General features: G+C 44.4%; 1 protein-coding gene and 1 pseudogene across 1 annotated transcript; both read right to left on the minus strand.

The window, feature by feature from the left end:
• Positions 1 to 4,428: 4,428 nt before the first annotated feature.
• Positions 4,429 to 4,546, minus strand: LOC148542940 (5S ribosomal RNA; annotated as a pseudogene).
• Positions 4,547 to 49,332: 44,786 nt separating this feature from the next.
• Positions 49,333 to 91,487, minus strand: RRAGC (Ras related GTP binding C). The gene is made up of 7 exons (XM_088462302.1): positions 90,975 to 91,487; positions 78,891 to 79,094; positions 74,866 to 75,065; positions 62,896 to 63,010; positions 52,471 to 52,613; positions 51,605 to 51,753; positions 49,333 to 51,305 (listed from the first exon to the last, which is right to left on the minus strand). The coding sequence occupies exons 1-7, from the start codon at positions 91,158 to 91,160 to the stop codon at positions 51,154 to 51,156; spliced, it is 1,149 nt and encodes a 382-aa protein (XP_088318428.1). The 5' UTR covers positions 91,161 to 91,487; the 3' UTR covers positions 49,333 to 51,153.
• Between the last annotated feature and the right edge of the window lie 26,520 nt (positions 91,488 to 118,007).

A 118,007-nucleotide genomic window follows, 5' to 3' on the forward strand; every position in this document is an offset into this window, starting at 1 on the left:
GTCAATATGGTGCACAATAATTTGCAAAAAAAACAGCCACAAATAGCTTGAAGGTAGCCCCTTTTTGCTCCCCACTCTTCAACTATCTGCTCAGATGTGCAGCCCTTTCATGGGATCTTCCAAAGGGATGTCCACTGTTACCTTTATAGAAGTGCCAGTTGTCTGTGTCTGCTGATATGGAGCAGTGTCAGCATAGAACTGAACTGAACACCTCTTGGCTATTAAAGCAATTAGGATGTGGCATGTGTAGTGTATGTGGTGCATGATTAGATTTCCTGCGGATCATATTACATACCCTCGGGGGCAGGCAATGTGAAACACACACCCATCATACTAACAGCACTATGCTGTCAGTGTCATACTAATGGTTCAGTTTAGGCAGCAGTGAGTGGACTCATACAAAAGAGATACATGGAGAGCAGATCATTAAAAAGTTTTTTTTTTCCTGTTGATGCACTTACAATGTATTTAACATAACACTCCAGTTTATGGTCTCAATTATAACTAAGTAAAAACTAAATACTTTACAGATCAATAATTTTAAATAATATACTACTGACATTTAAAAGACTTATTTCATTTGGTAAATGAATTCAATAAATTTGAGCGACTCTAATGTACATTGTATATACTGCAACTTTGGACATTTGTATAATTTCTAATTAACCATTTGTTGTTAATTTTGTACAGTAGTACAGTGTTTTTTTTTATTTTATTTATTACTGTATCAGAAGTTTGAATATATTGTGATGTACTTTCACAAGTACTCTCTGTGTGTGACACCTCTTTTGAGTCCTAAATATCAGGATTATCACACAATATTAGAGACTGTTAGCAAGTATGCAGTGACATCACTGAGACACTTCACTACTAAATGCCGACCGCCAGCTTCCCGGCTGTCTAATCCCGGCAAGGTAATAATGACAGGCATCGAAATCCCGACGCCTGTCATTAGACCTACGTCGGGAGCCCGACGCCTGGCATAACAAACGAAGGTAAGCCAGGCGTGGACAACCACGGGGAGGAGGGTTAGGTTTTAGGGCTCCCGGGGGGACTTAGGAATAGGCATCCCCCGGGAGGGTTAGGTATAGGCTAGGGGAAGGGGGGGTTAGGGTTAGGCACCCCCGGGGTGGGAGGTTAGGGTTAGGCACCCCCGGGGGGAGGATAGGTTTAGGCACCCCCCCAGGAGACTTAGGTTCAGGCTGCGGGGAAGGGGAGGTTAGGTTTAGGCACTTGGAGGGGGGTTAGGGTTAGGCACTTGGGGGGGGAAGTTGTGGTTAGGCACCCCTAAAGAAGAGTTAGGGTAGGGAATTAGGTTAGCGATAATTACCTAATTTGCAGTCGGGATCTTCACCTCTGCCGGGCTTCCGCTGTCGGGATTTGAACCGTTGGCCATGCAGCTGGCCCTAATACCTACTACACCCTCATAAGTCACTGGTTTCTTGAAAATAACAGCAGACTTTCTTATGAATATTGGAGCCAACCATAAAATTGCAGATTTCACTGTATAAAAGTGACAGATGCACTGGTTAAAATGGATACTGGATAAAATACAATTTCAAGGGCTTTATATTCTTCTGTGTTAAGTTCAGAAATTTAGTAGACACATTATTGAAAATTGAGGTTATATATTGTGTCAACTTTATTTTTGTGCTTAACAAAGTCTGTCCAGCATTGTATTCCTTTGCTGCAAGTTTCAGTTAGGTGGGTTATGCTGGGTACTAGAGATGAGCGGGTTCAGTTTCCTGGAAATATAACCCACCTGAACATACCTTAACCAAGAAGATCCGAGCTGCTGCTCAGATCTCCGCGCCATTTTCAGATTTGGAAACGAGGCGCAACGTCATCTTCCCGGTGTCGGATCTCGTAATTTAGTGCCATTTGTCACAGGACTGCCAGCGGGGAAGAAGGGTAGGCCAATTAGCTTAGCTAGTGACAGTTAGAGAGACAGTTAGCATCAGGACAGGTTTAGTATCTTTGATGGGCAGTGGCATCCACATTAATGGCAGTCCCCTAGATAAAACTGGCCGAGCTTGTTTTTTCAATGGGCAGTCAATGTTTTTTTTTTCATAGTGCAGGAACATTATTTAATATCTTATATATAAAATGAATTGGTCTGTTTGTTTGTTTGTCTGGTTATGCATTTGAACACCCCTGCACCGACTGGGATGAAACCAATGTGAGGTGGTCCAGCTGGATCCTAGCCAGGTTTTAGGGGGTTAGGGTCCCGGTTGGACCTCCCATTGGTGTACATTGGGCAGAACTTTGAACCGTGAAGCCTGTTCTATGCCTTTCACTGGATGGATTTGGACGAAAACTTCAGAGTGGTAACATTTTATATCAAAAGACATACTAGGGGGTTGAGGTCCCGGTCGGACATCCTGTTGGTGTACGCTGGGCAAAACTTTGAACCGGGGAGCCTATTCTGGGCCTTCCACTGGATGGATGTGGATGAAAACTTCACAGAGGGGTGGCAATTGGTCTGGGATGCCTAATGGAGTGGTTGGGGTCTTGGTCATACCTCACAGTGGAGAGTGCCAGGCAGAACTTTGGCCCAGGGAGCCTTTTCTGGGCCTTTTAGTGGATGGATTTGGATGACATCACATAATAAAACTCAGGCATGCCGGGCACTTCAGCTAGTTACTAATAATTAATATTACTTGTGTGTGGCTTAAAAAAAATTTTTTTTTGTAATAAAAACTTTAGGCCGTGATACTGAGTCTGTGACATATAACAGTCAGTCACCGCTTATACTATCTGCGTAGGGTGTCACAGTCTGTGGGCATGCTTTTTATCTTTAAAAAATATATATTTTTGGGGATAAAAACTTGAGGTCGTGATACTGTGTCTGTGATATATAACAGTCAGTAGGTCAACCGTTTATACTATATGTGCAGTGTGTTGCAGTTGGTGGGCACGTCTTTTTGTTAAAAAAAAAACAAACAATTATATGTGTTTTTGGGAAAAAATGTAGGTGTCGATATCAATCGATAATACAGCAGGAGCAGCAATCAAGAACTAGCGCTGCAGCTACTGCCACCACCAGTCATCATGATGATACCGCTTCAACATCATCTACTAAAGCCAATGCTCAAGGGCATAGAGGCTTTCAGTCAGGACATCTATAATAAAAAAAATATTTTACTACATTGCTAAATAGAAAATCAACTTTAATAAAAGGACAGTTTTCAGCATAAATTGCCAACATGCCATACACCATAGGCAGTGGTGTTACGGTTCTTGCATGGTTATGTAAGACCTGTAGAGTCAAGGTAGGATCTTCCACCAATAACAGCCACCCTTAGTGATCTATACGTAGACCGGTACTTAGGTGGCCATCTGGATTTAAGCCTCCAACAGTAGAGGCTTACACAACAGACGAGAGACCGCAGGATTGCTGACTAGAAATAAGGCAGAGCTGAGGAGTGGCAGTCCTTCCACTACTGGAACTAGCTGGAGTGAGGCTGCAGGCAGATGATTATTTCTACAGATGTGAAGGACAAGGCTCACTAGCAGCGACAGATGATGAAGGTCTCAGGTAGGTCTTGGGACTATGGTGCAGCTAGGTTATTAGGCAACAAGCGGCTAGACAATGAATACAAGCTGCGGAGCAGGAGTGACCTGGACTGTGATACTGCAGGATTTACAGACAAGGACTAGACAGGCAAGACAACCGATGCAGCAGGGCCGCATGACAGGACATACAGGAAATGCACTATAATATGGCTGTGCCACTGGCTGCAGTAACAGACTAGGTTCAAGGTGTGGCCTTGCGGGCCAAGGTGCGACAGGAACAACAGTGCGGCCTTGAGGGCTAAAGTGTGACAGGAACAACACGGTGTGGCCTTGAGGGCCAAGGTGCAAGAGCAACAACACGGTGCAGCCGTGATGGCCGAGGTACGACAAGGCACTGACTGAGCAGTAGGTAAACTCAGACGTGGTTGGAGCAGAGGTTGGAGGCAATGAGGTAGAGAACACTGCTGGCTTGAATTGGCTGGATACAACAAAAGACGAATGATTCCGCACAGAACAATTTCTTCTTAATAAATAAACCAACCGTATATCATTACTGGGTAAATTGTATCATTAAGATTTGTTGGTGGTGCTCCCAAAGCTCAGGATTATATGTGCAAAGACAAGAAAAGAAAGAAAGTAGAGCTAGTCACTGGGGCACTCTTATGAATAATTTGATGTTTAAATAAAACATTACTTTTAATATTTATCGATAAAATAATAAGGCACCATACATTCTATCCACAAAATACAGATGATATAGTCATAATCATCTACTGTTGTGTAACGGCGAAATATTAATAAATCTCTATATCAATGGGTACAACGAGGTATTGATAGTTGAACAAATAAAATTAAACACATAATAGGTTTTGCTGCTCTGCCTGTCCATGGAAATCCCAAGCATCCTCTTTTAACCTACAGCACCTGGTATTCCCAGGAGGTCTCCCATCCAAGTACTAGCCAGGCCTATCACTGGTTAGCTGCCAAGATCAGACGAGATTGGGCAATCATGTGTTGTAAGGCTGTAGGTATAATAATAATGGGTTGCAACAGCACTAGGTCAGAGTAGTAACCATAAATGTAGGGCTATCTTAGTGGATAGTCCATTTATTGTTTAAAATATAGTGTTCAAAGAAAGTGTTGCATAGGCACACCTCATTGTTACACGTACATACTTCAAATAGTATTATCCATATAGGTGATATAGTGTGTAACACAAGATAAATGAATAAATAATTATCAAACAAAAGCTATTCAATTATATTCATAACTTGTAATAGTCAATACATTGGTGTAACATATACCACTTTCGATAGATAAAAACTCACAATGAGATGCTATATGGTTGGTTCTGTAGTGTAATGAAAATTACATAGTTGTATTGAATAATATATTCAATTATTGGATTTGAGTTTAAAGAACAAATCTCAAATGGTAGATCCTCATACACATATCACAATCGATGGTCAAATGATAATGATGTGACATACAAGATGAAATACATTGATGTTAAATTGAATAGTGACTCATTAAATCACCCACCAATCAAATGTGTGTTATCAGATAACAAAATGACCATAACAGATTATCATAATTTGTAGTAATACAATATCACATTAATATAGCATACATAAGTGGTACTGTGGGACAATGCTTTACTCATTTAAGATGTATAGATATGACATTATGGCGCACTACATCTACCAGAATGCACCTGGATTAAATGAATTATGCGATTGGCCCGTTGGTCTGATCACATGTCCCCTCCCTACCAAGGAGATGGGCGAATTTTCATCTTCTTAGTAATCTTCTATTAACGAATTACAGCTGGACACTATGGGAGGGATTTTTTAACCTTTTTATAGTGACGGTCTGATCTTAATCTATTATGCATGAGGTGAACAAGCCCTCATTTGGGCGAAATGCGCGTCCTGTGTTATACAATTTTGCTAGGAGAATCAGTCTGTGCACGGATCGGACTCCTGGCTATCTCAGCTTTGGGATTGGTATTGTATGAATACTCCAATGTGGTCTGGGACCCCAGTATTTATGTTCTTTATTTTCAGTTTTTATACATCTTAAATGAGGAAAGCATTGTCCCACAGTACCACTTATGTATGCTATATTAATGTGATATTGTATTACTACAAATTATGATCATCTGTTATGGTCATTTTGTTATCTGATAACACACATTTGGTTGGTGGATTGGTGGGTGATTTAATGAGTCACTATTCAATTTAACATCAATGTATTTCATCTTGTATGTCACATCATTATCATTTGACCATCGATTGTGATGTGTATGAGGATCTACCATTTGAGATTTGTTCTTTAAACTCAAATCCAATAATTGAATATATTATTCAATACAACTATGTAATTTTCATTACACTACAGAACCAACCATATAGCATCTCATTGTGAGTTTTTATCTATCGAAAGTGGTATATGTTACACCAATGTATTGACTATTACAAGGTTATGAATATAATTGAATAGCTTTTGTTTGATAATTATTTATTCATTTATCTTGTGTTACACGCTATATCACCTATATGGATAATACTATTTGAAGTATGTACGTGTAACAATGAGGTGTGCCTATGCAACACTTTCTTTGAACACTATATTTTAAACAATAAATGGACTATCCACTAAGATAGCCCTACATTTATGGTTACTACTCTGACCTAGTGCTGTTGCAACCCATTATTATTATTATACCTACAGCCTTACATCACATGATTGCCCAATCTCTTCTGATCTTGGCAGCTAACCAGTGATAGGCCTGGCCAGCACTTGGATGGGAGACCTCCTGGGAATACCAGGTGCTGTAGGTTAAAAGAGGATGTTTGGGATTTCCATGCACAGGCAGAGCAGCAAAACCTATTATGTGTTTAATTTTATTTGTTCAACTATCAATACCTCGTTGTACCCATTGATATAGAGATTTATTAATATTTCGCCGTTACACAACAGTAGATAATTATGACTATATCATCTGTATTTTGTGGATAGAATGTATGGTGCCTTATTATTTTATCGATAAATATTAAAAGTAATGTTTTATTTAAACATCCAATTATTCATAAGAGTGCCCCAGTGACTAACTCTACTTTCTTTCTTTTCTTGTCTTTGAATTGGCTGGATACAGACTGACGTGGCTTGACTAGGCTGCGGTATGGAAATGCCACAGTGGAGAGGTAGGCCGTGGATGCAGAAGTCCAAACAGCAAGGATGTGAGCAGATGGAACCACAACAGATGACTCACAGGCGACTTCTGATCAGGCAGACAGGCACGGAACACAGGAGAAATAATCTTAGCACACAGGAACTGCAGAACAAGGTAAGACGGGATAGAACTGTTCTGAGCAGAGGGACCAACCAGGGGTGTTTCTAGAGAGGAGGGGGCCCGTGTGCAGTCCCCGACATGGGCCCCTCCTCTCCGCCCGGCAGCTCACTGAGCTGTGCGCAGCCAGCGCCAGGGTTATAGACTCTGGCCACTAGAGTGTGCCCAGAGTCTATAGTGTATGCAGAAGGTCACCGGGAAAATGGCCGTGGTGGCCATTTTCCCTGTACTGCGCATGCGCAAATGATGGGAAAATGGCCACCGTGGCCATTTTCCAGTCAGTTTACAGTGCCGGATGCCCACGCCGACGTGGGACTCCGGAGAGGTAAGTAATATTATGGGTGCAGGGTGTGCGGTGTGGGGCCCCCCTGGACCCAGGGGTCCATGTTCCCTACACAGCCTGCACCAATTATAGATACACCCCTGGGACAAACACATACTCCGGAAGTCAGACAATATCACCAGCTGGAAGTGTAGGGCTGGCTGTAATATTTCAGAAGCAGGAACCAATCAGAGCAATCCCTGCAGAAACTCTCCCTAATGACAGGATAGTATGCAGCTGAGCTCTGCACACAAACTGACAGGCAGAAATGCAGCAATAAGCTGCACACAGACACAGACAGTTCCAGCTACCTGCAAGTGCCAGAACTGGAATCAAGGCAAGATGCAGTGTCCCAGCACCTAATACGGCCGGGACCTGCCACCAAGTTGACCTGCTTCCGCGGATCATACCAAGTGGCATAGAAAAGGCTTAGGCCTTTTCCTTTATTTCTGAATGGTGGCTCTGAAACTGCTGACAGTCAGGAATCTTCTTCTGCCTCACATGATGATGCAAAATGGTCTCACTCTAGAAGAGAAAAATTAAAACCAGAATAACAGTGGTGAATAAAACCACTAAACATAGTAGAAGAAACTGTGTGTTGTTCATAAACATCACATTCCCCGAGGAAAGTCTAAGGGGTAAATATACCCCGTGAGTGCTATATGTGAGTCTGACCTTTCTGATACGGTCCTAGTAGAGAAGCCTTCTTCCTGAAATGTCTGCACCCTCTGCATATGTGGGGAGGAACAGCACAAGTCAAGAAGAGGCTGACCTAGATATTAAGGATGCTATGGTGGAAGTGCAACAGGATGAGGGGGATATTTGTGTAGATGATGCAGATGCTAATGAGGATGATGAGTATGTTGATGATAAGGATGTTGTTTGTGTAAGTGAGGCACCAGTGGAAGCAGTTCTTGCATTTGATAAGAAGAAGGCCATTGTCATGCCTGGGCATAAGATTAAAAAATCCACCTCTTATGTGTAAAATTATTGTTGCCCAAATCCGGACAAAAATTGTCTCACCATCTGTAGAGTTTGTAAAGTCACAGGGCCTGATTCAGCATGGATCGATATTCTGCTTATACGCACGCAATGCATGTTGCTAATGTCAGCGGTGATATGTAAATGTTTGCATTCGCATTGCGATCGCAGCCTAACATAAGGATGCCCACTTCCCCTTACTCACATCCGTATACTTTGACAACATAGCTAAACATTCACCAACATTAGTAACATCAGACCCATACACACAGTGAATGCAGGTCAGATCTCACTCAGGAATTGCTTACTTCAGCAGACGCTATGAGGCCTCAGGCGGCTTCTGGTATCACAGTGGATAATTTATGCAGGCCCAATTTAGCCTCTGCGATCGCAGTCCTGATCATAGTGGCTAGTTTGCACACATGCACTGCGATGCATATGCAGTACGCAACAATCGGCCAATTGCGTGCATATAAGCAACTGCTTTCCTTGCTGAATCAGGCCCACAGATAGTAGAGGTAGGGACTCTTGGAACCTCCTTCCTTTTACATGATTTGCAGCACATTTATGAAAAGTTTTTAGCAAAATCATAAACTTCTTCTAAAAAAGAAACAAGCAGTCCAGTGTCAGCTAGCTCCCTTCCCTCATGCTAGATTGAAGCACCTGCAATCTCCACAACCAGTACCTTCATCATCAATATCCTCAATAATGATTGGAAGTAGTCCTGCATCCAATTTAATAAGGTCTATCCAGGATTCCTCAGAAGAATCCTTGAGCACTAGGCATGCTGCTGCTGGAGCTGGATCTTCATCCCAGAAGGGGACCAAGAAGACTACTAGTAGTAGTTTAAAAAAGTCAATTGACTGTTAATCAATCCTTTGATAGAGGAAGCAAGTGTGACAGCTGTCACCTAGTTGCACAGCGGTTCACTGATGCCATAACAGCTATGCTAGTATTAGATCTGTGTGCAATATCCATCATTCATGCAGTGGGTTTTAGACAGTCAATTGAGGTCCTGTGTCCCTGCTGCCAAATACCATCTAGATTCCACTTCACTTGAAAAGCAATTCCCCATCTGTACATGTACATTAAAAAAAAAAAAATTAAATTAGTGGTCTCTAAAATGTTGTTGTACCCACTGTCCATTTAACCTTATATATGTGGACAACCAGAACTGGGCAAACTAAAGATTAAATGATTGTGAAAACCCACTGGGTGAGTATTGCCTTCAGCAGCAGCAGCATCTAACAAATGCCAGATTATTCAGAGGCAGGCTAGTCTCTGTATCACCAATTTCATTAAGAGGCATACTGGTGTCAACCTCTTAGAAAAACTCAGGGATGTCATTTCTATCTGTGTTGTGCTATATGCTGAAACCCTTCACAGTTGTCACCTGTTAAGTGAGTTCAGACACTGCCTGCTTAAGTCAGGTGATGCCCCTAAGTAGACTTTTGGAAAAGCAGCTGAAGAAACTGAAGGAGGAGCTGAAACAAAGCGATTCCGCTAAGAATGTTGGACCTGTAGATCAAGTCCTCTATTCGCTTTGCCAGGATCCAAGGGTTGACAGCATCTTGAAATTAGATCAATACATTTTGGCGACCGTGCTTGATCCTAGGTTTAAGTCGTATGTTGTGTCTTTCTTTCCAATGGACACAGATTTTAAAAGATGCAAAGAGCTCTTGCCAAACAAAATGTCAGCTCAAGCGGCACATGACATGGCGACGTGTCCTCCTTCAGTTTCTCCAAAAACTACGTCTGCCAGGAAAAAAAAACTCATTTCCTAACAGACCCACTGGTGATGCAGATGAATCAACACAACATTTTGACATGTGGTCAGGTCTAAAAAAATTGCCTATAATTAGTGATGACACCTCTACCGCGGCTCCATCTGAAATGGTCACCATTCAAAGATTGGTTGAGGATTATTTTAATGATAGCATCAAAATAGGCATGTCACACAGTCCCTTTGACTACTGGCAGGAAAAAAAAAGGCAATTTGGAGCCCCTTGCACAAACTGGCTTTGCTTTACTTAAGTTGCCCATCCTTTAGTGTGTTCTCAGAAAGAGGTTTCAGCACAGCCGGGAACCTTGTCAGCCATCAGCATAGGAGGCTACTTCTTGAAAATGTGGAAAAGATGATGTTCATCAAAATGAACTACAAATACCACGAGGAAGACCTTTACCGGAAAGTATGTTAAAGTTCATAGGCATCTGTGCTGTTGGATGATGTACACACTAATGAGGGTGAAAATGATAATGGCAACAACATATTGCCTCTGTAGAGCTTGTTTTGTGAAGGCCCAAGCAAACCAATCACTTTAGCCACAAGTGGCAGTCCCTGGCGCTGAAGTGATTTGTTTGTTAAACTGTGCATGTCTTGTTTAATATACAACATAAGAGTGGGTGGGAGGGCCCAAGGACAATTCCATCTTTCACCTCATTTCTTTGCATTATGCGCTGTTTAGGGCATTGATGACTGTCTTTTTGAGTAGACAACAAACAATTGTATAGTTTATTAAACTGCCATCCTGTTTCATTGATGTCCTATATTGTTTTAAACAACTATGCGTTTGTGCCACTGCACTGTTGCTTAATTTAGCCAGCCAGCTCACTGCAATCTTTGGCCTATATTGGTGAAAACTAGTGAAAACAATATTGTGAGCTGTAAGGTGGTCAAAATAGACTGGAAATGTAATTGAGGTTAATAATACTGTAGGAACCAAATCAGGCCCAAAAATATGTGAATTTTAGCTGGTTTTACCAATTTATAAAACTAAAAAAAAAAACAGATCAAAAACAAAATACGGGGTTTGTCGCACATCTCTACTGGGTCCAAACCTGAGCGATGGATCAACTGGATGCCCGATGGGCCGACTGATCCAACGATTTGTAAGTGGTATGCACATACAATATTGCGCATTTGCACTTACCAAAATGCAGCCCGACGTATCTTGCCACTGGAACCGGTAGTGACGTCATATGTGCCAGCATATGGGTCACTCAAGGTACAGACAGCCAGGTGTTGCAGATATATTGGCATCTGCTGTGCTGTACAGCCGTCCAGATATGTCTGTGAACTACGTAGTTCACAGAGATATCGTCTGTACACACGGACACAGGGCCGGATTAACGGGAGGGCGACAGGGGTGGTCGTCCAGGGGCCCCCACACCTAAAGGGCCCCCACAATACCTGGATCCCGGAGTACAGCATTTCACTGCCTCCGGTCTTGACATTAACTGGCTGGCCGCTCCCGACGCTCCTCCTGTTCCTGCTTCTCCCTGCAGGGCTAGAATAACAGCGGCCGACTGCACACTGCTGGGGAGTGACTTGAATGCTGAGCGGGTCAGGTGGTTTACTCTTACCCCAGGACCAGTGTTCCGGGTCGCTGTACAGCCCCTCATACCAGCGCGGCAGTCACTGGGCCCTGCTGCTGAAGCCTTCAGTCACTCCTCCTTCCCGCCTCCTCGATTTCCACTGCTGCTGCTCCTGGCTCCCGGGTAATTGCCGCTATACAGAACTCCGCTTTCTGAGCTAGCCTGTGACTGCCCTCCTAATCTCCACTCCTGTAGCTTCCCTACACCACATCTAGATCCCTCTCTACCACCGGCAGACTGGTCACAAAAGCAACTTGTGAGTAAAATTTCCTATGGGTGCCTATATGTATATGTTTTTTTTCCTGTGGGTGCCTATATGTATATGTGTTTTTTTTCCTGTGGGTGCCTATATGTGTATGTGTTTTTCCTGTGGGTGCCTATATGTATGTGTTTTTTCCTGTGGATGCCTATATGTATGTGTTTTTTCCTGTGGATGCCTATATGTATATGTGTTATAGGCAACAACAGGAAATAACACATATACATCTAAGCACCCACAGGAAAAAACACACATACTTATAGGCACCCACAGGAAATATGTATATGTGTTTTTTCCTGTGGGTGCCTATATGTATATGTGTTTTTTCCTGTGGTTGCTTATATGTCCTGTGAGTGTCTGTTTTTTATTCTGTGAAGACCATGGGCCCCATTTAACAACAAGCATCCGCTAAAGGAGTTATGTTGTCCTTCCAGTATTTAATAAACAGCTGTAAGCTTATCTTATCACGGTTTATCAGTGTACCACTTACACCACTGTATGTAATATATATATATATATTTGATAGGGGCCCCCACAGACCTTAATCCGGCCCTGCACGGACACTTTGCAATATGTAATTTGTTGGCGAATTACATATTGCATTGCGTGTACCCAGCATTAAGCTGCCCACACACATAGCGATATTTTACCCGTGTAAAATATGGCCAATCGTGAGTCCCCACTCACGATCATGATGCGATGCGCGTCCCCACAGGTCGCATATCACATCTTCAGATCTGCATGACTGTAGGGCAGATCTGACAATCTCAAGTCAGGATGCACTGGAGTAGTTAGGAGGCACGATAGATTGTGTGTCACATTGGCAGCATTTTCAGACCAAATCGTGTGCAGGACTGCCAGGGAGCTCTCGGGGAAAGTTCAGGGGGAAATCGTACACATCGTGTGATTGAGATCACATCGCTATGTGTGTGGGCACCTTTAGACTTCTATAATTCAAATCTTCCAGTCTTTTAAGGAGTATATTTACTAAAGTGCGGATTTTTAGAAGCAGAGATGTTGCCCATATCAACTAATCAGATTCTCACTATTATCTTCTAGAAGGTGCAAGATAAATGAGAAGTAGAATCTGATTGGTTGCTATGGGCAACAACTCCACTTCTAAAACCAGCACTTAGTCTCCAAATTAATAAGAATGCTCTATACCAATTACCAGACTCTTAGGTAGAGTTTAGTCAGTGATAGTCACAGCATAACGCTCAAGGATGTAGAAATGGAAGTCATGGCAAATCAGGTTATGCCTGTGGTTCCCAAACTGGGTGCCATGGGGCAATTGCAGGGGTGCCATGGGTTGGTGGTGCAGGACTAAATCAAATGATCTATGATCCATGTGATAGGGAACACCAGTGCTAGTTGCTGACAATCATAAGATGTGTGGCCAAACATAAACGCAACCCTGTCCAACACCACTTAACTGACCCCAAGAGTGACAGGTCAGCACAATTTACTTCGTTTTTTTTTTTTTTTTATTGACTCATTAAGAAACTTTTCGCCAAGGGGTGTCATGAAAAAAAAATGCTGATACCCTAGGATGCCATGATTCAAGAATTTTTGGGAACCACTGGATTATGCCCTTAACCTAAGCACAATACATCCATTTACAGCAGGGATGGGGAACCTCAGGTCCGGGGACCATATAAGGCCTTAGGACGCTACAGATGGTCACACCGCTGCCCTTACAACTCCCCGGAGTATCCTGAGGATACTCCAGGCATTGCTGTAATCACTGGCGAATGTGACCCTGTCCTCATGTGACATCACACGGAGGGGACGTGGCCTGCACCGGGTCCGCAAATAATGTTATATATATATCAAAATGGCCCTCGGCAGAAAAAATGTTCCCCACCCCTGATTTACAGCAAAGCGATAACTCTTTACAGGTAGGTCATACCCAAAAATAGTGGCAGTTTGTTGGGTACGATCACAGTAAGCATAAATCGTAAATTTAGTTTTGCCATTTGCTCATTTTCAAACTTTCATTTTGGGATAGTTTATCTTTCAAAGGGGTATTATGAACATATTTAAAGGATATATCATAAGTGAACACAAGTCCCCTTAGGTTACTTATCTGGAGATCAAATACAGCACATTGCTAGGACTGTACAGGATCAAGCTGAGCAGTGCAAGATGTTAGAGGACCCGCCAGACAGTCTGAACACTGGATTTCATGTAAGTAACCTCTTGTGGATGGGGTTAATTACAACACAAATCTGAATTTTCAACTTTGGGTGTAACTATCCACAGAAACCTAACTGTGCATTAACATTAATCTACCTATTTATCAAAATAGTGATTATTAGGGGTGGAATGTATCATGTTTCGCAATTTAATTGCGATACATTCTGCCCCTATCACATATACGCTGGCATTTTTTAACGTCGGCATGCATGAATACTTACTTACCAGGACTGCACTTCCGATATAGAGCTGTCCCGATGAAGACGTGACTTCTGGGTTTATGACCTGGGAGTCCTAATGCACATGTATAGCTATCAGCCAGCGCATGCGTAAGCCACAGGGGCTGGAGAGGGATGAATAGATGGAGTTGCCTATCAGTGCTCTTGCTGCATATGGGAACATTGCAGCCTGATAGCACGCTATGGAGCTTACTGTGCCATGTCAATCTATATGTATTTTGGTAAACCTCTGAAAACTACAGTTTTCGGAGATTTTACAGTATGGTACATCCCGCCTTATAACTGATAACCACTATCTTTTCTCACCACTTACAAATTACATACTGCACAGGGGCGAAGTAAGACCTATGGGGGCCCCATAGCAAATTTTCCACAGGGCCCCACTGTACGAATTATTTAGCAGTTTATCCATATTGATTGTAAATGATCTAATATCTGCCTACTAAGCTGACATGCAGGATTAAATAAATGGTGATTAGCATATAGTACTATAAACGGAAATAAATATTTTCTAAATAGTCTCGAATATCCTAAATGCCCAAATGTTTATAATATCACTGGTATATAAGAAAGCTGTTTACTCGTACTAATAAATCAGTCAGTGAGGCGAGACGGAGGCGGCTGGACCAGTGACAGCAGATGCCCAGCAGCACACCAGTGAGAATAGAAAAGACTGGGCTCAGGAGATGGCAGGGTAACTCAGTGCAGGTAGAGGGTGGGGCCCCATAGCAGCCCATTCTCTGCACCTACGCCATTGCCTGTGAGTAGCAGCTGGTCTGCCAAAGATTGGAAGAGTGTGTACGATGACACACACTGTAGATTGTTTCAGGTCAGGTGCAGATCTGAGATCCGCTGCAAAATTGGACAGGTGTAGAGACATAGGGGCATATCCAATTACCCGCGGGACCTCTCCCGCGAGTAATTGGGGCTTGAAAGTCCCGCGGCGCGGGGTTAAGCTATTTAATAAAATAGCTTTCTCCCCGCGCCGTTACCTCTGTTGTCGCGCGCGGGAACACACTGTTTCCATGTGCAACGCGGAAACAGTGTGTAATACCCTCTCACGTGAGGCCGAACAGGGCGGCCTCACGCTGATTTTACCTCGGACCTACAAGAGGTGCGAGGTAAAATCAAACAGCGGGGACTCGCGCACGGGGTCTCAGGGACACCCGCGCGTTGAATCCCCGCTAAATGAATCTCGCCCAGCGCACCAATTAGCTGCTAATTGGATATGCCCCATATATTGGGTGTTGAATCTGTATCTAGGTCTCCAGTAGGAGTGTGTACTCATCTTAAGTCATGCAGCATCATATCAGATGAATGATTTGTTTTAACCATTGTTTCAAAATTAAAAACTGCAGATAAAATGGATGGAGGTGTCTGAAGGGGTAAGGGTGACAGGGGAAAATTTGTTATGTATAGTCCTTACCTGAAGGTGTTATTCAGATTCTTTTTCTTAAGATGTTGCTGTTCGGGATCTTCTTGGAAGATGTAATCCAAAGTAGTCATTATCCAAGGTTGCCTAAATAAAGCAGGAACTCCCCAGAGAGTATCCATGTAGGACAAAATGTCACCACAAAATGGCTGCCAGTAGCTGGGCATCCTTTATATAGGACTGTGATCTGTATTGTGACATCACAATGCAGGCAGGCAGCAGCTAGAGATGGCTGTAGCTTAGATCAGCTCTGGGCTCAGATGGCCTGCAGCAGCACTCTGGTGAGAATAGAAATGCCGGGGCTCAGGAGATTGCAGTGTAACTTGGAGCAGGGAGAAGGCCTACCCCAGAGGCGGCCTGGGCCCCATAACAGCCATAATCTCAGCACAAACTATAGCTACGCCCTTGATACTGCACTAATTTCTTCAAAAACTATTGTCATACAAATGAGCACTAGTCCCTGGTGACGCTGGCTCAGAACAATAATAGTAACTTTAGTGTTTCGTATAAAAAAAAACAACACATACAACATTATGTATAACATATATAATGTTTTTACATAATAAACAGTATTTTTATGAATTATTTTTTATAAATACTCCTACTTTTTACTGAGGACAATGTAACTTTAGCATATTGGGCAATATTATAATATTGTTGGTGGGTACACTGATTTATATCATGCAAACCACAATTAACTGGTGACAAGTACAAGCTTGGGGTCTAATAAATCTCTTTACTGAGATATCATGCAAAGTCATAAAATCTGAAGACATATATAATCTAAACCAGTAGTGATTAGCCGTTTATGTGTAACATTCCATATGCTAAAAACCAGTAAAGACCAGTACACATTGCAGAACCCATTCTGATGTGAAGCATACAATACAGTCACCTTGCTGGTGACCTGTATACCATTTAGAGTTAACTCTGTTTTTTGGTATGCTAAGCAAAACCTATTCTGATGATCACCATACAATGCACATAGGGGCATATTCAATTGGGTGCGAGGTTTAGCGAGGTAAAAAACCTCACGCCCCTTGCGCCCAATTTTGGAATACCGCAGGCATGCGCGCTCCCGATACCTGCGGTATCCAATTTTAAAAAAGTGTTCGCAGGTTTTTCAGCTCTGAAAACTCTGCACCCTGTAAAAAAAGACAAAAAAAATATTCTGCACTTACCTGCCCGGGGGTCTCCGCGGCTCCCGGTGGCCTCCCCTCTATCTTCTCACTGGAGAGTCCTGGGGGCTGCTGGGAGGCTCCAGGGGCTAGCAGGAGGGGCAAGGGCTGTTGGGAGATTTAGTTCTCCCAGCGCCCATTCAGGGGGGGCATACAGACACTGGTCGAATTTCCCCCCCAATAAAAATAATTTGGGAAAAATCATATTTGCTCAGGAGGTGCGTGAAAAAAAAACCTCCCGGGGCTCTAATTTGAACAAAACAAGTACCTAATTGATTTGCAAAAATCCTGCACCTGCGGGAAAAACCTCGCAGGTGCAGGATTTTTGCTTTTCACGCACCTAATTGAATATGCCCCATATTACATGCTGTTTGGTACAAAACACAGAGCCTATTCTGGTGAGAAGCATACAATACAGTTGCCATACTGGTGACTAGTATACAAGAGTCATCTTTAGTAGTTGGTATGCTAATCAGAACCTATTTTGATGATCACCATACTATTCACATAGTATCAGCTGGTGCACAATCCAGAGGCCATTCTGGAGACCCAAGCTAAGCATGGACAATGAAAATGGTGCATCTACTGTAGCTTCACTATGTGTTTATTTGCTGTCGTGTGTACCAAAATATGGAGAAAACAGTGTATAGAACAAATATTGTGTGAAGAAGTATCAGATAAATCCAACAAAGTAGCTGGCTGTATATCTCCTGCCGTCCTCTTTTTCGTCTGTTCTCCTTTATCACAGTCAAGGGGGCGATGAAGTAAATCAATACTGTCAGCACTGAACTGAAAAATTAAATTATAAGAACTGTATTTACATTAAAAGAAGTGCCACCAAAATTATTTTTCACCAAGACCCAATCAATGTTATAGACTGAAGATATGCCACTCCGTGTGAAGCTATAAAAAGATTAATATACTTAAAGAAAAAAAGAAAGAAATTAGTAGCTTAATGAAGTGGATAAAAACGCTGTCATAGTTTTTATTGGATGTAAATTGCATGGTAGTGTAATGCTATAATGAGTCATGACTGGAAGCTGGAAGGCTAATTTGCCCTTAACTGACATGAGATCCAACGAATTAACATCTCTGTAGTTTGCAGCCAGAAGAAAGAGCATTATTTCATTTTACAGTTAAGTTTTTAACAAAGCTTTTAACAGCAGGGTTATTGATCTCAATTTCTGCGAAATGATGAAGTCTTTAAAAAAAAAAGCACTTTTTTAGGTTATTTTCTCTGGTTGGCACTGGCTATGATGTGATCTGGGGAACTCGACATGTGAGCAAGGTCCAGAAAAGTGTAAAGTTCAGAAAAACTAAATAAAAGGATTTTTTCTTTATTTTCTGCAATCAAAGTACAAAGTGATAACTGAAGAGTGACAGGTAGGGCTAGAAAAGGACACAAATTTTATTTTGTATTAAAGACACACATTAGTTCTGCAGTGTGCAATCTATGTGAAGTGTTAATTAAGATAGCAAGTGGCTATAAGGTAAGTGCAGGATGCTGTTAGTGGCCATGTCACACATCGGGGTCTTAGCCCCACTTATCCTGTCTGCGCTGTCACATCAGGGTTGGCAGCACTTTTCCTGGCCATCTACGGTGCTCTTAAAGTGCAGCCTCTCTACTGTACACAAACTCCCCAGCTGCTTAGGAGCGGCCATTTTGGAATATTGTCAAGTGTACTCTTCAGTCCAATCGGATCCAGAGTTACAGGAGTCTTGTCTCTAGTTCTGGGTATCTGGTAGCTGGGACTATTGCTGAGTTTTAGGTTCCAATTACAGTTCTGCAGATCAGTGTGCAGGTTCCAGGTCTGTGCTTTTCTGGTTTCAGCCCTGAGTTTTGAGTTTGTGACTCCAGTATTAGCTTGTTCCAGCTGTGAGTTTCCATTGCTTCTCAGTAGTGGGTTCCAGTTCTAACACTCTGACATGATCTGTGCCAGGTTGTGTCTCTTTTTTGTTCCAGATCCGTAGTCCGGTCCAGTTCTAGTGAGCTACAATGTTGCCAGTCCTACTTCGGTCCTGGTGTTTCCTAGAGGAGCAGAAGTCTTATTAAAGCATCAACTAGATCCAAGGGTTCCAGGACAGATCAGCCAAAACGGACATCCGTGACAGGCCAGAAGAAATAGTATAGTTGGCTGTTATTAGGTGACCAGGGATAAATTCAGGATTGGCAGAGGTTGGGGGGTGTCCATATTTATGAATAGGAAAGGGGATGTGTTATATTGGCCTTACTCCCTCTCCATACACCCGCAAATAGGGATGGGACATCGAAAGAAAACATCAGCAATACCAATGTTTTTAACATTGGTAATAAAACATTGTTTAGACCTAAATTTTGGTTGGCAAACACAGATGCTTTCCGATGTCAAATAATGTTTCTAGATATTCAAAAGCTTGTGCCACTAGTGTAGGGTTGACTTTTAATCTTTATATTAATGAATGGAATAAAAAACATCAAAGAAAAGCCTGTAGAGTATTTTGGGGTACATTTAAATGTATCTATTGTATTTTGTATATGTATATATACAACCAATAAAATATGCAGGGAATTTGCAACTACCAAACCCTTTTTCATCAATACAACACATCAATATACCTCCATGTCATTAAAGCAATCTTTTAAGAAAAAAAAACATGAAATCTTATTTATTTTTTATCATATATTACTATTTAAACACCTTTAAATACATTTTTTTCAATAGTACAGGTGTACCAGAGGTTTTGCACTATATTCTTACACTTTTATAATAAAATAAGATATTTTATAACGTTATCGCCAACTCTGGAGCTGCAAACGAAAAGTCACGATTTCTCCCTTTGAAATCCACATTATTTTACTATGATGTTGTTAATTGCAAAAAGTTGCAGCCGCTGTTCTTTGTAGTGGGACCTAATTTGCAGCTAATTGTATCGGCCCTATAGATTTTAATCATTTTAGACAAATCAAAGTTGAGCAAGGGCTGGTTTTAAGCAAATTTGGACATTCAGCAGAAATTACAGTATGAAGTAGCCTCTACATGATGGTGGTAGCGGATGGCCCAGTCGCCAGCCACAATGCAAATGCTGCAATGTTAACAACATTATACAGCCCCACTGTACAAACCAGCTCTTGTATCCCATGCTATTTAAACTATGTATTTTTCTGAAGTAGAAATCAAATCATATTTATGTGAAGTAAAACATAAAATTCCATAGCTCATGCCAATTATATTATGGAGTACAATAAATAAAAACACAAAACATAGAGAAATATAGACTATAGTGGATAGACATTGCTTGATTCATCTACACATTAGAAACAACAAAGGGTATCCCCCAGCACTCAGGATGATATCAACAATAAGATTTGAAAAACTACATGGTGGTAGATAATTCAGAGATCTGAGGTGCATATATTTGCAAAAATATGTGTAAAGGCCCCCATACATCAGAGATGGATTGCAGCAATCGTGCAATTTGCAATCGATTGTGTTTAAAAATCTTCAATGTATGGGCTTCACAAATCGCAAAAAAATGGGATTGGAATTGTTTAATCAGATTGTCCAACATGTTGGATTTCACGGATCAATTGGGGCTGTAGATTGCTAGTGTATGGACATGATCAGCATATTTGCAGACCGTTTCTAGCAAAATGATGGGGCTTTCAAGATTGGAAGATCTGTTTTTGCTGCAATCGATCTGCAAATCACTGAAACAGATCTGTAATGTATGGGCTCAGATTGCTAGATTGGGAAATCCTAAAATCGAGCAATAAATCTTCAAATTGTTCAATTGTGGTTTTCAGATTGCTGATGTATGGGGGCCTTAAGCCTCCAGGCCACATCACGGCTTCTCTGATACTGGAGGTTCCTACTTGTAAGTCAAAATCTGGGGTGCGGAACCCCAAAAAGCCAGCAAAGGCAAGCCACCCCAGGGTAGCACTTAATAAAAGTGTTAGTAAGTGTTAATAATATTAAGAAATCAAAAGCTATGTGTTAGGGGGTGATACACAGGTGAAGGGTGTAATTAAAATGCTAAATAAAGTAGTATTAGTAGAAAATAAAAGTTAATAATGTGCTAAATAGAGTGTTCTAGTGTGCCACCCCAAAGCAGTCTAGCCATACCAATGCAGGGAGCACCGTGCCACAAACTCATCCCCTAAAAATAACAATCTAGGGCATATAATTGCCCAATATAAGGCTGCATGAGAATGGCACATATACAAACATATCTAAAAATGAGAGCCAGCTTACCTTGGAGTCACCCTAGGTCCTCCTAATGGCACTACAGGAATCAGCATGCCTTCCAAACACTGGTCCCATCTATGCCTCTCAGACTTGCAATGCATATTGGTAGCTGCTCAATCACCTTAGTAATACCACTCATGTGCATGAAAGGGAGGGGTTAGTCTATACAAGAAACAAAAAAGGTTTCCCCCAGCACCTGAGTGGTATTACTAAGGTGATTGAGCAGCTACCAATATCAACTATACATTAGTTAAGCTGGGTACAGACTGGAGCAATATTGGCCTGATATGTCGTTTTATATCAGCCGGAACGTTTAGTGTGTACAGCCAATCTGTGCGATATCTTCCGGTCAGCTGTGCTGCACGGCTGCCATGACCATATTGCATGCGGCGCCATGCAAGGTAATGATGGATGAAACGTCCTTCATCGTTCTGATGAGTACACGGATCCGGGTACACATCGCTTCAATGTGTGCCCAGTACTAGTTCAGAGTAATATTGATAAAGTAATAGCTCCAACTTGTCCCAGTCTAATGTGCAGAGTCTCACCTGGTGTCCATCGGGTATGCAAAGTGATATCTACAGCTTGATTGAGAGGTGCGTAGTGTGGATGCCACATGCAGGCAGCCGATGTTTTCCCTCTGCACATGCATCCGAGTAGTAGCTGGGGATTTCACAGCAACGGATTAGTGCCGCAGCCCGTGAGCATCTCAGTAGGAAGACCTTTGGTAGCTGCATTAGCATAAAGACGCAGTAGTGGCTGCGGCAAAAGACACAGTGGTGACTGCAACTGCGTCCAGCTCTCAATTAATGTAAATTCTAATTTACAGTTGCAGTTTATAATATGCAGAGCTATACCTGGTGTCAAATATTATATACATAGCCATATCTGATGCTAAGGATCATATTCAATTGGGGGCGAGAATAGCAAAAATCCCGCAGCCACAGAGTTTTCTTGCAGGTGCAGGATTTTTGCTATTCAAGTAGGAACGGGGTTTTTCGTTTTTTTGCGTGCCAGAGTTTTTTTTTGGCGCTCCTCCAGAGCACGACCAATTTTTCCTGAAAAACCACAATTTTAGGAAAAAAGGTTGGGAAATGCTCTGGGACCCCGGTGGCACCCCTCCTAATGACTAATTTAGCGATTGGAAGTCTCCAATTAGCTTAATTAGTCCTTAATTACTTACCTTCTGCAGTGCTGTATTCTGCATCCATCGTCGGGTCTGCAGCAGAGGTGAGTATGCAATGTGTGTCAGTGTTTGTAAGTATGTATGAGTGTGTGTGACCCCTGGTGTCCCCCCCCCCTAAAGTGTATGTTTGCCCTTCTGTAATGGGCGCTGGGAGAACCACATGTCCCAGCGGCCCCTGGAGCTTACCAGCAGCCCCTGGGACTCCCAGCAGCCCCCTCCCCAGTGAGAAGATGGAGGGGAGACCACCATAGACCCCAAGCAAGGAAAGTGTGATTTTTTTTTCTTACATTTTTTTTTATGCGGCACAGGGTTTTTAGAGCTGAAAACTCTGCGACCACTTTTTTTTTATTGGATACCGCGGGTATCGGGAGCGCGCATTCCTGCGGCAATCCAAAATTGGGTGTGCTCAATTTAATATGGTGCCCAGTCTGACATGCAAAGCCACTTCTGCAGCCTAGTATGAATGCTTACAGATAATAATAAGATGAGTATACAGGTTCATCACCTGCGTAAAGTTTGACATGAATATAAAACATAATCCCAACACTACATTGTTAAAAATCTATTTTATAGTAGTCTAATTTCTAAACACACACACACACATAGGTTTATTGACTTTTAACAAACAAAAAATACATATGAAGTAGTACGATATGTTCAATAACATCTTATAACTTTTAACATAGCAGTAACTAGAAGTGACCTTGTGCAATATTCTATTTAATGGACAGACTAAAGGTACATCGTGGACATTATTTGCTCTTGAACATCTGTGTTTCATATCTTGAATGTGTAATTCTACAGGAAAGCCAACAAACAACCATTTTACATAGTGTTATGCTGCCATCTCGTGGCCATGTTCATACATAGCAAAATCAAGTAGTTCAGAAACTTCATGATTTCAGGAAACATAGGGCTTGATTCAGAGCCGGACGCTCTGACCAGAGCGCTCGCTCTGAATCAGTGCCCTCCTACCTGAAAATGGAGCGGCCTCCTGGCTGCTCGCATAGCTGTGGGTGACCACCCACAGCATATGCGAGCGGCCAAAAAGATAGTCGCGATGGTCAAGACCATCGCGACCATTGGGCTTGCGACGAGACCCTGCGGTAGGGTCTCGGTGACCTCATCACTCGGTGACCTCATCACTAGCGATGTCAGTGGGGCCGGACCCAGACGGTAGGCGTTCCCATGAGAACGCCTCCATCTGGCAGCCACGCCCCCGGCACGCCCACCAAATGGGGCGTGCTGTCAATCACCATCGACAGCACGCCCCCTTTGGTGCGAGACCCGGAGCGACAGCTTGGCTGTCGCTGTCCGGGTCTCGCGCATGCGCACGACGGAGCTCCCTCTGTCGTGCGCATGCGCATTGGGGTAACATCGACCCACTTGCGAGCGTCCTGCGCTCGCGAGAGGGTCTGAATGACCCCCATACTACCATGTTTTTCCCACAGCTCTAGTAACCATTATACCCTATCCAAATGATCCTTCTCATAAACTTTTCCAATAATTTTACGAAACTATCTTCAAAATTCTGCATCTTCATCTACACTTCTTTCTACAGTTCAGCCTATTATCAAGGACCAGTCCTAGCATGAATTTTTGGGGGTCTATCAATATATGTCAATAATCGCATTTGCAAAGCGTTCTGGTCATGAAATTAGTGCCCATGGTCACTTTGCAGGATGCAATGATTGTGCTCTGCGATGTGCTCAGAGTGAAAAGGCTGTCTCTTCACTCCTGTGCCAGACTCCTGTGCATGCGCTGTCTATAGGCCACGCATGCGCTGCGGCCATTGCCGGGGGGTTTCTCCTGGTAAATTTTACGAAGTGTAGCCCATAGGCTACAGCAGCACAACGCCATTCCGGGGCCTGGTAAATCTGATAGCATTGCATCCTCTATAGACACCTATGTGGCATAGGCGTCTTGGATGCAAGGTGTGCGAGGCACATGTGCCCCTGGGTCCAGGGTGGCCCACACCGCACACTCTGCACCCATAGTTTATAAATACTTACCTCTCCACAGATTCCGATGTGCTGCTCCGGAAAATGGCGGTGGCCATTTTTCCCGGTGACCTACGCATGTGCAGAAAAGATGTCCATGGGAAAATAGGCATGGGCACCATTTTCCCGGAGACCCGCACATGCGCAGTAGATTCTGGCATGAAGCCAGAAACTACCGCGCGCAGTGCGCTGACAGAGAGGAGGGAGCCCAAACGGAGGCTGCACACGGGCCCCCTCCCCTCTTAAAACGCCCCTGCTATGGGAGTTATGGCTGCTGTTGGAAATGGAGGGAACGCAATAGATATCAGAGATATCTGCTATGGTCTCTCCATAATACATCTGTTGGATGGTAAATATTTGCGGGTATCCATGGAAAACAGGTTTTTTCGGGCAATATGCTGCAAATAATTAATGATAAATAGGCCCCTAGGTAAGAACCTTATCTCAGCCTCGTTACAACATGCTTGAGTGCAAGAGGCAAGTTTTTCTAATTGCATTCTGGGTCCAAACCTGTTCTTGCTTCCCTTGCTCCTGCCAGTCACCACTGTGGTCTCTGACTGGAGGAAATCACAATGTGACACCTATCACCTTTGTTTAATGATATTGAGTAGTGGAGATGCACAAAGGTACAATACCTGCTCACTCCCCTACTTTATTTGTATATAATTTATTTAAGTGACCATTACGTTATACCTTTGTCCAGGGTATGCAATCGGGAAGCCGGCGGACGTAAGCCCGACAGCCGGCTTCCCGACTGCTTTATCCCGGTGAGGGTTAAATGACAGTTGTCTAATTCTAGACGCCTGTCATTGGGCCCGCTGCGGACAGCCGCGGGAAGGGGGGGTTAGGTTTAGGGCTCCCGGGGGGGACTTAGGGTTAGGCATCCCCCGGGAGGGTTAGGCACCCCTGGGGGGTACTTAGGTTTAGGTGGCGGGGAAGGGGGGTTAGGTTTAGGCACTTAGAGGGGGGGTTAGGGTTAGGCACTGGGGGGAAGGTTAGGGTTAGGCACCCCTAAGGAGGGTTAGGATTAGTGGGGTTAGGTTAGTTGATACTTACCTGGTGACGATCGGAATTTTCAGCCGTGTCGGCCTGCTGCTGTCGGGATGTATTCCTTTGTCCAGCGCTCTCCTTACGTTTTTTCTTTGTATTCTCCTACTTGCACTGCCAGCCCTAATGCCACTAATTTAATAACTCTAGGAGATTGGTGTTGAAATGAACTTTCTCCTGTAGCCAGGGGGCCTGATTCAGCTTTGGGAATAGAGTAATATAGAGCAAGTAACTGTGCATCTTGGAAAAACCATGCTGCACTGCAGGTGAGATGTAAAATGTGCAGAGAGATTTAGATTTGGGATGGGTCTGTCCAAACTGACATCTTATACGGCTTTTTTATCTAAATTCTGGGTCTGACCTGCAGGTTGGAACGATAGATCTTGTGACACATCGTGCAGCTTTGCTGCACATTGTGTCCTGGAGTGCCGGGGAGAGTTCAAGGGAAATTGCTCAAGATATCGAATCGTGAGCATATCACATAGTGTGTAGGCATCTTCACAAGTGGCTGTGCTGGCAAAGTGACTGTGTATAGGGGGCACACTGCACACTGATGTATGCTGCGCTATATTCTGCTGATTAAAGTGTCGAGACTCACAAGTGGCTGTGTGTACAAAAAAAAAAAGTTTAAAAAAGTAAAAAAAACTTTCAAGAAAGTTAAAAGTTTAAAAAGAGAAAAAAACGTGACTCAATAGAGCAATAGCCCTCTGTGTGTATAAGCACCGTGACTCCTTGGGCAGTAGCCCTCTGTGTGTATAAGCACCATGACTCCTTGGGCAGTAGCCCTCTGTGTGTATAAGCACCATGACTCCTTGAGCAATAGCCCTCTGTGTGTATAAGCACTGTGACTCCTTGGTCCTTAGCCCTTTGTGTGTCCATAACACACAAGTACTGTGACTCAGTAGTGAGTGCCAGTGAGTGGCAATGTTTCATAGATGTGCTTTAAACTGTGGTGTCTGTCGCTTAGTAACCAGCCAGCTCACTGCAGCCTTTGGCCAATAATGGTGAAAACAATATTGTGAGCTGTGAGGTGGTCTAAATTGACTGTAAATTAATGTTATTAGGGTTAATAATACTCTAGGAACAAAAAAAAGCCCAAATGATGTGATTTAGCTATTTTTGTCAATTTTTGTAAAACAATCTACAGTAAATCCAAAACCAGTCACAGCAGGTTTGGCAAATCCAAATCCGGACGACGAATCAGAACCAAATCCAAATCCAGCAAAAATGGTCCAGCACACAACCCTATTATCTACTAGAAGGTGCTAGTTAAATGTTAAACAGGTGTGACACAGATGGAGTAGACATGGAGGAAGGAACATGTAGCAGCAAGTTAGGATGAGAGCTGGAAGGCTTTAATAAAGTAGTGGGTCTTGAGAGCCCATTTGAATGATTGCAGTGAGATGGAGAGTCTAATGGGGAGAGGGAGAGAGTTCCAAAGGTGGGTAGCAACACAGGCAAAATCTTGGAGGTGGGAGTGGGAGGAAGTAATCAGTTGGCATGAAAGGTAGCGTGCATTAGAGGGCAGGCAGGAGAGTGAAGGGAGATGAGATCAGACATGTAACTTGGAGAGGATTGGGTGAGGGCTTTGTAAGCGAGTGTGAGAACCTTGAATTGGGTTCTGAAAGGGAAGGGGAGCCAGCGGAGGGCTTGTAGGAGAGGGGATGTAGAGCGTTTGGAGAGGAAAGTGAGCCAAGCAGCAGCATTGAGGACAGACTGGAGAGGAGAGAGATGGGAATTGGGGAGGCCAGATAGGAGGTTACAGTAGGCCAATTTGGAGGTGACCAGTGAGCGTATGAGGGTTTTAGTAGCATCCTGGGTGAGAAAGGGACTGTGAGAGGTACTGGATATGTGGTTTGAAGGAGAGGGAGGAGTCCAGGATAACTCCAAAACAGTGCACTTTGGGGCTAGATGAGATAGTTGTGCCATCAATTGATAAAGAAATAGTGGGAATTGAGGTTATGAGGTTTCTTAGACATATTAAAAATCACTGGGACATCCAGGAAGAGATAGCAGAGAGACAGTTGAAGATACGAGTCAGTAGAGAGGGGAAGAGATCAGGGGAGGAAAGGTAGATCTGAGTATCATCAGCATAGAGATGATAATGGAGGTCAAAGGAGCTGATGAGTTCACCTAGAGAGGACGTATAGTCGGAGAATAGGAGAGGTCCAAGAACAGAACCTTGGGGGACACCTACTATAAGAGGCTGTGGGAGGAAAAAGAGTCATGAGAGGAAACAGAGAAGGATCGGTCAGAGAGGTAGGTGGACAGCCAGGAGAGGGCAGTGTCATGCAGACCAAGGGAGTGAAGGATTTGCAGCAGGTGAGGGTGGTCCAGTGTCGAAAGCAGCAGAGAGGTCAAGGAGAATGAGCAGAGAGTAGTGGCTCTTGGATTTGGCAGCAAGGAGGTCGTTGCTGACTATCGTGAGTGCAGTTTCAGAGGAGTGGAGAGAACGGAAGCCAGACTTAAAAGGGTCAAGGAGGGAGTGGGAGGAAATAAATGCGGTAAGGCAGTTGTAAACAATACGCTCAAGGAGTTTGGAGGCAAAAAGGAGGAGAGAGATGGGCCGGTAGTTAGAGAGAATGTTAGGATCAAGGGTAGGTTTTTTAAGAATGGGGGGGACAAGGGCATGCTTGAATGCAAAGGGACAGTGCCTGATGAGCAGGAGAGGTTAAGGAGGTGGGCAAAATGGGAGCAGACAGAAGGATAGAGGTATCGGAGGAGGTGGGAGGGGATAGGTTCAAGGGGGGAGGACCAGATGAGGGCCATGACTTCCTCTCCTGATGCAGGGGAGTAGGATGTCAGAGTCGGTAAAATGTATGGGGAGGGGTGATCCGGGAAAGGAAGAGGTGGAGAGCTGGTGGACTGGTTGGATATGATGTCCTGACATATGGAATCAATTTTAGATGTAAGGTAGGTAGCAAAGTCAAGGGCAGAGAGCAAGAAGGGGAGACAAGGAGGGGGTGGGCAGAGGAGGGAGTTGAAGGCGGTGAAGACGCTGGGGATTTGAGGACTGGGAGGAGATGAGGTTCTTGAAATATGACTTTTTAGAGAGGGAAAGGGCAGCACTGTTGAATGAGAGCATAAATTTGAAATTAAGAAAATCTGCCTTAGAGCGTGATCTTCTCCACTGTCGCTCGGTGGTTCGTGAACACTTTTGCAGGTATCTGGTGCATTTGGAATGCCAGGGTTGAGGTGTGGCTCTGCGAGGGTGAGTAGTGATCACCGAATCAACAGAGTCAAGAGCAGAATTAAGGGAGGCATTGTATAGGGAAGCAGCTTGTTCAGGGTAGTAGAGAGAGAGCATAGGGGAGAGAAGTGAGTCAAGCAGGGAAGAAAAGGAAACGGTGTCGATAGCCTCAATGTTACGTTTAGTGATGGTGGCTTTAGGAGGTAGAGGAGGGGAAGGAGAGAGGGATAGGTTAAAAGAGAGAAGGTGACGGTCAGAGAGGGGGAATGGGGAGTTGGAGTAATCAGAAATATCACAACGGTGAGTGAAGACCAGATCAAGCGAATGCCCACTCACATGGGAGGGTGAGGAGGTCCATTGGGAGAGGCCAAATGAATTTGTGAGGGTAGTAGATAGTAGAGCAGCGGTTTGTGCTCACCCCAACTTCCCCCCCGACAGCGGGACAGTCCCAGAAAAACGGGACTGCCCCGCTTGATGCAGGACAGTTGGGCGGTATGTAAATGTTAATTAGAACCTGATTGGTTGCTATGGGCAATATCTTCACTTCTAAACACCCACACTTTAGTAAATATACCCTAGTAGAGTCGCATAGTGAGTGACTTAAGCAGACAGAGACAATTTTACGGCGTACTAGGTGAGGGTGGAGAGTGTGAGTATTTCTGATCCAGCTTTAGGAGGATGAGCTGTGTAAAGTAAAACTTAATTTGCCTTCTATAACTGTTAAAATAAACTATATTCTTCACATGATCAGTATAAATCCAATTCTCTACTCGAAAGTGACTGAATTACAAACATTCTCCTCACAACAGGGACCTCCTTGAAACTCCTATTACATTGGAAGAGATGGATTTGGAGATCATATCCGATCTCAATGGAAAAGCATTGAGGCTAGATGGCTTGCTGATTGAGCTTCACAAAAAGCATAGAGCATTTTATGTCCCCAAGTTTCTCTTGAAACTTTAATTGCAGGATAAAGGGTTACTATTCCCCTCAATGTCAGAAGCACTTACAATTGTGCTTCCCAAGAAACTTGTTCTATACTGACTCTTATAGGTCCATAGCCTTGTTGTTAAATATCAAGAATTAGTTTACGGTTCTCTATTTTCGTCTGAACAAGGTTATATTTTGAATTATCCAGATTATTCATAAATCTACAAGTTACACATAAATCTACAATTTACACATGAAGAGAATGAGGCAGTAATGGATGCCACAATGGCCTTTGCTTCAGTTAAAGTAATATAATTCTGGAAAGTAATGCAGCAGTTTGATCTTCGGCTTAATTGACATGCTGCCCAAGCAGCCAGAGTACATGTGCAACAGGGTATGCAGTTGGGAAGCTGGCGGACCTAATTCCGACAGCCGGCTTCCTGACTGTCATATCCCGGCAAGGGTCTAAAGACAGGCATCGATATGCCAAAACCTGTCATTAGACATACACCGAGAGCCCGACCCTGGCATCCCGATCGAAGGGACCCCGGGCGCGGATAGCCGCGGGGGTGAGAGGGTTAGGTTTAGGGTTCCCAGGTGGGGACTTAGGGTTAGGCACTCCCCCGGGAGGTTAGGTTTAGGCTAGGGGAAGGTGGGGCTAGGGTTAGGTCCCCCCAGGGGTCACTTACGGTTAGGCACCCCCCCCTCCATGGGACTTAGGTTTAGGCAGCGGGGAAGGGTTTTAGGTTTGGGCACTGGGGGGGAGGTTAAGGTTAGAAAGAGAAAGAGCTGGAAGAATGCAATTTGAGCAGCTCAGTGAAGTTTTCAGCACCCATAAGAGGGGTAAGAGATACAAGTATATGTGTTGGAGTGATGGGGAAGAGGAGTTTCCCAGGAGCTTTACTGCAAGAGTAGTCCCTTATGCATAAAAGCCCCCCAGCCATTAAAGGAGGGGGGGCACTGTGGTAGCAGTGTGGCTATAGCTGCAATGGAAAAGTCTGTATAGTGCTGTCCCATGTGAAAGAGAAGGGGAGAAGAAGGGGACAGACTGGGTATGAGACACTCTGTATAATGTCTTAGAAGAGACAAAGAGTGCAACAGAATGTATGTGTGTGAAGCTGTGGAACTACAGCAGCCAGCAAAGGGCCAGGTGGACGTCGTGTATGTGTAAAGTGCAAAGCATCTACAACCATGGCCAAAAGTTTTGAGAATGACACAAGTGTTGGTTTTCACAAAGTTTACTGCTTCATTGGTTTTAGACCTTTTTGTCAGATGTTACTATGGTATACTGAAGTAAAATTATAAGCATTTCATATGTGTCAAAGGCTTTTATTGACAAATACATTAAGTATATGCAAAGAGTCAATATTTGCAGTGTTGACCCTTCTTTTTCAAGACCTCTGCAATTCACCCTGGCATACTGTCAATCAACTTCTGGGCCACATAATGACTGATGGCTGCCCATTCTTGCCTAATCAATGCTTGGAGTGTCAGAATTTGTGGGTTTTTGTTTGTCCATCCGCCTCTTGAGGATTGACCACAAGTTCTCAATGGGATTAAGGTCTGGGGAGTTTCCTGGCCATGGACCCAAAATTTCGATGTTTTGTTCCCCAAGCCACTTCATTATCACTTTTGCCTTATGGCAAGGTGCTCCATCATACTGGAAAATGTATTGTTCATCGCCAAACTGTTCTTGGATGGGTGGGAGAAGTTGCTCTTGGAGGATGTTTTGGTAGCATTCTTATTCATGGCTGTGTTCTTAGGCAAAATTGTGAGTGATCCCACTCCCTGGCTGAGAAGCAACCCCACACATGAATGGTCTCAGGATGGTTTACTGTTGGCATGAATTGCATGGCATTGTCTGTCAGAAACTGTACAGAGAAGTGTCTTTTCATCTTGTCAATCACAAGTACCACAGAGAACCAGAGTATGAGTCAAATCTTTCCCCCACCAATCATAAATGTCAGCTGCCACTATTAACCAGGTAAGATCAGGGACATAGAAACATAGAATTTAAGGGCGTGGCCTGACATCCATTGGGGACAGACACGCAGTCTCTGAGCTCTGTCCCTACCACACTGGATGGCTATTTTGAGCTCCCGGATCTCCTTAAGTGTCCCATTGGTGGCCCTACATTACCTAGTGGTGGTTAGAGGCATGCGCGGAGCCGGAAGAGATCTACTATCTCTTTGCTGGTTGCGGCCCTCTACCAATTGTGAAGCCGGGAATTTGGACTGCCTGCTGAAGACGGACGCGGCGTTAGCGCGGACGCCTGCAGCCAAAGATAGGAGTCAGCTACACGGCCCTGCTCGCTGCGGAGGACTGATTGTTCCCCCGCCGGACGCCCTTGCTCTCTGACTCATTTGGAATGGAAGGCAGGTACTGGGGTCTGCGGGGTCCGGCTTGTAAAGCGGGCACCATTTTGCCAAAGTGCTGCAGCATAGAAAGCTGAGTAAAGGGAGTTTGGGAAGCCATAACCCATCTACAACTCACCACAGCTCTATATATTTATCATATGAAGTTCTACCACCCTTAGCCTCCTACTAGGAAAGTCTGCTATATAAATCTCACCTATATTACTATTTTAGCTCTCTGTTAGGCTTTATATGTATGGTCTGCACTCCCCCTGGTGGTGGTGATTGTTATTACTCACTACAATCAGTTCCTATTGGTAACTCATATATCCTGAAGTTTCCATGGGTTACAAATAAAATGCATGGCACTGTTCGATGGGACTATGTAATGCCAGTTTGATGATTTAACATTAAGGAAACACCCTATCACTCAGAGGTGTTTTATGTCCTAACTGTTACAAGTAGTGGAGCCTAAACTCGTATAATTTCGCAGTCCTTATCTAAGCGGTGGATTAACCATTTGAACCTGACCAGAGCCTCTGAAACTAATAATGGGTCCAAAGAAAGCTACAGTATCCAAATCTGTCTCTAAGGTCGCCTTCTTTAAACCTACCCCTCTTCCTGTTAAAAGCAACGGGAAAATGATGTCATCTGCTCAAAAAGATATTGCTACCTTTTCATCTAACGTATGCCCCTCCCCTACACCCACGGACTCGGCTCCGAGTTCGCCGGGGGACAGTGATGCTCTTACGGTCGGCACCATGAAGCAATTATTAGCACAATTCAAGAAAGACGTAGCTGCTGAATGTCGCACGACCCTTCAGGAATGTCAACAGTCCATAGATGACTTGGGTCATAGAACGGATCATCTCGAAAACAAAATGGAAGAGGTAGTGGGTTCACATAATGACCTCATTCTTCTACATGAATCCTTACAAACTGAGATTACTACTCTCCGTGATAAAGTGAGTGATTTGGAAGATAGGTCCAGAAGGAATAATATTAAATTGAGAGGAGTTCCGGAAACAATCTCACATAGCAGTCTACATGAATATGCGCAGGATCTGTTTCGGAAGCTTCTGCCTAATGTCCGAGCTGATGATCTTTTAATTGACTGGATTCATAGGCTTCCCAAAACCAGGGATGCACCCGAGGGGACCTCCAGAGATGTTTTGATGAGGATCCATTTCTTTCATACTAAAGAGGCGATATTAAAAGATGGTAGACCTTCGGAGGAGTTGGCAGATGTCCTTAATGGTCTTCAACTTTTTGGGGACTTCTCACAGGCAACATTGGCCAAACTACCCTCTTTCTACCCAATCACTAATATACTCTACCGCTGGGGATTTCCGACCAAGCTAGTTGTAACACGAGATGGCTCCACTACTACAATCAACAACTTAGAGGAAGGAGGGAAAGTTCTTTCGATATGGAACATTACTGGACTCTCTTCTGACCTCTCTTCCGAACGACATCCACAGAGGGATTGGTCCACTGTGAACTCTAATGCATTAGTATTGTTCTTAATTCAATCTCTTAAATTTGCTATTTTATGCCTGTTCTGAACATATTTTCAGAGTCTAATTATCACTGAATAGCGGCAATTTACATGTTGATTTTTTTTTTTACAAGCTGTGTCTTATTTAATAGGATACTCATAATGTTTTGTATTATTTCTTGAGTTGGAATGTTCCTTTCAGCAAGGAGATTTTAAGTTTGTTATTTGAGGTTGAGATGCCTGCTAGGAGGGTCAAGGTAAATTTACTTCTTTACGTTAGGATTACAGCAGGCATTGTAGCACCGGGTTTAAGTTAGGTCATATATATATATATATATATATATATATATATATATATATATATATGTTGATTTAAGTTAAAAATAATTGTTTTTAGGGTGATGGGGGTCCGACCACTACCCCCCTAGTTCTTGTTTTAGGAGTCGCAGTTTATGGCGGCACCTGTGGGCCCCAAGTGGGGTCATTTCAGTTCCTTTTTTGTTCCTTTTTTCTGTCTTTGTACGTGTTTTCCCAGTTTCCCTCTTTTCTTGTTCCATGCCAGGTGTGCACTACACATTTTTCTATGTATGACTCTGATCCCAGTATAGTGCTTCTATTTTCTTTTAGGATTTAATGGTTAGAATAATGTCTATAAATTCAAAGGGCCTGAACTCACCTCAGAGGAGAAAGCTAGCTCTCAATTATTTTCAAATATAATGCCCAAATAGTTGCAGTACAGGAGACACATTTTCAGCTATCTGCCCAACCCCAATTTAGCAACCCCAGATTTCCTCACTGTTATACGTCTAGCGGTCCCAATAAACAGGCAGGAGTAGCCATTCTTGTTTCTCAACACTGCCCATTCATTTTGTCTTCTCATTATGCAGACCCAAATGGAAGGCATGTAATATTGGTGGGAACATTGGACAATGCTGAAGTTACAATCACTTCGTGTCATGTCCCTAACACTAAACAATTAGCCTTCTGTAAGAGATTTTTCACTAAGCTCCAGAAGTATGCTAAAGGAGCAATTTTACTCCTGGGGGATTTCAACTTAGTTATAGATCCAGTGATGGATAGATCAAGATCTATAACACTTCGTTCAAGTCATTCACATGTTTTTTTCAACAGTTGTTAACAGAGTTTGATCTGTTTAACATTTGGAGAGCAAAGCATCCTACAGTTAGGGACTATTCCTTTTACTCCCATGTCCAGAAATCATATTCTAGGATTGATTTGGCACTCTCAGATAAGTGTACGCTGTCCTCTGTGAGTAGAATTGATATCCTTCCCATGAGCTGGTCAGATCACTCCCCCCTCCTTCTTACTTGGAGTGTTGGGACTAGGAAAGTGGCCCCAGGCCCCTGGAGGTTGGGCCGTGGGGTTTTGTCTCTGCTGGAGACTCAGAGCTATACAAGAATCCCTCTCCCTTTTTCTTAGCACCAATAATCCAGAGGAAACGTCACTATTTAATTTCTGGTGCTCTTTGAAAGCGGTTATAAGGGGTTCAGCGATTCAGGCAACTCCTAGACAGAAAAGAGAATATAAAAGAAGCTATGAGCAGGCGGAAGCTGAAGTGGCGCAATTAGAAGAGGCTCATAAAGCTGAACCTTTCAATAAACAGTTGTTCAAACAATTATTAACTGCCAGAGATAAGGTGAATGTTTTTTCTCTCCAGGACAACGTAATATCACTAAATTAAACCAAAAATTTTTCATTTTTGGAAATCGGGCCAGTCAATTGTTGGCACATAAACTGAGAGGGAACAGGGCAAGGGAACGAGTGCACAAAGTATATAATTCCTTGGGTGCGAAAGTCTCAGAACCAGTTGAGATAGCTAAGGCCTTCGCCAGCTTTTACGCTAAATTATATAACCTTAAAATGACTTCAACACCACCCAACCTAGTGATTTCAATATTGAAGGTTTCCTGAAGAAATTTCCCTTCCTAAATTGGACTCTGAGGCCTGTCTGTCCCTTAGTGCCCCTTGGTCGCTGGAGGGGGCAATAGATTCAATGCAACTAGATAAAGCGCCCGGTCCAGATGGATATCCTGCAAATTTTTATAAAGCATTTAAAGCTGATTTAGCTCCAATCTTACTGTCAGTTTTCAATAAAGCTTCAGATATCAGCCAATTTTTCAAAAGAAATACTAGAAGCACATATAATTGCCATCCCAAAATCTGGTAAAGACCCCACACTAATAGCCAATTACCAACCAATTGCTTTGCTAAATTCAGATGTTAAATTGTTTGCCAAAATGGTTGCTAGACGATTAAACCACCTTCTTCCGGATCTTATTATACCTGACCAGGTTGGGTTTGTGATGGGCAGACAGGCTCCGGATAACACAAGTATTATGATCGCCTTCAGGAACCATTGTTAGCTCTGTCCCTTGTTGCTGAGAAAGCATTCGACAGACTTCATTGGGGATATTTAAAGAAGGTCCTATGTTATTTTGGATTTCAGGGACGAATCTTAGATTCTATCCTAGCGTTATATACTCAACCCTCGGCCAAAGTGATTGTAAATGATTGGAAATGGCTCTTTATCTTCTAGCTTTGATATTACGAATGGCACCCGACAAGGGTGCCTCCTAGCTCCCCTTATTTACGCTCTTGCAATTGAGCCTTTGGCTGAGGGTTCGATCAATGCCCCATATACATGGCCAGTACTTGGAGGTGGGTCATAAAATTAGTTTATTTGCTGATGATATTTTCTTATGTTTACTCCATCCGGAGGGGTCTCTTAGTGCACTACATTCCGTTTTAGAAGACTATGCCAAATAATCGTACTATAAACTGAATACTAACAAAACAGAAGCCCTACCTTTTACTATGACCAAATCTTTATTGGATAAGCTGAAAGAGCTCTATAGATACTCTCAAATCACTTAAATACTTAGGAGTACATCTGGCTAGAGAATGTGATATTGTTCATTGTAACTATGATCCCCTGCTGAGATCTTGACGGGAGATTGGATGATGCATGAAGTAGTTGGGATGGATAGCAGCAGCAAAGATGGTCCTTCTCCCCAAATTAATGTACTTGTTTCGTACTATACCTAGACCGGTACCCAAGTGCATATTTAATAAATTTTATAAGATTAATAATACATATGTTTGGAGAGGAAATAATCCAAGAATAGCGAGGAGAACCCTGTCTCTCCCAAAAGGAGATTGGGGGGTTGCTTATCCAGATTTGGAAAGCTATCATTCAGCCTGCCTCCTCAACCAAGCCAGAGATTGGTTTACTAATACAGTAATTCCACCAAAGGCTGGGTACTTATTGAAAGGTCTTACGTTTCTCCATATCCCAGGTCTTATTTATGTAAAGCAATCCAATCTACCTTGACGGTTTGGCGTAAACTGATGTCCTCTGAAGAGGAAATATCCCTACCTTCTACCCTGTTATCTCTAGCAGTGATAGCCAAGCTGATCCCCAATTTACACTTGGGGTCCTGGATGGAGGGTGGCCTATTAACCCTGGGTGATTTGTTTATAGGAAATTATTTTGCGTCATTTATATCTTTGCAGACGCATTTTGGTCTCTTGAAACAAGATTTTTACAAATATCTGCAGATACGCCACTGGTTGCAAAGTTATCTTCCATCTCCACTTAAAAAACCTCACCTCCCTGTCATATGGCTAACTCGATTTAGATCCTCGAATCATAAAGGAGGTATTACTTGGCTGTATCAATATTTGACTTGGATAAATAAAAAGGGGAAATTTTCAGCCCAGGTTAAATGGGAAAAGGATCTAGACAGAACTCTCTCTGAAGAGGAGTGGGATATAGGTTTTCACACTTGCTTTATGGTATCCAAGTGCATTAACCACTCAGAGATGTTCTATTAGTTGCTCCATAGAGCATATTTCACTCCAGAGCACTTGCATAAGATATGGCCATCTATCTCTCAATTATGCTGGAGAAATTGCGGCTGCATGGGAGATATATTTCATATATTTTGGTCATGGTCCCTCCTTCAACCACTATGGAACGCAGTGTTTACTATGATTAGTGAGGTTGTTAACGCTTCAATTCCTCCCGACCCACTCACAGCTCTATTTAACTTTTATTCTGGTAACTTTCCCCGAGGAGATAGGTTATGGGACATATATTGGTTGCTACTAAAGCATCTATAGCCCAGGGGTGGAAGTGTGCCTCCCTTACTAACTTAGCAGTAATAGAGAACAGGGTTCAAAAACATTTTACGTTTGAAACTTTGAACAACAATTATTCTTCATCGGTTAACTCCATTCACATGTTGTGGTTACGTTGGGGGGAATACAGAGAAAAAAGGGGACATTCTATCATCTATAATGACCATTTACATTTGTCGATCCTTGGAACCCCTCTATAGGTCACTAGTAAGTTGACACTCTTGTGAGGTGATTTTATTACTGCTCAAGTTTTTTTTTGTGTATCCCCTTAGTAATAGTATTTTGAATGTATATTTTAATATGTAACTGTGATCATATTGTCATATTACTATTGTTTGTATAAATTTGTACACTCTGGCTGGCACTCCTTTTTTCTGTTTGAATATATGGGTTTCTTATATGTTCTAAGAAAGTCAGGTGCATAAATATTGGGACATTGACAGAATTTTCATATTTTGGCCTCTATTCACCACCACAATGGCTTTGAAATGAAACAAACAAGATGTGCTTTAATTGCAGACTTTCAGATTTAACTTTAGGGTAATTACATCCAAATCAGGTGAACGGTGTAGGAATTACAACGGTTTCTATATGTGCCTCCCACTTTTTAAGGGGCCAAAAGTAATGGGACAAACTAAACAATCCTAAATCTAACGTTCACTTTTTAATACTTTGTTGCAAATCCTTTGCAGGCAATTACAGCCTGAAGTCTGGAACGCATAGACATCACCAGACACTGGGTTTCATCCCTGGTGATGCTTTACCAGGCCTCTACTGCAAATGTCTTCAGTTCCTGCTTGTTCTTGGGGCATTTTCCCTTCAGTTTTGTCTTCATCAAGCGAAATTCATGCTCAATCGGATTCAGGTCAGGGGATTGACTTGGCCATTGCGTAACATTCCACTTTTTAGCCTTAAAAAACTCTTTGGTTGCTTTTGCAGTATGCTTCGGGTCATTGTCCATCTGCACTGTGAAGCGCCGTCCAATGAGTTCTGAAGCATTTGACTGAATATGAGCATATAATATTGCCCGAAACACTTCAGAATTCATTCTGCTGCTTTTGTCAGCAGTCACATCATCAATAAATACAAGGGAACCCGTTCCATTGACAGCCATACATGCCCACGCCATGACACTACCACCACCATGCTTCACTGATGAGGTGGTATGTTTTGGATCATGAGCAGTTCCTTTCCTTCTCCATACTCTTCTCTTCCCATCACTCTGGTACAAGTTGATCTTTGTCTCATCTGTCCATAGGATGTTGTTCCAGAACTGTAATGGCAACATCTTGTCTTCCTGCTTTTGTGGCTCACCAATGGTTTACATCTTATGGTGAACCCTCTATATTCACTCTTGTGAAGTCTTCTCTTGATTGTTGACTTTGACACATATACACCAACCTCCTGGAGAGTGTTCTTGATTTGATTTGGCCAACTGTTGTGAAGGGGTTATTCTTCACCAGGGAAATAATTCTTCTGTCATACACCACAGTTGATTTCCGTGGTCTTCCGCATCTTTTGGTGTTGCTGAGCTCTCCGATGCGTTCTTTCTTTTTAAGAATGTTCCAAACAGTTAATTTGGCCACAGCTAATGTTTTTGCTATATCTCTGATAGGTTTGTTTTGATTTTTCAGCCTAATGATGGCTTGCTTCACTGATAGTGACAGCTCTTTGGATCTCATATTGAGAGTCGACAGCAACTGATTCCAAATGCAAATGTCACACCTAGATTCAACTCCAGACCTTTTACCTGCTTAATTGATTAAATAATGAGGGAATAGCCCACACCGGTCCATGAAATAGCTTTTGATTTGATAGTCCCATTACTTTTGGCCCCTTAAAAAATGGGAGGCACATATAGAAACCGTTGTAATTCCTACACCGCTCACCTGATTTGGATGTAATTACCCTCAAATTAAATCTGAAAGTCTGCAGTTAAAGCACATCTTGTTTGTTTAATTTCAAAGCCATTGTGGTGGTGAATAGAGGCCAAAATATGAAAATTCTGTCAATATCCCAATATTTATGCACCTGACTGTATATGGAAAAATTCAATAAAAATCTATTGTTTAAGAAACATAGAATTTGACGGCAGATAAGAACCACTTGGCCCATCTAGTCTGCCCCATTTTTAAACTTGTTGCTACCTCAACCCTTATTGATGCTTACTTCTTCTGAAGGATATCCTTATGTATATCCCATGCATGGTTAAATTACTCTACTGTCTTAGCCTCTACCACCTCTGATGGGAGGCTATTCCACTTGTCCACTACCCTTTCTGCGAAGCAATTTTTCCTCAAATTTACCCTGAACCTACCACCCTACAATTTCAGAACATGTCCTCTTGTTCTAATACTTCTCTTTCTTTGAAGAAGGTCTCCTTCCTTTACCTTGTTAAAACCCTTTATATTTATGAATGTTTCTATCATGGGTATGCAGTCGGGAAGCCGGCGGACCTAATCCCGACAGCCGGCTTCCCGACTGTCATATCCCGGCAAGGGTCTAAAGACAGGCGTCGATATGCCGACGCCTGTCATTAGACATACGCCGGGAGCCCGACGCCCAGCATCATGATCGAAGGGACGACGGGCGCTGATAGCTGCGGGGTGGTTAGGTTAAGGGTGCCCAGGGGTACTTAGGGTTAGGCAACCCCCCGGGAGGTTAGGTTTAGGCTAGGGGAAGGAGGCGTTAGGGTTAGAAGCTTTCCCTTCTCTGCTCCAAATTATACATATCAAGATCTTTTAGTCTTTCCTGGTACGTTTCGTGGTGTAGACCTTGCACCATTTTAGTTGCCCTTCTTTGTACAATCTCTAATGTATTAATATCCTTCTGGAGATGTGGCCTCCAGAACTGAACACAGTATTTGAGATGAGGGCGTACCAATGACCTATACAGTGGTTATTATCACTTTTCCTTCTGCTACTGATTCCTCTCCCTATGCAACCAAGCATCTGACTTGCCTTCCTCATTGCTGTGTTACAATGTGTGCTTGCCTTTAAGTCACCTGAAATAGTGACTCCTAGATCCCTTTCCTCTTCAGTAGTTTCCGGTATAGTGCCATTAACACTATATTTAGCCTTTGGATTTTTGAGACCCAAGTGCATGATCTTGCATTTTTTGGCATTAAACTGTAGTTGCCACATTCTTGACTATTCCTCTAGTCTACCTAGATCATCAATCATTTGTTTTACCCCTCCTGGTGTGTCTACACTGTTGCATACCCTTGTGTAATCTGCAAAAAGACAGTTTCCCTTCAATACCATTTGCAATGTCACAAATAAAGATATTAAAAAGCACTGGTCCAAGTACAGATCCCTGAGGTACTCCACTGGTAACATTTCCCTCTTGAGACTGCACTCCATTTACTACAACTCTCTGTCCTATCCTGCAGCCATGATCTTATCCTTTCAACTATCTTTATATCCAATCCCATGATTTCCAGTTTATTTAACAGACTGATGTGGAACAGTGTCAAAAGCCTTACGAATGTCTAGATAAACTATATCTATGACCTTAGTCACCCAATCAAAAAAGTCAATAAGATTTGTTTGACATGATCTCCCCCCAGTAAACCCATGCTGTTTGGGGTCCTGCAAATTGCTGGATTTGAGATAATCTACAACTCTTTCTTTTAAGAGTGTTTCCAACAATATCCCTACTACTGATGTAAGACTCACTGGTCGGTAGTTGCTTGCCTCTTCCTTGCTTCTACTTTTGTGCAGTGGGACAATGTTTGCTCTTTTCCAGTCCTCTGCAATTACTCCAGTAGCTAGTGACTGGTTGAATAATTCTGTTGATGGTATTACCAGCACCTCTTACCAGCTTTTTTAGTATCCTTGGATGTATCCCATCTGGCCCCATTGATTTATCCGCTTTCAGTTTTGAGAGTTCTGATAGGATCTTCTCCTCTGTAAATGTGCTTGTTCCTACCTCATTTTTCTGATTACACCTGCAACTTAACTGTGCCCCTTGCCCTCTCTTTCAGTAGCGAAGTATCAGGGGTTCCTTGGTGTTGTGGGCTGGGAGATCTTTGCAATGGCACAAGCAGGAAAAATTCAGCTAAATATCAGCAGAGAGGGCAAGATTAGGTCATCCTTAGCCCTGGACTTGGCTGCTTCATACACAGGGTGTCCTTCATGAACATGTTTAGCATAAAAGTTCTGTAAAGCTTGAGGAATGACAAACCGTTGACCTTGCAGGAAAACATCAGTGTGAGCTTATCACACATGGCAAAGAACGATTTCATTTCACAAGGTAACTCCCTGGAAGAGGAAGTCCATCCAGTCACCTCAACATGAAATAGGCATTGGCCAGAACCAAAATTAACCATGGATCAGATGGGACCACAGCACCAGACCTCCACTTAAAAATAGGTCCATCATCATGACAGCATGATGTTGATGAGCTGCACAGCTGACTATACAACACAGGTCCCAGCTCTTAGTTTCTCACAATAGGCCCTTGATCATTTTGAGCTCCAGACCATTGTGGTCCAGGCTTTGACACAGGTCATCATTAAGCGTCGCTTTGCAGAGCTCCTTCAAATGTCTGGATGACAAAACATCAAACTCCATGACCTCTAGGTCATTATCATTAGAACATCACATTGGGGGAAGATGAGCATGATAAAGTGAATTAGAAACATCAAGTTCCTTACCACTTTTGTACACCACATCAAGGTGGTTCCTCTGGAGCTTGAACATAAAATGCTGGATCTGAGTAAGGACTGAGTGGAGGGGTTTATGAAAGATTGTGAACAATGGTTGATGGTCTTTTTCCATCAGAATATGCCAGTCATAGAAATTCTTGCAAGAAAAGATCAATGGCAACAGTTCTTTCTCTATATGTGCAACACAGGACTCAGTTTCATTGAGAGACTTAGAAATAAAATAATAAGCCTATTTCATGCAGACTGCTCCCAGTCCATGCTGAGAGGTAGCAGTAGAGATGAGTACAGCACGGTGAACATCAAAGTACTGAAGCACCGAGCTACTGGTGGGCATGTACATGAGATGGGAAAAAGCAGCACCATAGCAGTCCCATCCAACACCATGCCGTTTCAACAAATAGGAGCTGACATACAGTAGTAGGCAGTTACCTTACTGTAGTGTGGCAGGATCTTGGAGAGGTAGATGTATTGTGCAAAGTGGTTCATTTTGACACAAGAATTGGAGCGTTTATAGAAAGTAGAACATTTGTGACTCTCATAGGAAAGGTGACCATCACAAATCACACAGTGCGCCAGTTGCTGAGCATGATGCTAGAGGTTGCATACATAAGACTCTCTTTTAGACACTTGGGCACTTTTGTTAGACTGCTCATACAGCATGTATCAGTGTATGGCAATCTCTATTTTCTCACAGTAGTCGTGTCATATCATTGTAAGTCACACAAACAATCCTGTCTCCAATTAGCATACTCGGCTAATAGTTTAAGCCTGACAGCATAAGATTTAATGCTTTCAGCAGGGCTTTGCAGTGGTATTGAAAGTATGTCTGCCATGATGGGGTGTTTTTTTACATGTAAACATATCTCATCAAATTTTTGACTTAATGTATCTGGGTCCTTATCCTCACCTCTCTGTACAGACAAATGTATAAGCCTCATTAGCTGTCTTCACTCTAGCAAGGTTTAAAAGAGTGCAAGACTGTACCTTTTCAATTTATCCAAGTCTGCCACAGCAGTACATGAGCCATTCCTTCTTGAACTTGAGCCATGCACCAGTGAAAGCATCAAAGACCAGATGTATATGATACTTGGGGCCATCCCTGCCAACTTCTGACACCAAAATTCTCAGAGTGTGATACATGACAGGACACCAGAGAGCTGCATAAAACGTGTCTTTACTTGAAGAACTGCATAACAATCATGGCTGACAGGGCACTTCCTGAACATGGTGCGACATCACTTCTACCAACCAGACATAGCATACATCTACAGATACCATTCCCCTTTATGCGGATACATGCTCCAATGAATAGCTTACTCCAGGTTGTTGCGTTATTTGCATGTTTTTCAGGTCCTAAAATCAACTGGACTAAATCCAATATATCTCAGATCAGAAGGGACTGAACATTGCATTACCCCCTGCAGTGATGTCCAAAATCTAAACATGTAGCTATACGAGTGACAAAAAATGTCATATCCATCTAAATGTCCATACTTTCATAGAGTTATTTAAAACCAAGAAAACACATGGGGAAAAATAACTCTTTGTGACAAAGTAGTAACAGTAATAATAGTAATAGCCTGAAGTAGTAATTTGGCCACAATCTACTTCAGGCTTTCTTTGATGAGAAGATCAAAAAGAATACTGAACCTGTTATCATGTAGGCTATGTGTGTTTGGTACTGTACACAGCACACAAGCTGGTAGGAGGCACAGGAACAGGAGTTGACCCAGATGTTATGTGATCCCAAAAAGGAGACACAATAGAATATATATGGGGTAACAGACATTTTTATTCCCCTACCATATAAAAGTTTTTGAAAATATGCATACTGAGTTCAGATGGCCTGATTCAGCAGCAGACGCAAATGGAATCGCTTCGGTAGCGCAGTTGCTAAAATATGCTGTCTGCCAAAGCACAGCTAAAAAAGATGCCCACTGCTGCCTTCTCATATCCGTCCAATGTCACACTACTGCATAAACATCTGTGCCAATAACGCACATCAAGCAGAATCTACGGCAGATCTGACCAGCCGCAAACACTGCAGCTCGTCTCACACACAGAGGTCTCATGCTGTGAATATAAATCGCTGACTAATTTATACACAACCATGAAACAGTGTTGAAACGTCCAGACTAGCATGCGTTTACTTACCACCACCCCCAACCGCTGAACACATGACACTCATTTTGTGAACAGATCCTCTGTGCGTACATAATCGCTATGCAATCGAGACGCATGCACAGTGCGATTTACATGCATGTGCAATGGCAAATAACACGAGTAAACATCGGCATTGCAGCCAATGCTGAATCAGGCCCAGAGTCTCCAGACTAATATTCTCAAGGTACCTGCAGACGTAGTTTGGGAACCGGACATGTTCTATTATGGATAGTCCTATGAAGAAGTTCTCTAGGTATCTTGGTGAAGGAAACATATATTATGTATATATGCATTATACTGTAAAGGGTCTTGTGGACCAGCCAACTCCGTAATATATTTTTTTTTTAAAAAAGCATAGTTTTGCACAGGACAGTTGAGCATGAGAGATTTACATATGTCAGCAGCAATTGCAAAAAAAGTAAAACCGCATATAGTCATAATTGACCAAATATGCACATGTGATGGAAGGTGGGAAGTCAGCCTCCCCGAATTGATGCACTTGGACACTAAATCCTAAGTTACATAATATCATGTGTCGTGTTTTATACGGGAAAGTATGTAGAGTTCAATGTCAATATCGCTCTGCAGCTATGATCCAAATTGCAATATGTACAGCCGTGGCCAAAAGTTGAGAATGCCACAAGTATTGGTTTTCAGAAAGTTTGCTGCTTCATTGTTTTAGACCTTTTTGTCAGATGTTACTATGGTATACTGATGTAAAATTACAAGCATTTCATAAGTGTCAAAGGCTTTTATTAACAATTACACTAAGTTTATGCAGAGAGTCAATATTTGCAATGTTGACCCTTCTTTTTCAAGACCTCTGCGATTCGCCCTGGCATGTTGTCAATCAACTTCTCGGCCACATACTGACTGATGGTCAACTATTCTTGCCTAGTCAATGCTTGGAGTTGGTCAGAATTTGTGGGTCATTGTTTGTCCATTCGCCTATAAGGTTTGACCACAAGTTCTCAATGGGATTAAAGGTCTGGGGAGTTTTCTGGCCATGGACTAAAAATTTTGATGTTTTGTTCCCCGAGCCACAGTTATTTCTTTTGCCTTATGGCAAGGTGCTCCATTATGCATGAAAAGGTATTGTTCGTCACCAAACTGTTCTTGGATGGTTGGGAGAAGTTGCTCTTGGAGAATGTTTTGGTGCCATTCTTTATTCATGGCTGTGTTCTTAGGCAAAATTCAGAATGATCCCACTCCCTTGGCTGAGAAGCAACCCCACACACACAAATGGTCTCAGGATGCTTTACTGTTGGCATGAACCAGACCGAAGACTTCTGGAGGATGGCCTGGTGTCCAGAAGTGAAGCAAAGAAGCCACTTTTCTCCAGGAAAATCATCAGGGACAGACTGATATTCTGCAAAAGGTACAGGGATTGAACTGCTGAGGACTGGGGTAAAGTTATTTTCTCCGATGAATCCCCTTTCCAGATTGTTTGGGGCATCTGGAAAAACACTTGTCCGGAGAAGGAAAGGTGAGCTCTACCATCAGTCCTGTCTCATGCCAACAGTAAAGCATCCTGAGACCATTCATGTGTGGGGTTGCTTCTCAGCCAAGGGAGTGGGATCACTCACAACTTTGCCTAAGAATACAGCCATGAATAAGAATGGTACCAAAACATCCTCCAAGAGCAATTTCTCCCAACCATCCAAGAACAGTTTGGTGACGAACAATGCGTTTTCCAGCATGATGGAGCACCTTGCCATAAGGCAAAAGTGATAACTATGTGACTCGGGGAATAAAACATCGAAATTTTGAGTCCATGACTAGGAAGCTCCCCAGACCTTAATCCCATTGAGAACTGGTCAATCCTCAAGAGGCAGGTGGACAAAGACCCACAAATTCTGACAAACTCCAAGCATTGATTAGGCAAGAATGAGGCGGCCAGTCAGTCAGTATGTGGCCCAAAAGTTAATTGACAGCATGCCAGGGCGAATAGCAGGGGTCTTGAAAAAGAAGGGTCAACACTGCAAATATTGACTCTTTGCATAAACTTAATGTAAGTGTCAATAAAAGCTTCTCACACTTATGAAATGCTTGTAATGTTACTTCAGTATACCATAGTAATATCTGACAAAAAAAGGTCTAAAACCACTGAAGCAGCAAACTTTGTGAAAACCGATACTTGTGTCATTCTCAAAACATTTGGCCATAGCTGTATACTCCTGTTGGCACCATGTTATATTTTTCTCATCTGTATATCTTGAAGTAATTATAGTCTGACGCATCTACAAAACAGTGCTATATTAGGAGACCTCTGCAAGATAAGATCAGGTAAAGCATAAGTATACTCATTCAGTACTTTGCGATTAGTTATTTTGTCTGTTTATGCTGTGTGGGACAGTTTGTGTATCATTGTTTGTATTATTGTATAAAACGAGAGGGGGCCAACACTATGCTGATTCAGGAAACATCTTTCAGGTACTCACACCCAAGGTTTTCATGCAAACATTCTTTACCTTGGCTTCATATTGTTATCTTAGGGCTTGATTCAGAGATGTACGCTAATTTTGTCACGCTGCGTCTTTGTATACAGCAGCTGTGCGAACTGATGCAAAGGCTGCAGGAGGTGTCTTTAGTAAAAAGACGCCCACTGTCTCCTTCTCTGATCCACTGCTGTATCCAAAGACACCTGAGTAACCTTAAGTTTACTCTGGATGTCCGGCAAAATCACACTGCCGAGGCCAGTGAAGCTGCATCCAAGACTGCAGCCACTGACTTGGACATGTCCAGAAAATGGGGCCGATGTCCCAGTTTTCTGGAATGCTCTCAGTCTCCATTTTCAAATGCCAGCAGCACGTCAATCATGCTGCAGCCTTTTGAGGCACTGCGCCTGACGTTGCAGGACAAGATTTGCACATGAGAATTGTAGCTTCTCTGCATTTGCAGATCGGGTTGGGTACGGAACGCCGGCCCTTCAGGATCCCAGCGTTCAGAATTCTGATGCCGGCATCCCAAAAGGGTTAGGATACAGACACCTGCCGGTAAGTATCCTGACCCCCGCACTGGTGTCGGGATTCCGATGCCCGGCATCCAGACAGCCAGGACATCCCCTGGAGATCAATAAACATTGGAGATTTATGTAATATCGGATTTTCATAAATCTCTGAATCAGGCCCTTAATATGTAGTAATGTGCCTTTTGTAGCTAGCTCCTCCTATGCTGATCCTGAGGGCCGTGTTTTGCTAGCTGTGGGTACCCTAAGCTCAGACAGTCACCGTGATCTTGCTTTATGCTCCTAATCAGGACCAGGGTTGTTTTATCTCAGAGTTGTCCTGTCATCTTGGGCAAGTGGCACTGAGCCAACTAATCAGTAATTTTAATATGACTATTGGCCAGTCCCTAGCCAAGTCTGGTTCCCTCCGCATTCCCCTAGGGACTCGTGTACTTCTGTAGAATATCAGACTGCTTGCTCTGTTTGACACAATTGAAGCACTCAACTATCAAACTGCATAACAAATACTCAGCCCCGCAGCCCCTCATTGCATCTCTCTCCCCCATCTCTTCTCTATGGCAGCTAGGCACTCGCCTTTATCTCTTTTCTACCTACTCTTTCTAAACCACTTATTTCGGTCATATTACTATCTGCTCTCAGTTTGCATGACTTTGATTTCTTGTGTGTTTAATACATCGGTACCTGCTCGTTTCTTTATAAGCGAGTCATTCATCCAACCAATAGTCTTTAAAAAAGAAAAAAACTAAAACACGAGGAAAAAAACAAAAAAAACTGTAAAAAGTAAAAGGACAGACATGGCGCCCTTCGCAGCTAATTGAATCGACCCCTAAGGACAATGGGACAGCTATTAAACTTTAATATTTTGCTAGGTGTGTGTATTTACCCTACAGAAAATATAATTTTTACACATTCGCTTACATAAACCACTTGTGTTTTTTTGACATTTAATAAAAGATTTGTACTTTTTAATTTGAATATTTGGAAGATGATATTCACTTATGCAAAACTATCAGAATCAAGCGGTAGTCTTTTTGGAAGTAAGGACATACTACCTGCTACATTGGAAAGGAGTATTAATAGGAAGGAGGATTGTCCAAACGTGGAGAATCTCTTCACCTATAGAGCAACGTGCGGTTTTAGCCATCATTTAACTTTAAAAGGAACACCATCATGAGAAAAACATTAAAAAAAAAAAAAAGTGTTAAAAGTCTGTCTCTCTCTCACACACAGTCTGTCTCTCTCTCACACATACACAGTCTGTCTCTCTCTCTCTCTCTCTCACACATACACAGTCTGTCTCTCTCTCTCTCTCACACATACACAGTCTGTCTCTCTCTCTCTCTCACACATACACAGTCTGTCTCTCTCTCACACACCCACAGTCTGTCTCTCTCTCACACACCCACAGTCTCTCTCTCTCTCACACACCCACAGTCTCTCTATCTCCCCCTGTCTCTCTCTCTCTCTCCCCGTCTCTCTCTCTCTCTCTCCCCGTCTCTCTCTCTCTCTCTCCCCGTCTCTCTCTCTCTCTCTCCCCGTCTCTCTCTCTCTCTCTCCCCGTCTCTCTCTCTCTCTCTCCCCGTCTCTCTCTCTCTCTCTCCCCGTCTCTCTCTCTCTCTCTCCCCGTCTCTCTCTCTCTCTCTCCCCGTCTCTCTCTCTCTCTCTCCCCGTCTCTCTCTCTCTCTCTCCCCGTCTCTCTCTCTCTCTCTCCCTGTCTCTCTCTCTCTCTCTCCCTGTCTCTCTCTCTCTCCATGTTCAGGTCTACTCTTTTTTGTTTATTAGCCGATTTCATAAATGCAGCTGCTTCCACCCCAGTCTTAGTTGTAAGATTATTAATTCATAGCTGCCTATTATATTAAGTATTAGATTGTGTTGTCTGTACATGAGATACTGTGTACTACACTTATAGCATAGAGCTGCCCACTTCTTACCCTTTATGTATAAAAAGGGGCCTGATTTGAGTCGAACGCAATGAGCTATTTTCCCCTCTGCACATACATCTAAGTTGCACTGTGCATGCATCCAGATGTCTTGACAATGTATTGTGCGTCCTTACCAGCAAGTACAGACTGAATATAGGGAGACATACAGCATCTTTACATTTTATTTTGTAACATAAATACAGAACACTATTTAAAAGAGGAAAAGAAAAAAGTGTCCCTTTAAATGAGTGTTACCACTAGAGGGTGCCAAGCACACATATGTAGAAAAACAAGACAATGGGTACACTACATGAAAATCACTGCCTGTAGCTGAGTGTGTGTCAATGAGAATGCAAAAATCTACTTGCTGCATGGAAATGGCAAAATCTGCCATGAGTAAATATCTTTATTGATAACCCTTGTTATACATAATTCAGGGAAAGGAAATATAAATAGAAAAGCTTTTCCCACCCACTTCCTGTTGGCTTTTGCTCTAGTCCATATAAAGAGTAAAGTCACTGTTCATTGGTGGAATACACTCTAGTCAACCACACAATAAAAGAGCTTTGTACACAGACAAGTTACAGTGGCACTTTGTTACATAATGATCCAGCAAGAAGGGGCCTTTGGTACAGCAAAAGGTGCAACATTATGGAATAGCCACCATACTAGAATACAGCAGTGGATTAAACAAAATCAGAACAGAAGATTAATCAGGGATTAGAAACTGCAGCAAATGCCATACCAAAAATAGATACAATTATGTGTAAGTGATTCAACCTAACGTGAGATAAGGAATAGTAGTGTGACTGCATGTGTGTTAGACAGGAGGACCATAGTGTGGTTAAATAGGCAGAGTTAAAAGCATCTGTCCTATTAGTCAAAAATAATGTGACTGATAAAATAAGGGTGATCCTTTATGCCACTAAATGTGAAAGAAAAGGTGCACAGTAATCCAAACTGAAGTAAACCTGTTACCATTTTATGCCATATTGGTGATATAAAATTTTAATATCAAAACGTCACCATATAGTTCAGAAATCAGTGCAGTTGATTAGCAGCTCTCTCAAAAGTATTCTTGCAGCATATTTTACAAAAGGTCATGTTTCAATATTTTTCACACCGTGAACAGCAAAACTGGATCTTTAATAAACTGTAAAACATTAAGATTCTATCCAACACCAATATGGCACCTTTTGCTTACTATGCAGTTTATTTCGCAACAAAAATTTAAACCAAATTTTAAAAAAAAATAAAAACACACCTTTCTCAATATATAGGCACCTGCCCAAAAAGGCATTTGGAATTAAGCAACTTGAGAGAGGAAAAGGTTAAATTTATGTGCGCGCTTGACTAAGAGCGTTACAGTGAAGCACTACCCAATGACGCTCTCAGCTATTATCTTCTACGGTCTCTAAGGAGCGGAAAGCCGCAACTCATTCATTTACCTGCAGTTCTTCAAAAGTCCAGTTTACAAATAGGAAGAAAATCGCTTGATAACTGCCAGTTCATTTCTCAGACAGAAAAGGCAAGCACTTCCTTCTGGAATGTTTCATGTCTTAATGAGGTTGCAATTTGCAGGCCGAAGAACACTCTGTGGGCGCGTGTTATCCGTTTCCCAAGGTTAATATAGAACATTTTAACGGACAAAGATTTGCCAGGCGGTCAGCAATTTAAGAAAGAAAATCTGGACTGGTGGCGATGAGATGTGGCTTTTCAATGCTTTGAAGATTTTACCAGAGAAATAAAATTCTGAACCAAATGGATTATTTTCAAATGCAAACCAATTGAACTATTGCGGGGATGCAAGAATGTGTCTATTGCTCACACATTTAAGGGTTTTTGCACAGCAGATCATGGAAATCCTCAAGGTCTGTTCCATCGTTAGTACCCTGCATTTCTTGCACTGGCCTTGCCTTAAGTGTCACACTCCATGTGGCGGGCACTGTCCTTGGGCTACTGGGTGAAGACAATCCGCAAGGTTTTACTCTAGACTGCATTTGCAGGTGTGCCATTTTGAGTCACTGCATTTAGATTTGGACTGTTGCCTTGATGGCTGAAGGTCCTGTGGGTGGCAGCCCCCACCTCAAACACCTCATGGATGGCTTTTCGAAAGCAGTGAAAATTGTAGTCTATTAATCCTGTACAAAAAAATTTACATTATTTATACCTTACAGGCAAAGAAGTCAACTGTTTAACACCAATTTTTATGAGCGCATTCTTCTACTTCATTCCTTCAAAATCATCATCACTCAATCATCATATGAAAAGTAGTATTAAAAAAAACACTCACACAGGTCTATTTACAGAAATACTTAACTTAAAATACACTTATTTTCCCCACATGGACATGCGTGTTGTTTAGGTGAGAGTATGAGACATGCGTATTAAAGGTGACAGCCATGCATTAACTTTTCAACAAATGATACTACATGCTTACCTTTGCGCTCAAAGCTTTCTTCCCTAAGTATACAGACTAGTGAGAGAAATTTTGTAACTTCCTTTAAATAAAGCACAGTTGTGTTGTTGAGCTTGATAATCGCCATGGACTCCTTGTCATATGCAGTCCCATTGCATTCCGCATGCAAGCTGGGCGAATAATGTAAAATAAAGACAAAGATGTTTAAAAAGGTCAGAGAAAAAAAAAAAAAGTCTAACTATGCATATAGCTCTCATGTTATAAAGGGACACAGATAACAGTGCAATTTCATAACATTTTAATTGCACATTTCCTATACAGCAGCAGATATGACAATTTATGCTGTAACTACAGATGTGTCCACATACATCTATCCTCTCTGCGCTACAAATAACGTGTGAGTGCAGTGTGACTCTGTAGCGCCGAGCATCTTTTCGTCCGACTTTTTACCTTCAAATGCATCTTATTTACACAATGAATAGAACGCACAAGCAGCTTCTGCTGCTGATTAAAGTGATATGCGGCATGCCTATGTTCTGTGTGCAACTGTGGGGGGTATCTGCATGCTAAATAGTATGTTACGGTGTCAGCGGCTGTGACACTAACATAGCGTTTAGCATGCAGATACACCCACAGTTGCACACAGAACATAAGCATGCCACATATTTTAATCAGCAGAAACTGCCTGTGTATTATATGTGCACCGCTGTATGAATAAGGCACAGTTCAAGGATAAAAGTCGCACAAAAAGATGCTCAGTGCTACCAAGTGACGCCACGGCACGACTAGAAGGGCTGTTTAATGTGCAAGGAGGCTAAATGTATGTGGACATCTATATGTGAAGACATAATACAGGAGTTAAAAAAAAAGAAAAAAAGTTTATTTACCTGTATATACAGGATACATCTATCACAACATCTATCATATCGCAGCACAGCTCATAGGATTGCATGTCTACAGGAGAACTGTCCGTGGCAATGTAGATCTTACTGACTACATCAAATAAAAAAGCCTTTTCAATGCCAGAATTCTGAAAACAGACCGTGAAAGTAAACAGATTAGTGTTCTGGAGAAAACCAGATCCATTGCTTTTATCAGCAAGATTAATGTATTGTAATAGCAATTACCCAATAACACTACATCAGATTGTGACAGATACTTCTTCTCAATATTCCATGGTAAATTGGCCAATCCTGCACTGAAGCATAGAGTCCAGCAATATGAAAAGAGTAAAATTTGGCCAAGTCAGACAGATGATATCCGCTTGTGCATTCCTTGGATCAATTGCTATCTCAATGCAGTATGTAGCTTGATCAGAAGATAGCCACCTAAAGCAGTCATTGGGGGCGATTGAATCACCACGGCAGGAATGTAACTCTCAGGTTAAGTGCCCGGAGCTATACAATTGACTGCATCTCGCCCAGCACTTAACCTGGGAGGTACACTTTACCGCAACTAATGACCTAGGCTTTGTCGGGATAAAGTAGGTCTCCCGGGCTAAGTGCTGGGCACAATGCAGTCACCGCATACAGTAAGCCCGCGACTAGCCCAGAGGCACTAGTTAATGCAAAGAAAAATAATAATAACTACATATAAAAGCTGCTGAGCTTCAAAAAGCCTCATTGTAATCACAATATCTAACAAGCTGGATGTATGAAGTCAGTTTCATATAGAAGTGTACTCAACACTGCATCAGTTTCACAGGAGATTCACATCACTACTCTATATACTTGTAGATGGAGGCTGCTGCACTTTACTTCATCTCTATCTTACCGCACCTCAGGATTTTTAATACAGTATAATACCCACTTTAATTTAGTTTATAGATATAGAGCCGTATTCAATTTGAGTGGACCAGCGACACTTTTCCGCCTCCCGGACATTCCGCCTACATCACGTGTTTTGCAGGAGGAAAAGTATCGAGCGCGTGCCCGCTTATCCCCGTATTCAATTTGAAAGTACGGAAAAACAGGACCCGGCGAAACTGAAACAAGCGGAAAGTCCTGTCAGATTTGGGGAAATCAGCCTGACACCCCCCAAAAGATGCTCTGACATGGGGGTTCCCTATGGTTACCCCCGATTTGGCTTGCTGAAGGGATTTGGTGTTTTTAAACGGCCTCAATAGCTGCTAAATTGCGTTTTTGTATAAGTGGTGAAGAATAGTATTCAGGAGGTTTTTTTTACAGAAAATAACTTATCCCAGCAAATGTGGGTACTTGTATATGGGGGCCAGGATATTTTAAAGTTGCTAAAGTTAAGTTTAAACATTTTTGAAAAATCCACCTGTCGCAAGCCCCTGCAATGAAAAAAACACATGGGGCATGCTTGGGGACCCCCCTAGAGTCTAGTTTGCTAGTTTTTAACTTTGTTCCCCAACATTTTTTTTTTTTGCCCCCAAATACAAAGTGATTTTTTGGGGTGTTCTTACGTGTTTTTTTTTTTTTCTTAAATTATTATTAAGTTTACCTTTGGCTGCTCGGGGCTTCCCGCAACGTTGCACCCCAAAACCCCAATTCTGCACTTTTTTCCGCCTGCTATTCATAGGCGAAACTTTCCGCCTATTACATTGCATGCACTTTCCGCCTAGGCGAAAAGACGTCATCGGCGAAATTTTTTCGCCTCAAATTGATTATGGGCCATAGTCTAAAGTACATGAGGATTCCGGACACTTTCAAAAGGGGAAACAGTAGATTTATCAATGCATTTTATTCTGGAGGTCACTGGGAGATCAAGATGAAAGATTTGTTTTAAGGAAGCAGTGATATGAGTGTTTATTAATCTGTTTGATGTCCAGTGACAGGTTTTACACTTCTGTTTCTTTGCACTTCTCTTCTTGCTAAATACTAGAATTCGGTTGCTACTTCTATATATAACTTGGATAGACTCGCGTTCTAGAAAAAGGGTTTCGATTCAATATAGACTCTTATAAGTCTGCTTTAAAAATATATATTACAAATAAGCAAAAAATACTAAAATATTTTAAATGTCACATTTCTGAGATCATGTCATTGGGGTAACACTCCATGCAATGAACACATTTGGCACATTAGTAAATGCCAGCATAAAATGTTCACTAAACCTGCGTAGACTAATCAGCATTAAAAAATAATAAAATGTCTCTTTAGACTAAACTGATGTGACTAGACAGAAGTGCTACACTGAGAAAGCTGTATTCACTTTCATATTCACCTCATTATATGACAGTTGGAAGATTCAGTGATAGATTTAATATGCCGTAGTTTGTCAAAGCCACTGATCATTGGCAGCTTAGACCAACGAGCCTGGCAATAGCAATTAATGTTAAACATGTCTGGTTTAGCATTCATTCCTATTGTGGTTTCAAAACTATTGTTCAAAGCTGCCGATGATCAGCAGCATAATAAATCTGCCACAGTGACTAACCATTGTTGGATTGGTATTTATGTCGCTCCTATGGATTGTGAAATTGTGACATCTATTTTATGATCATTTATTATGTCATTGGGTTACATACTACTTATATGCTATATATGAAAGAAGCAATGGAAGATCAGAAAAAATGAGACTGTAAAAGACAGGGCCGGACTGGTCATCTGGCATATGCCAGAATGGATGATGGCCTGATAGCCTGGCTCAGAAGGTGGCGAGCAGAAATCTGCAGAGTCAGCCTTTTGGGCTTGAGCTATAACCAGGACTTTAGACGGTGGCTAGCAGAAATTTGAGCAGTCATGATAGTCACGCTCTGTCGGGCGCCCAAAAAAACAAATAAATACCCACTGAAAAATGTAAGTTTAGGGATCAGCAACATATTGCATTTATCTTGCAGCTGCGTTTAATATACATTCAATATTCCAGCATGTTTCATTCTACAGTCACATCAATGGCCGACAACATGTTTTAATGCAATCACCTACATGGAACCTCGCCACAAGTAAAAAAGCAAGGGGCATATTTAGCTAAACACCGGTTTATGAAAGCCACTAACTCTCAGTGGTTTTGAGGTCTGGATTTAAAAGGGCAATAGAAATACATCTAAATCAAGCCTGATTGTGATTGTATTTCCACAGCCCTCACAGCCGCAGAGAATCGTCAGCTTTGAAAAACTATCTTTAGAAAATATAGTGGGAATGAACCTTGAAAGTAGGAATTTATAGGCTGCATTGCTTTCGCAACTTGACATTTTAATTTTACTTTTCCTCCCTCAAACTCTCAAATTAGTAAAAAATTAATCCGTCTGCTATCATTCTGTCCAAATAAAACAGTAAAAACAGAAGATGGAAGAGAGGAATAACTAAAATATAAATATTACTCAATTCTACTCCATCAAATTGAGAAAAATGGAGATAACTCCTTTTCTTCGAGTTCCATTGGGTCCACAGGGATATTATGGTTGGAAGACCAGGCACCAAACAGTTAAAACTTTGACTCCCAGAATGCCCCGGGTCCTCCTCCATAGGACTTCAGTTTAGTTAAAGCCTAAAGGCAGGAGAAGGAAAGAGAAGGAAGAACAATCGTACACCAGAAACACTCTTACAGAATATGAGAGAATCTGTTACTGAAAGAAAATCACCCAATGCAGCCAAATGCGTCAGGGTGGGTGCCCTGTGGACCCTATGGATCTCGAAGAAAATTAGTTATCTAGGCAAGTCTACCATAACTCTATTTCTTCTTCTTCGGGGTCCATGGGGATCAACAGGGTTACCATGGGGATGTCCTAAAGCAGTTCCCCTAGGGTGGGGGATGCTCTTGAGCAGAAAGAAGAACTCGTCGGCCAAAGGAAGCATCCTGGGAAGCAAAAAGTATTAAAAGGCATAAAACCTAAGAAAAGTGTGGACAGAAGACCACGTGGCAGCCTTGCACAATTGTTCAGCAGAGGCACCACGACTGAATGCCCACGATGGCCCTACAGACCAAGTAGAATATGCTGTCACCGTGCTTGGGACAGGAAGATCAGCCTGTGTGTACATGCGAGATAGTCATGCGTAACCATCTCGCCAGAGTCTGCTTATTAGCTGGCCATCCTCATTTGTGAAAACCATATAATACAAAAACAGAATCTGATTTTCTAATAGTTTGTACGCTCCACATAAATACGGAGAGCACGAACTACATCCAGGGAGGCTTCACCTACAGAAAGGTCTGGAGACTGAAAAGCTGGAAAAACAATTTCTTCATTAACATGAAAACGGAACACTATCTTAGGAAGGTAACCCTCCCTTGTACGAAGAACAGCTTTATCCTGGTGAAAAATAAAAAATGGGGAGTGACAAGAGAGCGCTACCAAATCCAAGACTCTGCAAGCAGAAGAAATAGCAAGAAGAAAGTGTTTGCTGTCAACCACTTCAAATCTACAGAGTCTAAAGGTTCAAATGGGGAAGCTTGTAACCCCCCTTAAGAACCAAAGATAAATCCCACGGTGCTACCGGTGGAACAAAAGGAGGCTGAACTCATAGGACTCCTTGGAGAAAAAATTCTAACATCGGTTAATGAAGCAATCTTCTTCTTGAACCAGACTGACAGTGCAGAAACCAGCACTCTCAAAGTGGCCAGGCAGAGACCATTGTCTAACCCCGCCTGCAGAAAGCCAGTATCTTGGAAATCCTAAACACCTTAGGATCATATTTCTTATGAGAACACCATTGACCAAAAGAATGCCAACCTCTGTAATAGATGTGAGCAGAAGCAGGCTTCCGTGCTCTAAGCATCGTTTGAATTACAGAACTAGAAAATCCCTTCGCTTTTAGAATGGAAGATTCAAGACCTACGCCATCAAAGCCAGACGTTGCAAGTCCGGATGTTGGCAGGGACCCTGCGTTAGCAGATCCAGCCACTGAGGAAGAGGGTACGGACTGTCTACCGACAGATTCTGTATGTCGGTGAACCATGATGTTTGGGCCAAGCCAGAGTCACCAGTATTACTGTTCCGCCTTCCTGCTTGAATTTCCTGAGAACTCTTGGGAGCAGGGAAAATGGAGGAAAGATACGCCAACTTGAAGTCCCATCTAACTGCCAGTGCGTCCACGAAGGCTGCTGATGGGTCTCTGGACCTGGCCCCGTACCTGTAGTCTTTGTGGTTAAGGTGTGACGCCATGAGATCACTCTCTGGTAGACCCCATTTGTTTACCAGGAGCTGAAACACTCCCAGATGGAGAGACCACTCTCCGGCGTGTATGTCACGGCGACTTAGAAGTCTGCTTCTGCTTGTGTACCCCCGAAATGAATATTGCCGAGATGGCCGGAAGATGTTCTGCCCTATGAGAACTTAAGTCACTTCCTTCATGGCCGCATAACTCCTTGTGCCATCCTGATGATCGAGGTAGGCCACTGTAGTCTCGTTTTCGGACTGGATCTGGACAGGTCCTGTACCCCGACAAGTGCTTTGTATGCTGCACGCAGTTCCAGAATGTTTATTTGCAGACGCCTTTCTTGATTTATCCATCTCCCCTGGAAGGTGTGATGGCCTGTCACTGCCCCCCATCCGCGAAGACTGGCATACGTGGTAATAAGTACCCAATTTGGAAGCTAGAACGGTCGCCCTTTGTGGAGATGCTCCTTTTTTAGCCACCACAGAAGGGAGTGACGAACTTCTGGAGTGAGAAAGATGATCTGGGACCGTATTAAATTATGCTGTCTGTTCCACCTGGAGAGAATCAACCTTTGCAGAGGCCTGGAATGGAACTGAGCATACCCCACCATGTAGTAGGTCATATCATTGATCCCAGAGAACCTGCATTGCTGATAGAATGCAGTGTTCTTCCCAGCAAATTCTTCCAGCCAGGTGGCATCAAGAAGTAGCCGGGTGGGGGCCTTCACAATACTACAATATTTTAAACCCTAACCTTATAATGATTTAAACTTGAAATGACATATTATAAATTCTCTCTCTTCTTATTAGAGGCCCAGTCGTCCGATTATGAAAAAGCTGCAAAGTCTGTAGGATCTGTTCCTTTTTTAATACAGCTCCCAGACACCGTCCCCACTTGCAGGCTCCCAAAGTGCCGGGTGGTAGGCTGTTTCTTGCCAGGTGGTACACACGAAAAAGACAGCCTGGGGAGAACACTGAAAATGGCTAATACTCTTCGCTTGCATAGCAGCATGTGTATCCGCTTCGATAAGGCCCCAATCTTGTCCTCTGGCAGAAACACTCTTTGTGCCTGAGAATTTAGAAATGCTTCCAGATGTATCATCTGTTGTGTTGGAGAAAGTGATGATTTCTCCCAATTGATGATCCAGCCGTGCCTTTGTAGGCAGGCTATGGTCAGTTGAAGATGGTTTTGCAAAACCACCAAAGTCCGTGCCAGTATCAGGTCATCCAGATATGGCAGAATTCTGACTCCCTGGCGCCTGAGATAAGCCATCGTGACTGACATTTTGGTAAATACCCGGGGAGCCGTAGAAAGGCCGAAAGGTAGTGCCTGAAATTGGTAATGTTGCTGAAGGACAGCAAATCGTAAAAACTGCTGGTGGGATGGGATAATTGTAACATGCAGATACGCATCCTGAATATCCAGGGAAACCATGTAACCTCCATAGCCAAAATAATTGACCGGAGAGTTTCCATGTGGAATTTGAGAACATGGATAAACCTGTTGAGGGTTTTTAGATTCAATACAGGGCGATATGCCCCATTCGGCTTCTGGACCAGAAATAGATTTGACTAATAACCCCTTCCTTATTAGGACACAGGAACTGGGACTATTACCCCTGCCATGGAGCATGGAATGAATGCTTCCTGAACAACCAAGGCCTTGTTCACATCTGATGAAGGCTTTGTGGCAAAAAACTTCTGGCAGGGATGTCTCTTGAAAGTGAGGGCATACCCCTTAGAGACCACTTCTTGGACCCATGCATCTATAGTTGTTTGATGCCAATAATCCGCAAACTGAAGAAGTCGGCCCACCACCCTGGGATCCCCCAGGAGGAGGCCCGCTCCATCAGGCCTAGAGCTTGTGTTCCGGCTTAGAAGCTGAACGTCTTGCATTAGTTTGTCGTTTTGACTTACGAAAACTAGTCGGCTTGATACTGTATCAGCTTTCCAAGATCTTAACCAAAAGGGCCCTGCATGCTACTATGGATGCTGCTGATGCCTTAGAAGCTAAAATTCCCTCACCTACCGCAGCTCCTCCCAGACAGGAAACCGCTTCCCGTATGCGGGACATATTCATCATCTGTTCTCTGGTAGCATTTGGTAGAGAATTTTCCAATGAATAAATCCATTCTTCAACAGCCTTGGCTACCCAGGCTCCAGCTATAGCCGCAAGGGTAACAGCTCCAGATGATGAGAATATTACCTTAAGACAGGCTTCAATCTTTTTATCTGTGGAATCCCTCAGAGAAGATGCTGATGGAATAGGCAATGTAGCATTTCTGATTAAATGCGTTACAGGAGTATCCACAGTAGGAGGTACCTCCCACTTAATACCTTCAGAAGGTGGGAACAGACAATGATTTTATCTTCCTATCTACATACAAACGCTTATCAGGGTTACCCCATGCCTCCTCAATAAGCTCAGTGAGCTGTTCAGACACATGGAACTCTGTTTTGACCACCTTTCGTGGTGATTAAACACCGGAGTCTTCTTACTATGAGCAGGTTCATCATCCCAAATATCTAGGACTGATTTAACCGTCCTTACCAAAGTAGTAACATCCACAGTAGATGGAAGATCCTCCTCCCCAGAAGTAGATTCTGGATAGGAATCCTGTGCATCATCTGATTCCTCTAATGATGCGTCTGAATCCATATGTTGGGCAGACTGAGCCAAAGACAACTTGCGTTTACGCGGTTTAGTCACTACTGGTCTGTTATCAACATTAGATGGTGCCACACTCTGACTAGAATGGCCATCAACATCCCTAATTGCGGAATGCATATGAGGTGAAAACATATGTGGACACCCCATCAAAGGAGGCATCGATGGAGTAGCCAAACGATCCACCACCTGCATCATAACCTGGGACAAAGAGGTAACCCAAGATGGCTCTTGTCCAACAACAGGTAAACCGGACTGGTGAGGTGGTACTTTATAACAGTCAACACACAAACCCTCCTTTATGTCCTTTGAGGACACACAAGCCTTACATGATTTACATGAAACCAGCACAAGTGGCTCCCCCTCCTGTTTCCCTTTATCTTTTGACATATTCAAAGTAAAGGCACAATCGTAAAGTTATGTGACAGCCTTCACAAAATCTCAATGAATGTGAAGTACTTCAGAATGAAATAAATGTGATAGTTATAATTGACATATAGAAATAAAAACAGTATCAGTCAACAGCTAGCAAACAGTCACATACATTGCATATGTAATAGAATTACAATTGGCTCTAAATCAGCTACAACGCCGCAAAGGAATGGTAGGACGTAGCGCACCGTATACCTTAACCAAGGGAGAGGTATATAGGAAGACTGACCGGGTGCACTGCGTGAATCGTGGGCATCTCATACATGTGGAGTGTAAACGGAGCAACCCAGACACGCAACACCCTCGTAGGGACTGCATATGGGTCAGGGAGGAGCTGCCGATGGGGCGCCTACCTCTCCTAAGCTGCATTAACCAGCCGGGTATGCTGTGCTGGCCTCGTGGTAGCAGATTGTGTCTGCTGCCAATCCCCGGCGTCAGACGATAGGGCCCTAGCTGGTGTAGTAAGGATGCGGACAATCCCTGGTCCTTACAGCAGCGGCTTCTGGGGAGTCTCTGACACCAGGAGCAAGGACTGCCGCGCGCGATTCCCCATTACCTGACATCTCCGAGCATCCGGTGCAGTCCAGGTCGCAGCCTCGCTGCTAGCTAAGCTCAGCCATGCCCCGCAGAAATCACCAGCACAATTACTGATGTTGCGGCCCAGGGGAGGTAGATGGAGTCGCAGTACATGCCACTTAATACAGACATCTGGTACCGCCAACTCAAAAAAATTTAAATAAAACATAAAATAAAAGCTTAGGAATGCTCTAAGCAGTCCTCCTGTTCTAAAGGTGCGTCTGAGTCCTGCCGCACCAAACTGAAGTCCTGTGGCTAGGGGAAGGGTATATATGGAGAACGACCCAGGGCATTCTGGGAGCCACAGATTTGGTGCCTGGTCTTCCAACCATAATATCCCCATGGTATCCCTGTGGATTTCTATGGACCTCGTGGAAGAATTGTTTCACAGTCGTCTCTGAAAAATTATTTACTTTCATGGGAAGTAATATTTCAAAAATATTTTGGACAACGTTCTTTACAATGGTAAAATAATCATAACATTAAAAACAATATCAATTATAAAAGTGCATACATTCAAACCAATATAATTAGAAATCACATATCAAATACTTAGAGGATTATTCTTTAGTTTAACTACAGATTTACTTGTAGCAAAAGTGTTTGTGCAAAGTTTTCTCCCTCAAAACTGTATGCAAGCTGCTCTGATTTCAGGTCATAAAGTTGCTCTTTCCTGTTAAAAATTCAAGAAGTATTGTTTAATTAATCTTCACTTTAAACACTGCAAAGTAAAGCAAACAGCCAAGGAAACTGGTAATCCCCTAGGTCTGAGAATAGCAGTGCTCACTGAGGTGAAGTGAAGCACACAATTTCCATTGAGTTTAAAAAGAACAAAACACAAATTGTTGCTAACAAATGAATGTTTCAAATTATTTTTCTCTAGTTTCTGTATTACAGTGTACTTAGAAAAGATTTTATGTTACATAAAAATTTGAAAATGGCTAAATTTATTCTCATTAAACAGATATTTTATCATTAAAAGGGGCCTGTAAAAGACAACAGGAGGGGGAGGTGTGATTAAAATTCGGCATTATTAATAGCCTCGCCAGTGCAAGTTTTCCTCGTTACATTTATTGGGTGCGAGGCAAAACTTGTGATGTAGATGAACACGATTTGCTGTTCTGGGACAGCAAATCACATCACTGAGAATTCAATACCTCCCAATGTGTAGAATTTATATTTATAAACTATATTAAAAGGTGTTTACTTTTTTTTTTTAAATAGATACAAATGTGCAATGTAATTGAACTTAAATCCAGAGTTCTTTTTAGCTTTTATAGTCAGTATCAGAGCCCGTTTTTATTGAAATAAAAAATAGGTAATGGTGTTATCACTAGTAATATAGGGTTGCCTACAGTCAACATAGACTGAGCCAAACATTACAGAAAACTAGCTGATACACAAGCCTCAGGACCAAAACCAATGAATAAAAGATAAAACTTGAATTTGTCAGTGATTACCAGACAACGCCCTATATGCAAATAAAATGGAAATGGTTATAACAAATACCATTCCATGTATTCAAAACAGAGAATTCATAATTATAGCAGTGTTCATATAAAATATACTTACAGATATAAAAATGTTTAGCAAATTTTCTAGGGTTGGCAGCTGTGGGATAAGTTTCTGCACAACTTTACTGAAGGCTTCAAATATAGAGTGGTCATAAATACTTGTCAAGTAGAAGCTGTAAGAAAAAGAAGATATACACAAATTTGCATCGCAGAAGTCAGTGATAGCGCTGAGCAAAACAAAAAATTGTGGGTCCCCAGGACCCCTCACTTTAAAAGATGGGGGTCCTACTTCACAGTTTCTGGGTCCCATCACATATTATGCAGGGTGAGGGCAGGCAGCAGTTGGGGTAGAGTAGCAGGTAAAGGTAGCAAGAAGTTGGGGTAAAACTGGGGGTAGAGGGGATAAAGGGTAGGCATTGCTGGGGGAGGGTAGGGAGGAGATAAGTGCAGACAACACTCTGCGACAGTGCTGCTGGGCAAGTAGGGGGCTGGGGCAGGCAGTGCTGGGAGAGGAGGAAGGGTAGATCGTAGCTGGCACAGCACTAGGGGAGCAAGGCGGGCGTTAGGGGCTTTCACTTTGGATTGCACAGAAGGGTCCCATCGCACACTGGTAGCACCCTGGCACTGCACAGAAAGCTCCCACCACATACTGGCAGCACCCTGGCACCACACAGAAGGCTCCCAGTACACAATAGCACCACCCTGGCATTGCACAAAAGGGTCCCAACCCACATGAGCACAACAGAGCAGGGTCCCACCACACACTGGGAAATGAGGGTCCCACAACACAATGGAGAACACCTAGTGCAACACAAGGGGCATCAGCTCACCCTGGTACCCCTATGTACCACACAGTACAGCAACACCACACACTGGTACCACTTTGGCACTGCACACCAAAGGAGTGACCCCCCACACGCTGAAAGCCCCAGGTAAGACACTGGGCACTGGTTAATAAAGGATGTGGCCCTGGAGAGCGGCTACTCACAGTACAGGTGTTTTTTTCTTGGGTGGTGGCCTTGCAGACGATCCTGATACTATCAGTCATTGCGGCGCTAGGCGGCGGTCTGGGAAGAGGGGGGGGAATCTGGCATCACCTAGCCGCAGGCCTGAACATGGAGGCCCGGAGCACTATCATGCAGTCAGCCCGTGTGGCGCAGGGAACTGCAGCTGCTGGAGAGTGGCTGGCAGCATCACGTGACCGGGAGGCGGAGGTCTCAGGCACCAATTGGACTCTGCCACATGGGGCCATTGGCTGGGAGATGCTGATTGATATCACTGGGCTAGCAGCTGCGGAGCAAAGACTCGGGTACTTTATAAAACTGGGTCCCTTAATGCCTGTAGCACGTAAATAGGCGCTATAGCGCGTATTTTGCGAACCCTGGTAGTTAAGATACAAGCAAACAAGCTTGTAATGAACTGCATGGAGACCTTGAACAGCACATACAATGCTATAGAGCAGTGGTCGGGGAACAGGCAGGAGTGGGGATTAAGGTAAGTGTTTTTTTTGTGCAAGCGGCTCTACAGGGGCATAACTAATTATATGGGGGCAGTGCTACAGGGGCATTATATGGGGGCAGTGCTACAGGGGCATTATATGGGGGCAGTGCTACAGGGGCATTATATGGGGGCAGTGCTACAGGGGCATTATATGGGGGCAGTGCTACAGGGGCATTATATGGGGGGGGACTGCTACAGGGGCATTATATGGGGGGGGACTGCTACAGGGGCATTATATGGGGGGACTGCTACAGGGGCATTATATGGGGGGACTGCTACAGGGGAATAACTATGGGGCACTACTATAGGATTTCCTTCCTTTCAAATCAAGGGGGCAACGTCGGCGTATCTAAATATATTTTGGGGTAAAAGGTAAAAAAGTTCCCTGACCCCTGCTATAGACGAACTGAGGGCAATCAATTGAGAATTGGGCAACCTTAAGTGTCAGCACAAATTTTTGGAGGGCATGGCAGAAGACACAAATCAATTGCTTTATAATACATACAAATAAACTGCAATTTAGAATCCCCAACATTGCGTATAAGGGGAATTAAGAAAGTGGCAGAGAAAACAGAGATTGCTCCAACTCCTAAGATATCTACAGGGCAAATCAATTCAGCGCAATGTTGAATAGCCCCAGGAAGGATTCCTGGAACTAGTCAATTGACCATGCTGTAAAGTCTGACTAGAACCACTTAAGTCGGAAAATGTTGGTTACTGCACCTTAAGCTGAGTGTTTAGTCGCGGTAACACTCATTCCCCGACTAAAGTGCCAGACACGAGGCTGTTAACTCCACGTTAAGCTGGAAAACAGCATCACGGCCGACACTTAAGTTGGATTTCTGCTCGCACCTCAGGAGATATCCTATAGTCGGACTTAACAGAGTGGTCAATTAAATAGCTCCGGGAACTCCTTCCCAAGCCTATTCAACATCGCATGGACTTGAATTGTCCTCTTGTAAAGAGTAGACTTACTCCAATTCCCAAAAGACAAGATAACATCCCTGTGAAGTTGTCATTACTAAAATGGAGCCTGCCCCCGATGAAGCAAATCAAAAACTTCCTATTTAACAATATCTTATGTAGCGCCAGCATATTCTGTTGCATAACAATTCAGAGATAACTCTAAACCAACAAGGATGAGAACAGTGGGTAATTACTACTAATGATCCATATAAAATACTTTCCTACTGAAGCAGATTCTCATATTTAAAGCAGAATACATGCACTGATAACCGTTAAAATGGCAGCATTGTAGGCAGATATTGTGCAAATATAGCAGAATACACTAAAATAGTTGATGACCTTCATAGCAGTGTCACTGGAGTGGTCTGCAACTTATGGGAATTCAGCCACAGTACAATTACCACAAAGGGGGCGGGGGATTCAATTGTTTGTGATCACCGTAGCACCCTTCTAAAGTGACCAGGAGCTATTCTGCTGTTTTCAATTATAGCAGATTCCTGCTCGCACCCTCCTCAGTTGCGAGCATAAATCTGCGATAAGTAGTGCTTTTGAGCACCTTAACTGGAGCATGCCCGGCTATTAGGCACCTCAACTGTCACTTTAGATGGAAGAAGCCGCTTTACGCAGCTAATCCTCTGCATTTTGGCACAGACATCTGCAATAAGTTATAGGTGCCCAAAACTAATGTAATAGCTCCCGTGTAACTTCAGATGGGAGCTGCAGCTCCAACAAAACAACTGAATTCCCCCCCAAAGAGTCTGATGACAAGCTGCACCAAGTCAAAGACATGAGTACACCCAAAAATCTGAACCAATCACAAGTGGATACAAATAAGAGTTCCAACTTTATTGTTCTTTACAGCAATAGTTCTTGACCATTTATTAACTACTGGTTTATGAAAAGCTTTATATACTGAAAAGGCTAATCTGATGCTCGATTTCTGCCAGATACCACACTAGAAGGGTAATATACCCCAGTACACTGGGGTCACCAAGGCTGAAGGCCCGACAATCTGATAAGAACCTCTGTGAGGTTTTAATAATCTGCTATGCTTCACTCAATATGTATACATTTCTCCCTGATTAGAAAAGGACGATTCATGGGTTTCTGGAAGTAGCTGTATTATTACTTTTGTATAACTAATAACGTTTAATAGACATCTCTTAAACAGAGGTTTGTAATTTCACTGAAGTTATAAAAAGATAATGAATAGCATCGGGATGCAGGACTATTGCAGGGGTTATGATTTGCTTTACCCTGTAGTCACCTCTCAAAGGCACATGGCAGATGATCCACTCTATTATCACTTGCAACAATGATACAGACTTTAAGAATCATTTCTTAAGCTGAAGTTTTGATGGTGCAACTTATAGTGCGTATAAAGACGCACCAATTGGTATTTCAGTACCTATGGACACAGATCATGACACCTCAGTTCTTGCACATTCGTCCGCACACCCGGGAAAGGGCTATGTAGCAGCATTTGCATAAAGACGCAGATGGGCTGCGTTTCTGTCCACCTCTGAAAAAGGCCCTTGACGCATAAGGCATTCAGATGAATCTAAATATATGTATCAAGTGCCCAATATACCTCTCTTCTAGGATGGCCTTAAGCAGTGAAGATTAATCTTCTAGAACGGACACTTTTTACATATGCCCAGCTACAAGTACAGTATATTATAATATACTGTCAGGTAGACATATTCTAAACTATATTCTACCATCAGTGTCAGAAATTCTAAAACATAATGGACTAGATACATACACTTATCCAAATCCTAAATCTATCACATCCACTTTATAGACAGAAAGATGGCAAAGCGGAAGGGTCAGGGGGAAGGATTTCTACTAAATACACAATACTTAAGATGAAAACATAATAAGAAATCATCAACTGCAGCCCCCAAGGACACACATTTGAAGATAGCAAAAGAAGCATACATAGCCCCACTGCAATGGAAACCTTTTAAAAGGGTTTGGTAAATGTAGCTACTGTTTTTGGTAATAACATAAAATATTAGGATTCTGGTGTAAGATATGTATGTATATATACGCGCACACATTTTTTTTTTCTCTTTTCAAATTCAAATACACAAACAGGAATCTTGAGGAATGAACATATTCTGGGCTTATCCTAGTTCTAATTACAATTCTTACCACTAAGAAAGATATAATGGGAGAATGGATGTAAAGACAACCCTTTATGCATCAGTGGGATCAAAAGCGAAATCTCAGCATAATTCCAAGCTATGACAGACAACCAGCATTAACTGATATAGAAAAAGCAGTTAAACTATTTTTTTTACAAATGGGGGGACCTGCTTATTCACATTAGACTACAAGACAAATAATCATCCATATATTTGAGGACAGACTGTAAATTTAAATATAAGAGTAGAGGGCACTTAAAGCTATGTTATATCAACCAGGCTGATGTAATCTATTGCCCGAGACGTGCAGCTTTTCAAAGAAAACAAGAGATATGGTAAGAACTTACCTTTGTTATCTCTGTTTCTACGAAGTCCATAGGGTCCACAGGGTTGACCTTGGGGTATAGCTTGGATCTGGATCCACGGGCACCATACAGTTAAAGCTTTAGCTCCCAGGATGCACTTGGATCCTCCTCTATACCCCGCCCCCGAGCCACAGGCACCTCAGTTGGTAAGTAGCCTAGGCCGAAGGAGGAGACTAAACAGAGAGAAGGAAGACTGGAACACACAAGAAACCATACTCACAGAAATGGGAGACGGAAACACCGGTGACCAGTACCACAGCCCATTGGAAGCCAGGTGCGTCAGGGCGGGCGCCCTGTGGACCCTATGGACTTCGTAGAAACACAGAGATAACAAAGGTAAGTTCTTACCATATCTCTTGTTTTCTACTTCAGGGTCCATAGGGGGTCCACAGGGTTGACCTTGGGGATGTCCCAAAGCAGTTCAACTAAGGGCGGGGACGCTCCTGAGCAGAAAGGAGAATCCTGCGCCCGAAGGATGCATCCTGAGAGGCAAAGGTGTCAAACGCATAAAACCTCAAAAATGTCTGAATTGAAGACCAAGTGGCTGCCTTGCACAGCTGAACAGCGGAGGCACCACGTCTAGCAGCCCAAGAAGGGCCTACAGACCGAGTGGAATGAGCCTTAACCGAGGCTGGAACAGGCAAACGTACCTGTATATAAGCCTCCCTAATAACAGAACAAAGCCAACGGGCTAAAGTTTGTTTGTTGGCAGGCCAACCCCTCTTATGGAAACCAAAGAGGATGAACAACGAATCGGACTTCCTAACAGAGGCCGTCCGTTCAACAAATTCTGAGAGCCCGGACCACGTCCAGCGAAGCCTCGCCAGCCGTAAGACCCGGAGCCTGAAAAGCTGGCACCACAAGTTCCTGATCTATGTGGAACTTAGCAACCACTTTAGGCAAAAACTCAGGAAGGGGGAGATACAGGAAAGTGCCCCCAACTCGGATACCCTCCTGGCCGAAGCAAGAGCCAGGAGAAACACACAGTCTTAAGTGTTAACCACTTTAGGTCAACCGACTCAAGAGGCTCAAAAGGAGGTCCCTGCAGGACCCGAAGAACCACCGCCAAGTCCCACGGAGCCACTGGAGGCACAAAGGGAGGCTGGATCCTCAGAACACCTTGGAACAAAGTGTGAACGTCAGGCAGTGTGGCAATCCTTCGTTGGAACCACACTGACAGGGCCGATACATAAACTTTTAGGGAAGCAAGCCGTAAGCCCAGGTCAAGACCTGACTGCAGAAATGCCAAAATCCTAGAAACTCTGAACACCCGAGGGTCATAGCTTCTAGACTCGCACCACTTGAAAGTAAGTGTGCCACACTCTGTGGTAAATCCGTGCAGAGGCAGGTTTACGTGCCCTAAGCATGGTACTGTTGACAGAGCTTGAAAAGCCCCGGGACCTTAAGACGGCTGTCTCAAGAGCCACGCCGTCAAAGACAGTCGACCCAGATCCGGGTAAAGGCAGGGACCCTGAGACAGCAGATCCCGACGTTGAGGCAGAAGGTACGGAGCGTCTACAGACAGGCCCCTGAGATCAGAATACCAAGGACGTCTGGGCCAAGCTGGAGCCACCAGCAGAAACGTGCCTCCGTCCTGTTAGATCTTTCTGAGTACCCAAGAGAGCAGGGAGACTGGAGGAAACATACGCTAGGTGAAACGACCATTTCACTGGCAACGCATCCACTAGGCTTGCGCCTGCGTCCCTTGTCCTTGAGCCATATATGGGCAACTTGTATTTGTGACGAGAGGCCATCAGGTCCAATTCCGGCAGTCCCCACCTGTCCACGAGAAGTTGAAACACCTCTGGGTGAAGCGACCATTCCCCGGGATGCACGTCGTGACGGCTGAGGAAGTCTGCCTCCCAATTGAGGACTCCCGGGACGAAGACTGCCAATATTGCTGGAAGGTGGCACTCCGCCCAAGTCAGGATTTGGAACACTTCCAACATCGCAGCTCGACTGCGAGTTCCTCCCTGGTGATTTATGTATGCCACGGTGGTGGCGTTGTCTGATTGCACCTGAACTGCTCTTCCGAGAAGAACGGTGCCTGACGCCAGAAGAGCACGGTACACTGCCCGTAGCTCTAGAATGTTTATGGGAAGGACGGCCTCCTCCGCCGACCAACGGCCCTGAAGAGACAACGAGCCGGTCACTGCCCCTCAACCCCGGAGACTGACATCTGTCATGAGCAGAACACAGTCCGGAATCCAAAAGGGGCGACCCTGGCTGAGATGAGCTGACTGCAGCCACCACGCCAAGGACCTGCGCACTTCCGGGGACAATACCAGTATCTGGGATCGTATCCAGCGGGACAACCCGTTCCATTCCACAACAATCTGCCCCTGCAGGGGTCTGGAATGGAACTGGGCGAACTCCACCATGTCGAATGCCGACACCATGGACCCCAGGACTCATTGCCGAATGTATTGACACCCTGCCACTGCTTAGGCAACCGTGTATCCTCAGGTGTAGGGAGGATACCTTTTCCAAAGTCAAGAAAATCCTTTGTTGACTGGAGTCCAGAAGTGCTCCCAGATGGACCATCCGTTGAGATGGGATCAGAGACTACTTCTTCCAATTTATTAACCACCCATGTGCTTGAAGACAAGCAATTGTCAGGTGGAGATGATGAAGAAGCACCTCCGGGGAGCTCGCCAGCAGCAGCAGATCGTCCAGGTACGGCAGCAACCGTATACCCTGACCCCGAAGGTGGGCAGCCATGACTGCCATCACCTTGGTGAAAACCCTTGGAGCCGTGGAAAGAACGAAAGGCAACGCCCGAAATTGGTAGTGATGGTTTAGGATAGCAAACCTCAGGTACCGCTGATGTGCCGGTGCCACGGGCACATGGAGATAAGCGTCCTGGATATCGAGGGAGACCATGAAGTCCCCCGGTTCCATCGCCAGGATGATGGACCGCAATGTTTCCATCCTGAACTTGGGAACTCTGAGGTACTTGTTCAGAGACCTTAAATTCAGAATAGGGCGATGAGACCCATTGGGTCTCTGCACCAGAAACAGAGATGCGAAGCTTTGGACTCGTCCAGCGAAGGACTCGTGCAAAAAAATTGGTGGGGCGGCCTGCACCGAAACGACAGGGCGTACCCTTGAGAGACTACTTCTCGAGCCCAAGCATCCGTGGTGGTACTGAACCAACACTGGGCGAATCTGAGAAGTCGGCCTCCCACTCTGGGGTCCCCCAGGGAGAGGCCTGTCCCGTCAGGCAGCAGGTTTATCCTCCTGTTTGGAAGAGAGGCGCCAAGCATTCCATATGCTTCTTGGGTTTGGATGAGGCTTTGGTCGCTGAATGTCTCGGGAAGGACTGGCCCTTGGCCTTACCCTGAACCCGAAAGGACCGAACGGCAGTGCTCCTCACCCTAGCCGGCGCAGAAGCCGAAGGGAGGAAAGCCGACTTGGACTTAGCCAAGGTATCCACTATTTTGTCCAAATCTGGACCAAATAGCAAATCTCCATTAAAGGGGAGAGCCTCCAGACCCTTTTTAGAGTCCGCATCAGCCCTCCAGGACCGCAGCCACAAGGATCTCCGAGCAGACACAGCCGCAGCCGAAACTCTAGGAGGTTAACATGCTTGGGTCCAATGACGCTTCCCCAATATAGGAATCGGCATCCCTCATTTGTGCCACTAATGCTCTCTAAACATCCGGAACACCGTCCGTAAGAGAATCCTCCAAGGCTTTGGCCCAGTTCTCAATGGCTTTAGCCACGCAGGAAATGGCCATGGACGGGCGTGCCACCGCTCCGGAGAGCGACTTCAAACAAATCTCCACTTTCCTATCCGTTGGATCCTTTAAAGAGGAAATAGACGGCAATGGTAGCGTAGCGGTTTTAACCAAGCGAGTGACATGTGAATCCACCGCCGGTGGAGTCTCCCATTTCCTGCAATGATCCTCAGGAAAGGGATAATGAGAAGCCAACCCTTTCTGCGGTTGGAATCTCTTTGCTGGGTAATTGCCAGGCCGCCGCCATATGATCCGCCAACTGATCGGACAGAGGGAACACATTAGAAGTAACCTCAGCTTTATTGAAGTCAGGAAACTTCGACTTAGGGACCGGTGCCTCCTCCTCTATATTGAGAATAGCCCGCACCACCCTAACTAATGCTGAAACATTAATGGAGGACCTAGGTTCAACCTCCTGTCCCACAGAATCCAAATCAGAATCCTCATGGACCTCTCCATCATCTGAAGAGGGATCCGATTCTGATACCTGCGCAGTGAGTAAACTCACAACAGGCCGCTTAGTCGCCTTCTGTGGCACATCACCCTGCAAAAATGACTGAAAAGCCAAGGATGAAGGCGCCAAACTCTGTACCGAGTTGGAGAGAACATCCACCCAAGGCGGAGGAGCCGACTGAGGGAAGCCCTGAAAAGGCACTACAGACTGTTGTGATACAGGGGGAAGCTGGACATACACAGGCAGCCCCGAATACTGTCTCACAGTCTGGGCCCCGGAGGGAGACCGCAATATCTGCGGAATATCCGGGGAATGGGAGATAGAGTGCTGGGACAATGCCCCAGAAGGGGTCACTGTAGGGATCGACATCTGCAATAGATGTCAGCACTTGTGAAAACATCGCCCAAGGGGGGTCCTGCTGCATAGGGGGTATAGAGGGGCCTGGTGCCAGCTGGCACTGCCTGCAAAGACCATCCTGAGATAAATCCTCCCATTAACACCAGCAGAACAGCGTCTGCAGGAAAGCATCACAGGAGCCCCGGAGTGCTCAGTCTCCTCATCAGACATGATACAGTAATTATACAATAAATACTTATCAGCAGAGGACATACGGTGTTAACACCCTCGCACTCACCAGCATGCAACACAAACAGGCCCAAAAATATGGTACTGTGTAGCACACAACAGTATGTGACTGACCTCACAAATACATGATTTATAAAAGTGAGGTTAATAGAAAAATGCCCCTCCCCCACACACCTTCGGGCTGTAGGAGAAGCAAAGGGATAGATATAAGCTGACAGCAAGTAGAAAATGAATACAGACAGCAGCACTAGCAAAGTCACATACAATGCAGAAAGATTGTACTTACTGCACCAATCGCTGCCCTCAACCACCCAGATTCAGTGTCTGGGGGGATTTATAGCGCCGTGTACACTGTCCTTTAGGTAGGGGAGAGGTACACAGGGGGACCTGACCATGCACCTGCCTGGGAGCCTGCGTTATAGCCGGAGAGCTCTGAAGAGGAGTGGCCAGCAGAGGAGCAGCTCAGCGACGCCAGTACACGTGAGAAAAGGCGCGCTGAGCTGAGGGGAGGAGCCGCTAAACCAGGGAAGGCTGCCTCCCCTGGCTAGTATTTAACCCCAGGGATGCCGGTTCCCCTCCGGAACTTATACCCTGGTGGTCCAGCGGAGCGCGGGGTATGCCTGCATGAGGGGGAGCCCGCCGCCGCTACTAGCGCCGCCGGTCTGTCCCCAGAGACCGGCGGCAATTGACTGCATTTACCCCCACGAACGGCGCTAAGAGCGCTGCTCGCGGCTTACCTGTTCCCCGTAGAGTCCGGCAGCAGTCAGAGGGAGGTCCCGGAGCCATGCTAGGACTAACTCCGGGGTCCCGCTGCGATCGCCAGATCAGTACTGGCGTCGCAGCGCCAGCGGGGTGTTGAAGCGGCAGCATGGACGTCCAGAAGGACAAGAGAAAAAAATAAAAAACTTTTCTTCTGTAAAAATAAAGCTTAGGGGCTGCTCCTGCAGCCCCACTGCACAGTGCAACCGACTTCGGCCGGCACCAAACTGAGGTGCCTGTGGCTCGGGGGCGGGGTATAGAGGAGGATCCAAGTGCATCCTGGGAGCTAAAGCTTTAACTGTATGGTGCCCGTGGATCCAGATCCAAGCTATACCCCAAGGTCAACCCTGTGGACCCCCTATGGACCCTGAAGTAGAAAGACCCCTTTCTGATGGATACCCAGGATGACGCACAGTTCTTCCAAGAATAGCCTTCAGAACATTGGCAACGAGTGATCCAACGCAAAGGTTGACGGCAGTTTTCGCAGTCCAGATTGTTTATTAGTAAATAGCGCTGTTTCATTTAAACCATGACAACGTTGTTATTCATACAAGCTATAAATGGCCGGAGTATCTTCTCGAAGAAATGTCAATCCATTTTCTTTTGAGGGGGTTTAGGACAACTGAACTCTGATTGGTTGCTATGGGAACCACTGAGGACGCAGGGGGACATAATCTTCACTTGTTCAATCAGGTGGTCATAATCTTCACTTGATCTGGTTAGGGCTAGGTTTGTGTCGGTATCCTAACCCTGTCGTGATGCCAGTGCCAGGATTCTGAGCGCCAGGATCCCGTACCCAACCCCTTATGATCAGTAGCGACATTAGCTGTATGCATATAGGTTTGTCTTTGTTATGACAGTATCGTGACCAATATCGTGACAGATTACCACCCATGAGATTTGCATGACTCCAGGAGAACAGCACAGCAAGTGAAAATTGCTGTACAAGTCGATCATTTTATAAACTGTTTCGGTCAACAATCCCCCAATACCTGATAAGCATAGTTTGTAGGTATAGAACAGAATGAATAGGAAAATCACTTTAACATGTAAGAATGTACACCTAAATGTATTTGGTCCTAACACAGAAAAAGGCCATTGTTACAACCAAGCAAAATGTATACAGGGCTTTTACTTTAAAGAACAGAATATCTTTTAAAACGGATTGACACATATCAAATTAGTCAGCACAGTCTACTGGTTCGTCCTAATCGCATAGCATTGCGATCAAGACGCATTTTCAGGAAAAACGACGCCTGCTAGCAGAGTCGCACTGGACCTGGCTTGCCAAGGCGGGCTGTTTGGCGCAACTGCAGCTATAATGTATTAGGACACATCTGTATAGCAGGTGCTGCAGAGTTGTTTTTGCTGCCTCAAATTCCTTGTTCTGCTACTTATGGCTAAAGCAAAATGACCATCATAATAGTTACCATAATACAATATTGTAACAGCTGTTGTTCCAAGTCAAAGGAGTAAACAAAAATGGCATAACACAAGTCAGCAGCTCACCTTAGATGAAGCTTTTCTAGTCCAACATCTGCAAGGTCATCATTAGCTCTCTGGTGGATGTCCCTTTGAGTTTCTATCTTATGGTCATCAGATAAACCATCTACTTTGTGAATAAAGACCTCAAAATTCATGTCAGGATTTGCTTTATAGGCTTTGGTGACTGTGATATGAAGTCTTGCTAGGGCTTCCATGTAATCATCCTGCAAGCAAATGTAAAAAAAAAAAAAAAAAAAAGTAATAAAGCCAATTTTTGAAAGACTTCCATTGGTAATGCACCTACTGAATGTATTAAAGTGTAATGCAAGTCATGGCATCTAGTTACATTTTCCTTGGCTGCCCAGAAAAGGGAACTTTCTATAACACCCGTTAACCCTGCACTATGATCTTTAGTGTTGCCACTAGGCAATTTTAGCAGGGCACCGTCCCCTGCCAGATTTTAAAAGGGCAAACTACGTCCTGCCCTTTCAGCTGTGCCCGCTAAAATAGCTGGCCTGAGCTTTCCCCACCCACGGACCGCAGTGTTCTTGCGGGTGGGTAAAGTTGTGGTGAGCGGCCAGGTGAATACACGCCATGCTGGGCATGGCTGCAAGTGTGATGAATTGGGGGTGTTCCACAAGGACACACCCCTCCCTGAACGACTACTTCCCCTTTGCGGGAGAGCGCGACATCAGCGTGCATAGGTTGCCCTGGACGAGAGTTTGCCCCTGCCCGCATTCTAGCGGGAACACTAATCTTGTAGCATCCCTTTGACCTACTCTTTTTCAAACTCACAAAACGTCAAAATACTAAACCATTTATATTTATTAAGGTTTAACAACTGTTAAATACTTTGCTTCACGGTCTGCACCATTCATATTAAAAGTATAATACACAGTATACTTTATAGCGACTTTATATTTTACAAAACTACATGACAGATGCACATAGGCATGATTGTTATGATATTAAAATTATTCTCTAAAAAATTGCAGTCCTGCAGCAATATATATTCCTTACTGGCTATGGTTGAAAGCACATTAGAAAGTACCCCATGGGGGTCCCTGCACCAGAAAAGCTGTAATGCATAACTCATGCTGGATACACACTTAAACCAGGGCTCGACAAATCCCAGGGGCCAGGTCGCCATGGCTACCAGATTTTGCTGCCTGGCTACTAGATTTTTCAGTGAAGGAGGAAGCAGATCCTCATCAGCTCTGGCAGAGATTTGTGCCTATAGTATTGCGTGTTCATATCATGTACAGGAGTGCATATGTCGTGTGTCGCCGGCGGTGACTGCTGTGCCTCTGTCCGTCCTGGCCTGCACTGACTACTCCTCTCCATCCTGGCCTGCTCTGATCCCTGCTGTCTGTCCCAGTCTACGCTGATCCTCCTGTACGTCCTGGCTGTCTATTGTCTCCTATCTCCGGCTGCATAGAGCTCTCCGGTAGTAGGGTCTATGCGTGGCCAGGGAGTGCGGAGCGGCTTCAGAGGGATAGTGGTGTGACCACGAGGGGAGGGGGGTTTTGTTATACTTTCTGGCACCATTGTTTTATGTGAAATGTGGTCCGTTATTACTGGAGGGTGGGGGGTGGAGCAGGGGAGCTGTGCAGAGCAGTGAGGGGGTCTCCATTTTACTGTATCCATTCAACTGTGATGTGTATAACAGTTGCATAACACACAGAGCTGTGCTCCTCACTCACGCCTATAATTGTTTTGGGGTGACGGTGGTCTGGCTCATACAGTTTCATCCTGGCTCCTAGATTTTAGAAAAATTTGTCAAGCCCTGACTTAAACGAGGGAGCGGTCAGGCGAATGATCCGCTGTCCCAGCGACCGATTTTTAAGCTATACACACCAATAAGCCTGCTCAATATATGTGGCCTACCATCACAATTGGGGTTGGGGGGGGCGGCACATAAATTTGCCCACCCAGTTGTGATGTCAGTATCGTCGGTCTCTGCAGCCAGCGTACGCGTGGTCGGCAGGTTGCCTGTGCACACTGGCAGAAGTACCAATATTTCTGCAAGATATATAGGTATCGGCTGTGCTGCAAGGCCAACATGATATCTGTGAACTACATAGTTCACAGACATACAGTCATGTGCATAAATATTGGGACATTGACAGAATTTTCATATTTTGGCCTCTATTCACCACCACAATGGCTTTGAAATGAAACAAACAAGATGTGCTTTAACTGAAGACTTTCAGATTTAATTTGAGGGTAATTACATCCAAATCAGGTGAACGGTGTAGGAATTACAACGGTTTCTATATGTGCCTCCCACTTTTTAAGGGGCCAAAAGTAATGGGACAAACTAAACAATCCTAAATCTAACTTTCACTTTTTAATACTTTGTTGAAAATCCTTTGCAGGCAATTACAGCCTGAAGTCTGGAACGCATAGACATCACCAGACGCTGGGCTTCATCCCTGGTGATGCTCTGCCAGGCCTCTACTGCAAATGTCTTCGGTTCCTGCTTGTTCTTGGGGAATTTTCCCTTCAGTTTTGTCTTCATCAAGTGAAATGCATGCTCAATCGGATTCAGATCAGGGGATTGACTTGGCCATTGCATAACATTCCACTTTTTAGCCTTAAAAACTCTTTGGTTGCTTTTGCAGTATGCTTCGGGTCATTGTCCATCTGCACTGTGAAGCGCCGTCCAATGAATTCTGAAGCATTTGACTGAATAGGAGCATATAATATTGCCCGAAACACTTCAGAATTCATTCTGCTGCTTTTGTCAGCAGTCACATCATCAATAAATACAAGGGAACCAGTTTCATTGGCAGCCATACATGCCCACGCCATGACACTACCACCACGCTTCACTGATGAGGTGGTATGTTTTGGATCATGAGCAGTTCCTTTCCTTCTCCATACTCTTCTCTTCCCATCACTCTGGTACAAGTTGATCTTTGTCTCATTTGTCCATAGGATGTTGTTCCGGAACTGTAATGGCTTTTTTAGATGTTGTTTGGCAAACTCTAATCTGGTCTTCCTGTTTTTGAGGCTCACTAATGGTTTACATCTTGTGGTGAACCCTCTATATTCACTCTTGTGAAGTCTTCTCTTGATTGTTGACTTTGACACATATACACCTACCTCCTGGAGAGTGTTCTTGATTTGGGAAACTGTTGTGAAGGGGTTTTTCTTCACCAGGGAAATAATTCTTCTGTCATCCACCACAGTTGTTTTCTGTGGTCTTCCGGGTCTTTTGGTATTGCTGAGCTCTCTGGAACATTCTTAAAAAGAAAGAACGCACCGAACAGTTGATTTGGCCACACCTAATGTTTTTGCTATCTCTCTGATGGGTTTGGTTTGATTTATCAGCCTAATGATGGCTTGCTTCACTGATAGTGACAGCTCTTTGGATCTCATATTGAGAGTCGAGGCACATATAGAAACCGTTGTAATTCCTACACCGTTCACCTGATTTGGATGTAATTACCCTCAAATTAAATCTGAAAGTCTGCAGTTAAAGCACATCTTGTTTGTTTCGTTTCAAAGCCATTGCGGTGGTGAATAGAGGCCAAAATATGAAAATTCTTTCAATGTCCCAATATTTATGCACCTGACTGTATCAGGTGTACACAGCCACCGATGCGCTTGCGATATATTGTTCGTCGATCAAACAAACAATATCGACAAATGTGTACCCAGCTTAAGGCATGGGAAACAAATGGATCTATAAAATTATTACATATTGAATAACCTGATAATCTGTAGAGGGTAACAAACATGTGTACACATTCTTACAACTATAAACAAACATTTTCTTGCACTATCAAGAAATATTTGAATTGAAAAAAAAAAATGCAGCTCCACAATGAAAGAAAACAATGGGCAGGGCAACAGCAGCACAGCTGCAGGTCTCACTGCCAAAACACTGCTCTGTAATAAGGATATCCCCAAACCAGACAGATAGCATTGCTATAAATATATCACTGTACAAAAAGAAGCCACTGTGCTTTTTTTATTTAACATTAACAGAACTAAATAGACCATAAAAGTGGATATCACTTAGAAAGTAAAACTGCGATCACCTGGGCATCTATCACATATATTAATGCTCCTGTCCCCCTGAATATCATTTCATAGTCAAAGGTAGGGTCAAAGAAGTCCACTTGTCCTGGAAAGTCCCATATTTGGAAATTGACAAAAGAACTATTGGAAATGTCATCTTTGTAGATCTTGTTGGTGCTTTCCAAGAACAAAGTTTCATTTGGTGACATCTTGTGAAACACCACCTGCAAGACAAAAAAATACAGCATGTCAAATAAAAAACCAACTTGTTATATATCATACAACCTTCAGAAAATATCTGGATAACATTCAACAACTGAGTCTTACTCTGATGTCAAATCATGCAAATAATGCTGCGTATCCACTACGCGACATTACTTATGCTGGCCATACACTCTGCAATTATCGGGACGATCCGCCCGATATCGGCGGATCGCCGCGATAATTGCAGCGTGTATGCGGGCGACCGAAGGTTAAATATTGCTCGGTCGGGCATGCTGGATTGTCCAGCATGCCCGTCCGATGCGATATTTACCCGGGAAACTGTCGGCCGCATCGGGCAGTGTATGCCCAGCGCAGCCGACAGATGGGGGGCGGAGCGCGGATGTCGGGCTATACACTGAGATTTCTCTCACAGTGTATGCCGGCGACCTCTGCGGCTGGCAGGCTGCCAGATAAAATGTCTGTCGGTCTGACAGACATTTTATCTGGCAGTGTATGCCCAGCATTAGCGATTGCACGTTTTTTATTATTATTTTATTATTATTTATTAACAGTTAAAACTATTTTTGCAAGTAACACAAAACAATGTAGGACCAGGACATGGTTTATAAACACAGCTGCATAACACAAGCAGCAGGACATGAGCAACCAGGTGTTAGGTGCCAATTTGGGAGTTAGAAGTAAATTATGCTATAAGTAGGGGGAGGAGAAGCACGTGAGGGACGAGGGCCCTGCTCGTGAGAGCTTACATTCTAAAGGGGAGTGGCAGACAGGGTCGACACAGATGGGGTAAATAGTGAGGAGGGAGCATGGAGCACTGGGTTAGGATATGTGCTGCGGAATGTGTAATTAAGATGACCCGATGTCAAAATGAAGTCCTTCATTAATCTCTCTCTATGACAGAAAATAGATTTTGTTTGTGTGTTATTTCCATGAGAGATGTACAAAATAAAGTTGTAACACTAATTATTGTGTGTTACATTTTAGCGTCTAAATACATCCTGATAGAAAATGCAGCTATTATGGGACTGTCCTGCCATCCTAATACAGTAGTGACTACTTTAATCCCAGCTGCTGGGTGCCATGCCATGCTCCTGTGAGTGGGTGCATCTCACATGCTAGACCCACCGACAAATTGGTGCAGCCATGCCCAACATGCTGTGGTCCCACAGGATGTTGCAGTACACGGGCCCAGAATTTCTCTTGGCAGCCCTGGAGGTGACAAGCAGAACCAGGTGGGCATAGTGGTGGGGTAGCAAGGCCATGGAGGGAGGGAGGTGGTTGAGATTGGAGGAACAGGAAAGGCGGGGGAAAGAAGCAGAGGGTTGGAAAGCAGACTGATGAGAGAAAAAAGGGGGAACAGCAAGTGGAGGAGACAAGAGTGGGAGGATAGGGATGGATAAAGTAGAGGAATATGTGGGCACTGAATAAGGGGGTGTTTGAAGTAAGGGTGTTCATGCTGTGGACGAGGTAGTAACAGACGAAAAACTGGAGTGGAAGCTTTGTGATATAGAGACAGTGTGGATTAAAGTTGTTAAATGTTCAAAAAGAGAGATAAATGAACAGTGCTGCTCACGTATGAGTGCAGCTCCAAAAGTGATATATAAAAAGAGGTGTGTGAGTAGTGGGTGCAGGAATTAGTTATTAAAAAAAATGATTAAAGTGGATAGATGTGACGCAATGGGAAAAGGCAATACAAACAAGAATTTATGTAATACGAGGGCAAAATTACAGTGTACAGAGCCGATCCAGTCCGAAGTGTTATGATCAACAAAGATCAATCAACAAGAGCAGCATGGAGATAGGGAAGTATTTGCAATGTCCAAGCAGTGAGTGCAGTAAGTAGTTTTCTGGATATTCATGAAGCAGAAGATGGTGAATTTGGTCATTCACATAGATATGTTGCTTGTTGAATTTCAGAAAGTGTTCTGGTTTTGAGGATGTTTTCCTCAGTTTTCATCAAGTTTAACTCCGGCGTAACTCCGACTTCAATTTTTGGCGAAAAGCAGTTTTTGCTTGTTTTTGGCGGAAACTTTTCACCGATGATGCCATTTTCGGCGGAAAGTCAATGCAATGTAATAGGCGGAAAAGTTTTGTCTATGAATAGAAGGTGGAAAAAAGTGCAGAATTGGGGTTCTGGGGTGCAACGTTGCGGGAACCCCCGTGCAGCCTTCAGACAGTCCCCCAAAGGTAAACTGTCAAAATTTTTTAAAAAAGACTTACCCCAAAAAAATCACTTTGAATTTGGGGGCGAAAATGTTGGGGGACAGTTAAAAACTAGCGAACTTGACTCTGGCGGGGTCCCCAAGCATGCCCCAGGTGTTTTTTTCATTGCAGGGGCTTGCGGCAGGTGGATTTTTCACGATTGTTTAAACTTAACTTTAGCAACTTTAAAATATGCTGGCCCCCATTTTCAAGTACCCCAAATTTGCTGGGATAAGTTATTTTCTGCAAAAAAAAACCCTGAATACTATTCTGCACCACATATACAAAAAAACGCTATTTAGCAGCTATTGATCCCCTTTAAAAACACCAAATACCTTCAGCAAGCCAAATCGGGGGGGGGGACCATATCAGAGCATCTTTTGGGGGGTGTCAGGCTGATTTCCCCAAATCTGACAGTACTTTCCGCTTGTTTAAGTTTAGCCGGGTCCTGTTTTCGCACACTTTCAAATTGAATACGGCGATTCGCGGGCACACGCGCAATACTTTTCTGCCTGCAAAACAGGCGAAGTAGGTGAAAAGTCCTGGGAGGCGAAAAAGTATCGCGGGTCCGCTCAAATTGAATACGGCTCTAAGTTATCAATTTTAATTACACTTATAATCTAATGCAGCCTACATCTTTGCAGCCTTAGTGAGCACTAATAACTAAAGTTACAAACATGTCTCTGTGTGCTGATTGGGACCCCACCCCCAGAGCTAAATTGGGATGCAATAAAGTCTAAGATAAACAATTTGTGAGAAGGGAGTGGACCATCACAGATTCACAATACATTCCTAACTTCCTTTATAGAAATTGCTCTTAATATAGCAGTCGTGATCATTTACCTAGCATAAATTTTTCAAAGCTGTGCTGTGGACACTTGTAGTGTCCCGCTAGGCTGTTTTAATGGGACGCCGCTCCCTGCCTGATTTGAAGTTGCAAAAAAGCGCCTGCCATTATGGTGGCGTCTTGCTAAAACAGCTGTCCCCACCCGTGTCTCAAGGACATGCCCCCATTTTTTAGTGACCATGTCCCTTTTTCGGGCACACACAGAAGTGCCCTTCAGCAACAGCCCCCCTGCCCTCTCTAGAAGGAACACTATGGGCGAAATTCAATTGTTTTATCACGCCCGAACTCCAGTCTAAAGTGACGGGAGATCGCGAGGCGATATTCTATTGATTCTGATTATCGCGCCCAAAGAGGTCGGGTTTAGTGTGATCATGAAAAGTGGCCAAATGGGTAACTTTTTTGTGCGTTTCAGGCCACCACCCCAGGGAGAGGGGGGGAATGCGCAAGCTGAAATTCCGGCACCGGTTCACACCCGACAGGAGCAACGATTGAATAGCTCCGTCGGGAGCGAGGGGGAGGGGGGCACTATTGGCGCAAACAATTGAATTGCGCTCTATATGTGGTAGGGACAATAGATTCAATGAAATTAAATTTAGACAAAATTGCGCAATAAAATGAAGAGTGCAGCCACAATTAGTGTAAACAGGTAAACATCCACAAATTACCCAAAAGTGATAGATACAAATAAAAAGATTACACCAAAAGGTTAGGCGCTCTCTAAATGCCACATAAAATCATACCCACACGGAAATAAAATTAATAATCACCCAGAATTTTAGTCCTTTTCAAATGAGGACGGTGTCTTGGAATGAATTAACTTTTATGTGGTATTTAGAGAGCGCCTTAGCTTTTGGTGTAATCTTTTTATTTGTAGGGACAATAGATTGTAAGCTCAAATGGGCAGGGACCGATGTGAATTGCTGAAATATTCTCTGCAAAATGCAGCATAATATGTGCGCTATATAAATAAGAGTTGCAATCTCATTTCTGTTCCAGTCGACAAAAGCATGTGCTTGGAAGGCTAACTGTGCTACACAAAGGCGAATTGCTCAAATTTAAAACACATTGTCATCAATATGCAGCCCTCTAGCACAGAGCTGGAACATTCGAAGACAATTAAATATGATATTTCATGTGACATATTACCCAACAACCAAGAATAGTATGCAGTAGTTCGCTAAATACAAATTCAATGTGATAAAAAGGCAGATCTACTGGGTGAATTTAAAGGGAAAAGGTATTTATAGTTAAAATTACTATATTAAACAATTGGACAGGTTTCAGGACTGAACACTATGGACCGCTGTCTTTTTCCAGCCTTATTGAAACATATACATTTGGGGTTAATAGCTCTGTAATTCAGTTCTTGAAATTACCCTATGATAGTCACAACACAGCCCAATTGCCACTGAATTTATAGAATATTTACAATTTGCATTGCCATTTATAGAACTGAAAAATAGAAGCCAAGTAAGCAATGCATCCAGAGAAGCCAGCTGTAACATTTTGAAAACTTTTGTAATTTGGGTGATGGTCAATGTACAATAAACTAGCAAAAAAAAAAAAAAATTATAATAATTCACCAGAACACAAGTGTGAATGGACACAAGTTTTCTTATCTTTGCATTTGCTGACTAATGGGTACACACTAGATAATATGTCATCCGATCAGACCGACATATCGGGCACATCGTCTAGTGTGTACCATCTATGCCGTGCATTGTCCGTTACATCCTACGTCGGCAGATAGGGGATGTCGTTAGCGAGTGCCATGCTGCATTCGCCATTGCTGACCACATCGTCAATTGTGTATGCATTTGCTGATGCCGGCACCCCCCCCCGGGTCCAGTCGCTGAAGAGCTCAGGCTGGGTACACATCATCTAGTGCAGGCCTGGCCAACCTGTGCCTCTCCAGATGTTGTGAAACTACAAGTCCCAGCATGCTTTACCAGCTGATAAGTGGGAGGGTATGCTGGGACTTGTAGTTTTACAACAGCTGGAGAGCCACAGGTTGGCCAGGCCTGGTCTAGTGTGTACCCCGCCTATTTAAGTCTATTGAAATAGATCAGGGATGGGGATCCTCCTGCCCGGGCCCCGTATAAGGCCCTTGGAATCATTTGGTCTGGCCCTCTGAGCTTTTTTCTGCTAGCCTCATCTGGCTAGCAGGGTGCCTAGAATGGCAAGCTGCAGTTAGAATCTATGCAGCAGTGCAGCCTGGAGCGTCCTTAAGATGCTTCAGACGGTCACACCGCTGCTCTTACAACTCCCCAGAGCATCCTGAGGATTGCTCTAATCACCCACGATTGTGACCCTGCCCCCGTGTGATGTCACGCGGAGTGGACGTGGACTGCACCAGGCCCGCAAATAATTTTCTATATATCAAAATGGCCCTCAGCAGAAAAAGGGTTCCCCACCCCTGATATAGATGATGCAGAGTCAGTGACCTGAAAACAAAATTGTATATTGTAAATGCATGATTCAACTGTTTATTATATTAATTTTCCAAAAGTATATTAAGAATATAGTACTGAAACATGGAAATAAGAATTCCACATACAGAACGTACAAAACAAAGCATGTAAAGATTGCCCATGTAACCTAGCTATTCATTTATGTGTGTAACTTAAGTCTTCCAAACTATTTGTAACTATCCGCTATAAAACCTCACTTGGTTTTACCATCTGATATAACCCACCACGGCCCTAACTGTGCAGAGTTTGTATATTCTCCCTGTGCTTGCGTGGGTTTCCTCCGGGTGCTCCAGTTTCCTTCCACACTCCAAAAATATACTGGTAGGTTTATTGGCTCCCAACACAAATTAACCCTAGTGTGTTTGTATGTGCGCATGTGACAGGGAACACAGATTGTAAGCTCCACTGGGGCAGGGACTGATGTGAATGGGCAAATATTCTCTGCAAAGCACTGCGGAATAGGTGTGCGCTATATAAATAACTGGTAATAATAATAACCCACATTGTATCGTCAGACAAGGTTCTGACAAAACCACACCGCTAACTGAATCACCACCTATCTAAGCTACTTCAGATTAATAGGAGCTGTTCTGGCAATCAACTAAAAAATAAAAAAATAGTATTATTCCCCCCATCAAAACCACTATCCATTTAGCTCATGATAACCGAAACCTAGGAGTTTGAATATAAAAAGCTTATAAATGCATACAACTTTGTGTAAACTATCCTGTGCAAAACTGTCTATATTAGCAACTGTCTACCAACTTAGTACAATTTGTGAAGTCTTTTAATGAACACAAGGGGGGCAGCTGGCTGAACTGACCTATAGATTTACTATGCTGATAAGCAAGCAATTAAGCCGCTGCCTAAAGTATGTAAACACACCATTCTAGAGCCCCACAACAATAGCATTATTTTTCCTGTGATAATAGGTCAGAGACATGAGTAATACGGGTCATAAATCATGCAGATCGGAAATGCATTACAAGCAAAACCATACCAACACAATATTTTGATTCTTGGCAGGCACCAGCCTTGGAGTTGTTCAGGTAGTTTGTTTCCTTGGCACAACTACTGTACTAGAGCAAATGCACATCCACTGGGTCCCTAAGCATTAATCTATGCAGAAGGACGTGCATATTGTCAACCTTAATTGATTTTGGTCTAAAGCTACAAAAATCTCCAGAAAGTTTCCAGCACACATTAACATCTCTAAAATAAAGGGAAATCATCACATAAAATTATTTAGATTAAAGAACGTGTATTAGCACTTAAAGAGAGCTTGAAAAAAAAGTGTATTTAGGGCCTGACTCAGCAAGGATCGCTATTGTGCTAATATGCATGCTACGCAGTTGCTAATATCAGCGGTGAAATGAAAACGTTTGCAAAAGCAATGCGATCACAGCCTAACATAAGGACGCCCGCTTCCCCTTACTCACATCCGCATACTTGGGCAACTCAGGGTTACCGAAATAAAAATAGGTAACATTGAGTAACATCGGACCCATACACACAGTGTTCACCCTAGCTCCGGCGGCAGGCAGAGAGGGCAACCATGTGCGCGCGCTGAAGGCGTGTGCGCGTCCAAAAAGGGGGCGTGGTCATGAAAAGGGGGCGTGTCTATAAGAAGCGTCCCCTTGTCGTCATACTTGGGGCCGTGCCCGGCACTTACGGACACGCCGGGCAGCCCCCAAGCGCTGCAGACAGTGAGAATAGATGCCGGGCGCATGCGCCTGCCGTCTATTCTCCGGCGGTGACCGGGTCACCACACATTTTTCCACCCGCGGGGCACTGAGTCCCGCGGGTGAAGACGGCACCCGCAGGCTGTGAGGGCAGGGCGCTTTTTGCCCTCCTCCTGGAGGGCAGGGCGCTTTTTGCCCTCCAGAAGGAGGGCAGGGCACCGCGCCCCGCCAAAACAGCCTAGCGGGAACGCTACACACAGTTAATGCAGGTCAGACAACACTCAGGAATTGCTAACTTCAGTGCATGCTATGAGGCCTCAGGCTGTGTATGGTCACGCCCCTGTGACGTTGAAACACACTGGCAAGCCTTCGTTCACCAAACCACCCCCCGTCATCACCCACAGACGGCACTTCCTGTCAAAACACTCTGCTTTGGGTCTGCGTAACCTCTGCAAATGCAGTTCCCATCGCAATTGCCAATTCGCGCATGCACAGTGCAAATTGGCAGATTGTGTGCATATACGCAACTGTGTTCCTTGCTGAATCAGGCCCTTAGTGTATAAAGCTGCTAACAGTCTCACATACTGAGCAGTGTTTTCAGGGAAATAATTAAAATAGGACTAATGCAGGTTACACACTTAGCAATGTGTACCCAGCACGACATAGCCAGCGATGGGACCCGGCATGCGGAAAGTGCATACACACTGGGTCCGCCGGGGGAGAGGTAAGCGCCATGCTGCATTCTGCAACATGGCATCATTAGCAACATCCTCCTTCAGATGGTGTGAACTGCTTTAAAGCTATGCAAGCTTACGAGATCTTTTGATCTCTCTCTGTAAGCCTCCGGCCGGTGGCAGAAGCTGACACAAAGCACACTCGCAGTGTCAGCTTCCACAGGAGAAGTCATACCATAACCACTGTCCCTCCGAGTACCCCTTGGTAAAGAGGGGTGATATTTTCATTAAACATTAATATCTAGCACATTGTGAAACCTTAATAATCTCAGCAGTTCTGCGATTATTAATACATAAGCATCAGGCTCAACCAGGGTTCTGTAAGATCATAAAGGTCCAAGGGTGCAACACAGAGAGGGAGAGACATAGTAAGCCTTCTAAAGAGTGGCAAAGTGGCCCAAAGCAACTAACCAGCTTCTACTTATCGTTATATAGAATAAACTTAATAAATACTTGCTAGAAGCCATTTGAAATAGGCAACTTAACCACTCTTTAGAAGGCTTGATAACATTTTCCCCAGATACTCCTGGGAAGCCAACAAAATATGAACCGCAAGTAAAAATTGCCAAAAGAGCAACCTTTCAAAAACATACATGTACTTCAATTATTAGTAGTTGCTGGACCACAAAAACGTTCAAAAGAATGTTCTAGTAACTAGAAGTATACTTCTATTATTTCAGTTGACTATACAAAAGACTGGTCAATCAGGTTTGTAAACACTAGGTGGACAAATCTATAAAAAGCATTCACAGTAAGAAACCAAAGTATATGGCATGCTGTAGTTGATGCAAACATTATATATTACTTTGTGGCTACCCTAAGTGAAGGACCTACAAATAGTTTGGTATAACAACCATTGGGATGGCTTCAACAGAAAAAGGGAAGCAATGCAAAAGAAAAAAAAAAACACAAGAAATGTGATACTATTGAATAAACTGTACTAGATGACTGTGAATTCCAATTTATAGTGTTCGCTCTAGCGCAGGCAGGGCGCCTATCGGAACCTGGCACTTTGGCGTGCGCACCAGTATTTGGGGCGGGGCCACTCAAAGGTCTGGCCTTGATACGCACTGTAGGGTCATGTCCAGCACTTACGGTGATGCTGGGCTGCCCACAAGCTCTCTCCACAGGGTGGGGACAGCTATTTCAGCGCTTTAACATCGAGCAGGGCGTGGCACCCTGCTGAAACAGCCTAGCAAGGACACCATTTCAGGACAGGCTCACTAATTCCAATGTTGCCCAGTGATCAATGCCAAAACAGCGATAGTTACTCACTTTAGTCAAACAAAAATGCCACTGTAAGCAGCAGACTTAATGTTGTCGCCTTGTTTATCTAGTTAAATACGAGGGGTGTGCAATAAGTTTCTGGATGTGCACTGCATAGGTAAGACACAATTTGAGAGTCTGGTTGTGAAGTGTAATCTCTGACTAAAGTTCTTGTGAAATTTCAGAGCACAGAACAGTATATAAGCAGCACTGCACACCAAAGAACTTGTTCCTTCAAGAAACTCATTATGGAGATCAGCGGAGGCCACTGGAGAGACATGATCTTCTACGACTACAAGAGTGGTCTGCGACAGGAGAGTTTTGACAGACCACAAGCTGCTTTTGTGGTGGAAGCAGTCCTGAACCAGTCTAGGATCTGTGTCCGCCATCACAGAGGAGAATGTTGCTGCCATATGGGCCATAGTGGAGGTGGACGCCAGGGTGACCGTGGCCCAGTTAGAGAAGGATATAGGCATCTCATCAGTATACATCCGAACGATACTCCGCGAAAACCTTGGCATGAGCAAAGTTTCTGCATGCTGGTTGCTCTATGAACTGACTCGAGAGCAGAAGGAGGTTCGGGTGAGCCGCAATATGCTGGCCAGGTTTAATGGTGGTCGTTCAAACTTTGTCTGATCAGTGGAGACGTATCCTAAATCTACAGTTTTGATCCCGAGACAAAACAGTTGGCCCAGTGGACCCCAGTTGGATGTAAGCCACCACAGAAGTTCCGACATGAGCGCAGCGTGGCAAACCAGATGGTGGCTGTTTTTGTGGCCAAGACTGGTCATGTAGCTACCATACCACTCGTGCAGCAGTGCAGTCGCTGGGGACTGGTACACCAACCAGCACCTGCCGCAAGTGCTGGAAGCCATTTCCAGGGGCTGTCCAAGAAATCGTGCTCGTGTTGCCCCTTCTTCATCACAACAATATACCTGCACAAGTCCAGGGAAGTGGTGGATTTTCTAGCCCATGAACGCATCCAGGAGCTTTGTCATCTGCCTTACAGTCCAGACCCTGCCCCCCTGCAACTTCTTCTGTGTTCCCTCAAATCAAACTCAAGATACGTGGGATTCGTTTTGAGTCACTGGAAGCTGCTGTGGAGACCTTCATCCAGCATGTAGAAGACATACCTGCTTCAGACTGGTCCAGCTGCTTCACCACCAACAACTTTAATTGGAATCCTCTGGTGAATACTTTGAAAAACTATAATGTTCACTTTCTTTGTAAATAATACTTTTTGTACATCCGGAAACTTATTGTACACCGCTCATACATATATAAAAGTTTACTTAGGCCATATTACAAGTTTACGTATGTTATGTTAGTGTACCCTTTGTTCTGAACTTTTACAAGAATATAAACTAAATCTTCAACCTCTCCACTGGATACTAAATGTTGCTTAATATTTATTATTGTTTATTTGTAAAGCACCAACATATGACAACTTTCCAGAAAATATTGAATTATTAACCCAAATCCCTTTCCCGTTGCAGTTTACATATGTTTGTTTGTCCGGTTATGCATTCAGACACCCCTGCACTGATTGTGATGAAACCAACACGAGATGGTCCAGTTGGATCCTGGCCAGGTTTTAGGGTCCTGGTCGGACCTCCTTTTGGTGTACATTGGGCATAACTTTGACCCCGGGAGCATGTTCTGACCCTTCCACTGAATGGATTTGGATGAAAATTTCACAGAGTACTAACATGGGATCCCAGAAGAGGTCTCGGTTAAACCTCCCGTTGGTGTACGCTGGGCAGAAATTTGACCTGGGGAGCCTATTCTGGGCCTTCCACTGGATGGGTTTGGATGAAAACATTACTGAGGGGTGGCAATTGGTCTGGGATGCCTAATGAAGTGGTTGGGGCCCCGGCAAGACCTTACGGTGAAGAGCACCGGCCACAACTTAGACCCAGGGATCCTGTTCTGGGCCTTCCACTGGATGGATTTGGACGACATCACAAAGCAAAAAGCGGTCTACTGACCCATCTATATATGTTTGGACAGTGTGGAAATCCATACACACCCAAGGAGAACATATAAACTCCACCGACAGTACTGTGGCGCTATAGATAGCAATGCTAAAGAATGTGCCATCATATCACACGATTTTATATAATTTTGCTAAAGGTTCAGATTTAGCAGTTACCTTAAAACAGGTTGTACACTCACCAATAAAACGAAGTCCGGGATGTAGTTATGATCCTGGCGGTCGGGGTTGCCAGCACTCAGAATGCCAATGCCGGAATCCCGACACCAGTCAGAAACCTGGCTTCAGCATCCCGACTGCTGACATCCCAACGGCAAGGATTGGGCACTAGGAGAAGGGTTAGGTTTAGGAGTAGAGTTGGCCTACTTACTGGTAGGCTAGCATTGTAACCCAGTTGGGATGCCGGCAGCGGGATCCTGAGCACCTGCATGCCATACCCAACAGCTACTTCCCAGTACATGAGCAATGTACATGGGGAGCATATACAGGCACCTATAGACCACTGCCATCACCGGTGAGCTTACAGTGTGACCACTGAGCACAAGGTACACTGTACAGCACATACACAGCAGCTGTGTGTTACCCATAAGGCGGCGTTAGGGACGGCACAGTTGGAGGTGAGGACGGCACTGCACACCCAGCCACAGTCACCCCCCACCCCGGTGTAGGGCCGCTCAATCTCACCTTTTGGATGGAGGACTTGCCGCTGCGTCGCATCCCCATCAGCAGGATCCGGGGCTTGCTGTCTGACGCTGCCGAGTTATCGTCCATCTCTGTTTCATCAGCCCCGTAGCCGAAATCTTTGGGGAATGAATCTGCCACCCCGTAGCTACCGGACAGAGGCTCCTCCCCGGAGTACTGGATAGACATTTCCGCCGCCCGGTATTACTGGTCACACGCGCCGCCGGTGCAGAGCGCCGAGCGCATAATCCGGAGTGCGCCGTGTCACGTGACGCACCGGCCCCGGTGACCACTGTTACAGCAGAGGGGGATAGCGTCAGTAAAAATAATAATAATAAAAGTTCAGCTCTGCTGTCGCTGTACCGGGAGTTATTATGCCTCCGCTCTCCTCCTTTTTCTCTCGCTCTACCAAACCCTACAGTAACACTAGCCCCGTTCCTGCGTAACAACGGCTCATTGGCTAGACCATTGGGAAGAGCGGCTCGCTGATTTGATAAGGGCCTAGTCACTCATTACATCTGTTCAACAGGTTAGATTGTGCTAGAATCATGTGGTTAAGAATCACCTGACAGTGTAGACACGAGGGGAGGGGGGTCAGACAGTCACACATGACCCTTAACCTGCAGTCACATAAGTGGGCGTTGCTGTATGAGCAAGAATGGGCGTTATCCTCACTTTACTGAGTCTGCCAAACTGTAACTGCAGACTAAGCAGTATCTACTGATAATTTTATTTTTAAAGAGAAACAGTTTATTTATACAAATTGTATCAAATTCACTGATAATCTGTTACTGCATTAAATGAAAATTGAATGTGATACTGTATGTTATTCATTTTAAATGTCCAAATAGAACCAGTGGCTGGGGGCGTCACAACAGAAGAAGAACTAGTTAGATTCTGGGGGTGCCCCTCCCTTGGGAACCTTCCTTTACTATAAAATACACACTTGGTGGAAGACTAGGCTTCCTACATACAGCTTCTCTTTCTTGAGAAAGGTACTGATAATGCGATTTTCTGAAAATTGAGTCATGATAGCCCGTCGCTGTGCAATGATGCTTCACCATGGCAGCACCCACAACTGCTTGATGAATCGTGTCACTGCACAAGGGGTGGTGGGGCCAAGATGACAAATTCACATCAATAACCACCATCACTCACTTGCTCCATGGAGGGATAATTATCAAAGATTGTTTTTTCAAAGCCATCAATTTTCTGCAGCTTTAAAGGGCAGGATATAAATGGGCAATACTACACAGGCAAAACAACCCGCTTCAAGAATGTATTACTATTTCCCTATTAAATACAGCCCCCAAAGATGCAGAGAATAATCAAATTTGAAAACTCGATCTCTAGCAAATATAGCCATCAGTCTTCCCCTCCGCGAGCTCATGCAAGGTAGGTTCAAAAAGTAGGCAAGTATGGTTCAATTACTGCTTGAACAGAGGCAGTAGCTGACAGCTTCTGAGAGCTGCATAGACTAAAGCAGAGGTTCCCAAACTCCACCATTACAGTTTTTAAAGATATCCATGCTTGAGTCTAGAAGATTTAATCAAATTGACTGATGTACTAATTAAGTCACCTGTGCTCAAGTATGAATATTCTTAATCCGTGGATTGTAATGGTGGAGTTTGGGAACCTCTGGTCTAGAGTGTTTTGGAAAAATTTCAATCAGTTGTCAGCTGGGAGTATGCACTATAAGTGGCATAGGATTGGATTACTGTGGCACTTGCCTAATTTATTTTAATACACAAAGTTGTAGAGCACTTTTTGGGCATTATTTACTAAGCATTGGATTCGAAAACTGCCCTTTCAATCGTGTTTGTGGCCAAAAATGTAAAAGGTCAATGATTTAACTAGCATAACACAGTTGGTAAAGCATTGCCCTTTTAAATTTTGGGTATAAACACATCAGAAGCGCCAGGTTTTAGAACTTGACGCTTAGTAAATAAACACCTTTAAGTCTTACATGGTCTACTTCTGCAAAACTTGAGTCTCTGAAGTTGATGTATTGTATTGTTACTACTCTGACTATAACTTGTCTATCTACACTTTTATTATATCAGCATTACACCAGTACTTCTTTTCAGACTTCCGTAACCATACCTCCCGACAATTGAAATTTTATAAAAGGACAGTAAATGTCTCTAAAAATGTGGCCTAAAAATACACGTGTGTTGTCAGACGCATCAGTGGCAGGTATGTGTGGAGCCCCGATCAACAGTTAGGACACAAATCTAGTCGTAAGTGTGGGACAGTCTTGTAACTTCAGAATTGCCTAAATTCGGGCACTTTGGAGGGATGTGGTACAAAATGACGACATTCAGAATGTCGACATGCCAAATATCAACATTGTGAATGTCTACGGTCAGCATAGCATATTCAGCTGATTGTAGCTCTAACCCTACCCTAGCCCTGGACATGAACTGTCAACATTCACAATGTCGACATTTTGACTGTCAACATTTTGTCCATGTTAACATTCTGAATCTCAAAATAATGACCACTTAGCATTGGGAGGTATGCATAATAGAGCCTGTACAAGCAAACAAAATGGTCCTATATACAGTATGTACTAAACCAAACGTATGGAGTATTAAAGTTTAGAAAATGTGGAGGGACAATTAAGCAAACAGAGGTATATTTTAGCATAGAAGGATAGTGTGTAGACTGGGCAACAGGCTAACCTCAACCTGTCTATAAACCGTTTTTTTTGTACAAAATTATAGACACACTTACCCGGCACCTAAGTTATCAGATGACAACTTTATTTGGGCTGCAGCTTCTAAAAAGGGTACCTGCTATCTGTACCCAATATAACTCAACAAAATGTACACAATATTATGAAGCGCTGCTCAAATAATTACCACAATAATATCTCAATTAGTATTTTAATTATTTAAAAATGGCCACAATATATAAAAAAATCATATATAAATACATATAATGAATGCACATAATAACCGCTTTCAAAACATAACCGCTATTTGTTGTAAAGTCCAAGCTAGTATATATTCGATATACAGTATACTATTAAAAGATACTTGTAGTTATAAGTATTAATCAGCAATTGCACTTTTCTTCCTTAATAAGGCATAGATGTTAGTCTTATTCAGATTTAGAATCTTATGAGCCAATCCATCCTTGATATATTAGTAATACCCCTTTTACACCAGAGCTAAAATCCAGGTTATTGCAGGGTTAACCCGGTAGCTCCTTGGTGTAAAAGGGGAAAGGTTTGGATTGCCAGGTTGAGTGACCCGGCAATCCAACCCAGGTAACTAGCAGGGTATAACACAGGAATAAACCGTGAAACCCTGCTGTGTAAACGGCGCGATCCGGGTCACAGTGACCTGGATCGTGCCGCCTACCTGCCGATTGGCCGGCTTCAGTGACGCTTGGAGATGACGTCATCTCCAAGCGTCCACTTCAACGCCGGAAAAGCCGGGGAAAATGGTGCCAGCTTGGAAAAATCCTGGATCGGCACCGGCTAAATTCCGGGTCTGATCCGGATTGAAACCCTGTTCCAACCTCCGGGTCAGACCCGGAATTTAGGTGTGAAAACAGTATAAATTGTTGAAATCAGTCCAGCAGACATACAGACTGTTAGTATGTTAAATGAAGTCAGTCCAGCAGACATTCAAGCATGCTCCTTTAAAGTTACCACTTACATGGCTTTATATATTTGCTTTCTCCGACCCTCCGATCATGGGATGCAAATTAGCACCTCTCCTACTGCCAGGACCTCCACAATGCAATCCAAAAGGAAAGGTACTGTTGTTTCTCCTAGGTCCACAGCTGAACAGCATATAAGAATAATATGTGGATGGCTCTCCTTAATTGCTGCTATTATTTAACAGATCCAATACAAAGTGACGCGTTTCCCCGCCTTTACGAACTACACTCGGTGGCTTCCTCAGGCTTCTTAATATTGTGTATATTTTGTGTATAAATAGGACCTGCCTTGACTTAGGAGGTAATCATCCAGACCAAGTGATTAGGAAAGGGTATGCCAAGGCAGTGCACATATATGCGGGTGTATGGGTATGTAGTTGAGTAATGCAATACAGTGCAGTGGAACTAACAGTGTGGTCCAAATAATTAGAGTTATGGTAGACTTACCTAGATAACTCCTTTTCATTCGTGGTCCATAGGGTCCACAGGGATACCATGGGGATTATTATGGTTGGAAAGATCCAGGCACCAAACAGTTACAGCTTCAGCTCCCAGGATGCCTCGGGTCCTCCTCCATATATACCCCGCCCATAGACATAGGCCTTCAGTTTAGTTAACAAGCCTCAAGGCAGGAAAAGGAAGAGCATTCGTACACCAGAAACACTCTTACACTAACTGAGGGAATCTGTGACCGAAAGAAAAAACTATCCATGCAGCCAGGTGAGTCAGGGTGGACCCTATGGATCTCAAAGAAAAAGGAGTTATCTAGGCAAGTCTACCATAAATTTTCTTCAGGGTCCATAGGGATCTACAGTGATACCGTGGGGATGTCCTAAAGCATCCCTAGGGTGGGGTTCGCTCCTGAGCAGAAAGGAGAACTCGTCGCCCAAAGGAAGCATCCTGAGAGGCAAAAATATCAAAAGGCATAGAAAAATGTAGACAGAAGACCACATGGCTGCCTTGCACAATTGTTCAGTAGAGGCACCACGACTAAATGCCCTACAGACCAAGTAGAATGTGCTGTCACCGTGCTTGGGACAGGGAGATCAACCTGAGAGATAGTCATGCATAGCCATCTCGCCAGAGTCTGCTTATTAGCTGGCCATCCTCATTTGTGAAAACCATATAATACAAAAAGAGCATCTGATTTTCTAACAGAGTTTGTGCGCTCCACGTGGATGCAGAGAACCAGGGAGGCATCACCTACAAAAAGATCTGCAGCCTGAAAAGCTGTTACTACAATTTCTTCATTTACATGAAAATGGGACACTACCTTAGGAAGGTAACCCTCCTTTCTATGAAGAACAGCTTTATTCTGGTGAAAACTCAAAAATGGAGAGCGACAAGAAAGCGCTGCCAAATCAGAGACTCTGCAAGCAGAAGAGTTAGCAAGAAGAAAAAGTGTCTTCCCTATCAACCACTTCAAATCTACAGAGTCTAGAGGTTCAAAAGGAGAAGCTTATAGCCCCTTAAGAACCAAACACAAATCCCATGGTGCTACCAGTGGAACAAAAGGAGACTGAACTCGCAGAACTCCTTGGAAAAAAAATTCTAACATCTGGTAATGAGGCAATCTTCCTCTTGAACCAGACTGACAGTGCAGAAACCTGCACTCTCAAAAGTGGCCAGGCGGAGACCACTGTCTAACCCCGCCTGAAGAAAAGCCAGTATCGTGGAAATCCTCAACACCTTAGGATCATACTTTCTATGGGAACACCATTGACAAAAAGAATGCCAAACTCTGTAATAGATGCAGGCAGAGGCAGGCTTCCGTACCCCAAGCATCGCCATCGTTTGAATTACAGAATTAGAAAAACCTTTTGCTCTTAGGATGGAAGATTCAAGGGCCACGCCGTCAAAGTCAGACGAGGTAAGTCCGGATGCCGGCAGCGACCTTGCGTTAGCAGATCCTGCCATAGAGGAAGAGGATACGGACTGTCTACGGACAGATTCTGTATGTCGGTGAATCAATGACGTCTGGGCCAAGCTGGAGCCACCATTATTACTGTTCTGCCTTCCTGCTTGAATTTCCTGAGAACTCTTGGAAAGAGAGAAATCGGAGGAAAGATACGCCAGCTTGAAGTCCCATCTTACTGTCAGTGCATCCACGAAGGCTGCTGATGGGTCTCTGGACCCGTACCTGGGGACCTTGTGGTTGTGACGTGATGCCATGAGATCTCTCTCTGGTAGACCTCATTTGTTTACCAGGAGCTGAAACACTTCCGGATGGAGAGACCACTCTCCGGTGTGTATGTTATGGCGACTTAGGAAATCTGCCTCCCAATTGAGGACTCCCGGTATGAATATTGCCAAGATGGCCGGAACATGACGTTTTGCCCAAATCAGAACCTTTGTCACTTCTGTCATGGCTGCATAACTTCTTGTGCCTCCCTGATGATTGAGGTAGGCCACTGTAATTGCATTGTCGGACTGAATCTGGACCAGCCTGCCCTGGGGAAGGTCCTGTTCCATGATAAGTGCCTTGTACACTGCTCGCAGTTCCAGAGTGTTTATTGGCAGATTAGGTGTGATGACCTGTCACTGCCCCCCATCCGCTAAGACTGGCTTCTGTGGTGAGAAGCACCCAATTTGGAATCCAGAATGGGCACCCTTTGTTCAGATGATCCTTTCTAAACCACCATAGGAGAGAGTAACGAACCTCTGGAGTGTTAATGATCCTCTGAGACCTTATTAGATGATACTGTCAGTTCAGTTAGAGAGAATCAACTTTTGCAGAGGCCTGGAATGTCGAAGGTGGATACCATTGATCCCAGGATCTGCATTGCTAACAGAATGGATACCCTTTGCTTGCATAGCAACTTGCGTATTCGTAATGACAGCGCCACAATCTTGTCTTCTGGCAGAAACACTGTTTGTGCCCGAGAATCCAGAAACGCTCCCAGATGTACCATCTGCTGTGTTGGAGAAAATTACGATTTCTTCTAATTGATTATCCAACCGTGATTTCGTAGGCAGGCTATGGTCAGTTGAAGATGGCTTTGTAAAACAACCGGAGTCTGTGCCAATATCAGAAGGTCATCTAGATATGGCAGAATTCTGAGTCCCTGACGCCTAACATAGGCCGTCATGACTGCCATTATTTTGGTAAATAGCCGGGGAGCCGTAGATAGGCCAAAGGGTAAAGCCTGATATTGGTAATGCTGCTGAAGGACAGCAAACCGTAACAATTGTTGGTGGGATGGTATAATAGGAACATGCAGATATGAATCCTGAATGTCCAGGGAAACCATGTAATCCCCTGGCTCCATTGCCAAAATAATTGACCAGAGAGTTTCCATATGAAACTTGGGTACATGAATAAACTTGTTGAGGGTTTTTAGATTTAGTATAGGGTGATTAAACCATTCAGTTTCTGAACCAGAAATAGATTGGAATATTAACCCCGTCCCTGTTGCAACACAGGAACCGGGATTATTACCCCTGCCTGTAGCAGGGAGTGAAAGGCCAAGGCCTTGACTGCATCTGATGAAGGATCTGTGCAAAAGAACTGGGGAGGATGCCTCCTGAAAGTGAGGGCATACCCCTGAGAGACCACTTCTTGGACCCAGGCATCTGTTGTTTGATGCCAATAATCCGCAAACTGAAGAAGTCGGCCTCCTACCATGGAATACCCCAGGAGGAGGCCTACCCCATCAGGCCAAAGGTTTGTCGTCCAGTTTAGAAGCTGGACGTCTTGGTGGGCCAGACCTTTAAGTTTGTCGCCTTGTTGTCTTGCGGAAACTAGTTGACCTAGAGCAAAACTGTTCCCTTGCTTGTCCCTGAGGACGGAAGGGCCGAAAAGAAACCTGCTCAGACTTTGTAGTCGCCATAGATAGCAGACCTGCTGATTTTGAAGCCGCCAGAGTAGCTATAATTTTATCCAACTCTGTTCCAAAAAGTACCTTTCCAGAGAAAGGTAAGACTTCTAGCGCCCTTTTTGATCCTGTATCAGCTTTCCATGATCTTAACCAAATGGCCCTGCATGCCACTATTGAAGCTGCTGATGCTTTAGAACCTAAAATTCCAGCATCTACCGCAGCTCCTTCCAGATAGAAAGCCGCTTCCCATAAGTGGGAGATATACATCCACTGTTCTCTGGTAGTATCTCAGTAGACTCTTCCAATGCCCCCATCCAGCTTTGGCTACTCAGGTTCTAGCCATAGCTGGATGAGTAACAGCTCCAGATGATGAAAATATTGCCTTAAGACATGCTTCAATTTTCTTATCTGTGGAATCCTTCAGAGAAGATGCCGACAGAATAGGCAATATAGCATTTCTGATTAAATGCGTTACATGAGCATCCACAGTAGGAGGTACCCCCCACTTAGTACATACAGAAGCTGGGAAAGGGTACAACAATGTTATTCTATTATTCATATAAATCGTTTATCCGGGTTACCCCATGCCTCATCCATAAGCTCAGTGAGCTGTTCAGATACAGGGAACTCCATCTTGACCATCTTCCAGTGGTGATTAAACATTGGAGCCTTCTTACTATGTGCTGGTTCATCATGATGATCTAGGACGGATTTACCCGCCCTCATCAAAGAAGGAACATCCACTTTTGACAGCTGGTCCTCCTTCCCGGAGCTAGACCCTGGAGAAGAACCCTGCGCATCATCTGATTCCTCTGATGATGCGTCTGAATCCATATGTTGAGCAGACTGATAAAGAAATAACTGGCGCTTAGGCGCCTTAGTAACTACCGGTCTACTTTCAACATTAGATGGTGCCATACTCTGACTAAAATGGCCATAAACATATTTCCAGGAAGGATGCAAAAGAGGTGCAAACATAGCATGCTGTGGACACCCCATCCAAGGAGGCATTGTGGGAGCAGCCATACGATCCAAAAATTGCTTCATTACCTGGAACAAAGATGGCTCTTGTCCAGAGACAGGTAAACTGGACTGGTGAGGTGGCTCTTTATAACAGCCAACACACAAACCATCCTTTACGTCCTGAGAGGACACATAGGCCATACATGATTTACATGAAACCAGCACAGGGGGCTCCCCCTCCTGTTTCCCCTTATCTTTAGACATGTTCATAAAAGGTAATAAATGCAATGTAGCCTTCACAAAATCTCAATTGAATGCGAAGTACTCAAAGAAAAACCTCCACCCCAAAGGATGGAGAGAAAAAAAATAGTGATAGTTATAATTGACAGACAGAAATAAAAGACAGTGTCAAGACCAGCTAGGAGACAGTCACATACATGCATATGTAATATAATTACAATGGACTCTAAATCAACACACAAACACCAGGAATGGTAGGATATAGAGCCCTGTATACCTTAACAACGGGAGAGATATACATGGAGACCAAAACCCTCCTGAGACCAACAGCTACAGCAGCGCACTTGTGTGTCTCATATAAAAGGTGGAGGGGAGGCGAAGCAACTCAGACATGCAAAACCCTTCGTAGGGACTGCGTCTGGCTTGGGGGAGGAGCGCCTACCTCCCCTAAGCTGTTAACCAGCCAGGTACACTGGCTTCGTGGCAGCAGAAGCATCTGTTGCCAATCCCCGGCGTCAGACGGTGGTGTAATGAGGAAGCGGACAATCCCGGGCCCTAACTGCAGCGGCTTCTGGTGCATCTCTGACACCAGAAGGACTGCCGCGCGGGATTCCCCGTAATCGAGTACCGCCTTACCGGACATCCAGTTGCAGTTCAGGTCATAGCATTGCTGCTAGCAAGTTCAGCAGCAACCCGCCGAAATCACCACCCCAGTTACTGGTGTTGCGGCCTGGCAGATGAAGATGGAGTCGCAGTATATGCGTCTTAATTCAGACGCTTAGTACTGCCAACCCAAAAGCATAAAATAAAAACTTAGGACTGCCTGGGCACTCTGTTACAAAGGTGCGTCTTGATCCTGCAGCACCAAACCAACAACTGAAGGCCTATGGCTAGGGGCGGGGTATATATGGAGGAGGACCCAAGGCATCCTGGGAGCTGAAGCTTTAACTGCTTGGTGCCTGGATCTCTCCAACCATAATATCCCCATGGTATCCATGTGAATCCCTATGGACCGTGAAGAAAAAAAAAAAAGTTATGTGCAACTAACCTATATTGTTGTTATTTACTGTTGCTATGAAGTCGTTGGATACTCGGATCTCTTCCAGGGTCCCAGGATGCATGGTAGATTAGGTCTTCATGGTGCAGTTGATACTTTTCTGGAATACAATGGGTTTGTATTCCAGAGTTTGCCTGCAGTTGCAGGTAAATATCTGCTCTAGATGTATGGTTGATTTGGATTGCCATAAATGTCAGTAATATTAATAACAAGCATTTACCGGCAGCTTCACTCACATGGATGTCTGTTATTGCTCAGCGGAACTAATTTTACAAAGACAGCAGTGGCATCTAATATTGTAATTTATAGTGTAGACATTAATCACAAAATGTTTTTGTACACAATATTTGCAGTTTTTCCTTCAGGGATTAAGCCACTTAATCTACAGTAGCACTGAAAGGTTGCAAGTAACATTAGCAGCGACTATAATATGTAGCATTTGTCTTGGTGCACCATCTACTGGATTGACATGTATACTGCAACTTCATGAGTCAAGATAAGCTGCCTGATTAGTGCTTAATATGCAGTTGGATTTCCTGATTTTGATTATAGATAGATATGTAATTTCTATATTTTGTCATAACACTTTTCCTAGAGCTTGCAGAGTCACAACTTTGATCACAGTCGCAAGTGGTAAAGTTACCAGGTGTAAGATACTTTTCTCCGTCATTATATTGAATGGGCTGAAGTTGCAAACACACCTATAAAGAGGTGGGAATTTTTCTGCTACTCTTGTATGGATGTCAGGAGTCCACTTCCTGCCCGAATGTGTACTGCTAACTGGAAAGTTTGGTGGATGAGGAATACTGGGCTGTTTTTCAAGATTTGGTTAGGGACCCATAGTTAGAATGATGAGTTATTGGGTGTGGCATATTATGTCGACATTTATTAGGTCAACATGGTCATTATGTGAATATTTTCATAATTGGGAACCTTGACCATGTCAACACTAATGTGATGTCAACATTATTAAAATGCTGACAGTGTTTTTAGTCTACTTCTTACCCTAATGGTGCATAGACATGGTCAGATATGTGAGATTAACGATTGAACGATTTTTGACAGTATTGAAAACAAGAGATATGGTAAAAACTTACCTGTGTTAACTCTGTTTCTACAAAGTCCTTAGGGTCCACAGGGATACCTTGGGGTATAGGCTTGGCTCCACCATGGGCACCACACAGTTAATTCTTTCATCCCAGGATGCACCGGGCCCCCTCCTATACCCCGCCCCCAGGCCAAGGAACCTCAGTTTTAGTATCAAGCCGGAGGAGAGGAAAAGGAAGAAGAAAGTCTAGAACATACAAGATTCACATTCTCACAGAAAAAAGGAGCCAGAAACTGGTGACCAGAACAACACCCTACGGAAGCACAGGGCATCAGGGTGGTCGCCCTGTGGACCCTAAGGACTTCGTAGAAACAGAGATAACAAAAGGTAAGTTCTTACCATATCTCTTGTTTTCTACTCCAGGGTCCTTAGGGATCCACAGGGATACCTTCGGGATGTCCCAAAGCAGTATCCTTCAAGGGAGGGGACACTCCTTTGCCGAGAGGAGAACCCGCCACCCGAAGGAAGCATCCTGAGAAGCAAAAGTGTCAAATGCATAATGCCTGACAAAAGTATGGACAGAGTACCACATAGCCGCCTTGCAAAGCTGAACAGCCGAAGCGCCACGGCGAGCTACCCACGGACCTCGTAGAATGAGTCTTCACAGAGGGTGACACTGGAAGACCCTCATGAGCGTAAGCCTCAGAGATCGCCATGCAAATCCACCGTGCCAAAGTCTGCTTATTGCAGGTCAACTCCTCTTATGAAATATATATAAAACAAAGAGTCCGATTTTCTTAAAGAACTGGTATGGTCCACATGAATTCGCAGAGCCCGTACCACATCCAAAGAAGCATCACCAGCCAAGAAATCCAATGAATTAAGGCTGGAACCACAATTTCCTCATTAACGTGGAAACTAGACACCACTTTAGGAAGGAAGTCAGAACGTGTACAAAGTACCGTCCTGTCCGAATGACAAATCAGAAAGGGGGGACAACAGGAGAGAGCCCCCAAATTCGACACCCTTCTGGCCGAAGCAATAGTCAGAAGGAACACTGTCTTTGTCGTAAGCCATTTCAACGCCACAGAACCCAAAAGGTTCAAATGGAGGACCTTGGAGCGCTCTCAGGTCCACAGCCAGATCCCAAGGAGCCACCGGAGGGACAAAGGGAGGCTGGATATGAAGGACACCCTGCATAAAGGTGTGGATATCAGACAGCATAGCAATCCTATGTTGGAACCAAACCGACAGGGCAGAAATATGCACCTTCAGTGACGCGAGGCATAGAACTAGATCCAAGCCCGTCTGTAGGAAAGCCAACACTCTTGATATCCGAAACTTATGAGGATCATACCCTCTAGGGCGACACCACTCAAAAATAAGTATGCCACACCCTGTGGTAAATTCTAGCTGAAGCAGGTTTCCGAGCTCGTAGCATGGTATTCACCACTGCTCTGGAGAAACCCTTAGACCTCAAGAGGGAAGTCACAAGAGCCACGCCGTCAAAGACAGACGACCCAGGTCCGGGTAGAAGCAAGGACCCTGAGACAACAGGACCGGACGTTGAGGTAACAGCAATGGAGTGTTGATGGACAGACACTGTAGATCCGAGTACCAATTCCGTCTGGGCCACGCAGGAGCCACCAGCAGGATCTTGCCTCCTTCCTGCCTGAACTTTCGAAGTACACGAGGCAGAAGGGAGAACGGAGGAAACAGGTACGCGAACTGGAAGTTCCACCGTAACGACAGGGCATCCACCAGGAGAGCCCCTGCGTCTCTTGTTCGGGATCCATACACCCACAGCTTGCAGTTGTGCCTGGAGGCCATGAGGTCTATTTCGGGAAGGCCCCACTTGTCCACCAGGAGTTGGAACAGCTCTTGGTGAAGAGACCATTCCCCCGGGTGTACATCGTGGTGGCTGAGGAAGTCCGCTTCCCAGTTGAGCATTACGGAATGAACACGGCCGAAATGGCTGAGAGATTGCCTTCTGCCAGGTCAGAATGTGGGACACCTCCCTTAGAGCCGCCTCACTTTGAGTTCCTCCTTGACGGTTTAGGTAAGCCACCGTCGTGGCGTTGTCGGACTGAATCTGCACAGGTTTCCCCTGCAGGAAAGGTCTTGCTTGCTGCAGCTCCCTGAACACTGCCCGAAGCTCCAATATATTGATCGGCAGGACAGATTCCTCTGACGTCCACCGGCCTTGGAAGACGTGTGGGCCTGTCACAGCGCCCCAGCCCCGAAGGCAGGCATCCGTTGTTAGAAGGACCCAAACCGAAATCCAAAATGGATGTCCCCTGCTGTCACGGCCAGGGTATTTCAGCATGGCGCTAGGCGGGTGTTACCTGTGAGGTCGTTGTGGCGCGGGCTGTCTGGTGGCGGAGCTGGTGTCTGGCGGGGGGCTTTGGCTGCGCGCGTTGTTGTGCGGCCCTGTTGTCACTCTGCGCTGGTGAGGCCTGGCGGCGTCTCCGTTCAGTTTGGCATGGGCGCCGCCATCTTGCCTTCTGGCCATGTATGTGATGCGGCTGGCCAATCCTGGTGAGTCACATGTTCCCTCCGGCCAGTAACAGCATGGCATGGGGTATTTAGGAAGGGTCAATGCCTTCCTTCTTTGCCAGTGCAACGTGTATCTCAGCCTAGCTGAGAGGGAGTTCTCTGTGCTTTCCTGTTCCTGTGAATTCGCTGTCTGCCAGTCAGCTCCTAGCTCCCACTGGACTACCCCGCTTCCTCCATCACCCTTGCCCATACCTGAGTGCCTGAGCCTGCTGACATCCTGCGCTTCAGTTCACTACCTGCAAACCTGGCTTGATTATTTTCAGTTCACTACCTGCAAACCTGGCTTGATTATTTTCAGTTTCACTACCTGCACACCTGGACAGCTCTAATTGTTTCAACTTGGACATTAACCCTTTTGCTCCCACTACAGAACTCTTGTGCACATTTATATATTCCTGGACTTTTATTTACTGCCACATTATGTCTACTCAAGCACTTATTAAAAATCCTAGTTTTATTTTCAAATCTGCTTCTGTGATCGCTCCTGCTACCACCCCGGGTCCACAAACAACCCAGAACATAACAGTTTGCACTGGCCCCATGGAGCCGGCCATGGATCAGGAGTCAGGAGTGGATTTGTTCAGGTGCATTTCTGGTCGTTTAGAAAATCTGGAAAACATGCAGCATCAGATGGCTCAATTTCTGCAAGAGATGTCCAAGCGACAGGATAGTTTGCAAACTTCCTTTTCTACCCCTGAAGTACCAGCATCTACATCCGCATCAGCGTCTGGGAATACAGGAGGCAGATCATCTCCCCGCTTACATCTTCCTTTACCAAGTAAATTTGATGGCAATCCTAAACTCTGCCGAGGATTCCTAAATCAGTGTGACATACATTTTACCCTGCAGCCTGACAACTTTTTAACTGCAAGAACTTAAGTGGCTTATATAGTCTCTCTGTTATCCGGCCAGGCCTTGGAATGGGCTTCCCCACTCTGGGAGCGCTCAGATCCGCTGCTGGATAATTCCGCAGGCTTTGTGTCATCCTTCAGGAGGATTTTCGATGAACCTGGGCGTACTGTATCAGCATCATCAAACATCATGACACTGAGACAAGGGGTCCGTCCTGTCAGTCAATATGCCGTGCAATTTCAAATTTTTGCATCAGAGCTCAAATGGAATGAGGAAGCCCTCACCTCGACCTTCTGGCATGGGTTGTCAGACCGACTAAAGGATGATCTAGTCACTCGAGAGCTTCCTACTAATCTGAACGACATGATTTCGTTGTGTATCAAAGTTGACCTACGCTTCAGGGAACGTCAGGCTGAAAAAAACAGAACTGACCGGCAAAGGTCATTTACCCCCTCCATTTCTACCCGACCCATTCCTTCTCCTACTGAAGAGGAGCCTATGCAGGTGAATCATACACACCTCTCCAAAGAAGAACGTCAGAGAAGAATGCAAAAGAACCTCTGTCTGTACTGCGGAGAGTCCGGTCACCTGCTGATCTCCTGCCCCCGTAAACCGGGAAATGCCAAAATCCTAACTGACCCTGGAGACATCAAGTTAGGAGTTATGAACCCGTCTCCAAAAATTAAAGATTTCACGATTACCCTAGCCTTTGATCTTAAACCCAAACCTGTCTTTGCTACTGCTCTACTTGACTCGGGAGCAGCCGGAAATTTCATAACATCTAGTTTCATAGATAAATTTCAGATTCCTTGTTTGTCTCTCAACCATGCCATCTCTCTGACCTCTATAGACGGACGCCCTCTAACTAACGGGATAGTCACCAAAGAGACTCAACCAGTATTGGTCCGAATTGGGGCACTTCATTCTGAGTCCTTAAAATTCCTGGTGATATCAGAGGCCTCTCAAGAAGTGGTTCTTGGTCTACCCTGGTTACGTCAACATAATCCCAGGATTGATTGGAGTTCTATGCAGATTCTGTCATGGGGTATGGACTGTCAGAAATCCTGTCTTCCAAAAATTCGACCTGTGAGAAAGACAGTTCCATTAGTTTCTTCTGCCATTCCCAAGGAATATCAGATGTTCGCCGACGTGTTCTCTGAGCAACAAGCAAATATCTTACCCCCTCATAGGGAATGGGACTGCCCAATTGAATTGATACCTGATAAGATACCACCTCGTGGTGGTACCTATCCGCTGTCCTTGCCTGAGACTCAAGACATGACCGAGTACATCCGGGACAACCTGGCAAAGGGGTTTATTCGCCCCTCTACTTCACCTGCCGTAGCTGGGTTTTTCTTCGTTGGCAAGAAGGACGGTGGTCTAAGACCTTGTATCGATTATCGCGGCCTTAATGACATTACTGTAAAGAATCGATACCCTCTTCCCCTGATTACTGAGTTGTTTGATAGGGTCAAGGGCTCTGTCATTTTTTCTAAATTAGATCTGAGAGGGGCTTACAACCTCATTCGTATCCGAGCTGGCGATGAATGGAAGACCGCTTTTAATACCAGAGATGGACATTTCGAGTATTTAGTAATGCCTTTTGGATTGTGTAATGTCCCTGCTGTCTTTCAAAGTTTCGTTAATGAGATTTTCCGGGATCTGTTATATGTTTCGGTTGTTGTCTATCTGGATGACATACTGATTTTTTCACCCTCTGTTGCTAAACATCAAGAACATGTTAAAGAAGTTCTGACCCGTTTGAGAGAAAACCACCTTTACTGCAAACTGGAGAAGTGCGTCTTTGGAGTGCCCAGTGTACCTTTTCTCGGCTATGTAATATCTGGCTCCAGTTTAGAAATGGACCCCAAGAAGGTACAAGCAATTCTGGATTGGACCCGACCTCAGACACTGAAGGCCATCCAGAGATTGTTGGGCTTCGCCAATTATTATAGACGCTTCATTAAGGGATTTTCTACACTGCTGGCTCCCATTACAGCCTTGACCCGCAAAGGTGCTAATCCTGCCCAATGGTCACCTGAGGCAGAGTCTGCCTTTCATCTTCTAAAACAGGCATTTATCTCAGCACCAGTTCTTCGACAACCAGATCTGGACAGGCCTTTTTTGTTGGAAGTGGACGCATCATCTGAAGCCGTGGGAGCAGTCTTGTCTCAACGTTATGAGGACAACCGAGTCCATCCGTGTGGGTTCTTTTCTAAAAAATTCTCACCTGCCGAAAGGAACTACGCCATAGGTGAGCAAGAACTACTAGCTGTAAAGTTGGCGTTGAAGGAATGGAGAGATTTGTTAGAAGGCGCCAAGTTTCCATTTACTGTATTTACGGACCATAGAAATCTCCTATTTCTCAAAAACCTCCAATGTGTGAGCCCTCGTTTGGCCCGCTGGGCAATATTCTTTGCCAGATTTCAGTTCACCCTGACCTTCCGGTCTGGAGCACTTAATCAGAAGGCTGATGCCCTATCGAGATCTCTCCTCTGTGATGATCAATCTGAAAATCAAAGCAATACCCCTGTCTTGGAATCAAGAGTTTTCGCCGCATTACAAGTTCAGCCTCCTACGGGAAAATCATTTGTGGCCCCGGAATTAAGGAAGCAGCTTCTCACTTGGGCACATTCCTCTCGCTTCGCAGGGCACTCAGGCACTCGGAAGACCTTGGAGTTCCTGAAAAGACACTATTGGTGGCCTTCTATGAAGGCAGATATAATGGAGTTCATCTCTTCCTGCTCCTCCTGTGCCCAGCATAAATCATCACGACAAGCTCCAGCTGGGGAATTGCTTCCATTACCTACTCCATCACGTCCATGGACGCATCTCTCCATGGATTTCGTCACAGACCTGCCAGTCTCTCAAGGTTTCAACACTATCTGGGTTGTAATAGACCGATTTTCTAAGATGGTCCACTATATACCGTTGAAGAAGTTACCTTCTGCCCCTGACCTGGCACAGTTGTTTGTCCAACACATATTTCGTCTACATGGCCTTCCTGCTGAAATTGTCTCTGACCGTGGTGTGCAATTTACTGCAAAATTCTGGAGGGCTTTGTGTTCTGTTCTTCAAGTGAAGTTAAACATTTCCACGGCCTACCATCCGCAAAGCAACGGCTCCACCAAGAGAGTTAATCAAGATCTAGAGACTTTCTTAAGAATTTTTATGTCATCTTCCCAGGACAATTGGGCTGCCTTGCTGCCGTGGGCTGAGTTTGCACATAATGCTTCCTACCACTCGTCAACTAACCAAACGCCATTTCAGGTTGTATATGGCCTTCATCCTCGTGTTCCCGAATTTCGAAGCCTGCCTGTTTTCGATGTTCCGGCCGTGGAGGACACGGTGCGGAATTTTGCTGCCATCTGGACTCAAGTACGGTATGATTTGTTGAAGGCATCCTCTCACTATAAGACCCAGGCCGATAGAAAGCGTAGAATAGTTCCACGCATGCAAGTAGGAAACCAGGTCTGGTTGTCTACTCGGAACCTTCTTCTAAGAGTTCCGTCTATGAAATTCGCACCCCGCTTCATCGGTCCCGTCACCATAACAGAAGTCATTAATCCAGTGGCCTACCGTTTACAGTTACCCCCATACCTAAAAATTCCCAATTCCTTCCATGTTTCCTTATTAAAGCCCCTAGTCCTGAATAAGTTCCATAATGCGCTACCTGCTTCTCCTCGAGTCCAGACGGAGAGAGGAGTTGAGTTTGAAGTTGCCCAGATCTTGGACTCTCGTCTGTGCAGAGGTCATCTTCAGTATTTGTTGGACTGGAAAGGTTACGGTCCAGAGGAACTTTGCTGGACCGATGCTCGTGATGTCCACGCTCCCACACTCATCAGGAGATTCCATTCTGCCCATCCGGAGAAGCCTGGTGAGTGTCCTGAGGCCAACCCAAAAGGGGGGGGGGGAACCGTCACGGCCAGGGTATTTCAGCAGGCGCTAGGCGGGTGTTACCTGTGAGGTCGTTGTGGCGCAGGCTGTCTGGTGGCGGAGCTGGTGTCTGGCGGGGGGCTTTGGCTGCGCGCGTTGTTGTGCGGCCCTGTTGTCACTCTGCGCTGGTGAGGCCTGGCGGCGTCTCCGTTCCGTTTGGCATGGGCGCCGCCATCTTGCCTTCTGGCCATGTATGTGATGCGGCTGGCCAATCCTGGTGAGTCACATGTTCCCTCCGGCCAGTAACAGCACGGCATGGGGTATTTAGGAAGGGTCAGTGCCTTCCTTCTTTGCCAGTGCAACGTGTATCTCAGCCTAGCTGAGAGGGAGTTCTCTGTGCTTTCCTGTTACTGTGAATTCGCTGTCTGCCAGTCTGCCTGTCAGCTCCTAGCACCCACTGGACTACCCGGCTTCCTCCATCACCCTTGCCCATACCTGAGTGCCTGAGCCTGCTGACATCCTGCGCTTCAGTTCACTACCTACAAACCTGGCTTGATTATTTTCAGTTCACTACCTGCAAACCTGGCTTGATTATTTTCAGTTTCACTACCTGCACACCTGGACAGCTCTAATTGTTTCTACTTGGACATTAACCCTTTTGCTCCCACCACAGAACTCTTGTGCACATTTATATATTCCTGGACTTTTATTTACTGCCACATTATATGTCTACTCAAGCACTTATTAAAAATCCTAGTTTTATTTTCAAATCTGCTTCTGTGATCGCTCCTGCTACCACCCCGGGTCCACAAACAACCCAGATCATAACACCTGCTGAGATGAGACTTCTGTAACCACCAAGTCAGGGACAGGCGCACCTCCGGAGTGAGCCTGATCATCTGCGTCTTTATTCGATGGGGAATTCTGTCCCATCTGGAGAGGATCAACATCTACAGAGGCCTGGAATGGAACTGGGCATACTCCACCATGTCGAACGTTGACACCATGGAACCCAGTAACTTCATTACCGACAGAAGACACACTTGGCGACTCTTTAGAACATTGCGTATCTTGGACTGCAACAGGGCTATCTTTTCTTCCGTCAAGAAAATCCTCTGCTGCTGAGAGTCCAACAATGCTTCGAGATGAACCATTCTCTGAGAAGGAATTAGACAGGACTTCTTCCAGTTCACTAGCCAGCCGTGAGCCTGCAATACTGATATTGTCAGTTGCAGATGGTTGCAAAAGACCTGCGGCAACCCTGCCAACAACAGGAGGTCATCCAAGTAAGGTAGCAGGCGAACCCCAACCGCAGGTGTGCAGCCATTACTTTTGTGAACACCCGAGGAGCCGTGGAAAGGCCAAACGGTAGAGCCTGAAACTGGCAATGGTGGTCTAACACCGCAAATCTGAGGAAACGCTGATGAACCTTGGCAATGGGGATATGCAGGTAAGCATCCTGAATATCCAGGGACACCATAAAATCCCCAGGCTGCATAGCTAAAACAATAGAACGTAGAGTCTCCATTCGGAACAGAGGGACCCTTAAAAACTTGTTCAGGGACTTGAAGTTGAGGATAGGTCGGAATGATCCATTTGGTTTTTGGACCAGAAAGAGGTTGGAGTAATATCCCGTCCCCCTTAGGGATAACGGAACAGGCTCTACTACTCCCATCTGTAGCGTAGAGTGCACCACTTCCTGGATCTCGCTAGAGCCTTCGCTGGATCTGAAGGAAGGCCTGTTGCGAAGAACTGATGAGGAGGCCTTCTGTGGAAGGAGAGGGCATATCCCTGAGATACCACCTCCCTTATCCAAGTGTCTGTGGTGGTCTAGAACTAACACTGGGCATATCGCAGAAGTCGGCCTCCCACCTTGGAGTCCCCCAAGGGGAGGCCCAGCCAGTCAGGCTGAGGGTTTGTCGTCTGGCTTGGGGCTGGACGCCTGGAACTCCAAGCTTGTTTCTTGGGCTTAGCAGTCATTTTGGGGCCTGAAGGTCTCAAAAATTACTGCACTTTAGGTTTGCCCAGAGGGCGATAGGATCGAAAGGACGGATTTTTAGACCCTAACGGAGTCGGGGCTGAAGGTAGACATGCAGATTTGGCAGCCGCCAGCGTGTCCACTATCTTGTCCAAAGTTGGCCCGAACAGGACCTGCCCATTATAAGGTAAGCATTCCAAGCCTTTCTTGGATTCAGTGTCCGCCCACCAAGAACGTAACCACAAGGAGCATCGAGCGGCCATGGCGGAAATTCTAGAGGTAAGAAGGCTCAAATCCAAGGCCGCTTCGTTAATGTACGTAGCGGAATCTCGGATGTTACCTACTAACACAGCCTGTTCACTGGTACCATCCGAAGTGAACGATGCTTCCAATGCATCCGCCCATCTTTCCAAAGCCTGGGCCACCCAGCAAACTGCCACAGCTGGTCTGGATGCTCCTGCGGCGAGGGAATAGATAAACTTAAGGCACACCTCCACCTTACGGTCTGTAGGATCCGTCAGAGAAGACATGAACAGCATCGGTAAAGTCGCACTTTATACTAAGCGTGTCACATGAGAGTCCACCTGAGGCGGAGACTCCCATTTAGTGAAATAATCCTCCTCAAATGGGTATGCCCAGGCCAGGCTATTGTGAGGCTGATATCTTTTTCCCGGAGATTTCCACGCCTCCTCCAGGTGATCTACTAGCTGGCCAGATAGAGGAAAAACTGCTGCAGCACTCTTAACCTCTAAAATAAACATGGGAAGGTGTTGCAGGTAGGTTGTCATCAGTAATCACCATGGCCGCTCCAACCGCCCGTATGAGACCTGGAATATATATACTAGATTTAACCTCCGCCCCTGATTGAGGAGTGTCAGTGTCAGACAAATCTAGAATTTCACTCTCCTGAGATGACCCGGCATCATCATATCGTGTGGATGGATATGACAATGGCCTCTTAGCAGGTCTAGATGAATCCTGTCCAGCAGTATTCTGTACCGTAGCTGACACAGAATTAGACCAAACAGGGTCTGCCGGAGCAAGAGCCTGTTGCAGGGGGCACAGCGCCATTACCATCGGTCCCGGAACCCCTAGTACTGGAGAAGGGACTACCGCCTGTTGTGCGGACCCCAATTGGGGAAATGCAGGAGGGATTGTCAACCTATTTACAAGTACATTCAAGGCCTGCGCAAAACAAGCCCAAGGTGGTTTCTGGGAGTTGCTGGGTACAGCAGAGGTACCAGGAATGGTCAAACATGCAGTACATAAACCATCCTGAAGTACCACCCCCTCCCCCACACCTGCTTTACATCTGGAGCAGGAAAATAGGGGAGGTGCTCCCATAGAAGGATCCTCACTGGACATATTGGTATGTAACTCTCCAACACTTTATACTGTGAGGCAGATTCCACCTTGACAGTACTGGCACCGAGAGGGCTGATCAGGAAGAAGAAATAGGGATAGTTAAAATGGCTGACAGGAGAAGTATCAGACACACAGCGCTAGCATAAAGTCGCATACAATGCAGAAATTCCTGCACTAATTGCACAGACCTACAACCTGGCAGTGATAGCGCTACATACGTTGACCTTGTATTATGGAGGAGAGGTATGTAAGTGGCACCCAGGCTCCGCACCTCACACCAGCGTCTGCTTATCTAAAATGGCTGCTGAAGGATGAAGGGAGGCGGGCCTGGGGAGGATCGCTGCCTCAGCCCGCCAAAACCACATAGTAAGGCGCCTGAGAGCAGTGAGGGGAGGAGCCTCCTGTGTGCTACAGGGAAGACGTCCTCCCCTGACAGGCCATTAACCCCCTGGATGCTGGAGCGTGTTCCGTATCGCTTCAGCCCCGCATCCAGTGGCGGTTCTAGGGGCGGGCTAACAGGGCCATCGCCCGGAGCGCCAGCCCCTAGAGGGCGCCACTGAGTCCCCAGGAGGGCAAAAAAAAAATCCCATTAAAAAAAAAAAATCAGCGCGGTCCCCCCCCTCCCCCGTGTTGCAGGCGCCCACTGATAAACCCGGCTCCCTCCCTGCAACTCACTCCAGAGCTCCGGCATAGAGCACTATGGGAGGGACGTCATGACGTCTTTCCCATAGATCAGTGGAGCCGGAGCTCACTCCTGAGCTCCGGCTCCAGCAGAGAGCACTATGGGAGGGACGCCACGCCGACTGCAATATTGCCTTAACATTCAAGACATGATGATCCAATAGAGGCTGGTAATTATACTAAGAGCTGGACAATAACCCGGATCCCACTTTTATTAGTGACATTATACTCAATCATCCCATATCTATTTGGATACCCACATTTCATCTTGTACTGCTGAAGGATTTTATTCATATAATACCTATTTGGTGTTCCCAATGCAACTTGCACTTGCAAGATTTATTTATTGAGGATTCACAATTTGTTTCTTTTTAAAATGTTTTTTAATACATGTTTTTTATAATAAATAATCCTTGAATATCTCAACTAAGCCGTAATTAATCACATTAATAACAAATGTAATAGTATTTATGTCATCATGTGTATTATCTATTAATCCATATTGGATAGTTCATTTTCACTATTAGTGACACTCAGCGCGGTTCATTTCCACCATTCTTTATTTATTTCTATAGGAGGCTGACTACCTCCTTTTGAACCAGCAGCGTAGTGACAGCGCCGTACTGACATCATTTTTTGTATAACACATTATGCCACACTCAGTAATGCCCTGTATAATACAACTGAACGTTCGCCCTGAGCTCTACAATATCTAGAACCGGCCCTGCCCGCATCCCTGGTGGTCTAGTGTGAGTGCAGACTCCATGCCTGGCTCAACTATACTGCCGTCCCCAGGGAGCCCCCAGCCCTGGGGACGCTGGACTATGTGACATCGGGCACCTACCGCAGATGCCCGCTGCTTACCCCATGCTGCCCCCCCCGTAGGTCCGGCCACAGTCCACAGCCACCGGGGGTTCCGCTAGCTGGAACCCCCAAGAGCCAGCCGAGTTCCCCGGATCGCTACCGGTGGTCGGCGCCGGCGGGGGTGTAGGATCGGTAGCATGGACGTCCGCTGGACTGTCCATGTTACTGCTCTTTAGATCTACTGCTCTCAGCCCCCTGTGCGGTAACCCAGCTCTGACCGGGCACCTACTGAAACTGAAGTGCCTTGGCCTGGGGGCGGGGTATAGGAGGGGGCCCGATGCATCCTGGGATGAAAGAATTAACTGTGTGGTGCCCATGGCGGAGCCAAGCCTATACCCCAAAGTATCCCTGTGGATCCCTAATGACCCTGGAGTAGAAATGAATGGAAATCGTCCAAAACTGACTGCAAACACATCAGATGTCAGATATCATTATCTGACAATCGGAAAGGCGCATTGCTCATTGTTGCACACGTCAGATTTTTCTTTCAGATATGAAAGATTGAACGATTTTTAAAAGAGTTATCTTTCAAATTTGAAGAAAAAGCTGACCGTGTGTATGCACCATAACTCTAAACCTAATGGAAATGCTGACATTCTGAATTGTGACTGCATACCAGATTCTTGATGTTAAGGTATGCAAAAAGATAATAGATAATTGTGTGCTTTCAAGTTTATACATAAATAAACAAAAAATAGGAGGGCACTTACAGGACTTTTCAAGCTATACATACACACACACACACACACACACACACACACACACACACACACACACACACACCTTTAAATATGTTGAAGTGGAAATTTAGAAGTGGCAGTTTGTAACTGAATGGCCAGAAACCACATAGGCCCCATAGGTAATTCGGTATTTTTATAATTATTTTAACTCTAGTGAAAAACTAGTTATCCAAAGCTACAGACTCTGGGCCGGATTCAGACCCGCTCGCAAGCGGGCCGATGGCCGGGCAGTGCGCACGTGAGCCCTGGAGCGAGTGAGAAAATCAGTCGCTCCGGGACTCGCTACAAATGGGACGGCTGACGATGTTGATCGACAGCTCGCCCCGTTTTGTAGGCGGGTCGGGAGGGTGGATTGCCAAACGGAGGTGTTCCTGCCATTTGGGGGCGGCTCTACTGACATCACGAGTGATGTCAGTAGTGAGCTTCCGGCTCTATTAGAGCCGGAAGCTCACTGGGGCTTGCGGCAGATGACACCCTACCACAAGGGTCTCGTTGCAAGCCCGATGGTCGGAACCATCGTGACCATCACCTTGTCGCTCGCTAAAGCTGTGGGTCGTCACCCACAGCTTAGAGAGCAGCCAGAAGGCCGGTCCAAAAAAAAAAAAAGCCCTTCAGACTTGCGAGCTGCCTCCAGCAGCGAGCGGGTCTGAATCAAGGCCTGTTTCCAACACTTCTCCAATTACTCACACAGGGAACAAAGATCAGGCTCTAATATTCCAATAGTAAAAATGTTACCATACTTTGTCATGAGATGAATCATCAATTGCTGTGAATAAGGTAGAGGAAATAAACAGAACTCCATGCTTTGATTATATAACATCAGTTTCACATTTATCTTACAGTGTGTCTCTATAATAGAGGTAGATCAGGTGGCAGCCATTTTGTGGCAACCAATATGCACTAAGGTATATTAGCTCACCCACTATGACTTCTGCATTGAATAAAAATGGGTTTGTGATAATCGGCTACTAAGGGGTGAGGGTAGATTAGCAGTGGGGAGAAGTGCCAATATGACATGTTGCCCTATGCCAAGCTTACTTCACCTGCTGTATGTATTTAGTTTTTTTACTTGTCACATTCCTACATCAATACTTTATTTGTACAGTACCAATGTATACCTTGTTTTTTTTTCTGCAGACTTTCAAATTTCATATAATAATAGCATTCATTTGTTTAGGTCTCCTCACACGACAAAGAAAATCTACCCACAATGGGCAAAAAAATTATTGAAATTGCATGAAAGTAAACTAAAAGGAATCGTATTTTTATTTTGTGATTCTTACTTTGGTATTGTTCCACCTTTTCCAAAACAAAAAAATAAAGGATTCTACATTTAGAGTTTAATGCATTTTTTTTTACACTAGTTTGATTTACACATTAAATGTGTAGGAATAATGTGGGAGCTTAACAAAGCATACCATTTTAAACAGTAGACAACTTACCACATCGTATGAGGGTATATGTTTATTGATGCCAAATTGGGTGGAAAGCTGGCATTAGAAAATCCCCCATCTCTGAACTTCACAACACCTTCTGTATTTTAGGGTGTGTCGAAGCCGGATAATTGGCTGAGACAGGATTGGTTTAAAATTAGATCTGCGCAACGCCATTTTGCGACTGGCCGCCCAGTGCCATTTTAGTTAAACTCGCCATTATAAGTACATACGGCGATGCTATTTAGCGTCGTGCGATTCCCACGCAATAGAAAGAAGTTAAAAGTTCTCACCATGTAGTCACTAAAACATATAAAATAATTATCCCTGCAAAACACGCACCATAACGTACTCCACAAAACAGTCGCACAACGCTAACTAGCGTCTTTTCCCAATTCCCCAATACTTACACACTGCACACTTACATAAAAGGTTCCCTAGTATTAAAGTGTAATATTCAAAGGTTATTTGATATCTAAGGTTAAGTACATGGCAAGCAGACAGTGTTTGGTGTTGTACTGATCCATTGTGTCTCCACAGATTTCCAGTATCATCGGTGAGAAGATCGGAACATGCGTCTGCAAACTATGGACTATAGAGAGTTAAAACATTAAAATTTACTTCTGTAATGTTAGCCGCTTAGATTAGCATGCAGCGGGAAAGAGGACACAAAGGGCGCTTGGAGGCTGTTTGTGTCCATTTGAAATTGTCCAATGAACTATCCTGTAACAGAAACACCTTTAAGAAGAACCAATGGAATCTTGCCAAACTTGCCTATTGAATTGTCTATCCCTGAAAAAGAGTATATATGTGCACTCTCTGACCCCAGTCAAGAGTCTTCTTGCTGTGCTGTTGACGGAGGTTTCTAATGCTGATGCCGGTATCTGGACCCAGAGCGTGTGCGTATATAACAACTGTACCTTGGGTCTGTATGATTTATTTGCGCTAATTGTCTTTAGATCACAGCATGTAACCATCTGTTTTTATATTGAATAATAACTTTTTGTGCTTTGGAACCACATTCAAAGTCTGAAGGCATTTATTTACTGTGCGACTCATTACTCTAAATTGCGACAATTTTAGAAGGTATAGGTAGGATTGCATAGAGGTTTAAAGTAGGTATCAATAGGTGCTATTGTCTGGCTATCGACAATAAATTCTAGACTCCCCTGTTTCAAACAAATTTGCCCCGAAGTAGGTTAGTGCGAGGATGGAGCATCTCTTCTACTACTGTTTCTGTAGTGCATGGTGATATTGTCTGGTAAATCACCAGGGGCCACATAATTTGAGAGAGAATATGGTTTTCTTTCAAGTGAGGGTACCCAAAGTTTACTGAGGCCAAAATGGGGGAGATACACCTCCCATGTTTGGACTTCTTAATTTCTTCAGTGTACAATTTCTCAGTGGTATTGAGAGGTTTTCGCTCTTTCAAATTAGGATATCCGAGTCAGTGGGTGCCAGGATTGGGGGGGAGACACTCATGAGCCAAAACATTATAAGCACCAGCCCAATATGCTATTGTCCCTCTGTGTGCCATCAAAACATCTGAGCCACCGAGACATGGACAATACAAAACCTCTGCAGGTGTCCTGTGGTATCAGTTAAGAGGACGTTACAAACAGATCCTTTCACTCCTGTTCGTTGTGAGCAGGAGATGCTGCAGATCAGACTTGTTGTTCCAAAATATACCACTGACATTTGACCGATTTGAGATATGGTGAATTTGGAGGCCAGGGCAACACCTTGAACTCTTCATCATGTTCCTCATTCCTTTGTAGAACAACCCATACAATGTGGCAGGCATATTATCGTGCTGAAGGAGGACACTTTCAAGAGAGAATACTGCTCTCATGAAAGGATGTAGCTGATCCCCAAAGAAATTTTTAGGTAGGT

The sequence above is a fragment of the Taudactylus pleione genome, unplaced genomic scaffold, assembly GCF_031769625.1.
Source record: "Taudactylus pleione unplaced genomic scaffold, aTauple2 ptg000007l, whole genome shotgun sequence".
Taxonomy (NCBI): Eukaryota; Metazoa; Chordata; class Amphibia; order Anura; family Myobatrachidae; genus Taudactylus; species Taudactylus pleione.

What these genes read in the sequence shown, in the direction of transcription:
- RRAGC (XM_088462302.1), bottom strand. Translation starts at nt 91,160, where the DNA reads ATGTCTATCCAGTACTCCGGGGAGGAGCCTCTGTCCGGTAGCTACGGG. An exon ending in CTAGAAAAGCTTCATCTAAG is followed by an intron (nt 63,011 to 74,865) that starts GTGAGCTGCTGA and finishes TTTTTCTTACAG; the next exon opens with CTTCTACTTGACAAGTATTT. An exon ending in AGAAAGCTTTGAGCGCAAAG is followed by an intron (nt 51,306 to 51,604) that starts GTAAGCATGTAG and finishes TTTTTTGTACAG; the next exon opens with GATTAATAGACTACAATTTT.